This window comes from Xiphophorus couchianus, chromosome 6, assembly GCF_001444195.1.
Source record: "Xiphophorus couchianus chromosome 6, X_couchianus-1.0, whole genome shotgun sequence".
Classification (NCBI taxonomy): domain Eukaryota; kingdom Metazoa; phylum Chordata; class Actinopteri; order Cyprinodontiformes; family Poeciliidae; genus Xiphophorus; species Xiphophorus couchianus.
The window spans coordinates 11,400,489-11,544,667 of record NC_040233.1 but is presented as its reverse complement, the minus strand read 5'-3'; the positions used below and the strand labels follow the sequence as shown (position 1 = coordinate 11,544,667).

Here is a 144,179-nt window from a genome sequence, read left to right as displayed (position 1 = left end):
GATACACTAGGGGCTTCCGCACTCCCCATATTTGTGTCCTCTGTCACTTTTTTCAGCAGCCAAAACTGTTTAATCCGTTGTTAACACGTTATAACTTGATTTTCCGAGCCAGCTTTAAACGCAACATGCGCACTAAAACGCTCGATTTATGCCTGTGCGGCAGCGACGGAGACCTGCTGCTGCTGTGCAGAGCTGCTCAGGTTTGTGTTAGAATCATGGCAGCAAACCAGCAAAACGCAAAGAACTTTATCTAGATTTTTTTCCCCCAAAATTAACGGACTGAGTTGAGTAATGCTGTTGGATGCAAACATGCTTGTTAACAAGTAGCCTATAGGCTACTGGTGTTGTTGTCTATGTAGATTGATTTGCCCTTCCCTCCCCAAAATAAGCCGATACCCCCCCTGTAAAACTCGTCTGGAGCCGGTGCTGACCATTGTTGGTGTTTTTTAGGGTTCTAGCCTCAAACTGATAAGACTTGGAAAAAACAGTACAGTACAGATTATGTCAGGAAGTTCGAGTGCTACCAGAAGTAAGCCTTAATGAATCTGGAAAATGAGTTGGTGTCTGCCATGTTCAATATCAGGCGAACTATAAAATGTGGCAACATTCAAACACTGCGTCAATGTATTAACCATATAAGATTAGGCAATGAGCATGACGTCACTAAATAAAAATACCATGGTTAAAAATTATTTCAACAAACTTTTAAGCAAATATATTTAATGCAATGTAATAACATTTATTTCAAAGGAAATGCAGCAACTGTTTATATTTCTGCTATAAAATAACACATTGACTACTAGCAGTGACGTGCGGTGAGGTTCATAGCTGGTGAGGCACTGACGTCATCAGAATCCGATTTGCAAATAGATGCATAGATTGACAGCAGTTTACAGGTTATGTTTCACTTCTGCATCCTTACACATACAAACTGTAGCTCACAAAACACACATTTCCTTAAAAAACAAAACAAAATAAATGTTATTACTGTCTTACCTGCTTCGATTGAAAGTCCACTTGAGAAAACTTTTTTAGTGTTGTAATGTAGTCATCCATGTCGAAAGTCGGGATGAGCGAGAGGAAAAAAATCACTATCTCTATTATAATCTATCGCTGCACTTGACTTGCTTCCCGAATCGTTTAGCCTAGCTCGCTGTCACTTACTCGGCAGTTGAGGAGTGAACAAGACGAACGTCTGGGATCTTGAGCGCCCCCTGCCATGAGGCAAGAGAACTGCCTGCCTCACCTCGAACCTGTTCTCTGCCGTTTATAATCGCTCATTACACGAAACACGTTACACAAACACAGTTGGTGACAAAAAGCACTGTACATTATATACATAAGCTAAACTATTGGAAATAAGTTCACATATTAAATTTGTTTAAACCATTTTATTGACGCCGTACAGCAACATGCTCTCTCCGCCAGCGCAGAGCCAGGGGTTGCGCAATCCAAGGTGAGGCAGAGCTCGCTGCTGCCTCACCGGCATCGCTTCCAAGCATTTGAATGGGAAAATAAGAAAATTCAGCGATTTTGAACAAATAAAAATCGAAATTGGTGAAGCTACATGAAAAATAAATATTTTTTAGTGCAAACCACCGGATGAATATAACAATTTAAATTACTTTATGATTATATATTTTCTTTCTTTCCATGATGGCAGGTGAGGCAGTGCCTCCCCTGCCTCCCCTGACCGCACGTCACTGATACTAGAGATATGAAATGAAATGAAATGATTATGATATGATTATGAAGTCGAAGACATTTCTTGTTCTTTTAATTGTGACACAAAATCTTAAGCAAATGACGAATTATTTAGCTATTTTCAAGGGCTTAGTTTGCAGAATAAACATTTTTTGCCATTTTTCTTTTTGCAAAGCTACCGACACATGATAAACAAGCAATTAGCCAGCATCGTTGGTAGGCTAGGGTTAGGGTTAGCAATGAAAAATATTCAAAACTATTGTTTTAAATGGCTATCATTTATGATTTCTCAAAAACGGTAATGCAAACAAATGCAAGTCAATCATGATTTAAAACATGATTGAAATACATGGTAATTTCTGGAGGTATGCAAGCTGTTTGTGTGCGTGTATATACAAAGAGCAGAGGAATAACAGCGTCAAGTCTTTATCTTATCACAGTGGAGTTCATATTCCCTCAAGAGGCTACCTGTCTCCTAAGAACTACTCTAATCAGAGTTAAGGGGATCTGTCTTCTGCAGTTAAATATCCCAAAATACTATTCAATCTACAGGGTCATTTATATGCTAATGCAGAGATTACTTTTGCATACACATTTGACACTGCAGTGTGCTGTTGGGCTGCGGTTGGAGATGAAAAATAATAGTAAGAAAACAAATTCGGCGAGACTGAAGAAGGATGAGTGGAGGATGAAAGAGGAGGGGAAAGGAAGATGAGAGATGAAGGTAAGGAGAGCAGAGAGAAGACACTGGGAGGAAGGAGGAGAGCAATTCCCCTGGGTAGGTACCATAGGTAATTAAAATAAGATGGACATATCTGGAGTCTTGCCAAAGAGAGCTCCAGCTCTCTTCAGACGTCTTCCCCAGTCAGACCTTTTGCCTAAAGCCAAAGAGCTGCAAGTGACACACAAACAATAAAAGCTGAATGAACAGACAGCTCAGAAATATAACAGCCCAGCACTCGGAATTTGGGCAACAAAATAGGTAATGTATTCATCTTTGCAGCTGCAGTAAAACAACAATTCACAGACACTCAGACACTGCATGTGCTTGCACACGCGCACGCGCCAATATCCACACACAGAGACTTATACAGTGCTGTGCAAAGCTGCAGCAAGGGCAAACGTTGCTAACCAGAGTTTGACTGCAGTAAGCACATATACATTCACTGCACAGCTCCGAGCTGGAAGCGAGCACATGAGTATGCGGCGCACACATTCAGGCACATGCCATCAGCACAGAGTCAAACACACACACACACACACACACACACACCCCAGCAGCAGCATGTACAGCGGCGGTGAGGATGCAGTCTAATTACACAACAGTGACACCTATGAATCTGACCGGCTTTTATGGTGTCATTACTCTTTTTTCTTTCTTTCTTTTTTTTTTGGTCAGTCAGTGTTAATGATGCACTTTGCTCTGTGGACAGTAGATCGGCTCAAATTCAGAACAAAGAGGATTTGTCTGATTATATTAAATCAGATTCACCTTTTTTTGGAAAATAAATTCTGATTTCGGGCAAAATTAGCAGTGGGGTGAAGGGGGGGCATGTTATTTTGCAGTTTTTTAGTTCACTGACTGGAACCAAAATTCTGCATATTTTTTATTTGTCTACCTCATCATGTTAAATTCTGCCATCTACGTGGATTCTCTGGTGCTAGTAGAGAAAGAGCCTGAAGTGTAGCCCATATTCTTGTCACGCTGTTCTTTGTGCGCTCTGATCTCTAAGGGTAAATATAGCTCTTTTGGCAGGAGCCTGCAAAGAGGATCATAGCTCACAATAGGTGGCCTAAACACAACAGCAAACAAAATGGTAAAGAACCTGCTTATAGACTGATGTGCGCACATCCACAAGATGCATGCACGCTCCGACACACGCTACTGCAGCACGAACACCAAAATATGCAGCGACAGATACAACATCTCCCTCTGAGAGGCTTCTCTTTTCCTTCTAGGTATAATTGTGTTGTGGCTGTGCTTTGCTTTGCTTCTTCCCTCACAGTTGTGACTGAGCTGCAGGTGAAAAGCCATAATTAAAGAAGAAAAGTTGTGTTTGTTGTGTGAGAAGGGTGGTTGCAGGAGAGAAGAGGAAGCTGAGAGACAGAAAAAAAAAAAAAAAAACCTTCATCAGACAGTAAAATCTTCCCGAGGAGCTGGGACACAAAGGACTCGGATGCCTTTATCTCCCGACAGAAAAGTCTTCCAAATCCCTCTGGCTAAGCTGCCATAACTAAAGCCCGTGCTTGGAACAGGTGCCTGGTGAATTGGTTGAACAACAAAAGTAGCAAAATTAGACAAGATAGACTGAGCTCCAAAGAGACGTATAAACTCTCATTTATTGTGGGCAAAAAAAGGAAAAAGCCAAGCGCCTTGGCAGTGGCATTTGAGAAAAGGTTACCTGGTAAATTGCTTATCTTGTTTGTGTGTGAGCGCTGTAGGTGTGAGTGCAAAGACTTGGACTAGATGGGCACGCTGCCCCATTGCAATTATTTTTGCTATGACTAAGAAAACACGAAATGCAGGAGATCAAAGTGTCTCTCTCTAACTGAATTGAAACAGCTGTGAAATCACTAACAATCCAATTAGCAGCCAGTTAAATGGGTGGAGCGGTTACACGGTTAGACGCCGGCTTGTTTTGTAGGGAGAAACTTGTAACGATCCTCATACACAACAAACAACTTCACGTCATGCATTCAGAAACAACTTATATGTGCGTAGGCTGGGGATCCACACAGATAGAGATCACTCAGTAAATAATGGGATTCCTACATATTTTTAAAGATACAATTCGACACTTTACCAAACTCCTTCCAAAGAGTTTCCGCGTGTATTATATCAATTTTCCCAAATATAACAACTCAAGTTCACAGTGACTTTATGAACCGAATGCATAGACGTTTTGGACAATGAGAGAGGGAATCCAGAGTGAATAAGCAACTGTTGTTGTTTTTTTTTTCTTTATTATTTGCTTTCCATCCTTATCCAGACCTGAAAAAAATGCTGTATTTAATCAGATTCCCGTTTCTGGACTACAAAGGAACCCTGTAAATATCTCTGAACTCCCAGATGAGGCCTGTCTCAGAGGAGTTGTGAAGATGATTCAGTGGACAGAGCAGATGGTAAGACGAACACGCATGACAGCACGGGTATAATGTGCTGAGACCACACAGTGGATGCTTCAAATGGTGCTGCACCTCGGGGAAGAATCAGTGTGAGCAGAGACTCATAAAACTAAAGATATATGGCCACTGTAAAATGCTAGAGGGGCTTTTACATTGAAAATAGCCGCAAGTTGATATTACAGTGTTTAGGAAGCTGACATAATCCACATGCTGCATTCACTTTAGCCTCCTGAAAATCATTTATCTTAACCTGAATTTCTAACAGCATAAAGGTCTTAGAGTGCAATATCTTTTATCTGGCTTGTTCTGTTAAAAACATCTGGAGGGACCTGTTGGAAATTCATGAAAGGGTTTTTTTTTACAGCAGCAAAAGAAAGGTTTGCATGAAGAGGTTCATATTATCTACAATTGGAATTGGATTCTGTTGATGAACAATGTCCAGGTTACAGGACTCATGACCCTCGGGGCTCCTAAATGTTGAGAAATGGCTCCCTAAGGTCTGATTCAAAGACCGTGTTGGAGCAAGTGACCTTGCAGAAGCCCACCTTCTTAAATCCTTCAGATGTGTTATAGCCCTTGAGGTCTGCACCCCAAAGAATCTGGCTAAGCCTTACCTCCAGATGAACACAGCCCCATGCGGTGAAATTCAAGACACTTAATGAAACCGCTCTCAGCAAAAGAAACATTTACTCAATCTCTTCAAGATTAAATGAGTAAGAAAATCTGTTTGTGTTATGAATGAGAAAGATGATTACATTTAGTGTGGGTGTGGAGGCATGCTGAAAGTAACTTAAAGTAAATTTAAGTACTGTAACAGTACGCATTAATAATGAGTCTTATGATATTTTCATGTTATGACAACCTTGAGGTAAAATACTACTTACATGAAGCATGATATATAGATTAATTACACACAGGTGGAAGTTTGAAAGCCTTCATTTTTGTTAAGTATGATGATTTTTCCATTTATAGATAATGAAACAAGACATTTAAAATTAGAATATTACATCAGACCATAATAAAACACAAATAAAGCTGATACGTGGGATAAGTGAAACGTATATTTATTACCGGCTGACGGTGTGTTTTTCTCAAAAAGTGCTTTCAATCTGACAAATTTGACTCGTCGGTACGCATTTTAGATTCACTGAATGTGACTGCATTAATATTTAATTTGCAAACTGAAGCATTTGTGCATGATATCTTACATGTTTGTTGTTTTGCTTTTTATAAAGTAACAAACGCATAATAAGCTGCTTTTAACTAGATAATTAATTGGACTATTTGCTCCCATAGCCAACTTAATACTGCAATACATGATGAGCAGTGCAGTCTCTGAACAATGACTTTAATTGTTTTTTCCACTGGAAAAAGACAGATTTGTCTTTCTTGTAAGTAAGGGAAAAAAGCAATAACATTTTCACTGAAAGCTGACCTGCAGTGTGCAGCAATTGATGGAGGGGGGAGGGAGAGGGAGCTGCTCGTGCTTATAAGGGACACTGATACTGTTTTTGTTTGAGACAATATGATAGAACCTATCATAACCTATACCACATAGGTGTGCAAACGCTAGTGTGTCGTCAGGGTAACAGACTCAGAAGGGAAACTCAAACATCCCTTTCCCTTGCAAAACTCTTCATTTCATTTTTCATTGTTCCCAAAATGTTCCCAGGTCAGAAAAGAAATATACATTGTCATCAGGATCTGGAGGTTTTGAGGCATCCCGATCAGATGCCCCAGATATTTGAAGTGATTCTTTTTGATTTGGAGGAACATAAGTTCTTCTCTGGGTTCTGCCCTGCTGATTGGGCTCCAGTCTCTAAGTCTGAGTTCAACTGTAGAGGCAGCTAAATTCAACTCTGAAATCTTGCTGTTTTTTTTCTTACTACATTTCTTTTCTTCATAACAAGTCAGAGCTCCTTTAACTACAAAATATGGGTGAAAAAAAGTATAAAAAGTTTATCATTGTAAAAATATCTTCGGGGTCAGAAATAAAGCAGAATTCAGCTCAATTAGAGAAGCACTGCTTTAGCAGAGCCTGCATTCACGCAGTGTCACAATTCCAGTGTCAGACTTTTTCTTTCTGTATACCTCTGATAAAGTAAGGCAATTTGTTTCTCCTGACAGAGAGAGCTGTGAGGGTGTTAGGTAACCTTCCAGCGCCTTTTGCTTGTTTCACTCTATTTCAAACACTGAAGATCTCAGACTGCTGTCCTGTACATTTATGGAAGCATTCCCAAGACTTTGGTTTCGACATACTAATCTACTGTTTATTTACTCTCTGGGCTGAATTACCCCACAGTCCGATGAGATTTTTTTTTCTAGCCAAGACCCGAGATGGCCCTGTTCGAAGATTGAACGGAGAACCTAAAGGATCAATACAATTCAATAATGTCCCTGTGGGTATTTGTCTCAACCTGAGATTGCTTCACCCTGCAAGCGCCGCGGCTCGATAGTTCCAAGTTTGTGACATTATTTTCCTAATTCAGATTTTAGATCCAGGCCTTGGATACATAAGCTGAATTTTCTCTTTGTTTTCCTTCAGCCTGGTATGTGGGCGTTTCTAGCGGTATGTTTGGGTGTTAGCTGCACTTTCAAAACGAGGGACCGAAGGAAACAGGGGCTGCACCTGTTGTTCCCTGTGGCCGCTGTGTGGTGGGCTTAGCACCTGCTCGCACGGCTGTCTGTGTGGCTGTCTGTGTGGGCAACAGGGAAACCATTCACAGCCGCTCAGACGGCTGCCTGCAGCCCCTCTCCCTCGGTGCTGGTTCGCTCAGGGCTTTCTGCGCCATCATTTCTTTTTCTGTATTTTTACATTCTCTGCCGATCCCTGTGTGGCCTGCACGCCGTGGTCGCTCTCTGCCACACTTTATCCTTTGTACGCTCGATCTGTCTGTCTGTGTTTCTGTCTCCCCGTCTCCTCCCTCCCTCCCGCTCCCTTTTATTTCGCGATGCCAGACATTTCTTTTTTTTTATTTTTTTTATTGAATATCAACAGTAACACAAACATGAACCGCAGCAGCTGGGAGCTGTTACGATCCCGCTGTTGAACTCAATGGCTTTTAGTATAAAAGACAAAGTTGTAGGAAGAAAATATCCATACAGAGTAACAACGAAATCACTTCAGTAAGAGCTGAATGTGAGCATTTCACCCAGACCAGAGAAGTAGGGAGCGTGTGGGTGACTACAGGCAATTTAGTTATTGTAGCTGTAAGACATTTTGGACAATGAGCATAATTCAAATTACTCTCGACTGCAGAGGCAGCTCTTATATGAAAGGGGACCTAGGCAAGACACCCCACAGCACCCAAATGTAACCAAGTGAAAACACATTTCTTCCTGAAACAAAGGTTATTCTGCGAAAAAAGAAAACCATTTATGAACAGAATGACATGTGAAATGAGTCTCATTCTAACATGTGCTGAAACCCACTCAAAGAGAAAGATGTCATTACTGAAAATGCAGCATAGAAGCCCAGCTCACAGTTTGTAAATGCATTCAGGGGCAAAAACCCTGAGAAACATCTCCTGTGGTGTGTAGAAACTAAAATTCAAGTGTTTGCCCACAATGGCCGCTGGTGAACTTGGAGAACAAGAGAAGCTTGAAAACCTCATGTCTACTGTGAAGTACAGTGGTGGTACCATGATGTTATGTTGCTTTTTTAAAAATGTTTTCTCAAACAATGTCTCAAAGAATCTCAGGTCACACTGAAACAGTCCGGTTCAGGTTTGACCAGTCTCGATTAGATGATCAGCAGCAGTCCAGAGAATCAGATACCACCTTCAGCCAAGCCGGCTTCCGCGTGCACGACACTAAATCCCCATCGACTGTACATGCAAATACAGAACGGAAAACTCGTTAAGAGGTCCAAATAACAGATTAAGGGAGGAACAGCGTACAGCTTTTACCTCCCGTGAATGCTACAGCCTCAGAGCTTTTCTGTTTAGCTGTGTTTCTCTCACAGAAGAACAAACTAGGACAACTTCTTCTGTTAACTTCTAGTAAATGTAGAAGGTATTCCTAGACCAAAGCTGCTGCATGTCTTCTTTGTCCCGTCAAAAATCCCAGTTGGTGGTGGCAGATGGCCCCTAGCACTGAGCCAGGTTCTGCTGGGGGCTTCTTCCAGTTACAAGAGAGTCAGTCCTTTGAGATGTCACCGTGTGATTGCTGAGTATGACTGATTACTGCAAAGCCAGTAGCATAAAGGACTTGATGCATTTAAATGGGCTTCTTTTATGAAGGCAATATATTAGCAACTGGCAGTATGAATCTGTTTCCGCAGCATAGTATTATAGTTTGTAATTTGAATACATGCAGTTGTTTTGATTATTTATTTCCACATAGAGATTGGATGTGTTTGTCATGTAAAGTGCCTTGAGATTACATTTGCTGTGAGTTGGTGCTAAATAAATTCATATAAACTCATGGCGCCCCTGAGACCCTGGTTCCCTGGGTGGTGAGCCACATCGACTCTAGCTTAAAAACAACCACTCCTCTCCCAATTTCTCTGAATATGTAGGTGTAGACCTTAGGGGGGCCGTTTTTCAATAACTTAAAATGTATCTTGACTCATTTATTCAAATTTATTTTCACTATGATTTATCCCGTGGATTTCTGCTGCCTGCCCTACCCCTCTGCTGTGCTGTGTGTGACTAATGACATAATCAATTGCCTTTATGGCTTCCAAATCATCACATCTGACCTTTTCTGTTGTTAACATAAAACCTTGACCATGCACTTTATAAGACGTCATCAATTTACCCAGGACAATACCCGGGACAATAAAACATAACACATGAAGGTGACGAGGCTCATTTAGATCAAGACACATGATCCAAAGGGGAATTATGATCCAAATAGGATTTGTGATCAGGCTCGGTGCTCATCTCTATAATCCTATTTTGCATGACAAAAATATTACAAAAGCCCACAGTTACAGTCAGTGTGCAACACGTGAAAGAGCCAACGACGTGCAACAAAGGCGTGCACAAAATATGTTAATATCACAGCAAACTTGCAGCAGACACAAAGACCAACTCGAACCCATCAGGGTCCAGACGGTGCCGGAGACGGACCTATTTGTTTACTTGGAGATTATTAAAATGCACCATCGCTTTGGCACTAATAAAAACTGCGCACTTACACCTGATCACCCCCCGCCCCCTGCCCACCTACCACCCCGTCCTCCTCGTCTAAGCGTCTCTCAATCCCACCATTTGGCACACTCACCGCACCAGATGGCCAGGTATGGGGAGGCTGGAGCAGGTGCCAACCCGCCCTCTCTGTCGTTCTTGTTTCCCTCAGTGGAGAAAAGGGTGACGGCTGCAGCAGCTCTCCTGGTATCCAAGGCTCTCTGGAATAACGCTCCTCAGCCGCACCTCACCTGCCTCTTCCCTCTACGACTCCGGCGCGTCGCCGAGGCATCACCGTTCATACGGAGCGCGTTCAAAACGCCCAGGCAACTACAAATCGTTTTGTTTGTCTTTTCTCCCCGCACTCTCTCTCTAGAGAGTAAGAGTCTTTTTTTTCTTCTTTCTTCAATGCGTAAACAGCGACTTACTGACTGTGTCTGTAGTCCAGATCCGTTTTCTTTCCCGGCAGCCTTGTTCCAGACCCTTATATATATATATATAAAATAAAACCACCAAACCCCGCAATGAAGTCCTCTGTCATGCAGGGAGGGACCAGCGCCGGGTACGGCTTTGAAATCACTGGTCAGCAGAATGTAATCCCCTTTGTAAATTTACAGTGGCGAGGTGAAATGTCCAGCGCAGAGCAGGCACGGTGACAACAGGGGCCCATAATTCACACCCCCTGAAACAGAGTCCTGCAGTGGATCAATGATGAATGGAGGAGCACCCTCTCTCTCTCTCTCTCTCTCTTCCTCTCTCGCTCCTCATCTCTCGCTCTCTAACACACATTTCGTGGTAAGCTGTTATTGAGTTTGATAATATTAACAAAAGTGAGGTAAAGGGCTAAAATAAAAGCTTCAAGGGGAAAATCAATAATGCATTTATTAACAGGAAACATTTTTGGAAAGCCAATTTACAGCCCTATAAATAATCCGCATCTTGTCAAAAGCGTAATAAACGTGACAGATTAGGTTTATTGTCTTGAACGACAGAACACAGATGGACGCTGTTTAAACCAGGGCTTAAACAAACAAATGCATGTCGAAATAAAGGCACCCCGGATCTGGATCGCTACGATAATGAGCCGTAGGTTTTAGTTACTGATAAATTTGCATGCATGAATGTTAACAGCCCCTCTGATTGCCCCCACCCACCACTCACAGCAGCAAACAACATTAAATGTTCCACATAAATCTCAACTTGAACAAAGCTGGGAAATTCAAGTCTTATTAATGAACAATTAAAAAAAATATACATTTTTATTTTTTGTAAATTGTAACAAAGAAGTACAATTTCCTTTTATTCCCATTCAAATGAGCTAAAATGACACAAAAACTCCTCAAACACCTCATGGCTAAAATTGGGGAAAGAAACAAACTTTCATCAAATGTTCCTGTTTTAGCTTAGAATAATGCAGCTCAGATTTGATGTGTCTAAATTTTCAAGATTATAAACAAAAGTTATTGATATGCCCTCAAGTTATCTTATCTGCAGTTGGAAAGCTTAAACTTTGATGTGAACTTTGCAGCCCTGCTAGCTGGAAATTACGAATTTTTTTCTTAAAATATGGGAGCGGGCAAATAAAGTTTCTTTACGGCATGTCAAAAATATTAATTTTCAATATACAGCTAAAAGCTTAACCGAAAAGCAAATAACTATGGTCTCTGTTAACAGAGGAGGCATATTTATCTCATTTAATTGTATTTTGCTGTTATATTTTCCAAAAATCTTTCTTATTCCTCAAGACAACATTGGGAGACTTGTTATGAACACAGTCATATGATTGCTCTTAGGTACAAAGGAAAAGAATACACAGTGCCCTCAGATTAGGGAACTTTAACAATATTTCTGCAATAGTACCATATTCTCTCGCTAAAAAATGACGCGTTGCATTTCCCTGAACTTTAAAGTTTATTCAAATCTCCTTCCTTATCTTCCTCACTGTGGATTGGGGCAACACATATTTAGGATTGGAGCACTTGATTAATTGTTCTGGCTCCATAAATGGGCATGGTTAGAGCTTTTTAGAAGTGGCTGCAAAAAAAAAAAAAAAAAAAAAGGAATGTTACAGGAAGTCAAACAATTAAACAAGACTAAAAATATATTAAATAAGCCCAAATAAAACAGCATGTGCCCCACAATGATACAGCAGAGAGTGCAACGGCAAGACATAAGCGACACTGCATTAAAAAAACCCCTCAACCAACTGCATGAACTTTGACTTGCTTAAAGAAGTGGATGCACTCAGACAGACATGTTAGGATCAATGCAAACAGAGTCAATAAAAGACAGAAGGGACAAAACTATTGCACTTCCCACTTTTGAAGTCCTACATTTACCAGATGACAGTGCAGAGGAGTGGCTGATGATCATGAGCACAAAGCACACAATGGTTCTTTATGTGATAGTCTGAGAACTTTGGGAAAAGAGGCACACATGATGTTGGAAGTGGTAAGAAAAAATAAGATTCATTTTTAAACTATTATCAGTTTCTTAAATGCAATCAACGTATAGCAGATTGTCCTTAGAGAAAGTAGTAATCTGCGAAAGTAGGCAGATGATTAGTGTAATTCCTAATTAGTACTGATTAAAGATATGGTGATTCTTCTTGTGTAATAATATTTCACCTTAAATTAAATATTCACTCTATTATTTTAGTGTCCTAAATCTGTGTTGCAGTGCTATCAATATTGGATCATTTTTATTTGGACCATTTTACAGAAACACATTACTTTCTCTTTTTTGCATGGTTTTGAACTTTGCCATTCCTTTCACAGTAGTTTCTCATGTCTGAATGTGCAGTTTTAATATATGATTCAGCTCCATTTCCATGCTGTACATGGAAAGCCTCAGAAGTAGAAGTTATCCTGAGATTCATGAGAAATTTCATAAATTTTTGAATATGGTGTAATTGGTAGAATCGTCTTTTAAATTGAATAATTGGGCCAAAATGGTTCAAGTATCCTGACAGAAGTTAGTGTGATTCAATACAAAAATACTTCCTGAAGTTAAATGCTGCTGTAATTTAAACTGTCCAGAAGGATATTCTGTTGCAATCTGTGTTACAGAGGTTGGGAAGAAGCTGTATAAATACACTCTTGACTTTTTAAGATTTTATTAACATTTTTTTTTGTCAATAACTTAATTTCCCTCAGCCATTTTTTTGTGTGTGTTCCCATTTTGGGGTCTGAAACTCAGGGTCTGGCGATCGGATGTCTTGCCCATGTCAACAACAGAGTGTACAATGAAATGAAAAACAGAATGTTTTACTCCCTAAAGACAACTTGTATTGTAAATGTATAATGGTTAAGCTCTAGAACTGAATAAAAATCATTTCTGAATAGAGAAAGTTTGTAATAAACTGGACATCTGTAATAACACAAGATTGTAAGAGCTTGTGTGAAAACAAACAGGAGGTGCTGCAGTTGAAGCATCTTTGCTTCATTCAAACTTTAAGTTGTCAAATGATCAACAGTTCTGGTCAGTCGCAATCACTTCAATATGAACCTGGACAGCGTAAAATATTCTTGATTTTACTGGAACTTTGTCCCATTCATATTGATAGAACTGATGTAAAGGAATCAGGTTTTTAAGCCTGTCTTGCTTGCAAACACCTCTGCAGCTTTGCTCAAAACTTTTCCATGTAACTGACATTCGTGATCCAGTGTAACTCTTTCCGTTAAAAGGAAATTCTCCTTTCCACTGTTGCCACATGAATGCCCAGCTTCACCGATAGCTGTAAAGGTAATAATGCCACCTTACTAGATTCATGCAATCAGCAATCTCTTTATGAAAAAGAGAATCTTTTAACAACTATAATAATATACTTTATTTGTACAAACTGATTTTGTTCTAAAGTGCCTTCAGATAACATTTGTTGTGAAATGCCATCATATAAATAAACTGAATTGGATTAATTGCCACTCCCAAATATCGACTTTGTTGTTCTTAACACACTTGTCTGCCAAACATGGCGGTCTTTGTCTCGATGTGTATTTGCAAACTGTAATTAGGCTTTTTTTTTATGTTCCTTTGGTGTAATGGATTGGACAGTGACAATCTACTGAAAGCTTCAGCCGACATCTTCACAAGGTCTTTTTTGTTTTGTTTGTTCAGGGGTTGACATGTACTTGACACACTAAAACAGGCTCATGAGATAGTCAAAAACAAGGGTGTAACTTTGTGTTGCAAGTTGGTGGGGATGAGGAGTGCACCCAGCTACTGGAAGACCTTTTCTTTTTTTAGTGCTAAGAATAATGCCAAAACTTACATGTGAATGCCTTACAATCTTATTCAATAAAATAGGATATATGTCCTGATCAGGCTTGTCAGATTAATATTACCTTTCAAAAATAACTTTTTAGCAGGTATTAAACATACTACGGAATCTGAATATGTTAAAATGGACGTAATCTAATTAATCTATATAATGTCTTTCACATGGTGATGGAATTACTAACAAAGAAACTTTTCAGTCATATTCAAATTTATGGAATAAGTCTGTATTTGCTGAATCTATTTGCTTTAATACAGCAAATAATAAAGAGCCCAAAAAATGATTTGGGTTTGGTTGGGGCAGTTGGTAGAGTGACCATCAATGTCACTGGATTCTATAAAATGTGGCTTAAAGCTGATGTTTGGATATGTAAAAGTATATATTCTCTCTGCATATAAATCTATAAATAGTTTGGTTTCTGTCAGTTCTGTAAAGATACAAGAGAGAACAAAGCGAATTTCTCTTTTTGTATTGACCAATAATTTAATTTAATTTAATTGTGGCTGTAGAAGCCATGGTTTAAAATTTAACAAACTTTGGCTCCTGTGCTTTATGAAATATTTCATCCTATTTGATGACTGCTCTGAATATCGCCACGTTCTACGAACAAATGATGCAATGATGTTCTGGGACAATGTAGAGAAACGGGTGGCTGTATTATTTTTCTGTCTCAGTGGGTGAGCTTCACGTTAGTCACAGTGCGTGACTCGTTGCCAGGGCAACCAATAAACAACCCAAGGAGCACAGAGCAAAGATTACGTTCAAGTGCATCAGGAATCAAAACTAAAAAAAAAAAAAAACATTTCCAACACAAAAAAAGTAAAAACACCAAACAGAACATTCTGTCCGTTGCAGATTTATGTTTTTGAATTTTCATTTTGGGATCAATAGGAAGGAACACTCACGGTGGTTGATTAGCTAACTTAAACACCTGGTCTCCTGATTATCTGTCAGAAAATGTAGGTCGCCTTATTTTTGTGTTAATTGAACCGAAATACTCCCAACTGGCAGCAATAGCACATGTTAAGGTGATAAACGTTAAGCTAGCATAGCTAACCTACTCCTCACTTTCTTTATATATATATTTTTTTTTAATCAAACCTTTTTACTGACCTGTGAAATGTGATCCCTTTGGACCTTGTTATCTTGCTGTCGTAGACTTGACAATTAATATCAAAACTTTGCGTCCCCTTTTCAGATTCTTTGCTTGATTGTGTCATTTTCCCACCACTGATATTCCTGACTGAATGTAAAACAATAGCGCATGTAAAGCAGTCACATGATGTCCAATCTACTAATGAGCGGACTTGCCATTTTACGTTTTACAAAGCGTTAACTGGCTGTTAATGGGTTGAATACAAACGTGCAGCTGCTGCCGAGTTACTGTCCGCACATAGATACAGGCACATATAGAAAAAAAAGAAGGAAATATTGGTGGGGACTGTCCCAGTCAGGCCAAAGTTGGCCAGTTACGCCTATAGGCTTCCAGTCCTTCGGGAAGTTACGCCTATGGTCAAATAGGTTGTAGATTAATTCAAAAACAGCAACATACCTCTTTTATCTAGCAACAAGCTAAACGTTTTAAGTCATATATCATTAACCAGTTATAATATCTTCATGTACATGTTTTTTTTTTTTTTTTTACAAAACATACGCTTTGCATACACAAAACTTACATTTTGCACACAATATCAACCCCACTTAAGTGCTGTACTACCTCAAAAAGATGCCTGGAGTGGCGAGTCACATTGCCCATTCCCCATTACTCATGCAATCTGGGAAGCGTCTATTCCCGTGTACATCTTTTAGTACATAATGAAAGTCACAGAGCCCGGTTTGTATTGCTTTGGAATGATATTTGTCCATAAAGGGTAAACAGCGCTAAACTGCATCAGAGAAAAAAAAAAAAAAAAAAAAAGAGGACATTTGATGTTTCTTCTTCTTCTCTGTAAACAATATATATGAAAAATATTTACAATATATTCCTATTTAGTTTAGTTAAGTTTTAATATGTAGCTTTGTTGCCTGGTTGAATGAGGATTTGACGCTCGTACGTCACTTCCGGATGAAGTCGGGCAGTAGTAAAAAAAAAAAAAAAAAAAAAAAATCTGGTAGCCATGAATTTCAGCTAGCTTGCCACCGACAACTGGTTGGTACACTTGAGTAAGTCCATCCATGTCAAGACACAAGAAGGATTTTCGTAGTCCTACGCTGCTTCTGAGTACATATAGGGCCTCTCCATCCCGCCTATCGTCCTGCTGTGAATCGGTAAGTAGGTCGCTTTCAGACGGCCAACCTAACGAGCTAGCAGCAGCAGCCGCAGCCGCAGCCGCCGCTAGCTGGACAACCTGCTAGCGGTAGTGATGGATGGATTTGGCTGCTAAACACAGAGGTTCTGGTGATCACTTTGACTTCTATCGGGTTGGATTTCTCCTCGCCTGTATGTCCTAATATTACGGACTAAATTTAACGCTTTATATCATGTTTAAAGCAGGTTTCATTAGCATGCCAGTGAGTGTGTTTTTGCTGAGATAGTGCTGTGAGTATTATCCCTGTTTACCCTTGTCAAAAGCATCCGATGTCATGCAATTTATTGCCTATTGTTCTTAGTGACCAACAATTTGCTTTCATCGGAGTATTCTTAGAAGTAATCCTTGTTATATCGAGTACTTTAAAATAAATTCACCTGTTTGGTCTGTGATTTTAAGGGTTTTTAAGCATATAGATTACTATAAAATTAGACTGGAATACAAGAAGGTGAAGGTTGTCTGATTGTTTGTATGTAGTACACTGTTCAATTTCAACTAATCATTTTACTTTCACTAGGATCTGGCTGGCTCACCGAAGAGACTGTAAGACGTTGGTGCAGAGCTTTTCCAGTTAACTTCAACAAAAAAGGATTTCTAAATACAGGTATGTGTGCCATTTATCAAAGTAGGTATGTTGGTAACCTTTTCAAAAAAATAGTAAGGCAAAACAAGTCATTTAATCTGGACAAATATTTTTAAAACATTTATTTTATTAATAATATGATCGTTTGTGTAGGTTGAAAGGTTAAGGTTGTTTTAAAAGTTAAAATTCTTGAGTAATTTATGTCTCCCTGAGGACACTGAAATATGTAAAACGTTCAGACTTATTATTAAAAACAGCAACAGAAAATATTTTTCTCAACATAAAATGCATCCTGCTTTTATGTTTTTTTAAAATAATCTAAACATTATAAATAAATGCTCAAAATGAAGATGGACCTTGGACTTTGAAAATTGGACCTTGCACAGGCCACTATAGCATATGCTTGAGTGGTGGACTGGTTTATTTAGGAAATGTTGACTCTTAGAGCAGATGAATCTCTGCCTGAAATCCCTGACCAGGATTCATTTAGATCTGCAGAGATCTGTTAACCAGCAGTTAATTTGATTCAGGTGTGCTGGAGAAGGGATGCATCTAAAAGTTGCTGGATTGGTACTGGACTTTGTTACCTCTGCTTTAAAGACTATTGGGTTTGTTTAAAAAAAAAAAAAAAATATCCACCCTTTTTCAGAAAAATATAGCATGAGATTTTCAGACCAAAATTTCAACAACAAACCCCTTGCTATATTAATAACTGTGATGACAAAATTGATTGCAAATGATATATAAGGATTCTTAAAAGTACAAAAACCATATAAGTGAATATGGTTGCATATCTGAGCAAAAGGAGCAAACACAAATAATTTTTTGGTTTGGACATTTTATTTATCTTAGTGTACTAATTTCTTGGCAGGCAACATGTGCCTCTTAAATCACTGCCGCCTACATTCTGGTGTTGGATCAATTCCTCCCTAACTTATTTTTCTTTAGTTCTTTTTTGTGTAATCTTATAGTTTAGAACACTTTTTTTTTTCTCAATTTACAACACTGGAACATAGATGTCAGTTATATTTTTGTTGCTGCTCTATATTGAGAATGATAATGTGGCGTTTCTAAATTGTATTACATTTGCAGGATGGGAACTTAGTAAAAAATGGCATTCTAACATTTTAACAATGCTTACTTGTTTCGTTTCAAAACAAATAATGTCACCCAATACTATGTGATTTAGGTGTTACCTTTGTAAAACGTTAAAGACAATGCCCTGTTCTAATGCATTGCAACTTCTAAAAATCTAATTACTTTTGTGAGATTAAACTTCAGACTCTTCTCCAGCCTAACCTTTAATATTTAGATTAAAATATCAAAATCGGGTGATTGTTTTCTTCTGAGAAACTTTTGACGCCCTCTTTTCTTATACTGGTGAAAGGAGTAATGTTTAAAAGAAAAAAAACATCTTTGCCTTTATTAAAGTTGACATAATCTAAAGCAAAGCATTAAGGAGTAAAACAGCTTTGAAATGCTAAATATAAATATGCTACACGCTGATCTACCTACAGGTGTATCAAAACAGACGGTAAGTAAGGTAGCATTAACACTAAAACAAACTGCTTTGCATAAAGAAACTTTTAGCGGCAGCACATTGGAAGTCCATTGAAGACTGCAGCTTTGCGTTAAGGCAGTTATATCTTTACAAACAAAAGGCTGTCCTGTAGAAACTTGTGATAGTTGACAATATTTGATCCTAACAAAATACGTCAACTCCATTGAAAGACACACACCAATGATGAGTGAATTAAGGAGGGCACTATTACAATAATAACATAAGGCATGTAATCCAAAATGTTTTCATTAAACTGTACGGCTCAAGTATACACATGGCTTTTATTTTATTAAAGTACCAGACAGAGACTTTGCGTTGGCAAATTCCTTCACTAAAAGGCCCAGCATGGTTGGGCCAACGTGTCAGAATCAGCCTTCATTGTTGCAGCTTCTTGATGAAAATCTCATAATTTTGTTCTCAGCCTTGTGTCGTCCACCCCTTCTTGTCACAACTCTCCTGACGAATGTATCGCCGCCCTCTGCAGGTGAAATTATTGTGTGATTGGTCAGAATTTTGTGTGCATGTTTGTTTATTCGGAAAAGCGCTTGGTCAGCATTGGTGGATCTCTCTATCCATCTGTCACTCCTATTGGACCAAAAATATTGAAATCCCCTCTGCTCTGTTCTGGTCCGATGCAGTGGGTAAATGCTGGCCATTTAAATAACTTGGATCCGTACCTTGGAACGTCATTAGTTTGGCCACAGACATTGACAAGGAGTTTTGGTCCACTCTGATGCGTTTCAGGCCATTGTCCTGCTGCAAACCCCAGTTGTGTTTGAGCTGAGTGTCATTAATTATGGCCTGACCGTCAAATAATAAAGACAACTGTTGTTTTCTGGAGAGAAGAATTCATGGCTGTAATTAAGGTCAACCGTCCGGTCCCGAAGCAGCAAAGCAGTCCAGACCACCTCACCACCACCACTATGTTTAGCCCCCTTCTTCATGTCAGGTCTTACTGTAGCTAGTTGATGTCTAATTTGATTCTGACCAGGTCATGAGTAAATATGGGCAGGAATGTGGGTGAAACGTGAGCGCGCAGGAGCTGTGGTCGACACTCCGATTCCATTTGCTGTGACATTCATCAACGGAGAACCTCGAGGTTGTGATTTTGTTGAACTCAAATAAATCCAGATATTTTATTTTGTCTTTAAGACAAATATGCAAAAGAGCCAAGTAGTTAAGATTGACGTCTAAAATGATGCTACATCTCATCCTCCTCTTGGGTTTTTTAATGGCTGACTCAAATGAACCCAAATAGTTAATTTTGTTTTATAGAAATTCATTACTTGTGTGGCTTTGTAGCCTCCACAGGACGGTCACTAATCAGGAAAACAGAACAAATAATTAAGACAACTGTTATTTAAAAAATGTAATTTCATTCACAAATATTTGCATCTAGAATTTATTTTATGCTCATTAAACTAAATTTAGTTCATTTGTCTTTTTCCCCATTTGCAGTGATTAATGTGTTATAGTCTGTAATTCATTAAGTATTGCTAAGCAAACATTAGATAATGAGCATAATAAAACAGTTCTGTGTCACTAAATGGGAAAAGTGTGAGACTGAGAAGGTGTGAGAAAAGCATTTTGACTTCTAAATGTTGTCAGGGATCATGTGTTAAATCAATAAAGTCTAATAAAAAGCCTTTCTCCATCTCCCTCTCTCCTCGCTATTGTCCAATATCTTGTGACATCACGTGTCAACGTGGTTATTACTAATATTTCATACTCGGTAATAAATGTGCCATTGAGGTAGGCTGCTTTTCTGGTGGGTCAGATGACAACATGCCAAATTTCTCTACAGATGTGTTATTGGAAGCACCAGTGTATCTGTACACACTGGTGTGCATATTTGACAGAGCTATAAAGAATCAGATCAGTGAAAATAATTATCGTGAGATATTGCCTTTTATCAAATCCTGTGTTTTGTCGATCATGTGCAAACAAACATAAATTCAATTTATTTGGAATAACGAGAGTTTTGTGCTGTTGCAAAAAACTATTCATTTTAGATTTAAAGTTTTTCCATAAGGGGTTATGGTAAAGTTTAGTAAAGTAAAGTTTATTTACTTTATTATTTATCAGAAAATGTGGAATAATGATGATTCTGAACACTTACTTCCAGCCAGAGTTTGGATTTTTATAATTGAAGTTCCCTCCTTTACCCTAGGTTAATACAGGTTATATGAAAATCACAGGATTCCTACAAATCTTTATAACCCAACATTATTGTGGCAGGAAGCATTCGTTCCCCGCTTTGTTGCAAAACCCCATCCGATTGGTAAATTGATGCTAGAGCTTCTCTTTGACAACATGGTGAATACATTTTGCATTTGAACCTGAACAGCTCACAACCTCTTGCCGTGTTAAAGCAACCTGATAATTGGTGCAATTTGGAGGTGTGTTTACTTATTTCTCCTTGGAGCTATGCATTATATGGCTTTTTGTATGTTTTAGTATTGATGCTTTGTTGCCATTGGTTGGTTAGATGATCCTGGCTAGTAGCCCTTGCCTTAGCACAAGGCTGCTTCATATTTTGATTACTAATCGATGTACTTACCAATGTCTCATGGTACGCTGCTACTACCAGTCACCATGGAGGAGTTGTGCATTTTTAATCCAGTTTAGGAACTCTTATGCTTCATCACACTTAACATGGATTATCGATTGGCGACATGGATTTGAAATCTTATCACCCAATTTTGTGGCATCTTTTTTTTAAATAACAAAAATACAATGTAGTATTTAGAACCTCTTTCTAGTTTATTTTTTTAGGCCACTGTGTAGCTGTAACTCCACGTTTCTGCACTCGGAGCCCCACAAACCCAAAAAATACTGGAATCCCATTTCAAAATGGCTTTCCAGGAGACCTGTTGCATGAAGAGAAGTGACTTTTATCACTACACTGCACACAATAATTGCATCAGTAATATTTTCACATTAATTGATACTCTCCTGTAGCCAACATTTTAAACAACCACCTATTTTGATAGCACTGTCAACTTTTGGGGTTTTCAGACTATTAATTGGAATTTACTGTTATCATGATAAACCCAAATATTTATTCCCGTAAGACATTTTTCATGTCAACAATACATTACATTTCTAATATCCTCAGGACCCTCCAGACCTGAATGGTTTATAATGTTGTGTACCACTAGTCTGAATGTGAACTGGGATTTTAGTAAGTCCTGTCTCCAAAGGTGTCAGCAGAGCCGGGCTTTAGACTTCAGAGCAAATCCAAAGTTGTCAATCGTTGTTGCAACATCTACAGTGATCAACATTAGTTTAGATTGCTCTTCTTTTGCTGTAGTCTCCCTTTTCTGCAGAGCAAACATTTGCAGAAGCTGTTAATCGTGTTAATGCATTTGTGAGAGTCCAAAATCCTATCAAGAATAATAGTGCTGCTCTTTTGTTTAACTTAGCTGACTGTATATCTTTATACGCCTCTATACCAGACTAAAAACATCTTGCTTTCTCAGATTAATACTTTGTTGGACTGAGATGATCAGATTATCCAGAATAATATTTGTTTGGGTACATATTTAAAAATTAATGTAAAGTCATTTGCTAAATTATTTTTTGTATTTTTAGGCTTGTCTTTTCCACCTTAAACATCAAAACTATGTTTACAATGTTGCTATTTTATGCTTCAGATATTTGTTACCCCATATTCTGAGTAACTGATATCTTGCTTCTGTGTTAAATTACTTCTTTCAAACAACATATTTTGTAAATGTGTCATTTTTTTTAAGCAAACAACTCTTTGCAACTTAATCGATTAGACTTATCAGCTTTTTGATTGCCAACAGGCACCGGCTTTTAAACAGTTGACTCATTGTTAGTCCTGGACTTGTGTCTAAAGGTGCAAATTAAACAAATTATTTACTTATAATTTGGTCATTTGTACGCTGGATTCTTGATCTGGAGAAGAAATAAGCTATAAAATTATTTCCATATTTTCTATCTCCGCACTCCTTCCCAGATACAGATATAGGCAGATGTTTTTACACGTCTGTCAAGTTAGAATTAATTGGCATTCAGTGGTGAGCTTTTGTTGCACTTTGAGTAAAGCGAGTAGCCATCTTTTTATTGTTGTCTTTTCTTGTGGCTTTTCCTGCTCTTTTCTCTTTTCAGTGCTCTAATCATCTGTTTTTCCTTCACTTATTCTAAATGAACTGATTCAGATTTGTTTTTATTGAATACAAATACATTGTTTTAAAGACTCAAAACAAAATATTTGAAAATATTTTGAAGCATTCTTTTTGAGTCATCCCACATCACTCAGTTGGACTCACAAATATTGAGCCAATCTTACAGACAAAATAGAACATGTTTGTAAAGGTAATGCTAAGTCCCAGTATTGCTCAGTGGAGTTCCTCTGGGGTCATTCCTTGGACCCATTTTATTTAAACTTCTCCATGTAAGGTCATTCACTGCATGCCCTGGAGTTGCATTCATTGCTATGCAAATGAAACTCAATTTTATGTGAATACTAAAGCAACTGCTTATTTAGCTTCTTATACAGACAATGGTAAATGTTATACAAGTGTCAAGAAGAAATTTTCAAATGTCAGTCAAAAAACGTGTGAACTAGTTTTAAATCATTTTGTTTTTCATATGTTTTAATATTTTTGCTAATTCGCTGTCTCTGCTCTTCAGATTTGTGCCAGAAGATGAACGGCCTGTCCATACGAGAGCTATGCTGCCTCTTTTGCTGCCCCCCCTGTCCCAGCCGCATTGCAGCCAAACTGGCGTTTCTCCCTCCAGAGCCCACTTATGCTTTGCTCCCCGACCCAGATCCTGGATCTGGAGCAACAACCGTGTCTGCCGCCAACTCTGGAGCTGCTCCCCCGTCACTCGGAGCGCCGGGACTGCGTTCGCGGCTGGGTAATGCCAGTGGATCAGACAGAGGAGGCGGTGGAGGAGGTGGCGGTGGTAGTGGAGGAGGAGGAGGAGGCGGCGGCGGCAGTAGTGGCGGTGCTGCCACCACCAGCAGCAGTATCAGTGGGCCCGAAGGCAGGTGGAAGTTGCACCTCACAGAAAGAGCCGAGTTCCAGTATTCACAGAGAGAACTGGATGTGACCGACGTGTTCCTGACCAGATCTAGCCGAGGGAATAGGGTTGGATGCATGTACATACGCTGTGCTCCCAATGCCAGGTGAGACATGAATCTCCACTGTGAGACTGACAATGCTCAGATTTACGCTTCATAAACTTGTTAGCAAGCCATCACCAAATTATACACCATTATACACCGAATTTCAGGTTTGAGTTTCCAGTCTTAGCATTTCACTTCCTTACATTCTTCTCTTCCCTGTCTGTCTCTCAGGTTCACAGTGTTGTTCTCACATGGCAACGCCGTAGACCTGGGTCAGATGAGCAGCTTCTACATTGGCTTAGGCACCCGCATCAACTGCAACATCTTCTCCTACGACTACTCAGGCTATGGTGTTAGTACCGGCAAGCCATCTGAGAAGAACCTTTACGCAGACATCGATGCTGCGTGGCACGCCCTGCGCTCTCGGTAAGGAGGCAAGATTTGTTTTAATTTAGCTGGTGGATAAAATTTTAACCCCTACTGGCTCTTTTTTATTTGATTTTATTTTTTTTTCCAACAGTGACTCACTGGTAACCAGTTACCAGTTGCAGTAACTCTTTATTATAAGATATTCATAGTTTTGTTGTACAATAGGAGTATAGTTTTGGCTATGTATAATTATGAGTAATTTCTTAAGACCCGAATAAAATTAGTAATTTAGATCCAATTAACTGTCAGTGCACCACACTATTATAGAGATATTAATAGCCAGAGTTCAGTATGTTATTGTTAGAAATACCTGCCTGATGAGGCTGTGATACTAAGCCCATCACTGCTGTTATTTGAACAGCAATAACTACATATATGTATGGAATAATAAATACACTTTCCCTTGTAAAGAAGTTATGAGAAAAAAAATTAAATTCTTATGTGAAATTTATTCACACAAGTTTCTGCCTTACAATCTCAATACGCTAGTACACAAGTACAACTACTAAAAAGTACAAATATAAAAAAAAACCAATAAAATGATGCAGTGATGTCACAGTTCAGTATGAATTGTGAATATTGAGTAACCACATTTATTTTGTGAGGTCTGTAGATAAAATATAAAAGCAAATAAATAAAGAATGAAAAATTGAGATAGGGTTAAGTTCACAGCTTATTCTATTTGTACTGGATTTTCCTAAATCCCATTTGGTGATACAAAAGGAACATCCGCTGAACTTTAAATTCCAGTTGACTCTATTCTGTGTCATATATTTTTGAAAAAGAAAAAAAAAATCAGTCAGAGTTGTTGGCAGTTCAGGCCTAAAAGAATTAGAAATCAATATTGGCTTGAAAAGCTCAATCTTTGCATTTCTAACTACTATATTAAACAAAAACGATATTATAAAGCACTTGGGACCTTATCCTAGTTTCAAAATTGAATATCCAAATGTATGACTCAACAAATATTTTTATTTTAGAAAAAATTTTGTAAATTTAACATGACATACAGCTTTAAAGGTCAAATTGGAAAGCATAATTAAGTGTAGTAGTAATTTTCCCTTTAAAATCTCAGTTCAAATCAAGACTTTAAAAGGTAATATCACAATTAACTGTTGGGAGGAATAGTTTGTTGCGTTTATCACTTGTGGCAATTTATTATGTGAATCACTTTAACACACTCATCACACACTGTGTTCAATCAATCAATCAAATTTTATTTGTATAGCACATTTCAGCAGCAAGGCATTTCAAAGTGCTTTACATCATTACAAACACAGAAACACAATGCAACATAGAATCAATAATCAAAACAAAGCATTAAGTCAAGTTCCGTCAATAAATTTGTAATTGATTACATTTCAAATACAATTCTAAACAAGTGGGTTTTTAGTTGAGATTTAAAAGAAGTCAGTGTTTCAGCTGTTTTACAGTTTTCTGGAAGTTTGTTCCAAATTTGTGATGCATAGATGCTGAAAGCTGCTTCTCCTTGTTTGGTTCTGGTTCTGGTTCTGGGGATGCAGAGCAGACCAGAACCAGAAGAGGTCTGGAAGGTTGATACAACAATAGCAGATCTTTAATGTATTGTGGTGCTAAGCCGTTCAGTGATTTGTAAACTAACAACAGTATTTTAAAGTCTATTCTTTGAGCTACAGGGAGCCAGTGTAGGGACTTTAAAACTGGTGTTATGTGCTCTATTGTTGTCTGTTGGTTGTAATATGACTTTAAATTGCAAAACTTGTTCATCCCTGGTACTTGGAAAAGTATTTGTTGACCACATTATTCAAAAAAAGTGTTGTTCGGGTCTTTTTTCTGTTTTGTTCTGTAATTTATTGGCTTGTTTTACAGGTATGGCATCAGCCCTGAAAATATCATCCTGTATGGACAGAGCATTGGCACAGTGCCCACAGTAGATTTAGCATCAAGGTTCGAGTGCGCTGCAGTGGTCCTTCATTCTCCTCTCACCTCTGGCATGAGGGTGGCCTTCCCTGACACAAAGAAAACTTACTGCTTTGATGCGTTCCCCAAGTAAGTTCCTCACCTCAGGCATAAATGTGAAATTTCCAAAGAAAGCAACTCATGAATAAAATTTCAAAAAGCAACAATAGCTAAAATCTATATCAAGTTGGGAAGATTCCTTTCAGGCTTAACGGCGTCTTTGGCGTCCTGTTGTCAAAGTAAACTAATTGCTCTAGTCCAGATAGAAACTGTTAAATTATTTTAAAAATCAGTTAAGATTTTTTTTTTTTGTCAAAAAAAAATCATTTTACATTTTTTAGTAGTGAAGCAAAAAGCATTTAAAGTACAGCATGCTCATAAGTAGAAGTGCACTAAGAATTACCAGAAATGATTAACAGCATTGACCAGTGAGTCAGAAAGTAAACAGAACTTTTTCTTTATGCTTATTGCTAGTAATGTTCTACTAACATCGACTCGTGTCGTACTGCTCAGTGAAAACGAGGCAGCAGACTGAAACAACACTCTTTGGTGTCGACGCTTTTACTGAAGGAGGAAAACTCAAAGTTAGCTATTTTTGATTTGTCGGATTGAAATCAACTTTCGGTTTATTCTTTTTTTTCCCCTTTCTTTCAAAAATATGACATAAAAACTAAAGGAAATGGTATGCTTTTTCATATTTTAGGAATTTAGTAATGACTTTTAATGAAACTATTGTGTTCTATCAGACTCAAAAAAGCTACACGTTTTTATTCTGTGCACGTCCTCTTTAAGAAAAACTGTTAAATGTATATTAATTTAAGCATGTGGTGAATGTTGTTAGAGATGATGTAACATCCTGGGACAAAAAAACCCTGCAACAAGGCTGGTATTGTTTGTTTTTAATTAAATGTAGAAGATAGATTGGTTTTACCCATTGGGGCTCCAAAACAGTCTTTTGGAAACAAGGTTGTATTTGAATAGATGTCTTTAGAAAATGAACGCTGACTGGATTTGTTTAATTATTTTTTCTTTACCTGTATTTTTACCCTTGCATATATTGCATGGGTAATATATGCAATTTCTTGATGCATATCAAGAACCATTTCTTGGTGATTTTTATACTCAAGTCTTTTTTTGACTGGAGAAGAATCCACAAAAATTCTTACAGACGTAATCCGATATACTCGAAATTACGAGTATATCGCATTACACATGTAATGCAAGACTCATTGTATGTGCAAAATTACCCTACTTGCATTAAAATGTGGCTGAAATGTGCATAGCACCTTAGAGCAGTAATGCATAAATCTCTTCCAGCATCGAGAAGGTTTCAAAGATCCCATCTCCAGTGCTCATCATTCACGGTACAGAAGACGAGGTGATCGACTTCTCCCATGGCCTCGCCCTGTTCGAGCGCTGTCCCAAGGCCGTCGAGCCCCTGTGGGTGGAGGGGGCCGGCCACAACGACATCGAGCTTTACAGTCAGTACTTGGAGAGGCTACGGCGTTTCATCAACCAGGACCTGGCTGCGCAGCACGCCTGAGAAACAAGCAGCCTCTACGTGTTTGTATCTATGACACTGTGTATGTGCGTGTGGAAGCATGTTTGCAATGAACGCGTGAATGATTTTGGTCACATCTGTGTGTCTTTAAAGCAGCACACCTACAGGTTCAACACAAACACGACCTACGTTGTGTTTCCTGTTTTTAAAGGTGACAAAAATTTTTTAAAACGTCATTAGCTTTATACATTTGTACAGTGTTGGTGAAACACTACAGAACAGACGAAGTCATTTCAGAGCTGCAGTGTCGTAGGACGACCTGGAATTGCAGCTTCAAAACACGTCGACTTAATTCGATTGATAAGTGAAAGATTTTTTGTCCACAAAGGCACACAGATGTAAGTCTGAAGTGGTGTTGGTGAGTATGGGGTGATTGTGTGTGTGTGTTCAAACTTCTCTGGATCTGTGTGCACACATTGGTATGCGTGACTGAATGTGTGTAGAAATGAAGGACATCCTGATGACTTGGAAACCTAGAGTAGTGGAAGGCTAATGAGGACATCAATATTGATGTTTCTTTTTGTTTCTTTTTTGTTTTTTAATCATGTAATTTGTGTATAATGAAGAATACCTCCACAGTTTGACTAGTTCTCTTTCCAGTGGACAAATACTGATCAAGCATGTACCCCTCCCCCCTCCATTACTTGTTTACCTTTTTAATGAACATTAATCTGACTGCCAGGGCATTCCCAAGTTTTTCTCCAGCTAACACTAACCTACTTAATGTGTGGTTTGGGGTGATCTGTCTCCAGTCCTCTTGTTGTAGCCTGAAATCTTTTCACAGCTTGCATGGCTGCAGAGTGTCTCATACTTTCCCTCATTATTAATTCTCAAAAGGCCAACTTCCATGTCTTTTCCAGTCCTAAACTTTCCACTAAGTAGCAGAAACAAGTTTCAGGGAATAAATTAGATTTCCCATTCAGAAAAAAAGAAAAAAAAAAATTGATTTCCTCGGTTTTTAAGTGCAAGTCTGCCCTGTCATTTAATCATGTAAACCCAGAGAGGGCGCGCCGAAAGATTTAAAGAGATGTTTGCAGACACTCCAGGAAGTGGCTGCTTCTGAACAAGAAGCGGTAAAGAACGTAGCACCTCATTAGACCTCAATGAGGTGACGCAGCAGAGTGGTTGCTGTGTTTAAAAGGTGATGGCAACTGAATTTATAATGATGTGTGAGTTATTTAATGTTCTTGTTTATTGGGTAGAATGGAACAAAATGCAACTTTGTCACTTTTTTTCTTTAAAAAAAAAAGAACTTGGGGAATAGATTTGCATTTATTTTGGATTTTCTTTAATCGACACAAACTTTAAATACATCCTTACTGATATTTGGATATATGTCTCATAGTAAGTCGAAGGCAAGCCACACAGGGTTTAGGAAACTTTAACATGTTTGTGACAGAATCCTGCCTGAATATCTAAACACAGATCCAGCTTTTAAAGATAGTCCAGTAGGTTTTCACTGAGACTTAGTTCCAACATATTCCAAAAGCTTGATGTTGGTCTGCTTTATCAACTTAAAAACCAGTTTCTATTTATATTTGGGATCATCGTTCCTGTTGAAAACCCAGTCATGTATCTGTTGGTTTGAGTTGAATAATTTGGAGGCAGTCCTTAATCTCTTTTTTTATTGTTCCTGTACTGCTGCCGACAGAATTGACCTCTCAGCATGATGCTGCCACCACCCTTTTTTGGTTAAATAGTTTTGTGTTTGAAAGCCTCACCAACATACTTGTATCTTCTCATTGTCTCCTCTGAGCATAAATCGTTTCTCCATAAAACCTTTGGTTTGACTTTGTGGCCAACTGCAGACTTCAGGTTTTGGAGCAGTTCTTTCTTGCTCTGCTGCCTCTCAGTCCTCCCTGATATTAAACTCGCTTCACTGGACATTGATACTGGTGTTTCAGCAGCTTCTACACCCCAGTGAATTTCCTTTCATCCACAGCTGACAGCTTGGAGCAGACAAACTAATTAAATTTGAAGTTTTGCAAATATTCAGTCAGAATATTTAGCCAGAACTTGCTAAGACATTTGTCCAAAGCATAAGGACATATTTGAGCAACTAATGTATTTTGTGATTTGAAAAAGTGAAGTTGTGTTGTATAATCTTTCCACCCTGGGAAAATGGTTCAGATTCAGAATTAAACGTCTAAAATAAATCAGAAAATCATGCATTGTAGTTGTCATGTAAACGCCTGTAAATGTTTTAATTTTTGGAGAGAGCCATTTTTTTCTTTATTTTCTTTGCTAAACTTTGCTGGAAACTGATCAGCTGCCTCTTGAGAGGGACGCCTGTGTCTTTGAGAATTGAAACAACATATTAAATGTTTTAGCCTTCAGTCAGAAGCGGGGCTAAAGTTGAGACCATTGGAGCTTGATGCTTTGATAAAAGTTGACTCCAACAGCTGCTGTCTGCTCCAACAAACCAACATGAATTGCATCCATTTTTATTCCGATGTCGTGCGTAACCTGAATTTTGCTGGTTAGCATTCATCCGTTTCTAGCTGCCGCTGCAGCACATTCGCTAGGCGAATTTTAGCTTTGATGTAATTTTTCCTGAGTTGTTTGTTTTTATAATCATACTTCATGATGTTGGGACTAATAATGTGATTCAGATCAGGTGCCAGAATGGAATATAGTTTCCTGTACCTTCCTGTTTGTGTTTCCATCTCTGGCCCTAAATGTACAGAAGCTCTTCTTGTGGCTGGCAGCACACCACAATGTCTGACACAAGCCATACTTGAGCCTCGTCACTGTTGGTGTGGTGCAGGTTCCACCACACGTACGCACACACCTTTGCACATCGACATGCATACACAAACACACACACTATATGTATTTACACATTTACATATATATATATATATATATATGATCTAGCATGAAAAAGCAGGTCTTAAGTTCAGCACTATTGTATAAAGCATCCAAAGTGTAACAAGGGTATAAAATGTACGTCCGTGTCTTTTCATTATCATTGACTGTGTTCTAAAGGAGAAAGCATCATGGATACATGTTTTCCTGGGTGAAGAAGTACTAACAGGTCCCGTGTGCAGACCTGCTGTAGTACAAGGTGTTTGCTGCACAGGAGATCCATCAATTTCAGTGATTGTGGCCGCATTGTATCAAAGGGAACATTTATTAACCGGCGCTGACCTGATTGCTCCATTTTGGGAGTGGAAGTGGGTCTCGGGAAGCAGCAGAAGACATTTTCTGAACCACCACTCACCTGTCTGCTCAAACAGGGATATTTCTCTTTTTTTCTTCTTCCGTTCTCATCCTGTGCTTTGCGTTTGTGATATTTGAATAATAGAAATCTGTTACATTCTCAAACTCAGACACTGAGTCATCAGAAGAATTCGAGAGCGAGTAAAAGAATCTCTCCCTCTCTCTCTGGAAGTAAAATTTGTCCTCAGTTTTCAACCGGGATGGGGAAACCAGGGAGACCTCACTGGTTTGGAGAATCTTGGTTGGAAACGTACCGTTTATTGATGCACCACTATGGTTGATATATTGTATCCTTTGGCCTTGAATGTTCATTGATTGGGGTGGGTGGGAGTGAGGGCGGGGGGATAAGCAGTTAAAACTGTATGCATGTCTGTTGTGTTTTGCAGAGCAAATGATGGGATGGAGCATAATCTTGTGTTGTCAATGTGAGGATAAAGGTGAATTCATGGCGTTGAAACATTAAAACTCCAAAAAAGAAAAAAAAAAGGACGTTTATCTGAATTTTTTTAATGCTGATACTAACTGATGTAATGTTTTTTTTTTTGTGTGTGTGCTAGAGATTGACCGGGTCCGATGTTGGGGTGGGAGGGATGTAGAACCTATTAGTAGACTGTTTATATGGTTACTGTACTTACCTGTTCTTTTCTTTGTATTATAATTTGTAATTTTATGTTGCTTTTTTTGAACTGAAAATCTGATGTAATGAACTGAATTCATAGGACTGAATCTTGACCTTTTTATGGACAACAAAATAAAATCACTTACGTACAAAAACATGAAATTGGGTGATATTTTTTATTATTATTACTTACAGTCCATAAATTAACATTTACTCCACTATGCAGTCACAAAGGCAGGCAAATATTTGTGCATTTAAGACTGCTGCCATGTTGGAAGTAATGAATGAAAATGTTAGGGATTCTTGTAGAAACGGTAAGTTTCAGTTAAAAGAAATCAGCTTTAAATAATGCATTAAATTCATACTGTCAGCACATATTTTACACACATTTTACACAATTGGTGCCAGAAAATTCTTCAACTGTGAAAAACAATTTGCCAACAGTAAATAAAAACCTAAAATTTGACCCTTTTTATATTAATGTTTAAAGAATCTTAAGATGGTTTTGGTTTCCACGTATTAATTATTTTTTGGGGTAAACGTAAGGTCGCTAAAGCAAAATCGGACGCCATTGCTACTCTGGCTTTAATAAATCTGTATTGGCTTACTGCCCTCTGGTGGTCAGAAGTTGTCATTAACAGGCTGAAGTTCATCAATTCGAAAGGTGCAATAAAAGAACACCACCATTGTATGTGGGGCTTAAAAATAAAAACCTAGCGAGTTTATATTTCGGCTGAGTTAGACCGAGTCTGCTCTTCGATTTTCAAAAATAGCTGATCCAAGCAACATAAAAAAAAATTAAAAAAAATCACTGCCCAGGTGCGTTAGTTGTTTCCAGCTTCTTTGTTAGCTTCTGATGCTCACATGCAGACTGGTTAGGCATGGCCCAGTTTGCGATTCCAACACACACCTCCAACTTGAGTAAAACTAATATAGTTTTATAGTATTCACTTTAAAGAAAAACAAACACCACATATAAAAGTGAAATATGATCTATTTGGTGGAACAAACATAGCCATTAAAATAACAATTCTAGAGTTATAATATATGCATAACATTATTTTTAATAGATTTAAGCAAAGACCTGTTAAGTAGTTCAATGAGATTAGTCATCATTAATCTCATTCGACTACTATGCACTTCTGCAGTTATAGAAGTTAACTATTAACTATACCTCACTGATATAAGCTAGTTTAGTACCTTTGGCATCTGCCTGTCGACTGATTTATTGTTAATTTCCCAACTGCATTTTTACAAACCGCACACCTTGATAAAAGCACCATCTTTTAGCCCCAGTACAACAACAAGTGGGGGAAGGGCACCACTAAGTTACTCCTGTCAAAACTGTGCTAAGTCTGTCAGTTAAATAAAAGGAAATATTGTCTGTTGTGAATAATGCACCTTTAAACGCTTTGGGTCTTAATGAAGCCAAGATCACACTTATCAGAACTCCAGTATATTCCACACATTTCAAGGATTGGGTTGGTAGAAGTACGAGGTTGATTTTAGCAACTGTATGACAGAAATTTGTGGAGGTAACCTTTAGAAACCTTTGGTACACTGAAACAGACAGCCGACCCATGTACTTCTGGGTTTTAGAGAACCCAGAAGTACCTTTAAGATTAGCTGTAGAACATCAACTTTAAACAGGAGTTTGCTTTCTGTTGTGAAAAGCATTTGTGTGCAATACTGAAAAAATAAAATGCATGTTCCATTTAAATATACATTATTAAAGTCAGTATGTGTTATTGTCGAGATGCCTTTGTTACAAGTGTTTATGTTTCCTGGTACCTGGTGGGGAAAAAAAAGACGAGGAAGAAAAATGAGCTGAAGTTAGATAAGTGAAATTAATGTTTAGCCTAATCAAAACACTTACAAGCAATTTAATGAAAGTTGGTTATGTTGTAGCTTTTTAAATTGTTTGATTTCATTTAATGAAGTAACATTTTATTACTAAAATCTGACTTAAAATCGAACTCTGGCAAAAGCAAAAGTGGATGTTCTGAGACAAGATTCACTGTTGAGATTTAAACATGTTTTAAATTCCTCCCTGTTGTTTCAGCATAAAAATACAGACAATACATCCTGGTGTGTGTAACTCTGGAATGCAGTCGCTTTTCTTTTGACTCCTGCCACGAACAAGTACGGCCACTGCTCCTCTATCTTACTGCGATCAGCAGTAGCTAATTGTTTGAAAACCGGTTTGAGAAGTCTCACTTTTCTCCCACACACACTCCCCAACCGACTTCCACCATGTGTTTCTTTCTTTCTTACTTTACTCACTCTGCGTAGTGCGAAGACAGTTCGGCCAGGGCTCCTAGAGAGCTCAGCTGCTCTTCCAGAGCGGTGATCCTCAGCCCGATGTAGCCGGACACCAAGAGCAGCAACAACATTCTACAAGGAAAACAAACAAATAATAATAATAAAAAGAAGGCATTACATGAATGCAAGCCGAGTGCGAATTCTGCAGGCCACAAACCCAAGTAGTGCTTTCACTCTCAGGTTTAAAGGTGGGAGATCATAGAGTGCTGATTTTACTAACAATAAGATATCAGTTACATCTATCTTTGTGGCGCATAAGTGAAAATCATGTGACATTATTATCAGCGCCATCACAATGGTGTCATAGTGTTACTTCACTTCAGCGCGTTCAGTAAGTGGACATGGCTGCACGGGTGTGTATGTTTTAACATTTCTAAGCTCAAAACGTTGTCCAGCATATAGCGAAAGATTGTTTTCTGCTAGAGCGCAAGAATTGAGCCGCCCACATTATAAAGCCTCAATCACATCACTGTCCTCTGTGATTAAAGTATCTAAAGTTTGTTCTTACGGAAGAACTGAACTCCTTTAGTTAAAAGGCCAAATGTCTGATTTGATGCACACTTAGAAATGTGCAGTAGTTAGCAAAGGACCTTTAGCTGATGGAGGCGGAAAAGTATTTATACCCTTTGATCTGACATGTTGCATTTTATTAGGCCTTTAGGTTATAGATTAAAACAAAGCAGTGCAAGACTGAAATAGCAGGAATGGACACATGGTTTTCAATTTTTTATATAAATCTAAGTCTTGCATAAATATCTGTTCTGCCCCCATTACTCTGGATAACCTTAAGTACAATTTAGCATCACCTTCAAACATCACTTAGTTTGAATGACTAACTTCCCAACTGTGTGCTGTTACTTTGTGTCCAACATAAAATCCTACATTGAAGTTTGTGAATGAAATGAGTATTTCAGCTAATTCATTACATGCAAATGGCTGTAGTACTTAAATTATCTGCTGACTAAATTGTGACAGCATCAACCCATGAGTTAAAGATTTTCAATCTCTTTATTTGCATTCAGCTAGAAAGGATCTGGGTTTTATTTTACCGCAGTAAAGCAGTTGGACATGGACTGAACTGAACAGATTCAGACAACCAGGCGAGGAGCCAGGAGACCAATCACTTTTAAACAAACCAAGAAAGTTTGGCTCAGCTTTAGCAGACTTGTGCAGGGTTACTCACAGGACCAGGAAGATGTGGAAGACAACTCTTAGACTCAGAACTTCTCTGAAGAACAATAAAAGTGTAACTTTCTCAAGGAATCTCCAAATCCATGACCCAGCTAACAAAAAAACAAAATAACAAAAAAGAAACAAAAGCGAAAGCATCAATAAAAATGTCAACACATTAATGAGTAAGGAGTGATTACTCTGGTTTTGTCACCTCTGTCAGTTTCATTTGTAAAACCGCCTCCCTGTGCGGACTTGCATGTGCCGTCAGCTGCGGAGGAGACACAAATGCGTTGTTATATGCTGCAGCGATGCTGAGATGCTTCCTATTGCAGGTCAGATTAACATCTTTACCTCCACCGTCGATCGGAGAAATGCTGTCGCTGAGAACAACGTTCTCGAAACTGTCCTCTAAACTGGAAAGGCTGGAGGTCTGGAGACAAGGGTTATGTGGATGCTGAGAATCATTTTCGTTTGCTTCTGGATTTTTGCTGCCTAAAAGTCTCCTGAGACGCAGACTCACTGCATCATGCTCCAACTCTGCAGAGGACAGGTAAGGGCTGCTGCTTGGGCTGCTCTCCTAATGCAACCATTAAAAAACAACAACAAAACCTGTGTTAAAAATCTGAAGTTTGTTTTTGCTCACCAAATGGGAGAACATTGCGTTTACCTGAGGCTGATAGCAGAGGCTTTGAAGGAGTTTGCAACAGACACTAAAGTTCCTCACTGATGCAAACAAATACTGAAAGAGAGGGGGGGGGGAAGAGAAGAGAAAGGGTTAAATCTGGGCCAAAGCATGGCGAAGGGTTTGCTCTGCAGAAATAGGGTTAATTTCTATCTTCATTTCTTCCCCACTACTCTTTCAATGTTTGATTTTCATAGATTTTTTTTATTAGCTGGAGCCAAAACTGAGGGAGATAACGGAGTCAGGCCATAAATTTCAATTCCTGACATTCGGTATGAATTGGAGGAAACATGTCTCGCCTACTAACATCTCAAGCTCAAACTGCACAAAACAACTCATAGATGTTCTGTTAAACATACCGAATGGCTTTCATCGCTAATTATAGACGGCATTGAAGTCCCAATAATTTACAACTTTATCGGTTTCCATCTCTGGAATACATCGTTTGAGCTTCATAATAACAATGCTGCTTTTGCTCAGATGACTTTACATTTTTCCTCTGCAGGCCCCGAAGTGATCTGCATGGAATACCAAACACTGTGCCGTTCTAAAAAGTGTGAGCGGAGCCTGACCTTCTCTCCGCTGGATGTTAGCACAGACAGCACAGACAGGGTTGGGTTATGTTTCTTTATCTCCTTCACACTGGAAATGGCAATCACCACCTGTAAAAAGAAAAGAGCAGGTCAGTTCTGGACGCTAGGTTACATTTGAGTCATGTACCTAACTGATATATTTACCCAGCAAGCCGAAACACCTTCAGATAAAATAGAAAAAAGGTTTTTGTTGTTTGGATTCTCTTGGAAAAGCCCTGAAATATTATCACGCAGCAATTTTTTGGAAGGATGGAAGTGAAGTTTAAAAGGTTCACAAAATGGCATTCAATACCCTGAAGTAGATCTGTTGTTTGTTTTTCTTAGTTTGTTGTTGCTCTAGGAAAGTAGAAGCTCACTTTGGTCTTAGCTCCTCTACCTGTTAGCTTTAGTTTCCAGCTAATCGGAATTTATACCCACTGAAGATGGCGAAAGAGTTACAAAAAGGATTTGACCGCTTACAAACCTCTTCTGTTTTTCAACAAATATTAATATGAGACAATTATGAGCTGAGTAAACACATCATTTTTAAGAATGATGATTCTTAAAAAAAACTATCTAAACCAACTTGTGAAAAAAGTGAAACGCTAATTGAGCCCAAAACCTAGTAACTGGTTGCATCTCGTGTGTCAAATATTTGACAACTGTCACCAATTATTTTGGTCACTCCAGAGGAATCATCTTCTCTTCTTTTTCAAGCATGTCATTCGTTTTAAATTGAAGCATCAATTAGTTTTGATTCCAACTTTAGCTAGGCTACTTTAAAACCTTCCTAAAATCGGGGAAAAACTGCTGCATTTTCCCCCAATTTTATTTATACAACAAATTTCATTTTCCACAGAAACTCCAACAGCAGAGCAGTGCAAACACAATTTCACACATCACAGACGTCGCCTCCACATGATAAAAAGAGGGAAAAAAACTGAACTTTTATGCTGGAATGTCAGACTACAGAAGACGAAAGCCAATTCTGTGGACGAATAAAGCTAAAGTTGGAGACTTCCTTAAAAACCTGAAATGCTCTACTTCCAGTAAATGAGAACATAATTTTATGTTCATTAAATTAGAATTTTCTTCCCCATAAATCTAATTTGTCAGATTAAACGTACCTTTTGAAAATAACAAATTATAAGTAGGGTATTAAACACACTTTCAGTTAAGTCCATCTGTATTACACATGTTTTTTATTGGTCTGATGTAATATTCTAATCATAAACATTATGTTTTCAGTCGCTGCAAGTGGAAAATCATCAAAGTTGGCAGAAACAGAAGCTTGACAACCTCAGTCTGTGTGTAATTAATCTATATAATTAATGTGTTTCACTCAATGAAAATATCTAATGAAATAAATTGAATTTTCAATAAGATTCTAATTTATTGACCAGGTTTGTACGTGAAACTTATTTGGCTTTTAGTGACATTTTTGACTTTTCTCTGACGTTCATGTTTCACGTCAAAACTGCACCAAAGTCAGTTACCTTGGTCTCTTTCAGCAGCACAGATGAGTAGAAGCACACGTTGTTCTCCGAAACAAAGAGTTTTCCGTGATACAGGACCTCCCTCTGCAAGGAACAGGTAAACGCTGCAACAACAAAAGCGCATAAAAGAGGTCAGCGGGGAAACATGAGCACATCTGCTGAATCATTTATCCACGCCAGGCGCTTGCGGCTCTGCGTCCTCCGCAGAACATTTGGCAATCGAACCCATTCGGAGGCCCAGCGATTGGAAAAGTAAGACAGCGGAGATAATTGGAACAAAAGTCGGGATGGAAAGTCATTTCCATAATCAATCGCCGTAAATGAGCCAACAGACTTTTGATTGCGAGAACACTCACTGTGTGTCAGCCTCTCCTCCTCGGGGATCTCTTGAAACAGTTTGTGGAAGGTTTTATTGTACTTTATGTAGCACTGCGGAGGAACACAAACAACTGTTCAGATGTGTGGATGGTGAGCAGTTTAACTTTTCCTTTCGACACAAAGTGGGCTTTATGTTGGACTTGGATCGGAAGTAACAAATACTTGGTCTTTTAAACTTGAGAAGTAACACACATTTGAGATTACTGCCAACACCTGAGGAATTACCTGGCATTAGCAGATAATAAAAGTAATTTTTTTTTATTGTTTTCACGCAGCAAATGTAGCAGCCTGCTGCAGACGGACAAAATCAGTTAGGTTAAACTAAAGCGGGGCTTGTCTAAAATACGTAACATATTCTTAAAATTACATAATTTTAAGATTAAAATTATGGAAGGACACTCCCATTTTTATTCCTATTAGATTAAGCATACACTGGGTCAATATAGTGCCTTTTTTCCTCCTGTGTCATTATTTACTTCTTATATTTTGACATTAATACCATGTATGAAAATTTGAAGTCAACCATTTAAGATCCAAATTCAATTCAGCTATTCATTTAATTAATTTATTTTTAAGAAATAGGAACTTTAGAACTATTCAATTTAGCTCAACTTTTGTGAATGACGTGACCATTTTCTTTTTAATCCAGGTAAGGTTTTTGAAACCTTTAGGGAAGTTTATAGATGTTAAACACCTGGTCTAATATTTGACTTCAGAACGAACAAATAATGATGACTAACATTAGTTCCCTTCTATTAGTTACTGAGTAACTAACAAGCCTCTGCACCACTTGATGGCATCTGATTGAGGTCATTTATTCAATTGGCACAGGTGTGTTGGAGCAGGTGTATCTAAAACATGTGGGACCACGTGCCGGTATCTTTGAAGCTGTTCCTGTGCACATTTTTCTTTCTTTCTAGATCCTATGGTACTGATGCGCATTCCAGGGATGTCATGCCATGAAAGCAAGGCTTCAAAATGTCCCGCTTCTAAAGCATTTTTTCAGAAAATGGAGCTCATCTTGTTTGGAAACTGCTTCACATTGTTTCCTATACCAGCGAGCAGCAAAGACGGTCTAAATAAAGTCGTTGTCGATGCTCAATTAATCTCTGAATTTTCCAGATTGGCAAACTACTGAAGCATCTACTTTTTCAGAGCTACTCCCACCTGCAAGCATCAGTTAGTGCAAAAAAGGGAAATGGAGGGAAAAGGATCGTTTGCTACTCAGTGGGGTTTACAAGACTCACCGACACAACAAATCTGTGCAAAAAAAACCCCATGACATTTAAAATGGGATGAATGCATGAGCAACCACAAAGAAAGTCAATCAAATTTGCAAAATGCATTCTGTCTAAAGTTAAACTCACATACAGGGTCTTTTAGTGATGGCAATAAAATGTGAGAATTTGTTTTTGGTTTCAATAACTGAGCTCTTTTCATAAATACTTCTTGCAGTTATATTATAATGTCATATATCAATTTAGCATTTGTTGTATTTCATTTGTTTTTTTTGCAGACTTCAAAATCGCCTACTTCAAGTACAGTCATCTTTAAAGGAATATCAAAAAGGCATCAGGGTAAATTTATACATTTAAAAAAAATTCAATGTTATAATATTTCCTACAATCCAATAGATTACTTCAATTTTGTCAATATTGTAATTTGAAAAATGAATGTATTTTTTAAACTATAGAATATTATCTGATTATAATATCTGATTCCTCTCTACGTAGGACGCAATTATGTTCTGGCCTGATAACTAAAAGATTTTCCTGTTCAGGTTTCAGACCGATGAGAAGTTTTAATGCCTTAAATTTTATGATATACTTTGTGTTGCTCTGTCAAATAAAATCCAAACAGAAAACGTTGGAAGATAAAGGTTGCATTGAGACAAAACATAAAATAACTGGGCCTAACATGTGATGGAGAATCTTAACATTTGAAATGTTTTTCCATTTCTTGACAATACGAGCTTTCACAGATATGACAAAGTGTAAATCTCAATTCAAGCTACATATCTGGGTAATAACTCTTTATGGCTTTAAAAAGGGGATGCTGTCAGTTTGCATATTTACTTCACATGTAAAGAAAAAGGAAACAACACACCGAGACGATAAGAAAGTACGAATCTGACTTACATGAGTGATGGCGAGCTCATCCGATCTGCTAAGATAATCTCCTGCTGTGGTCTGGTCCCTGAAGTCACAAACGGTTTTGTTTCATTTGGATGGACGGTATCACGGCACAATCTCAAAATAAGTGTGATGTTTTCTCTCAACTGGAGCTTTTCCAAATGTCTGTGTGGTGTTGGGTGCGTTGTGCACAGTACCTGTTGCTCATTCTGAAGCTCTGATTTAGCCACCTGCCCTGCTGCTGTTTGACATTCCCCAAATTCAGGCTCTGGCTCCGGCTGCACTTCTTCTTGTTGCCTCTTCTCGTGAGAAGAGGGGAGAGCTCATCCACGATTCTAATCCAGGAGGAAAAACGTCAAAAAAGGGACGATCCAGCTTTTTAAATGAGCCTCGCACGGCTCAGATCGATGCGAAACAAGGTAAAGAAATGAAATCGCTAATGGGAACACGAGTGGAGGCGCAAGCATTTTTAGAGGCGTCAGCGCGGATCAAAGCGGCTCCAGTGTGCTGACAGCAAACATCATTTCATTAAACCCTCAGCTGCATCGTTCTGTCTCAGACAGAAACAGGAATTTGGCTTGTTTTACACAAACAGCATGTAAAGCATCAACAAAGAGTCGTGTTCGGCTCTACAGGAGGCATGGATGAACAGCAAACAGGCACAAGAAGAGTTGTTCATTTTTATGAATCCAGGATAATGCGCCTGTCGGTAACGCCGCTCTTCAAAGCAGGTGTTTGAAGTACCACAGCAGCGAATTTACAGCCCTGAGCAAAGCTACTTACACCCTTTGATTTTTTTTTTCTTCATATTTCACCACTTATAATTCCAATTATTATATTGGGATTCTATCTGACAGACCAACACAAAGGAGGGAATATCGGTGGACACGAAGTAATAGAGTACTGTACATACCGTTTAAATAATAATAATAGTGAAATGTGTGACTTGCATTAGTATTGACTCCACTTTACTCTCATACCCATATATAATATCTAAAAGGGCGACTGTGGCTCTTTGGTAGAGTAGTCGTCTTGTGATCGGAAGGTTGTAGGTTTGATTCCAACTTCCTCCTGCCACATGTCGATGTGCCTCTGGGCAAGGCACTTAACCCCAAATTGCCTACCGATCTGCGTATCGGTGTATAAATGTGTGTGTTTGTGAGTGCAACTGGGTGAATGTGACTCTAGTGTAAAGTGCTTTGAGTGGTCAAAAAGGCTCAGTCCATTTACCATTTAAATAGAGTTCATCTGTTTATAATTTAACTTGAGATGTTCTGTGAATCCCTCACAAGTTTGTTTCAGCAAATCAATGAACAACCTGCATTGTGAAGATGTGGAAGTTGTGGAGAATTTAAAGCAAAATTAGTTTACAAAGCAATATACCAAGTTACAACATTTGCTGCTCATGCTGTTACAAATTCGAGTGTGCCTGCTGTTGCAACCGTGGAGGAGCTGTAGAGTTTCACGGCGTAAGGTGAGAATTTCTGTCAACTATTAGCCATGTACTCGGTGAGGCTAGGAGCAAAGAAAAAAAAATATTTCAAGCACTTTTTGGCCTACAAGCAAATGTCAAATGGAGACTGCAAACTATGAAACAAATGTGCTTGCAGCATCGAGCTGCAAACTATGAAACAAATGTGCTTGCAGCATCAAGCTGAGCAGAGGTCCACCTTCCAGCAGAACCACAACCCAAAAAGAGCCACAGCAAAATGGCTTGGAATGGGAAAACGTAGTCTTATGCTAGGGTGGCCTAGTCAAAGTCCAGACCTAAATCAGTAGATTTAAAATGCAATGCTCAACCCAAAGTAGCTCATCCAATCTGAGCTACTTTGCAAAGAAGAATGAGCGAAGATGTCAGTCTCTAAAAGCCGGTAGAAGTGCAACTCAGAAGAATGTCAGCTGCTTTTTAGATTTTTATATGTAAATAAACGACTGAACAAACCCTGCGTCTTTTTATCCTCCACCTTCGCAGAACTTTGAGTTGGTCTGTATATCCCATAAAATGCCTGTAAATAGATTGAAGCTTGAAGTGGTAATGTGACAAAATGCGATGAAGTCCGAGAAGTATGCGTGCTTCTGCGGCACTGCATCTCTGAGTTATTGCTAGTCTTTCTGCTGTCGCTGGGCAACAGCAGGGATCCCTGGAGGCTGGTTTCATTTTGAAAACCAAGCAACGCAGAGTCTGGTCACATATCAGCCACCACCAAGGACCAATTCATCATTATAAAAGATGGACCGTACGAAAGGCGAGAAGCCTCGCGAAAGCCTGGCAGCAATACAACAAGTACAGTTCACATTTAATTAATTAAAAAAATAATAAATAAACGAGAAATACTCACGAACTGCCCACTGAGAGTTTCCTGCTTTTCTGAGTCATGACAAAAGCAGACCTCCCCAACTTCCACACAAGTAATCAGTCACCAATAACACGACAATGCGAAATGTTCTCACTTCAGCGCAGACTCATTAGCTCTGAGCGCCTGGTGGTCCATTGTTTTCTTTTTCCTGGGAGTCGCTTGGAAATAGGCAGGTGAGACAGCAAGAGAGACCGCCCACTTGTTCAATTGATACAGGTGGGGAGGAGGCGCCGTTTCAAATGAGCCAATCAGAGGACGCCTGCGGAGGTAAAACCTGTAACGGTGGGCGTGGCCTGTTACACACGCACATTCAGAGAAGGTACGTGGAGATCGCAGCGAACCGTCACAAGACAAGTCACGCACGAGCCTTTTAACCTGTTCGGCCTGCGCAGATAGGGATCAGAGTGATCCATATCCCGTCGACGAAGCGGCTAAACAAAGCAGAAAGCAGGAAATAAAAATACTGTTTCTCCCCGCAGTATCTAGTCACATAACAAGAGTGTGTGTGAGCATATTTAATCTTTCCTCTGCATCTTGTGTGAAGTAAAAAAAATAAATAAATAAGAAAAAAACGTGCAGAGCTCAGTTGAGTTCATTTTTAGGAACACCTCTGCTTGGATCACGGGTGTGTCATGCTCACGCAGGTAATAAAAGATTACACTCCTTGTCACTGATCAACTGATCGTGATTAATTGTATTTGCTCTGATTTGAAGTTCGAGGAAAAGCTCCAAAGTTCCCGTGGCTCCACTGCACCTGCCTGTTGTCTAATAATCCTTACACATGAGTTTTACAGAAGAGTGTGTTAAATAATGGAGCTGAGTCAGGAAGGTGAAACTGAAAGTTTCACCTTCAACAAGTAAAAACTCTTTCGGTTCAAGAGCACATTACGGTGCAAAATGCTGCAGCTTTCTGTTAATTTGTTTCCTTTCTTCCCCAATGATGTAATGTGATTCTGATGAATAATTCTTCAGGTTTAAAGGTTATCTCGAAGTTTTCTTCCATTATATTATTTAAGCAAATAACGTGTTGTCAGTGTCAGAAACAAGGACTTGACATAACCATAAAAAGCAGCGTAACCTCTTGAAGAATGACCTGTGTGCCAAAAAACACGTATTTTTATGACTTACTATGTTATCTTTTTGAATTGAGCAAAAATAAGGAGATATAAAACGTTTCTTTTTTTTAAACAGACTAATGGTAGCAGCTGGTGAAAATATAACATTTTCTTCAGAGATCCTTCTGTGTCATGTGACTCAACAAGTACTGGAAAGAAAGTTCCTGGTTCTTCATGGTTGCCTGGAGAGGGAGAAGTCTGATCCGGTGAGGTCTCAAAAACTATTGTACTGAGAAAACAGCTTTATTAACAGATTAATACACACTTTTAGTTTTTTAGGATTATAACTACACTTAGATCAAGTTTAACCAGTAGAAACTAGTGAAATACACTCTTGTCTTTTTTAATTGTGTGGACTGAGTAAGTATTTGTAATGTATAAGACTTAAATAGATATCTATGTAAAATCTACTGAATTTATTAAAAGCAATTAGGATTTTGTCATTTAAATATTAAATTTTTCCAATATGTATGCAGACATGTTATATACTAAATTCAAATTCTCAACTTAATTAAAACAACACAGAAACCCCGTGATTCTAAACCTTTATATATAAAAATGTTCCACAATCTGTTTAGATTTAGGTTCCGACGTTTCCCAGAAGCCACTGCAAAGACTCAAATTTTCTGTCCAAGTTGAAGGAAGTGATGTTGTGATCTGTTCTCTGCTGTTCAAAGCGTCTGATGAAAACAAATGAGTGGAAAGACTATAAAAATCAAGACCATTCTACAGATGAATCTAAAGCATAATAAACAATAAAATATAAAACACTGTAATTCTAAAATGTTGTATTTCACTTTTGATTGATTTAAACATATTTTTATATTTCAGATATATGGGTTGGTGATCACTTATGTCCAGTTTGAAACATTTTATGGGTCTCACTTTTTTCCTGCTTTTAATATTTTGTTCTCCCTTCCCCTTTTGTCTTTATGTTGTACACAGCAGTCAGTGACTTGGTAACCTTGGTAAAAAGGCCCACAAGCTTTCTGTCTGTTAACAGAGATGTGAAAGTTTTATAAAACACATTAGACACATAAACGTATCATATCAGTAACAAGGCGTGGTTGCAGAAAGCTGTAAAAGTGTTAGATTTAGCTGCATGCTTTGACTGGTGAAAAATGCTTTTTGGAGAACAAACATGGGCTACTGCCAAAACAATCGAAAGCTAGTACTTCAAAGTGAAATCGCAACATAATGGAATTCATTCACTTGTATAAATATAAATAAGGAGTCAAAAAATAAAAATGGCACATCCTTAGAAACAAGTATGTTGTTTGTGCCATTTCAGATCAATTTAAGGAGCAGTTTAAAAAGTAATAAAATAACATCTTCTCAAAAATTTGACTTATATTCCTTTAAGACAGTCAAATGACTTGCAGAAAAAGAAACACACCCCAGCATATCGCTAGCATCTCTGAAGAGTTCATCTCTACAATCTACATTTTATACAAAAAATGTGCTGCTGTCAGCAGAACAAAAGAGATTTAAATCAGTTCCTAGAGCACTTCTTGTTCTTTTTTTAGTTTTAGAACTGAATAAAACACACTGTTGTTTACCAAAACTATCTGAAAAGCTTTTTTAAAATGTATTTATGTAGCGTGTTGAAACTGGAATTATTAAATGATTGTTTTCAGTGACAGGAATCCATTTTTGTATCAGCTGACGTTGGCGCCATCTAGTGGAGCCGGGATGAATCACAGAGAAACAACAAGAATGCCGTGTATCCAACCATCCTGCTTTTTTAATACAAATTCAAGATACAATATCTACATCTATGGTTTGAAAGGAAAGAACAAGTACATTAGTGAGGGGTATGGCATCATCAGAGCTGGCCCTCCACACGTTCATTATATGTTTCGCGTGTGCCTGTTTATATATTTCTCTTGACACAATAATCATTAGAAATCGAGGGAGTAACATATTTCATATATGTTCAAACATTGCCAAGACTTCAGGACCACACATAGAGTTCATATGAGAAGAAGTTCAGATTCAGACAATAAGCTCTGAGGCTGTGTGTGTGTGTGTGTAACGTGTGTAGCTAGACAATTTGTACCCATTCCCCGTCGAAAATACACCCGCTACTCTGTGCTTTCAAGCAAACTAAACACAAACGGCACATCAGGAGAATTTCACTCTGATCTATATGTCGAACTTTTCCGATGCCTTTAAATGCATCGCTGCTGCAGCTACATATAGGAGGTCAAATCAGGCGAGGTGGGGGTCATCACTTGTAAACTTTAGATAGTTCTGTCTCTAATGTACATCTCCATAACTAATCAGACATCAGTAATTAGTATCAAATAGCACCCTGCACAGAGGGCATACGTTCTCAATACAAAGCAAATCATAAAAAAAAAACACATAAAAAAATGGAAAGAACAAAAAGTAACAACGTCATACTCCAAAAAAAAAAATAAAATAAAACAACCACACAAAAAAACAAAAGAACAATTCTATCGGTTGTCTTTAAAAGAAAAAATTGAAAATAACAAAATAGAATAAATATTTTTTAAAAACCATATGAATTAAATATGACAAAGTGAGCGAGAACAATAAGGCTTTTTAGCGACGATAAGCAGTACATCACATCCAGTCCCACTTTAAACACGCTGTGCTCGGATGTTTGGAACGGTGCTGCGTGGGACTCTAGTGGCAGACTGTATGTACAAACGCAGAGGGCCTCACACTGGGACCTCAACGTGCTCTTTCAGCACTACAGGACCAATTGGGATAATAGTTTGAATTAGGTCGAAGATACACCAATATCGCAGGCGTTTCACTGGAGTCGGAGCAGTTCACATCGATTGGTGAAGTTGGGAGCTTCTGTACAGACGGATAAATGAGACAGAAAAATATATAGGGTTTCTGTGAAGGACTGGAAATGAGACAGGAAACGTACAGCGCCTCGCAAAAGTCATTTCCCCACATTTTGTTTTGTTGCAATCTCAGACTTTTATGTATTTTATTGGCATTTTATGTGATGGAGCAACAGGAAGTGGAGCATTAAGTGAGAAGTGGAAGGCAAATGATGGTCGGCTTTGAAAATTTCAACCGCTGGCAGTCGGATTTGTCAAAATAAATCACATAACAAATTTCTATATGACGTCAGCTGAAACCGTAAAGTAAGATGAAACCTATATTTGTAGCCAGCATGCAAAACATCGTTTGTGGCAGAAAACTAAAACTAAAACATCGCAACTAAAACTAAACTAACCTAAAGCTAAAACTGCAACCACTTGCCATCCCATCATGAGACATGGTAGAGGCAGAGTTATGCTGTGGGAAATGCTTTTTTTTTTTTAAACAGAGTTTAAAGAAAGATGGATGGAAGTAAACACTGCTTGTAAATTGATATTTGCAGACTCCTTCCATCCGGCTGACTTTGAACTATTTTGTAAGGACAAATAGGCAAAAATTTCAGCTTCTGGATGTAAAAAAACACACTCCAAAAAAAAAAAAAAAAAAAAAACCCAGGCAGGATGATTCCAAACACATGGAGATTATTGTAATGAGGAATTTATAAATGTGGAGAGAGAGAAGCCCACTAATGTAATCTTCACAGTATTTATTAACATCTACTGTGATCCACTTGGATCACTGTTGGGAGAAACATACAAGTTTTAAAAACCATGTATGTTTTCCATAAACCTTCACATACTGTATGTTGCACTAAGTTTTACTGTTCTGTCACATAAATTTCAAATGCATATGAATATGTTAAAGTCTGTGGTCACAACTTGAGAAAAGATGAAAAAGTTCAAGGGGTATGAATATTTTATTTTTTTTTTTTTTACTTTTGCAAGGCACTGTACCTCAAGCGTTCTCATTTTTAAAATATATTTCATTATCCTCCATTAGCGGTAAGCTCAACATGTAAAAATATAGGAATGATTTTACTGCGAAGGAGTGCAAATTCAAGTAGGAAAACAGTAGAGCAGGAAGATGACCATGACAAAGCTTTCGTTCTTAACATAAGATGTGGTGTTTAACAACAGAAGCTTTGAAGCCAATGGATGAGCGTCAAGCAGCGTGTTAAAGAGAAAAATCAAGTCTGCATAAGGCAAAGGAAAACGTCAAAAACACAGAAAGATCTGCAGATATGAACTGAAAAATATACCAAACTGAGAGAGAAATATAGAGCTCAGTTCTTTTGCAAGCATCTCTTTCACTAAGCCACTGCTGAACCAACACAATGGGGGACGGACATTCAAGAGGGAGCAAAGATGGACGATGAACACGGACGATAGCAAACAGCAAGCAGGATCTATTGTTGATGAGGAACCGCGTTACAGGTCCCAGCCCGCTTCTGGACTCAACGGGCTCTAAATGCGACCCCCCAGGTCAGCTTCAACCGGGCGCTGACGACTCTGGGGCCGGTGAACAAGGGGCGTGACTTCTCTCTGACTGGTCTGTCGTTGTGCTGGGTAACAAATAGGAGCCATGCCTCCTTATAGGCCACAGTTTTCGCTTGCGCTGCGTGGCTTTGTCTTGGCACTGTGCATCTGGTGAATGAGCCGCCACCCACGTCTCCACAAAGTCCTCGGGGCTGATGGGTCTGTAGACGTCCGCGAAGTCGACTCACAGACACAAAGAAATGTTCACCTTGTTACTCCTTTAGTACATCAAACTAATAGATATAAAGTTGAGGATAAAAAGCCCATTTAGGGTGCAGCAAATATCCAGGCTCTGTTTTTTTTTAATGTTTTTCTCTTAGATCTTTTTGTATTTTACACACATAGAGTAGCGTAGCTCCTGTTCAGAAACCTTTTGTATTTCACTGGTTCATACTTGAGATAGCTGACCACAACACATGTATTTATACGTCCTTCACACTGGAACACTGAGGTAAGTATATGGATTACACATGGATAGTCTCTTCGCCCAGCAGGGAAAGCACTGGTGAGCTCGGCTGCTGTTAAGAGAACTCTTGTTGCTGTTTTTGTCGCTAGTCGGTGCAGAATTGGTCTTTAAATCTTGCTTCCAGGAATAGTTGAATGTTGTCGTTTTGGGCCACCCCTCCCCATCTCTCATGTCGTTTGTTGTTTTGCTGAAGCAGAAAGGTGGATTGTGTGTTTTTCTCTCTTATGTTGCATAGTGGTCAAAGCTACCCAGGTACTCAAGAGCAGCCTGATAGCAGAACTGGTACTCATCCTGAGGAACAGACAAAGAAAGCAAGTAAACAATTGTGTATTAAAAACTATTTTAAAGTCTATTATGTTTCTTAAGTATGTTTGATTTCAAAATCCCACACCTAATGCCAACAATAATTACTGATAATTTCGTATTCTAATTTTCAGACTTCTTATACAATTAGTCCTTGATAGGAAATAAGCAGTAGCATACAAAAGGTAGTTTTCAAATCATTATGTCATTTATTAATGAGAAAACATGGTATCAAAAACATTTGAGCTCTATGTGAAAAAGCACCCCTTGTTATTTAACTGTGATTTACCAACAAGCCACAGGCAGTCCAGATCTGTAGAATCAAGAAATCACCTAAACATCACCTGACCGACAACCTGACACAGGCTAAAACATCTTAAAACTAGATGAGCCCATCTAGTTTTGTTCTATTCATAAATAACATCATCATCTGCAAGAAGCGTTTTTTGTTTTTTTTTAAATCTACCCACATTATCTAGGTTAGGTGTGACAAAAAAAGGCACAATAGAAAAACACTTTTAAGTGGAAAATACTTTTCACAATACTACCCTATTGCACTTAAGCGTTCCCAAGACAGCACTGGTGTTTCAAAAGCTGGAGCAGCTGAGATCATTTTTTTTTATAAAATCACTTTTTCTGCTTTAAAACTGTTGAGGATGGAGTTGCTCAACATAGTTAAACTTTACGTTGCTGCTCTGAGTATGGATTAAACCGGGGTCACAACAAAAAGATGCGACTCCAAATGAGCACTTCAAACCACACCGAAAAAGTGCTGCATACAGCACAAAGATCTTGAGCCAAGCCTAGTTTATTCATATTTTGACTCAGAGAAATCCTCCCTCTCCTGCAAATGTATAGAGTGGAAAATAGTTGTCCAAGTTGTTGATTCTATGCTCCGTTTTTAGTTAAATCTATTTATGTTTTTCATGAGAAGAAGATGTTTTTAAAGCAATTTAACATGAATTTTCTACCAGTTAGCTTTCGAAGTTGTGCTTTATTTTCATTGTATATTTAGCAAATAAAGAGTGAATTCCTTTTAATTTGTTTTTCTTTTTAAATTGGCAGTCGCAATAACAGAAAGAAAACCTTTAAAAACTTACAATATTGTTTAAAGGAACGCCTTCGCTAAACTTAATGTTTTCAGATGTTTTTAAAATGGCATTTGAATCCAAGTTTCAGTTGATAAATGCTGCTCTCATAGAGCACTGTCGACATAAATTCACTTTCTAAATGTTAGGGTTTCCTCTGAGTGTCACACTCCACTCTCTCAATCATAGAGAGCAAAGTAGTTTTTAATTAAGAGGTTTGTCAGATGATTTGATCTTAAAGGCGCGTCCCTCTTATTCCGCTTCATTTCGCTGAAACTTATGTAATACTCTCATCCCAAGTGGGCCTCCAAATATGCTCGATCACTGATGATTTCTGCTCTGCTCCGGAGCCGTCGCGAAGCATCCGACTCGCGTTAACCTCAGGAAGTGACTCTACTGTACTTTCTGTTACGTCAGGTCACGACGTGTTCTTGAGCTCACCTCAGTCTGCACCATGGCCGGTCTCTGTGTCCGCAGCATCTTGACAGTTTGGAAGATGTCCACTGCGCCCTCGTAACGCATCCTCTCGAGGACAATGCTCAGCGTGATGAAGACACCTGTCCGCCCCACACCAGCACTGCAGTCGTAATGGAAAAACATGCAGAGCAGTTTGGAGGGTGCCAGACGCCTCAGAGGGACACTAAAGGGATATCTCGAACAATCAGCTACAGGGAGAAAAGCGGCAGTGAACTACCTGCAGTGAACGGCGATTGGTCCGTCCTGGCCAAACTGCTCCTTGGTTTTGTGCACTTGGCCGATGAAGTCGATGAAGCCCTCCCCAGATTTCGGCACGCCTTGCTCAGGCCAGTCGGTGAACTGGAACTGACGTACCGTTCTGGACTGGCCGTCCTGAGGGAGTGGGCAGATTGGCAACGATAAGAGACATTCTCTCCAGAACACCTGAATGAATTGCCGGATTTAAAAGCCAACGTGGTTTCTCTTTTCAACACACGATGCCTATCATGAAAACAAGCAGTTACTGCTGATTCAAAGGGGATCATTTCAAAATGACTATTTCCAGAGTTTCTTGCTGTATTGACTGAGAAAAGATGCTCTGCCAGGCAACATCCTTTTTTTTTCTCCCTTTCTAATGATTACTGTTATCTGACCCGGGATCAGTTAGCTGTGGTTAACTTGAAGCTGTAATGTCAGTACGTCTGCTTCTGTCAGCCACTCAGTAGGCAATTACATCTTTTCTCTTCTGCTCAGCCTCTCTGACTCCCCCTTAATGGAGATCAATAGAGCATCTGTCAATGTGGCGTCACTGCAGGACAGGCTTAACCGGAGTTATCTATGACTGGCACGCGCACACACCCCCATGTTGTCAAGATAATCTGGAGACAGCATGGTCGAATGCATGGCCTGCAGCATCTTGTCAATACATGTGGACAGGCCGTGTTGCACACACGCACATTCGCATACAAAACACTCGCTGAGCAACACACACTCCAGGTCGATAGGACAAGCTTCGCATCGCTGCCCCCTAACGACACCGAAGGAATAGACAAAAATCGAGGAGTGTGATACTACACCGCCTGGATGCAACATACGGTAGTAAGGAGTATGTGATCACAAACCCACCCTGGCGTCTGTAACTTTGAACTCCCGCAGGATGTACTGGGGCATGTTGTACTCCGCCATTGGGTCAACCACAAAGTACTGGTACCTGGCGGAGCGCTCGGCGGGCCAGTACTGGTGACACTTTTCCTAAAAGAGCAAAAACACAATCGGACTTTGATAAATCATAAAACAGGGGTTAGGGTGCTGGAAGGTGTGAAGTATTCATTAATATTCAGCAGTGTTTTGGAGAATGTTTTTAACGCTTGACTGTTCTTATTTATGTAAAATATGACAGACCCACACACGCAGAGCATGAATAGGATGAAAAACACAGGGTTTTCTTTTTCTACACATGAAAAACAGAAAATTGAAGCTTCCATTTCGATTTAGCCCGTTTGAGTTAATAGTTTATAGAATAACATTTTGGTGTAGTTACAGCTGTCTGGCTTTTTTGGTATTCATCCACCTGCTTTGCACATCTTGAAACTGGCAAAGCTCGAGCTCAGTCAGACTGAATCTGCGTGTGTAACTTCTGCAGTCTTGCCACATATTGTTAATTGGATTTAGATCCAAACTTTGACTCAGCTACTCTAACACCTGAATATGCTCTGATCTAAACCATTTAATTGTTAAATGGCATGTTGAGCATTGTTGACCTGAAAGGTGAACCTCCACTTCTGTCTCACTTTTTGCAGCCCTTTAACATGTTTATATCAGCATTTCATCATATTTAGCTTCACCCTTCTTCTCTTAAAACTCTCAACATTTTTCCTGTCCCTGCTGAGGAGCAGGGAGGAGTCCCAGAGCACGATGCTCTGTTTTACTGTGGGGATTATGTGTTCAGGGTAATGAGAATTTCTTTCTTGCCTATCCCGTTTTGGCCCAACAGGCCTAAATGTTTATTCTCGGTCTCCTGTGACCATAGCACCCAATTAGCTTGCAGAAAGCTGAAACTATGACTTTTTCTTGGCACTATTCTCTAAAGGCCAGATCTGTGAATAGCGTCACTATCAGTTTTCCTGTTGACAGATTCTCCCACTTGAGCTGTTGGTCTCTGCAGCTCATACCTGAGGGCTCTTGGCTGCTTCTCTAAACATTCCCTCCTCACCCAGCCTGTCAGTTTAGGTGGACAGTAATCTCTTAATAGGTTTGCGCCGGTTGTGCTGTACTTTTTCCCCTTTCAAATAATTGTCTGAACAGTTCTCAGTCAGATGTTTAAAGGCTTATATATATATATATATATATATATATATATATGTATTATAACCTTTATAACCTCTCCACCTGTCTGTTGTGTTCCTTGAACTTCATGGTGCTGTTTGTTCACTGATGTTCTCCATCAAACCTCAAAGGTTTTCGTTATTTATTGCAATTAGGTTGGACAATATTTTCTAATTAACTAAGTTCTGAAATTAATAGCTTTCTTTTTGTTTTACCTGGGTGCCACAGAGTAAAGCAGCCAAACAAACCCAAGAAACAAATGCATATATTTCAGAGTTTTGTTTGTAAACATTTTTGATCATGATTTGCATTTCAAAGCAATACATTGTCCTTACCCGTCCCATTTCTCTCAGTTTTGTCAGCATGACCACGATGGTGGAGTTGTGCTCCCACAGCATCCTCCAGAAATCCTCCGTAGTCTCAGCAAGTGGACCTTGGGTGGCAATGTAGCCTCTTTGCTGCCTGCGCACACACAGACACAGGAGCACAATATTATTATGAAGCCACCTCCCTCCTTTCTCCCCCATTTCTTCATCTGCCAAGCATCTCACTAAAAACTGGGTCAGGCTTCAGGCAAGACGGAGAACAGTCAAAACATGCGTGTAGAACCACTTGGAACGGCTGAATCATCAGGAAGCCCTCGTTGTCCGTCCCCGTCGCGGGGACTGAGGCGAGAGCCGCGCGGCGAGACAAATTGTAGAGCATGTACGGAGTAATGACAGATCTGACACGACATGACAGATGAGAGGGCCGCGGTGAAAAGCCCTCCGATCCGGTCACTTATCAAAGAACGATAAAACGACAGGAGGGTCGGGTCAGATTAGCGTTTGCAGCAGGACAACGTACCTGTATCCGTCTATGTAACTGGCGTTGATGTAGTCGGAGCCCTCCAGGCCGCGGATGGGCTGCAGGCAAACGCGAGTGGATTCGTAGGGCATGATGTTCACCAGTCGGTTCTTGAATTTGTTGCAAGGGAGGTTGGCTGTGACAAACCGCGATGTGTGGGCTTTGGTGTTGGCCAGACGCTGGAATAAGAAAGAAATGAACATTTTGAGTTAAAAACCTTGATTATTTAACAACTAAAAGGTTTGTCTGTTCATTTCTTTTTTGCTTTTTGGTTTCTATTCTATTTTAAAATCTATCTTAGACTGGATTTAGTTGTCTGATATTCACTACTTCTTCTATAATTCATAATTAATGATATGTTTCACATCAATTTCCATGAAAATACAAAAAGAAGAGGCATCAATTATTTATTGGTATCAGTTTAAAAAGCTGATAAAGGAGGGCCAGAAAAAGCAGTGAGATGTAGCTTTTTTTCATTTTTGTGCACATTTATCAGTAGGTCCTCAAACAACAAAACATCCTTTGATTTTGATAGAGAAAATCATAGATATAGGAGACAATCTGAATATAAAATCAGTGCAAAAAGCCTGTTCACAAACATATCTTGATGATATGTGTTGTGGTAATCTAATAAGAAAAAAAGTCAGAAAACTCAAGTGTTTTTCTGTCATTTTCTAACAGTTTCACTTAAGCCCTTCGGCATTTTTCCCACCTTGAACTCCAGCTCCATGCCGGTGACATGTTCTCCAGGCTCCACCTTTGACAGCTTCTGCATGTAGGAGTACAGGCTGCGGGCCGCCACCTCCGTGTTCCCACAGGCCACGGCCTCCAGCAGGGACTCGTGGATGAAGCTGTACTGGTCCTCCGTCTGCACCATGTAGTTCCTCTGCGAGCGCATGAGAGTCACGTGGCCGTAGATGTCCACGGTGCGCTCATGCCGAATGCGCTCCAGCATGGCGTCGATGACAATGAAACAGCCAGTGCGACCCACGCCGGCACTGACGGAAGGAGACGAAATAACAACTTTTTGTAGTGTGCTTGAAATGAAAATTGGTGCAAGCTGTGAAACAGATTCATTTTCTTTCTTGTCATTCTGCATATTTGTTTTCTTTTACGGTTAGAGAGCTGCACCAATCTATGAATGTGTGTGCACACCTGCAGTGAACAATGATGGGTCCGGCATCAGGAGGGTTGCAGGCTTTGACCCTGCGAAGGAAGTTCAAGAAGGGGGTGGGATATTCAGGCACACCATGATCGGGCCAGGTGGTGAACTGGAACTGACGCACCTCCCTCCGTTCACTGCTGCCACTCTGACGGGAGAAACACATGGAAAAAATAAAGCATCTTTACACGTCTGAATGACTGAAAGCGCAAGTACAATAAATATAAAAAGAACCAAATGTATTTATAATGATGGTTGGATTTACAGTGCATTGCAAAAGTATTTATACCTCTTAATTTTTTTTTTTTTTTTTACATTTTGTCACGTTACTACTACAAACTTCGAACATTTGGCCAACTTGCAAATCTCTGTGTGTGCTGGAAAACTAAGACAGCTCACCGCCCTGAACACACTACGCCTGCCCATAGAAATAGAGTGTGATCTGATTATGACCGAGCATTAAGGCTAAATACAACTACGCGGATAAAACCATAATATTCCGAGAAAACCGTTGTACTACAATAAAGCCATAATACTGCGAGAATAAAGTTGGACGAGACAAAAGTCAAAAGAATGCGAGAGTAAAGTCGTACTATTACGAAAAATGAAGTTATAATAGAATTTTATTCTAGTAATTTTATTTTTCTATTTTATTTTTCCTATTATGGCAGACGGAGCAGAATAATAACAAAGAAATCCTAGAGGAAAATCTGTCAAGCCTTCAAAAGATTTGGGAATGTCGTGGACCTTACATAAACTTCTAGTAGGAGAACAACCATAAATATTCTGTCTGAGTCTGAGATTAAAGCCAGTATGTTTATTAGAGTAGCCCAGTAAAAGCCCAGAAGTAAATTAGTTCATAGTCTCTTATCCAAACTGAGTGAACTTTCTTTGTTTTGCAAAAAAGAATGAGAATGATCAATTTGTAGATATGCAAAGGTGGAAGGGACTTGAAGTGAAAGGTGGTTCTTTAAAGAACTGAGTCAGAGGTCTGTCTGTCAGACAAAATACTAATAAAATGCAACAAAATTCATAGTCATAATGTGACCAAATGTGAAAACGTTTAGGAGGTTTGGAGACATCTGCAAGGAACTTTAGGAAAGATTTTAACAGATTCACCCAACGATGGCAATCAATAGCAGAAAAAATTCCACTGGAAAATACAATCATCGTTTCTTTAAAACATGTCTAAAACTCATAGAACTAAAGGAGACACGAATAACGACTGCATTTTTAAATATTTAAATCGTTCACGCTCTGCACTTAATGTTTCACAAGAAATTACCAAAATATAGAGAAGCTGTGCTGGGAAGCTACAGTTGGCCTACTTTCGGTGCTCCTAAGTAGGCCACAGGGACATGGCAGACTGACGATCCTAGATGAGCCCTGCGTTGAAGAAACCGCTCCACTTCCAGCACTGATTGCATCTCAGCTCCTGACACATGGACAGTGGCCTGGTTTAAGCGCTCCACGACACCCAGACCAATCTATTAGCCTCTGCCTATCCACAAACACCGCCTGCTCAGTGATGACAGTAATTCACGAGACTCCAGTTTCAACCTGAGTCCAAACGTTGACCTCAGGGGTTTGAAGAAGGTTTTAGTGCGAATAATTCAAAATGAAGGACAGGTAAAGTCGAAAGTGAGCAAAACGCTTTACCTTATGCAGAGAAAAAGTGCGGACGCAGAAAGTGGCAAGCTCCATCGTATCCAACAGCGTGACCTGGGTCATCCCGTATGTCTCCGTGCCGCGACTTGGCCAGTACTGATCACACTTGATCTGTCAGAGGTATAAACACATGAGCGAAAAATAAAATGGAAATTTTAAATGCAGGTAAAGTAGATCAATGTGTTTCAGTGCAAATTGTGCATTTAGGTCACTGGGTAATGGCCTGGTTTTCTAACCCGAGATTTCTCCTCTAGCCGCGTCATCATGACGACAGAGGCGGTTCGCTGCTCCCACACCATCTTCCAGAAGTCCCCGAATGTCTCCGCCAGGGGCCCCTGGGTGGCAATGTAGGCGTTTTGCTTTCTGTACCCGTCGATGAAGTTAGCATTGATGTAGTCACTCCCCAGGATACCTGTGAACAAAACCCCTCATGAGGCTCTCGATAAAAGCAGCAATCTGCATAAGTGCCGCGTTAAATTAACCTCCTTGTATGACATCAAGCAATCAAACAAAACGGTTGTTTCTGGCAGCCGCGACGGCAAAACAAGCAGCGCTCTGCTGCGGATTCATGAGTCTCAGATCAAACCCGTCCATTCGCCCGCTTCTTGTTTCTGGAGAGGAGACAGCTGCACTCGAATGCACTCGCCGGTGTTTGTGAGTTTCATGCCAGTGCACACGGTGGGTCTTCAGCAGTGTTTGCAAATTTCAGATTTCACCCATCACGCCGCTCACTCACCCTCTCCCTCTGAAAACCTCTGCAAGTTCACGCAGTGAGCTCAGATTTGTTCAGACTCTTGCCTGTTAGACATTTCTTGCCCCTGGCTGCCGTCTTTGGATGAAACTGCACTGTGGCACACTTGCTGTACATATATTTACATATACATACTGTATCTGCATTTTTTGAATCTTTGCAAGGACTGCTCTAAGTTGCTTTTTATATTAACAGCATGTTATATTTTATTTTATTTTTTATTTTGTCTACAACTGCTACTCAGTGGTGGTTGTTGTTGTGTCTTGTCTCTATGCTGTAACTGCGAAGTAATTTCCCTTCTGGGATGAATAAAGTAATTCTATTCTATTCTAAACTCACCGTCTGTGGGAGCCAGAACGACTCGGGTGTGGTCGTATGCGATGACGTTGGCGTAGCGGTTTTTGGGTTTATTCACCTCCAGGTTGGAGTGCTCCCAGGTGAACTGCTGGCTGGGGTCGATCGACTGGAAGAGAAAACGGATACACTCATTAAAAGAGCAAGATAAGGTCCCAATATGTTGCAAAAGTATTTATAATTCATACATTTTCTCTTCACAATTTCTCACGATTCTACCACAAACATTAGCAGATTATGTTGTGATTTTGTGTAATAGAGTATTCCAAGGAGAACATCATGGGGACTTGGAAGGATAAAAAAAATTATGCTTTCAAAATTGTTCATATGCAAAAAGCAACAGTCATTACCTCTACATAAAACCCACTATTTCTGTGCTACTTTCATCCTGTTCTTTTTTCTTTCGGTATTGTATTTTTATTTTTCAATTTTGACTTGCTAATAAAAAGGTTTTTAAAAAAATCACTGAGAAAAATAAACTAAACCTGTATAACATAAATAAAATCCACTTCAAATAACAGCTTGCAAAAGCGACATTAGAGAACAAAAAGTTTCTTGTGGAACAACAAAAACAGCAGATAAGTCAGGGATGCAGTTGAGGAAAAGTTTAAATCTCATCATAGAAACTACTTCAGTTCAACGCTCCTAAGAATGGTTGTTAACAGCAAAATTGAGCAAATTTGTTGTGATGATTGTTGGAAAGAGCAGGAGCTTCTTAAAGTGACAGAGGCCAATTTCAAGGCATCAAATTATTTTAAGTCATGTTTGATATGTACAGCCTATTTATAACAACTAAAGATAAAAGTTACTTGATTGTGCTATAAAATGGCACTATGTGTCTGGAAAATACATAATAAAATCTAATGTTTGTTACTGGTTTCTCAGTTGGTGACTGTATGTTGTCTTTATGACTTTTTATTTTTGTGGTTTTTATGACGCAAAGCACTTTGAGCTGCCTTGTTGCTGAAACTTTATCGATTGATAATACCCCACTTTAAGATTCAAGTTGGTCATTGTTCTAAAGTGTAAAAAGTAAAACAAAAATGAGGTTCTTTAATCATAAAGAAACGCATGGATACACAAAAGGTATTAAAAAGGCATTATTGGGAAAGGAGAGCATGAATCAGAGAAACAGCTAAGAGGCCTGTAGTTGACTCTGGAGAGGCTGCAGAGATCCACAGCTCAGGTGGAAGAACCTGTCAAGAAGACAACTACTAGTTGTGCATGCCACAAATCTAGCCTTTATAGAGAGAGACATTAACTAATGTTGAAAGGAAATGCATGAGAAGTGCTGTTTAAATTGTGCCACAAGTCATGTGGGAGACCGTCTACAAAACAGGCCTTTATTGAAGAGTGGCAGAATAAAAAAGAAAGCAATAAGAAGTCCCATTTGCAGTTTATCACAAAGAGAACAAGGAAAACATAAGGAAGGTGCTCTACTCAAATGAGACCAAAGTGTAACTTTTGCATACAAAATGCAATGTGTGGCGGAAAACTCAACCTGCACTTTCCCTATAATCATGGTGCTTTTTTCAGTAGGAATAAAGAAAAGCTGGCAAAAAAACAACAACAGCAAAAAAAAGAAACAAAGGCACTCTCCAGACGTGTAAAGCTGTTGGAAACAAAAGACATTCAGCTGTAACTGCAGCAGAAGGTGGCGCTAGAAGGTGCTAATTCAGGGGCGACGCACACAAATACCAAACTTAGACTTTTATTTGCAATAAGAAATGTGAAGGTAACAAATCATCTTCTTTCCACTTCATACTTTTGCACTACTACCTGTTGATCTAACCAAATAAAAAACTGTAGAACTTTGTTGCTGTATTGCTTTAAAATTTGAAAATAGTTTAAATGGCATGATTTTTTTGTTTGTTGTTTTTGAACGGCATAGTGGAAAGTAACCACAATAAATCATGTCGCTGAATAAATCATGAACATAGAACCTGCAAACAGATAAGCATTCAATAACATTTGGTTTATGAGGCGGAGGCACATCAGGCCTCACATCTCTAAAGAGCAAGGACGTTGTCTGCTTCTTTATTTATGCATATGAAATGATGATGTATTACTCACCTCATACTCTTGGGAGAGTCTCAGGTTGTCATTAGCTTTCAGCAGCTCGATGTGCTCAGCCAGCTCACTGATGGGGATGGGAGGGTGGCTCATCATTCCTGCGTTACACGGATGGGGTCAGAGGTGAGGCCGTATTCAACTAAACAACCCAAATTACTGAAGATCCGCTTCACTTTTATGCAACAATGTGAGGATAATGACACAAAGCGGCGACATCACATGCCATTAAGAAGCACGCTGAGGCAGAAAATCAATTATGATCCATGTGCGAGGACAGGGCGAAGTGAGGCGAGTCTTTTGTTTGGGAATTATTATTATTTTTTATTTGTTTTGATAAATTGCTTTTTCCATGTTTAGAGGAGCGGTGACTTGGAGAAAACAAACACAGAAAGCACCCTAATTAGGGGGGTTGAGCGAAAGCACATAAAGGAAGCTACCTCTGGCTCCTTCAGTAATTTTGTTTCACAGCTGGCGAGAGAAAAGTGAGGCTAGAGCAATCTATCTTTATTTAAAAAATGGCGAGCGGCTACGTCAATGAATCAAGGCAACATTTCCGCCTTAAAAATTAACCCGAGCCAGAGGCGCCCTGGATGTTTCTCCGGTTTTGAAATGACCGAAATGATTTTTTTCCCTTGCAGAGGTTAACCACGACAAATCCTGCTCCCGTCACGACCACGGCGACCCCCGGACACAGCCGGATGGCTTCTGCTGGAGATGAGTTTCAGCGGTGCGGAGCCGTCTCAAAAGCACAAATCTCCCAGGAGGAGGAGAGGAAGAAGAAGGAGTGGGCGAGGAAGGAGTCTCAAGGTTGCTGCCACACATGGAGGATAAAAAGTCTTGTGATGAAAGGTAAGAGACGAGGCGATGAGGTCTGCGGGGGTTTTCTTTGCCTCCCGACAACATGTAAAAATAGAAGAGTTGAAGCTTTTATCTATTGATTAAATAAAAGAGAATGCGTCTTTTTTGACCTTTTTTTGTAAGCTGGCAGGTAACCTTTCTCCAGGCTGACAGATGCTGACACCTCCTCAAAACAAGATGCGGTAGTAGCGGTAAGCTGCAGCCACAAACAGAACAAGAAGCGTAATTTAACCGCTTTCATGTTGCTTGAATGCAAAGTCAAGGAAAGCAGGAGAAAGGAAGCATCCTTAGACGCGAAAGGTGCTTTTCAGATCTCTACATATATGGCAAGAAATTAATTATTTGTTCTCAAATGATCACTATTAACCAACAACACATATTTTATTTTAACTTCAGGAGCTCCAACGCCTCTCTCCGGCAGCCTGGCATGTGGGACGTGGGCGGACGGACATGATGCGACTTTTTGACACAAACGTTATGACTCAGACATGACTAATCACTGACTGTACTACCTGGGCAGCGGCCATTTTTGATCTTGAAGCTGCCAGGTATGAGCTGCTCCAATGGGGCGCAACTTTTGTTCATTTGAAGTCATGTCTGCATTTTTTATTTTATTTTTTTCACAGTGGATAAAATTAGCTGCATGAATGTTTTATTTATGAATTAAACTAAATGAGCCCTTGGAAGTTGAATTCATCATGCAAAAACAGAGCGCATGTCTGCGCAGGCCTCATACCAGGAGTCTGGAAATTGATGCGTCTCATCTCCACGGGGTCTGTCGGGTGATGAGCCATCATCTCCGCGTTGCTCAAAAGGCTCTTGGTTCCTGGTTCAGAGTCCTTGCGCTTGCTGATCAGACACCGGTAAAGGGAGGAAAAAAAAAAAAAAAGAAATCAGCTATTACACCTAACCAGTCTGACTCAGCATCATTAGCGTTTCCACTTGAGTAAAATCAAAAGTGCAAACGCTCTCGCTGTGTTTTACGGATTTCTTCCATTTCTCAGTACGGCGTACGGTAGCATGTAATTGCTGTAGGTTATAAAAGAACAAAGAGTCCGACATCGGTTTAATCTTACCTGTCAGGTTTGCTGCTTCCCGTGAAACAAGAGCGAGGGTCGGAATAATTAGAGGCAGAAAAGGAAGGAAACAAGAGAGATTGTTAGAGAGATGAATCAATATTGTTGCATTAGTATTCAAAAGCTTGATGACTTGCAGCACATATCACAGGCGTGCGGCGGGGCTCGGGCTTTGACGGCTGTCTGCCGCCTGGACAGACTTCTAGACTGGAACAAATTTGATGGATTTTGGACGTTTGGATGAAAGAGGCAGAGCAGTAAACACATCTGCTGGTTGGAATATAAACAAGAGCTGTAAGCAGACAGGGTGCAGTGCAAGATATTTTACAGTGAATTGCAAACATTAATACCGCATTTTGTCTTGTTATTACCACAAACCTCAATTTATTTTATTGGGAATTTATGTGACAGACCGACACAAAGTAATTCATAAAATTAACACATGCTTTTCAAAGTTTTTTACAAGTAAAATCTGCAAAGGCTGGTGTGCATGTGTATTCAGACTACCATGATACCCCTAAATAAAATGCAGAGCAACCTGTTGCACGCTCCAATTGAGTGCAATTGAATCATATTGTAGGTACAGATGTTGTGTAAAGTCTGCAGAGGTGTGCTATGGAATATTGATAATCACAAGCCACCAAATAAGCTTTTGGTAACTCTGGAGGAGGTGCAGAATCCACTCAGCTTCAGCTCAGGTGGGAGATTTTTTTTAAAGGCCAAATATTAGTCATGTACTCCTTTAAAGAAGGAGTACATGACTCCACGGCATGTACTTGCGGAAATTAATAAGTAGAAATTAACTGTAGAAAGCAATTGGAAGTCCCATTTGCAATTTGCCACAAGCCTCCACAGAAAACATGGAAAAAATGGAACACTGTACAGCCATATTCAGTAGATTAGAATATACGTCTTGATGAGTCTTGTTTGTTAGATTAAAAGTACTTTTTGGACAGTAACAACCTTCAAGAAAGATATTTCTCATTAAGCCGGCATTTCAGTTTTTTTATTGATCTGACTCTATTTTTAAATTGTATGTTTTCATTAGTTGTAAGGGTTAGAGTTAGGAAATAATCACTATTAACAGAAATAAAGACTTTCAAACATCAACCCATTTGTAATTAATCTATATAATGTGTTTGACTTAGTGATAAGGTTCTTACAACAAAATGGATCTTCAATAATATTCTAATTTGTTGAATTAGTGTGTATATGTTCAAAAGCCAATTGTGCACCTGAACTTGAACACACCATCTACACAAGGAGGGAAACATCCCACAAAGGTTCAACTTTTTTTTTTTTAGCAGAGACAGGGACGATGCTCAGAGTTCATGTAAAGACAGACGAGACTAACTACAGAGTAGTAATGGCAGACAACCTGACAAAGCTGTAAATAACTTGGGACTGGAACAAAGCTTGAATTTCCAGCAGAGCAATGATCTTAAACACACAACCAGAAGTACAAGCAAACATAGAACCAGTGGCAGAACTTGAATATTGTTGTTCATAACTGCTCTAGATTCAGTTTGACTGAGGTTGAGTTTTTTTTTTTTTTACAATAAAAAGACAAAAATATCTCCAGACTATGACCACACATCTGTGTCATGTAAACTTTTGCTTCTACTTTCAAATTATGCACTGCGCTACGTTGATCTATCACATAAATCCCCAGTAAAATATTGAAGTTTATGGCTGTACTGTGACAAAATGTTAAAATGTTCAGGGGGGAAAGTATTGTTGCAACACACTGACCAGTGGCGTTGCTTCTTGTAAAACACTGTCATGCTTAACACACTCTCCTGCTGATATAAGCCTACATTGCCACATCTTATGTGTATTTATTCAGGTTAAAAACCGTCGCTAACACAGACATCTTTCTGCAGACAACTCTTGCATAAAATTACTGGGATTGTGTATTTGATGTAAGTGTGAAAAATAACTGAATGACGACACACAGAAAACCCACTCAGAGAAGTTTTTTACCATGTAAGAAAAGCGTAGACTAAAGCCAGTTTCATCCTCTATGAGAATCAAAGCTGCTTTGGCATTTACTCGGTGCAACCAACGCTATGAGTCATCACTGTGGTTGAAAACTTGACATTTGTCTTTCATGAAGCTCTGCCACTCACTTTTTGTAAAGGAGAATAGCAATAACGATGCAGATGATGAAGACCACAGCCAGAACGGGTCCGACCACCCAGATCAGTCCGTCGCCCGCATCGAAGGGTTGGGGGTCTGAATCCGGGGCGATCACTTTGTCTGTGTAAGGGCTGGCCACATACATCCTCTGCACAGCAACATCACAGGAACATTGTCAGAAAAATACTGTCTTTTTGCATTCACCTAAAACCAAAATATAAAAAAGTACAAAAGTAAAATGTAAGAATTAAACTTAATAATGAAGATGTCTTAAAAACCTTGATATCAATCCAACTCTTATTATAATCATATAGTCTTGCAGTCATTATCATTAGAAAAATCTAGTTTTTAAATGGGAAAAAAATTATTATTAAATTATTTATTTAGTCTAAATCTGATTTAGCACTGGGAACTGAGGTGGCAAATATAAATGGTTCATTTTGTGTCAGGTCAAGCATTGTGTCAAGCATTTCTGTGTTGACTTAGCCATTTATTTTAGATGATTATCCCACTTTTTTTATTTTTATTTTTTTATTTCCTTTATTTAACCAGGTAGACCCCGTTGAGATCTAGATCTCATTTTCAAGAGGGACCTGGGCAAAAAAATTTGCAATACATAGCAACCTGGTTACAAGATAAAAACAATTAATACATATGCATAAGTATAAAACAATAAAAACAATTTAAAAACAACGACACTGTTTCATAGAATCTTGTTGCCTATCTTTAAGTACTACTCGAAATAAGTCCAGTGAAATCATTTCCGACATCTTAAGTTCAGACTGCAACTGATTCCACGCTGTGGGGGCCAACACATTGAATGCCTGCTTCCCTTTTTCAGTTCGAAAGCATGGGACATGCAGAAGAATAATGTTATTGGAGCGTAGAGAACGAGAACTGACAGTTCTATGTAGGAGAGTGGATAAATATGCTGGGGTTAGACCGAGTAAAGATTTATACATCAGGATCATTAAATGATTGTTTCTCCGTACACTTAAAGGAGGCCATTCAGCTTTTGTGTACAAATCACAATGATGTGTCAGACATCTACTACCTGTTATAAATCTTAAAGCGCAATGATACACAGTATTTAATGATTGAAGACATTTGGTCGAAGCATTCATATATAAAACATCTCCATAATCCAAAAGTGGCAAGATTATGGTAAGCTAAACATTTTTCACCTAACATTTTATTTATTTATTTTTTTGGCAGAGGCAACTAGATTTTTATTTAAGACCTTCTGGTAATTAAAAAAGTTAGTGATGTCACACTCTCTATAAAGCCTGAAGGCTTTTAGAAGGGAAACCGGCCCACAGCATGACACATTCTCAACCAATGAAAACAAGGAGAATGAGGCGCTTTCCCACAAACTGTTTATTTCATTTTGTTGGCGAAATGCTCAATCTCTCAGGAAACCTGTCATGTTTGCATTGAAATGACAGAAAAGTGTGGCATGCCTCCCATGTAGCAGGTGTCATTCTTTGCTAAAGTTCAATAAGAATGAGATTTTTCATACATGCTATATCTTCTACCTTGTTTTGACCTGGCTCATTTTGTTGTCTTTCCTTCATTGATTAATTACATTTTGACATCTGAGTTGCATCGCATTCATGCCATGAAAAAGAGGACATGGGGAATAAATTAAAAAGATTCTACACTCTAAAAAAGACCATGTGAAGAGATGACACAGCAAAAAATGTTTCACTTAGATGCTTTTAATAGTTTTGTTATTTAATCTAATAACTATGGCACTGCAGATATTGTTAAAGCAGTTTTTACTGTGATTCTTCCCTGAGAATATATGCACTGGAATCACAGGGTGGATTTTTCTTTTCTTTTCAGTGTGCGATTATGCTAAAAAGGGACGGACTATTTTTTAGGCTTTGTATTGTTACAGAACTGTTGCAAAGGATTGCATGGGACTAACCAGACACAACTAATTTAATGTGAGGATGTTACAACATGAAGGGACGGCCTACTCTTTCCAAGGTCTGAACTGCTGCATTTGTATTGGTTCTGAAGAGCTTCTGCAAAATATCCTTTGGGCTTTTGTTCAATTTGAAATTCTATTATAATTCATATACATATGTATGGGTTTTTTTCCAGCTGAAATGCACTATCATGCCAGCAGTGCACAGAGGAAATATCTCCTCTACTGCCAGTGTAAGTAAACTCCCCCTTTATTAGTGATGGAAGTGTGAGAGACTTATTGCATTTGCCAATCACACTTTGACTAACGGGAATTATATAGTTTTAGCAGTGCGGCTGCAGATCACGACTCATAGTGTTAACCTGCAGGCAAGAAGGAGAGAGGAATGTTTTGTAGGCACGGAAACAACAGAAAGTGGCGTTCGTACCCCTGTTGTGGAGTTCAGTTCAGCCAGGATGAAAAAGACGTACTCCTGGCCCGGTTCTAGAGCACGGTTCTCAAAGCCCCCGTAGTCCAGCTGGTCCCCCAACGAGAAGAAGGCTGGTAGGGTTTCAGGTGTGAAACGGGCTGTGATGTAAGCCCGCCTTAGATCCACCTGCTTCTGCTGTCGAGAATCCCTCTGTCTTTGACTGATGTCTTTCAAAAGCTTCATAGAGAAGGAAAATGCAGAAAAACGTAACTCTAAGGCTGATATGTTGTTGTTAAAATGGCTAATTGTTGCCATGGGTTCTTGGAGAAGGAATTTTGTCTGTTTTTGGGTCAGTTGGTGCTGTTAATGTGGGGGTTCTCACCTCCTCAAGGTCCATTTCATCTGGACTCTTCAGGTGTCTAATGACGCCGCGGGCTCTCCGCAATGGAACCACAACGACATAAATGTTCCTGTTGAAACAAAGAGAAATAAATCAATTTGAGGCCAATGTCAGCATTATGAAATGCTCTCATCATGTATAGTTTGTTATAAAATCTGTTCTGAGCAAAAACTCTGAAAAACGTACTTGACAGGAGTGCGAGTTTCCAGCAACGGCAGGATGATGGTGACCGTGGCTTCGGTTTCACGGCGATTTTGGTCGATCTCAGGACGGCGAATGGTGATTGGTGGGGACGTTTTGGCTGTGATGCGGTGGCGAAGGCCTCCCATGTTGCCCTCGGGAGCCGTGATTTTAAAGTCATAGCTGGTGTCTGGCTGCAAGTTCGGAATGACTGCCTTCTTCAAACGTGCGTCCACCTCCATCTTCTGACGGTTGTACTCCACCTGGATGTTGGGAGCAGTTAAATATGTAACATTTCTATACAACAGCCTCCGCATTTACTGTATTAGTACCCCTGGTAAAGATGTATTAAAAGGCTTGAAAAAAAAGGTGTACTGATCTTCATAAGTCAGGACGCAGGTAGAAAAAATAGCTGCTGACCTCTAGAACAAAACCTAAAAGGTTTAAAACAACCACAACGATGAAAAACAAGACATCCTGTTTTCATCTGGCTTCAACATCTATTGAGTGCATACAGTAAAGAGAGGCATCTTGGGGCACCAAATCTCCATAAAAGCCATTTATTTTAGGGCTTTTGTCCACATCTTTACCGGAATCACCAATAACAGTTATGGCTCCTGTATTGAAATGACAAGACTAATGATAGCTTAGGGCTCTAACACTAAATTGATTTTCTAATTTCTTTGTATTTCAGTCAAACATTGTGTAACCTTAGATATATATTTTGTAATTCTGAGTGATTTTTTGACAATGTGCAGCTTTGTTAGATTTTGTTGCTATGCCACTACTGCTTAAGGCTGTAGCTTTATAACTGTGTTGTGTAAAGTCACGGAGTAGGATAAAATAGCAAACCTGATTTTAACCAATACCGACAAAACGTTTTCTTAAAACCAACTACAAACACATTTATTTTCATAAATCATTAGCAGTTAATAGCAAAGTTGTTGAACTGAGAATAGGTAAAGTACATGTTGATTTTAGTCAAAGCAGTAAATCAGTAAATCAACACTATGCCAAATCCACAATCCTAAAACTGTGGTAAACAAAACACTAGTGGCACATGGACTATCTTCATTGGTATGTTAGTGGAAACGTTGGGATATACAAGATAAATGTAAAGTTGGCTCTAATGTAAAAATAAAAAGTAAGAGTATAAAAGATGAGAAGTTCAAATACACTAATGTTTGCCTCAAACAGATAGAACTCAGTAGAAGTTGCATAACATTCCTACAGGAGTGTCTGAAACAAACAGTGAAGTGAGAAAATGTGCTGATTGCTACTTCTGTATTGTTCCATTTACCATTTCCCTTGGATGGTGTGATATACAGTAGGAGTGGTGCAAATCGGCCCAAAATAGCTGACTCCATTTTGTATTCAATAAGATATGAAGCTACCAATTCTACACAGGCATGAAATGGCAAATGTGTAACTTAACTAGCATCCATATTAAATAATATAGACCCTCTACAATTATCTGAGCTACTGTGTTGTACCAGACGGTGCATTGATGTCTTCTGACATGTATAGAACTAGCACCAGGTTAGGACATACAATGAAGCGGTAGGGGTTGCTGGTTTCTGGAAAATCCCAGGTGAGAAGGACGCTGGTCTTGGTGGCCAGATTGACAGAAAAATTTCTCGGCACATCTAGGATGCAAGCAGAAAAAACAAACAAAGACAAACAAAACAAACAAACAAAAAAAAACAATGGTTACTTATCACATATCAATGAAAAGAAATCCGAGGATCTTCCAGGTTCCCCGTGCAAACCTGCTGAGGTGGAAAATGTTACTCGGAGAGGAGTACATGATGGTTAAGAGGATGGGCAGGTGATGAGGAGAGTGGATGACATGAAAAAGTAAGTAACGGACAGATCGGCTGCAGTAATGTGACATGCCACACTTGTCAGACTGTATGTTCGTGTTTGGCTCTACTCAGAATTCAGCATGTCAGCAAGGCTTCGGAGAGAAGGTGGCAGTGAAGGTCTATCAGATAAGAAAAAGGTTTACCTGCAGATACAGCACCAGGCGCCACTTTTCACTTCAAATGAGACTAAACACTCACCTCCTCTTGTAGATACTGTACACCCTGGGCTCAGTATTGACTTTTACCTGAGGGTTTGTGATAAGCAGTGCTCTTGAGGCAAACATCCATTAACTATGAGCCTGCTTCCACTGGTGGTGAAGGGTAGGTGATGAAGGTACAAGTGAGTGAGTGAAGGAGATTAAGGGGTGGGAGCAGTTGTGTTCCTCTGAGACTTGCAGAACTCCTTCTCTCGGGGTGTGAGTTGGTGAAAGGTGGACCTGTAAAAACTGGCCCAGACTTCGTTTTAGTTTAGTGTCTGGAGGTGGACTCCACGATGAGGGGAGAAGTGAAGTTGAACCAGTGCTTAGGAGCTGAAAGGTGTTCCCCCAGGCCCACGGCCAGCCCTACCTGTTTCAAAGGCCAGGGTGAGGTACAACAGAGCAGGGCTGAAAGGGCCTGGCCCTGCCTGGTTGTGGGCTCTGAGCTGCACCTCGTAGGCTGTGCTGTGATTCATGCCCAAGATGGTATAGCTGGACTCACTTGCAGGAAGTGTGATGAGCCAAGGGGGAGCAGAGGAGGCTGGTAGGGCAGAGGAGCCCAAGTTGGAAGCCTTTCTGTAAGCTACGGTGTACTCTGTGACGGCGTTGCTGCACTCGTCTGGGGAGGGGGGCAGCCAGGAGAACTGGAGGGAGCAGCAGGTAGCGTTCACAAAATCGATTATTTTAGGGTATCCTGAGGGTGGACACATGGGAACAGCTATTTCCTGTTGCGTTGCATTTCCGTAGCCGGCTCGGCTTTTCGCAGAGAGGACAAAGATGTAGGAGGACCCTGGGGAGAGGTTTCTGACAGTGAAATTTCTCTCTTGAGGTTGGAAATCCACAGTGCCGTTTAAAGAAGTGTTCTTCAGCCCGAACTGTAGGCGGTAGCCCTGGATTTCCACTGGGGCCACCCGGCCATCAGAACCTGTCTCGGAGCATTCAAGCGGAGGAGACCACCTCACCACCACAGACGAGCCGGATCCCGGACGCACCCACAGGGACGGAGAGCCAGGCACTGCAGAGTGGGCAGCATAAAATCGGTTGTAAAATGCACTCTAAAACCATGTATCATGTAAATCTTGCAGAGGAAATTAGCATTGATCTGCTGTTTATTTACGGCACAGCTTTCTGTAAGATCAATTCCTGAATGTGTTACTAAATCCAGAGCGCTATATAGTTGACATATGCTTACCAATCCCTGTGGTCTGCACCAGCTTAGCTTTGCTGTGTGCTCCGTCCCCTTTGGTGGTGTATGCAGCCACTGAGACAGAATACAAAGTCTCTGCTTTCAAACCTCCTAAAACCAGTTCCTGATGGAGGAAAACGCACTGTTAAATACCGAACCTCTTTTCTACAGAAAAAGTGATTAGTTGTTAAAAAATATGACGCGAGTACACATCAGCAGACACAAGTTGTCACTATGTTGAAACAAAACAATACTGTTTTCAAATACTCTTTCTCCTTACTAATTAAGTACATTTTAAAGTAATTTAGATAATAGATGGAAAGCTAAGATAAAATAAATTACAACATGCGATAATAAACCATAAGATTTGCCGGGAACCACATTTCAATATATACAATAAATAATCTAAAATATTTTTCAATTCTGAAACAATTTTCAGAATTGAAAATTGAAATTTTCAATTTTGAAGTGATTTATAATTCCCAATCTCTAAATCACTTCAAGTGCTGCATTCTTCACTCATCACACTATTATCTTTGCAAGTTTGCAGACAGAATTAAATGCAAAACTTCTCAAAGAAGGTACAAAACAAATGTTCTTCTTTATATAAGCACAAATGTCTGTTGACAGACATATGGTCTGTATATACATCACAATAAATTGATTGGCAACAACCTCCTCAACTCAGTGGCTCTTCCTGTTAGTTGTACCCCAATTTTTGTAGCAATGTTTTTCCTTTCACTTAACTTTCCATTGTTATGATTGGATATAGAACTCTGTACGCACCAAACCTTTTGAGCAGTGACATTTTTGTGGCTTATCAGCATTGAGAAGTGGCGAACTGTTCCACAGTCAGCAGTCCTCCACATGACATGTAAAAAAAATCTTTCTTTAAATTTTTTTTGAAACTATACCTTTCTGAGAATTGTGGGTTTTTCAATAGGTGCCAAATATTATCACTTTAAATTGTGTGTTATTAATGCACATCACACACACAGTTTAGTGTCAATACATAGGTTTTCAATATAAATTGTTGAAATAAAATAACTTTTCAATTAGATTCTAATCTAGATTATCCATCTCATTGTGATGGAGATGTAATAACAAAATGAAGAATTATCAAAATATTTTACAATGTATTATCAGTTTCAATGTATCAGTATTTTAATGTGCATTTTTATGTTTTTTATATACGAATTCATATCCAGTCTGATGGAAATGGTGTATGTTCTTGGAAAAAGTATTATTAATTACACCATTTTATTTAAACATAAAATGATCTATTTTTTGGGACATGTTCAAAGTAACCGAACAAACAAATATAGAATTAGATAATAGAGGATTTGATTAAATCCTTCTTAAGAACTGAATTTAAAGTCTGGGACTAATTCTGTTGGATGGATTTGCTTGTGAGCTCATTTATAATTTCCTTGTGGGAAAACGACCGGCAGTCTGCACTCACATACTGAGTCGAATCATCCTCCTCCATCTTGTCACACAGAAGAAGCACGCCCCCGTAGGCAGCCGAGACGAGGAGTGAGTCAAAAGATTAGATGGGAAAAAGGAAAATGTTTATAGATATTAGAGATGAGCGTTGGTTTATCTTTGAAATGGCGATTTCACCTGGGATTCATCCAATAGAAGGTCTTTGATTCGGGGCAGGGTGCGTGATTCACCGCTCTCCGTGCGGCTGAAGTGCACCTGGTACCCCCGTATCTGGCCTTGCCGTAACCGTGGCAACACAGAGCGCCACGTTACCCGGAGAGCTGAGGAGTTGAGGGGCTGAACGTCCACCTGTCGGGGAGCGGCGCCGGGAACTAGCACACGCAGAACGCACGCAAATGCAGAGTTAATTAAAAAGACAAAGTGTCCTAACTAGTAAATAAACAGCTAACCAATCAATACCATTTAAGTCTGATCAGTGACACACGTTCTTACCACCCTCATGTGTTCTGCACAGCACGGCCGGGCTTCTGGGTCCGGTCCCCTCTGCTGTGGAGGCTGCCAGAGTGATATTGTACCAGCTCCACTTCTCCAGGCCCTCTAACACAATCTGTGTCTGCTGCGCTGTGATGGGAGGCCCATCCACCTCAAAGCCCTGAGTTTCTCCTCCTTCTTCTTCTCCTGTCCCAGAAACCCTTTGGTATTTGAGCTCATAACCTGCCAACTCGCCATTCTGGGCCTCCACCTGAGGCGGCCTCCAGCTCACTCCCAGTGAGGTGGAGCTGACACTCTCGCAGGACACACCTTCAGGTGCAGCTGAGGGCTCTTGGATGGATAGAGGTAAGGGAGCAAATTGGCAAAGAGTTTAGGATATGAAAAAAAACAAACGAACAATAAAACAGTAAGAGAGGGGGAAAATCATAAGCAAAAGGATGGGAAGCAAGGGCAAAAAAAAAGGAAACAATAAGAAATGAAAGTAAACTGAACTGAAATAAAGAACACACACCTTGGAAAAGTATCAACACCCCTTGATTTTTTTTTTGTATCTAGTCCGTTTACAACCACAAGCTTTAATGTGTTTACTGAGATTTACTATTGTGTGATAAACCGACACCAAGTAGAGCACAATTGTAAAGTGGAAGGAACATATACATTAAACCAGTTTTCTGCATTAGCTTTAATTGTTTTAGGCTAAATCAATATGAATTAGGGTTATTGACCTGCTGGTAGGTGAACCTCCTACTCAGGTTTATGTCATCTACAATCTACAAAAAGTTGACTTCAACATTACCTTGAAATTTTACAACCCAGCCCAGACCCATAGACATTGTGTCTGAGCCCAATCCAACTTGACTAAATAACTCCAATTAGAAGCCAGAGCCCAAAGTAAATATTTTACTATTTGAAACTAATAGCAGTTTATAATATTTCCAGTCAGATTTTGCAATCTGCTGGCTTAGTAGTGTAATTTATCTTGCTTTTAGGATTTGCTTGACATCATCCAGCTCCATTTTGATGCTTGTTGCAACCGCTGGATGAGTCACTTGGATGTGTGACTGATAGGAGCAGAGCAGGGCGAAGCCACACGTGAATTAGTTGTTCAGTGCTCTGCACTTATTGCAGTCCAACTTCTGCATTTGCTTTCATTATTTCCTCAACCAGGTAAATGACCTACATCTCTATGTACACTAGAATAAGTAGCATCACTTTCTACATTGAGCATTCTAGTTTACTTTTCTCTGTGCTTTATCTACAGTAGCCTTATTAAAAACGCACCAGGAAAGACTAACCCTAATTTCAAGAAAGTAATGTTGGCGCAATCCGGCCCAGGTATTGATTATAGATCAAAACTCTAATGCACACACCTACACTTAAGGACAATTTAGAAAAACAAATTTTAGTTTTAATGATGTCTTTGGACAGTGGGAGGAAGACGGAGTACCTAGAGAGAATCAATGCATGCACAGGGAAAGCATGTAAACTCCATGCAGAAAGACTCCTGGCCAGGATTCGAATTCAGGACCTTCCTGCTGCAGGGCAACAAAAGTGCTACCAAATGCAGCCCATGTGAATACATAGTAGTGCCACTAAGTTTTACAAGTTTTCAGTGATAGATAAAATTTAAAAAAAACGTGTCATTTTCCTTCTACTTCACATTTGTGTACATTATCACATAAAATCCCTACAAATTAAATAAAAGGCTGAAACTTGAGGTATGAATACTTTGCAAGGCTTGAAAGTAAAAAAAAAACAGAAGAAAAAGAAAAGGGGTGCTACAGCATAATGTAAATGCATAATGTTAGGCTTAGAGGATAATGAAATAAACCCGAGACAAGAGTATTGATCCTAAGTGGACAACTTAATTATATGGAAGAAGATTGCACATCCGATAGCCAACAATTATTTTATCATCTGGCTGTAGCTGGTGGCATAAAGGGGTCCAGGTTCATGAATGAAAAAAAGAGAATGAAAACAAAAAATAAATTCTCTCCTTTTGAAGGAGTGACACACAGCTTTCCACCCAGAAGCAGACGCACACACACACATACATTTATACACATTTCCCAACAGCAGCCTCCATGGCAGCATAATCCCTGAGTCCTTGGGATAATAGAGTGTGGTGAGACTTTCCTGCTCTGACAAGGGGAAGGTCTTAAGCTTTGCAACAAGGAGATAAAACAAGCTAAAACAATCTTACACAGTGCCAAAATGATTTAGAAGTCAGGTTGGAAAAGAAAGGCACTAAGACAGGAAGTCAGGATGGAATATATATATAAAAAAGGAAAACATGAAGAACTCTCACACCTTTCCGCCACTACAACAGACATCACTCACCTTAACACACATGCAAAGGCTAAAGCATGGGCGAGGTGTCCAGGCTTGTGCTTGATCTCCTGAGGTGTGCAGCTCAGCTCTGTGTGCGCGTGTCGGCGTGTGCGTGTGTGTGTGTAACAGTCACAGCTGACAGGTTCAAGTATCTATTCACTCAGCCGTACAGCCACTGTTCTGCTGGCCTCGGGGGACAATCTAGATGTGCACCAAAGCTTGGCGATAACAAAGCACACCTAACCTCCCTGGGAAATGAATTCTACTGCACGAAACAGTCTGCTTATCAAGCACCTTCTTTTCTCTTTATCCAAGGTACCCTCCCCTCCCCTCACCTTCCGCTTTGACACCTCTAGTGTACCACCCACTTAGGTCACTTCAGAAGGGGAGCGAACAGTCACCGTTCTGCTGAGTTATTGTTAAATAATTAAAATAACAAAACTTACCACGTCAGAGATAACCTAGAGTACTTAATCACCGCTGCGACTTTATGAATTCTTTCCTTGGTTCCATTTCTTGTTTATCGTTTTGTCCTCTTAAGGGCAGAGGGGATTTTGAATGCAGAGCAACAAGGTGGATCCGTTTTGAGCCTTATCGGCTATCGGTGTTTGTGTATAAAAAAAGTGAAAGAAATAGAGACAAGGGAGAGAATCCAAGTGTTGTGTGTGGTAAAATATAAACTACATGGTACTTACCTGACATCGTAACAGGCCAGTGACCGTCCTTTAACACACCAATGGTTGCGAGTCAGTAAGTGGAAGAAAGTTTCAGCCTCTCAAAAATGCATTATACTGTACACTGACAGAGGAAAGGAAATGAAGAGATAGCCAAGAAATAAAAGTACAAAAACATAATTCTGCTGCTCTGTCTCCATCTGTCGTGTTGTTTTGGCTGTGTGGGGGAAGAGAGGCCGCTCAGCGGAAGATAGACACAGTTAAAGGTGCACGGATGGATGGGAGGAGGGAGAGGTGGACAGATGGGATGAGAAAGGAGACACATGGAGAGATTCTGAGATGGTTTCCAGGTTTTTATCAGGTCAGCAGCTGAGGAAACGGCGACATGTGTGAGCGTGTGATTTGAGAGGCAGAAAATATTTCCCAAGGAGGTAAATATGACACGATTAAAATGTGCAGGAGGCGCTCGTTGCGGTGCTTGTGTGAGCATATTATATAAAATTAGTGAAACAAGGACATACTGGCTTGGGATGTCCTCTGCACAAGTTCATTGGTGAACGCGCCGATGCCTTTGTTGGAGATGGCGGCCAGGGAGAAGGAGTACTCGGTGTTCGCTTTCAGGCCCTCGACGGTGTAAGAGTTCCTCGACCCGAAGGTCAACTTCTCCTGTGAGCGGAGAACAGAGAGGTGAACCCTGCTGAGTGTCCGGGTTAATCTCTTACATTTCCTCCTTTTATCTCACCTCTTTACTTCTACGATGGCACAAAGTCCACAAAAAAACAAGTGAGCAAAAAAGCTTACCAAACTGCCAAACTTGACAGGCTTGTAGAGAAGCTCATAGTTGACAATTTTCTCCTTGGTGTACGCAGGCTCCCAGGTCAGCTCAATGCTGGTGTCTGTCACCTTCCCGACTTTAAACTTTCCTGGTTGACCTGGAACTGAGCAGGACCAGACAACACACCCAGTAAGGCCTCAGCCCTTCCAACCAGGTATCTTTCTAATGTAAACACAAACTATGATTATTCTTCTGGTAGTTCAATATCCTGAAAAGATTCATCAAATAGTTCTGTACAACAGGCCTCCACACTTATTAGCACCCATGCTAACGATGTGCAAAGAACTTTAAGAAGATTAATTTTCACCTTGCAAAATGTGGAAGAACGGGAGCCTTTAAATTTCAATTAATTTATTCAGTGAAAAAAAACTTATTCTAATAATAATCACTGGTGGTGCAATTATTGGCACTTTTAAGAAAACCTCTAATACCAAAATGAAGAAAATCAACTGAGTTTAGTATTCTGTACAAAATGCCTGACTACTTTTAAAGTGATCAGAGTGTTTGAAAAGACTGTAACGGCATCTTGTGTTTGTTCTGCTATGTTTTGGTTTATGATGCATTTTGAGTCAAAGTTATACGTTTCCTCACATCTCCTGTTTACTGTGCTGCTTTATTTTCATTCGTCTGATCCTTTAGTTTTTAGATTCTTTTTATCTTTTTATTTTGATCAGTCTGGTTGTTTCTGTTCTCTTGTGTGGTCTTTCATATCTGCTTTCGATCTCTGAAACATTGTGTTTTGGTCAAATTCTTGTAGTTGTGTTTTGTTTAGGGTTTTTTTTTATTGGTTTATTTTGGCTGTACTATAGTTTTTGGTCACTGTGTGTTTAGTTTCTGTTTTGCTGTAAATTCTCTACTTCTCTATTCTCAAGTTTCTGTTCCATACAGTCTTTGGAAGTTCCTTCTTAGTCTACATTTTTCAATGTTCTATTACTTTCAGGCATTCTTTAAAATTCTTTGCTCATAAGAAAATTGGTAAATGCATAAACTTGTCCATATGTGTGGCTAACAAAGCGGGAAAAAGACTCAGGTTTATATGGCCATCATGCACAGTGAGCATAATGGTAAGAGACATAAAAAATGTCAATAGTTCATTGTTAAAGATTGGCATTTTGAGATCACAGAGTTTCCATAGTGACCCTTGTATACTATTTACATGCAAATCAGTTTGTTTTGGAGGCATGTTATGGATAAAAAGAGTATTATGTCTGGCCATCCTGTATGTAAATGTGCACAGTTTGCTAATGCTGAGGCTTTAACTTGAACTGATCACTTTGATCAGATGAGACTTATATTGATCTTTTTTTAAGCCGCAAACACTGCAGGTGTATCTGGCATGAAACAAATGATGCCTAGAGTGCGGTTGATAAGCTTAGAGTGCAACACATCATAGAAATTTGAAATATCAAAAGATTTTAATTAAAAAAAATATGTTGTCTCTGTCAGAAAGCTGTATATCTGCCAGCAGTGGATTTTTCAGTAGTAAAATGACATAGAAAGGATTCACCAGATTCTAAATTAACCTTCTCCCAGTGGCATGAGCTGAAGAGAAAAAGCATAAGAGATGATCCAGTACTCTGGATGATTTAGAGATATTGTGTGAAAGGGAGTGATCAAAGATCCGTCCCACTCTATTCTCTAACCTTGTAAATGTCATAGAAGCAGAATAAGTCCTGTCCTATTGGTAAAAGTCTGCTTTATGAAGTGTTGACATCAGGGACACCAATGAAGTGTGAAGAGTGCTAGATGAAATGGACTACACCAGAGTGTGTATGCAATTTTCATGTTTCCATCATATGTAGATAGTGGTGCATACTAAGCTTACACAATGTCTGTAAAACATTAAATTCTAAAACTATGAATAAAAATTGTAATACCAATATTGACCATGCTTAACCAACATTTATCAGACATTGTCCTATCTTTACCTTTGCACAATTTCACCACCACTCAACATGCACTCCAGCATCCCAGCCACTAAAGATATCAATCAGACTTACAGTATGAACAGTAAGGACAATGACTGTCCATCCAACTGGCCAAATATATGACTGATATGCAGAACATGAAATTCTGATCTTTAAACCTCTACTGACAAATCCAGCTTAGTACTTGCCTATATCTGCAGGCACCAGTCAATATATCAGCCAATACATCAGATGAGACCTGGGATTGATTATGGTTTTGAAATTGAGGCACTTACCTCCACGCAAAACTTTCACATGTACAGGATCTGAAAAAGGGCCATCGCCTACAGAGGTGAAGGCGAGGACTTGGATGGTGTATGTCTCTGAGGCCACGAGGTTCTGAATGGTAGTGATCACGCTGTCCTGCACGTTGTGTATCTGCCACTCATTAATGGCTCGGGATGGGTCCATGGTGTAGTATACACGATAGCCTTTCACCTAGAAAGGAACGGAGAGAGCAGCAACTATAACTGAGGCCTCTGCTTCAGAATCTGATTTTTAGGTTATCAGGGACAACATTTTATTATTTGGTCTAATCCCTCAGTCACTCTACAATGATAATCCATAATACCATGTTTTAACAGAGCCAGACTTTACAATGGCTGGGGTCATCTGGTTTACTTTACAGTGTTTAGTCCAGATGATATGGTGCTTTACTGTGTGCTTAATGCCATTTTTACAAAGAGATTTTATACAACGGCCACAGTGAAAAGGAAAATTGACAAAACCAATGAGCTGATTCTGGCCTTTAAGATGTAATAACTGCACCTCTAGCCATTTGGGATTTTTGGAAACACAGTAGGTAGGTCAGAGTTTATGTAATCTCTCTGCCATGCCAACTCCCTAAACCTCCAGTTCTCCCACCTCCCCTTCGCTTACTCTTTATTATCCATAATCCCCATATGCACTCAATTCAGTCTTGTGCTTTTATGAACCCGCTGTTCAGTTAGGTAGGCTTGAAAAAGGAAATGGGCCTCAAGAGGGAGCACTCTCAACTTAGAGTGGACAGTCCAATTACCCTTTCTTTTTTTAGAGAGCAGAGAAAGTAGCAAGAGACTTATGGGACCAGAATCTTTGGCAAGACATGGTCCTCAGAAAGTAAGTGAACATGCAAGCTGGACAAAAGTGCCCAATAAAGATGTGAAATGGGCCTCTTTATTGTTTTAAAATGCAGCTACTTGCAAAACAGCTTCACAGTAAGCAAAGGTAAGACTTTTCTATGAAGACCCTCTTCATATGGTGTAGTATTTCATCCCTATTTTAATCAGGTTGGTTTTCCTTTGTAAGTGCAGCAAATCAATACCAATAGCACAAAACATTCAGAAAATTGTGAATTAACTTCTATGAAGGTGTCTGCAGGTTTTCCACATGGATTGTTCCTTGGACCGTCGCTATTTATGCTTTAACTTCCATCTGTAACAATGTATGTAGATCACACTGTGATTTCTGTGGCTGGTGCCAGTAAAATCCAGGGGATGCATGGTTAGATCAGAGCCACTGAGACTTAATGTGAAGCAGTTTGTATGCTTCTCTTAAAGTCACCATGGTTGGCAGTAGAGCCAAATGTTTCTTCTGTCAGTAGGCAGAGTACTTGTTGTTTCTGAACTAGAATCAATTCTAAGCTTTAATTTCTTGCTCAACTGATATATACTGTATATATATATATATATATATATATATATATATATATATACATGTAACATTGTCACATTGTCAGACTTAATCTCTGTTAGTTCAGGTTCATATAAAAATGACATAACCATGGATGAAATAGACTGTAAGCAGTCAATAATTCTGTCACACATCATTTACTCTCTAACCAGCTTGCCAAAAGCCAGTGTTATAAATGTTAAAGCAGCACTGTTGTTTTTCTACTTGAAAAGTACTAGAAACAGGAACTTGTATGTAATTTTATTGTCATTTTGACATAGATTAAATGCTTTAAATACATCTCAATTGACATATTTACACTGAAGTTGCAACATGTTTTAATGGAGACTCTAATACCTTCAGAAATGCAAAAAAAAAAGAAAAGTAAAGTATTTAAATGTATTTAATTTGATAATATTAAATAAATAATTCTAAAGTACAAAAAAAAAGTGTGTGAAGTGCTTCAAAGTTCAAAATGCCCCACCTGTCCATTGGGCTCCTCTGGTTCCTCCCAGCGCACCATCACCGTGTTCTCAGAGATGACATGGGCCTGCACGTTCCTCGGGGGGCTCGCAGGGGCTTGCTCTCCGGTGCGAGCCTCCACGCGGGCCGATGGCGGCCCCTGTCCGATGCTGTTGAAGGCCGACACCCGTATTTCGTACTCAGTGTTGGGGTAGAGTCCACCGATGCTGTAGCGGGTGGTGGTGATGCTGTCCACCGTCTCATACTTGCTGTCTGGCCCTTTGGCCCGGTACTGAATGATGTAGTAGGACACGGGGTCGGGATTGCCTGAGTCCCAGGTGATGGTGACACTGGTAGCTGTGGTCTCTGTGACGATGGGCATGCCAGGAGGCTTTGGTAAAGCTGTGGATCCCAACATCAGCAGATAGACAGGATTATTAGTTATTGCAAACGATTTCGCTGGGTTTACCCCATGCTATATACATTCTATATCTTTATTATCGCCATATCTGAAGGCATTATTTTGTTTTAGACATTTAGTGTTTACAATATTTTTACAAAGGAATTCTAATTCTGCTGTTGAAAACTAATAAGATAATTTTCCAGTCTGCACACAGTTTCTGTTAGTCTTTAGCCTCTAATGTTGTCTTATATTACAGCTGAAGAATATTTATAAAACATGATATTGTAAATTGAAATTAAAATTAGCTGAAATTAGTACTAAAATCAGTTTTTGTGGGTCAAAAAAGGTGAAAAAACAGGTCACAAAATTGTCATTGTTGTAATTCTAAATTAAATTTAATCTGAAATTCAAATTCTAGCTTCCTTCAATGCTTACAGCTGACAAAGTAGCTTAATATGTTGATGAAACTGAAAATCCATAAGTCCCACAATTAGAAAACATTATTTATACATAACTTGGTGGTATTTTTGGGGTTTGTATTTTGTGGTGAAATCCTCAAAGAATAATAATGACTCATGGTGCACTCAGGGTTTAAACTATTTTTAAGCTCTAATGATATGGTTTCTCAAATTTCTAATTTCAGCAGCAGCAACTTGCTCCAGCTTGTAGAGCTGATAAATTAGAGCATATTAATTTTTTCAGAAGGGCCTCATATAGCTTCAAGAAAAAAACAAAAATATGAAATTGGCTCGTGCTGTTCTTTGGGATACAGAAAATCAGAAATCTTTACATCTCCAAATCTGCAGGATGTGTACTTGACAAATAAAACACATTCTAAAACAATGCCTATTTTAAAAAAAATATTACAAATGGATTCTTACTCTTGACTAAGACCTGAGCAGTGGCCTCAATGATGCCCAGGCTGCTCATGGCCACGCAGGTATAGTTGGCCGACTCCCGGACGCCGTTGAGCTCCAGCACATTCCGTCCGATGGGCATCTCGTCCTCCGGGGTCAGGTCCTCCGTGCCCAACATCCACTTGACGTAAGGCATGGGCGAACCCACGGCCACGCAGGTGATGTTGACGCTCCCCCCAGGCATGATCTCGTGATTGTTGGGTGAGATAGAGAAACGAGGGGGCACGCGGCGCACTGGGAGAGGAAGAGAGCCGGGGTAAAAAGGAAAATGGGGGCAGGGGGAAGGGTTGGGGAAGGGGGTACAAAGTGTGAGGCAGAGGAGGAGAAAAGAGGGAAGAGGGGGAGCAAGGAGGGGAAAGGTGGGGAAAAAGAATGAGAAAGAAAGAGCAAAGCAAAGAGTAGGAGATCAAGAGAAAAAGTGAGGGAAGAAGAGATAAAAAAGGAAGAGAGAGAGAGAGAGAGGAGAGGTAACAGGAAGGGGGAAAATGAACTTCAGGGATTTACAGAAAATTACAAAGGGATATTTCAAGTTTAGTCCCAATTACTTTATGGCACTGATGATTTCAACAAAAAGACACAAATCTTGTGTTAAGCTCAACCGTTCAGAGTGAGCTGCCTACTCAAAATAATATTGTGACAAACTCTTGAGTTTCATTTCAACCAGGACATGACACCTATAGTCAGTTTCTCTTCTCCTGAATAGAATTTGCGCTTCCTTTTTTCTTTCAGCTGCATTGTTCTCGTTTTATCTCCCTCCTTGAAGCCATTCTAAACTTTATCCGGAGACTTCAGAGAGAAACTTTACTTGATTGCAATTTCTGTGCCTCGAGGCACTTGTGCCGCAGATGGGGCTGTTTTTAGAGCATGAATATGCATCACTGAGGGGCCGATCAATAGGGCCCTGACTGCTATTTGTGTCCCCCCTCTCTCCCACCCTGATGTGAGGGAGAACAAGCAAAGTAGCAAAGTTATATGCAATACTACATCTGTCAGAGCTCGCCTGACTACGTATCAGAGGGGAGACGCAGCGAGAGACTGAAGTCATAGGTCACTCGCATGCCTGGGCAACTCAAGAGGAATAAAAAATGGTGGAGGAACACAAAGAAGAGAACGAAGAACTGAAAGAAGAAGACAGAGAGAAGCAAGTCAAGACAATACAGAGACAGGTAGAAGTGGAGACACACACAGAAAGAGAGAGAGGGAGAGGGAGCGAGAAAGATAGAAAGACAGAGGCAGCTCTGCGTCTCTTCCAGACAATGACAGGCAATGTAGCAAAGGACAGCCACATTGTACAACAAGATACTGTACAATACATAGGATCAATAACTGATAACAGTGTGTCGTCAAAATGAGTTGGAAATGTGGACAGAGAGTGGGTCGAAAGGGTCCGAAAAAGGTGCTGTGATCGTTGGAGACATTAAGTAAAGAACACCAAGACAGCATGAAAGAGTGCGAGCAAAAAGAGAGAGAGATATGTGAGGTAGTATATGCATGTTTATAAGTTAATAAACTTATGTACATGTATCTGAAGCTCCTACACATCAGGGCGCGGACAGAATGAAGAGAAAGAAGAGAGAAAAGGAGGAGGGGGAAAAAGACAGGGGGTGGGGGATGGAGATAAAGAGAGGATTAGAGGTGGGGGTTTGTGGGGGGAAGGAGGGAAGAAGGGGGGAAGAAAAGAGGAGCGAGGAAGAAGAAAACACATGGATCTATTTAAAAACACGGCTATATACCAGAGTCAGGCCCATTCAGAAAGCAGATGCTTCTAAAATAAGGAGAAACAAAATAACAAAAAAAAAGATAGAAAAATAAAATGGCTAGAAGAAACTGGATGTTGGAGGAACAGAGAAGAAAAAAAGGGGAGATACCCGAGGGTCACAGCACAGGAAACAAAACAGAGAGAGAAACAGACAAACATCTCTGGATGAAAGGAGAGAATGAAAGGGAAGAGCAGAAACAATCTAGAAACTCAGCACTACAGGAAGCCAACAGTACCTTGCAAAGGGAAACTTTTTCACATTTTGACACACCCTAACAACCGCAAACCTCAAAGTTCTTATAAAGAATAGGCCAGCACAAAGTAGTAGATAATTATGAATTTACAGGAAAATGACACATGGCTTTAAAAATATTTTACACATAAAAATCTGAAGCATGGCGTGTAGATCGAGAGAATAAATGTCGTGACCATTTTGCGAAATTACTCAAATTCAGTCTGGACGGATAAAGAGTGTGTGTGAAAATCAATTTTCAACTTGCCAAAAATTCTCGCTTATCAATTACATTTACAGGGTATGGATTAAGCAGTGCTCTGTGAGATGCTTCAATGTCTAACCCTGTCTTAAACCTCTAAACAACTTTCTCTCTGTCCAATCTTTGTGTTCCTTCATGATGCTGCTTGTTCTCTAAAAACTGCTTAGGCTTAAACAGAACATCTTAATTTCTGATATTAAATACACACAGGCGGACTCTGCTACTTTGTAGAGTAGGTAACCTCTGAAGACAAGTAGTTGCAATGGATCTTATTTAGGGGCATCCGAGTGAAGGGGACTGAATACATTTTCACAAGACACTTTTCATATTTTAATTTATGAAATTTTGGAAACCATTTTCCTTCCGCTACACAAAATCACAATAAAATGCATTGAAGTTTGTGGTTGCAGTGTGATGAAATATAATAACATTTGCAAGGTACTGTATGAGGAAAAAAAAAAAAAAAAAAACAATTTAACAAAACATAAATTAACAGAAAAAATAATCTTCTAAAACTAGGAATTAACTGAAAACGTCTAAAATGAAATCCTATAGATTGGCAAAACAAAAGAGTCTAAGCTTATTCTGTTTACTGCTAGAACATATCACTCAAACTCTAAAATCAAACACACAGAAGGATTAATAAATACTCATAAACTTGCTGCATAACCTCCAGTCCTTAATGAGTAACATCATTACATGGATTCTTCACAGGCCACATCCCCCTACTTCAAAGAAGTTAGAGACAGTTGGGCAAAAGTTAATAGTTTTCCATAATTCCAACAAATTTACAGAAAAAAAGAAAAAAAAAGTCAGCTCTTGCTGTGAATTCACTACTATTCCATGAAAAGTAAACGTAATTCAAGTCTTACGAAAAAAAAAAAGAGTAGAAAATAATCAGAAAAAATACCCAGAATTGGATACAAGTTGAAGAGAAGAAAGAGACAAAGAGACAAGAACAGATAGTTCTGTTAGAAAACAGACATGATTGTGCAGGCATCTCCTCGCCTGAGCATGCTGGAGACAGACAAGCAGACCGACACACAGCCAGCCCCGTGCATAACACAAACACAGCAGGTGCAATGCAGCATGACAAAATGAGTTTTGATCTAGAAACAAGGGGGTAAAAAAAAACGTGTCAAGTAAAAACAGCAATTTATTAAGCATATTGTGAGTTAATTTGGTAATAATGTGAGCAACAGGATGGAGGTAGTGACTCAAGATGATTTTTGAGAAAGCTTTATATTTTTCTTCTACATAAAACCCAGATTTCATTCAGATTCAAAGAGCTCCGACTAAAGAATCAATTGCAGGAACACAGGTGAGTGCTTAAGAATAAAACAAGCACATAACCAAGGATAATCCCTCAGTTGCTCACAGTGCCGCTAGCTTTACCTTAATCGAGCCGGGCTCTTTATCCCCCCACCCACCCACCCTCCATTTTCCATACATTTTGTAAGAGCTGCGGACCTTCAGTCTTTATTAGAGGAGCTATCATTAGTCCTGTCCTCTGCTGGGAGTCTGCTGGCAACAGCCTGGGAAGGAGTTGGCAGAGTCAGAAGGATTACGGCAGTATCTCTGTGAGCTATACGGCTGACATTTACAGAGAACCATCCTGTCTGACTCAAGGACACAATTTTCATTAACCACTGTAATAAGGGGCAATCATTATATCCCTGAATATATAAAAATGAGAATGGGCATGATTAATATTAAATGCCACTCAATACAGATGTATTAGAGACGCTGGTGGAAATAGGAATAGAGGTGAGGCGGGGGAGGACAAAACACAAACAATAGGGAAGAGGGGATGGTTTAAGTAAAAGTATTACTGGAATAACATAAACCAAGACAAGTGAAAGTTTTCCTATTTCTTGACTGCAGTTGTTTTGGGTGTAATGAATGAAAACTGGCCTATTTCTTATTGCTTAGTGATGAAAATTTGATGAAGGAAAAATATACCGAAACTTTTTTCACGCATGAGAACAATATCATTTTACAGCTGGAGAGGCCTGAGTCATCTCCTACCAGAAACAATTTATTGGCGAAATGAAAATAAGCTCCAATGTACATTTTCTAGAGGTATGAATAATTTTGAGCTTAATTGTGTTTCAATTTAAAATATATAAAAAAGATTTGAGTTGAAAACCATTAAATGTTTTAGTTTTGCAGCAGCTACCTTTCTAACTCAAGAAGTGAATTGTAATTATACTTTTTAAACTGTCAAAATATTATTACTGGTGTGAGTGATTAATATTGCAAAATTTAAGTGAAACTGTATGTGTTATAATGTACATTATGTAAGATGCATATTAAATCAGATGGAAGATATTTGCCCTGGAGATTTCTTGGTGCTAAAACTTATAAGCCAGCTGAAAAGTTATTATGTTATCACGTAAAAAGCTAAATAAACACTTTAACAAACGGTTACAAGGTGTTTGTATTTGCAAAAATGAAAAAAAAAAAAAGTGAAAATGCTTAAAATGAATATGTTAATACATTCAGGTGAAAAATCCCGTCAAATGTCTCAAAAATATGAGGAATGTCATTAATGTTACATGAAAACAGATTTTTTGTGGTGTGAAGGAAATGACATTTTCCATTGAATGGAGTTTTGTTTTTATCATATTCACAGTCAGTAAGCGCTTTCTTAAATAGTGAAATAGTACAACCTTCCAAAATATTTATAAAAGTACGCCTGACGAAATATGAATCACTCATCAATGAACAATTTTCAAAGTCAGCACAAAAACTAGTCCACTCCATAGTTTTAGAGCACAGTTAGCTGCAGCTCAACCAGCAACCACATGGGGGAAGACCTGAGCATAGAGCTAAACTCGCTAAACCGCAGAACAACTCTTTATGAAAGTGTCTCTTTGTGAAATTGGAACTAGAATTACACAATATAATGAATCACAGTAGACGTAATAACAATGTTTACAATCTTGCAGTGACAAAAGGACTTCACAATATCGATAAGTGATAACTTTGCTTCATAGCGATGTATTTGCAGAGATCTGTGACACAGACCAATGTAAGCATTGCAATAATGAAAGAAAAAGTGAGTCGTGACAAAAAGGATGCGAATTAATCACAATCTATTTCAGAACCGCAATATTCAACACTGCACAGTGGCGCAGTTGGTAGCACTGTTGCCTTGCAGCAAGAAGGTCCTGGGTTCGATTCCCGGCCGGGGTCTTTCTGCATGGAGTTTGCATGTTCTCCCTGTGCATGCGTGGGTTCTCTCCGGGTACTCCGGCTTCCTCCCACAGTCCAAAAACATGACTGTCAGGTCAATTGGTTTCTCTAAATTCTCCCTAGGTGTGAGTGTGTGTGTGCATGGTTGTTTGTCCTGTATGTCTCTGTGTTGCCCTGCGACAGACTGGCGACCTGTCCAGGGTGTACCCCGCCTCTCGCCCGGAACGTAGCTGGAGATAGGCACCAGCAACCCTCCCGACCCCATTTGGGACAAGGGTGAACAGAAAATGGATGGATGGATGGATGGATGGATGGAATATTCAACAACCACATCACAATGTCCTGTGTTGCTAATACTGTGCAGCACTAACTGGAACCAAAAACACAAACTGCTGTAAGGCAAATATCAACAAGGCATATCAAAACAGAAAAAAAGCTAGCTAATATTAATCTAGCCTATACACAAAGAGATCTTACTGTGCAAAAGCCTCAGCAGAGAAAAAAAACATACTTTTGCACGCACATGTGCCAAGTAGCATTGTTCTTTAAAAATGAATAATAAAGCTTTTAGAGTAAGTGTAGCTAGAAGTTTTAGAAGTGGATAAAATTGCTCAGAAATTTCAGATAGAAAAAATGTCAAAAAATAGTGAGAATTTTAATTTGTATCCTTTTTCAGTGCAGATCATAACAGTTTACACAATTGATAGGCTTTGAAGAGCTTTAAAAAACATAAAGATAAGTTATGTTTCCATTGAATATATATTGAGCATATGATTAGATTTGAAATTGTGTTTAGTTGATAAAAGGTCAGATTTTACAAAATTAAAAATTAAGGTTACAACAGAAATACAATAGATAAATACATTTAACAGAGCACCAGATTTAGGCAACTTAAACGCAGAGAGATTCTTTATACACTTTCTCTACTGTAAATGTATAAAGAATAGTGAATAGTGAAAAGGATTACTTTACTGACAGTCATCTTTACTGACGTATTCCAGCCATTCAAATATGTGCTTGCTTTGAATTTATTTAGAATGTGATCAATAAATGTGGGTAATAAAATGCCAAAAAAGATATAAAAACACTGTACAAGGTGTGTAAAGCTAAATTAAACACCTTCTTGTAGCTCTCAGAAGTAAATTGGGTAATTAGGAACAGGTCTATAAAATTTATTAGAAAACGAGCAGAACCAATAAACTAAACAGAGTGCTTGGTTGAACACTTGTCAAACACTGTTTGGGTACGTAAGTAAACACTTTGAAAATGTTTAATATATATATTTTTTCTTTTCTCACAGTACAATTGCAAAGAATTAAGGGGTTTTCACCATTTAACGTGCGTAACGTTAATAAGTTCAGAGCATCTGGGGAAAATCTCTGTCTGCAGGCTGAAAACCAACACTGATAACAGGCCCTCAGACAGCACTGTACTAAAAAGCAGATGTTATTCTGCTTGCAGAGATTACTACATGGCTGAAATGGAAAAAGAAATGTTTCAGATGAATCTTAAAATGTATTTATAGCATTTATTTTGAAAATCGCCCCAGGCTATGAAATAGCAGGCCCATCCGGCTCATTATCAGAAGACTGATCAACAATCAGCATCTGATGTCATGGCAAAATGAAAGCATTGGCTTTTTTCAACTGTATCGGTTTAATGTATCATTCTAAAGTGAAAACTCGAGTGAACAAAACAAGGCACTGCAGATTCACAATGCTATATTTATCTAAACAAAGATAAAGCCAAAAGCCGTGCGGCCCTTTATGCCACACGGTGACTTCCAAAAATATTTATACAAATTGAGGTTTTTATGTTTTGCCACATAGCCACAAACATTAAGGCAGTGTACTTGGATTTGATGTAAAAGATCAACACAAAGTAGTGCAAAGAAGTGAAAAAGAAAAAAAGGAGATAGTTTTCAGATAACTTTGTTTGTGGTGTGCTTTTGTATGTAGCTTTCCAAACATCTTTGAAGAACAACCTTCACTGCAGTACAGCTGCGGCTCCGAGGATATGACTCTACCAGCATTTGCACATCTAGAGACTAAAATGTGGGTCTCCTCTTGTTTATAAAAATGCTCCAGCTAAGTCAGATGGGATGGAGAGTTTTCATGAGTATTAATTTTCAAGTCTTGCCACATAACCACAACTGAATTTAGCTTTGGACTTTGACTGGGCCATTCTCATGCATGAATAAACTTTGAGATAAATCCTGTCTTTGAAGCTGTTTGTTTCGTGTTGTATTCCTGCTGGAAGGAGAACCTCTGCCACAGTCTCATGTCTTTTAATTTTTTCCCCCCCAAGATTGCCCAGTATTTAGCATCATCCATCTTCCTCCCTGATTAAGAAGAAAAGGATGATGCTGCCGACATCATGTTTCATTGGGTATGGTGTGTTCAGGTTGATATGTGCTATTCGTTTTTTTATCATACCTATAGAGTTTTTCATTCAAGTCATAAAATTACATTTTGGACTAATTATTTGTAGCCAACTTCTGTCTTTTACTTTTCCAAAGAGGACTGATTTGTGTAACGCCAGATTCTTTGCCAGATTTTCCAACTTGAGTTTTCGATATTGAAATCCCAACTAAATAAATTTTTTAGAGTGAAAAAAATGTGGAAAAGTTCAGAAAGTGTAACAGCTTTTGCAATGCAATCTAAAAAAAAACTAGAATATAAATGTGTACTTTTCTTATGCCATGAATTTAAGATCTCCAAATGATTTTTTGACTTGTAACAACATATTTTGTTTTCCTAAGTAGAACACTCATTAGTAAATCCTGCCATCATATTTTTTTTATTTTACATAGTTTAAGTATTGTTTTAAACCTGTTAGGGAACCAGATCTAGAATGATTCATCATGAAAACTTCCCACATGGAATACTCTGTACACACAGCTCTGCAGTACAGCTGAGTGGTCAGAAATGTTTAAACTTTACTCTTGCAGCAGTTTCAAATATGCAGCGCTCGAGTTAGGTTTATTCCCTTGCACATCTTGAGTTCATGTTATGGATTTAGCCCCGAAGAACCAGCTGGTACTGACCAACCAAACATAAAACTTCGGAACAAAAAGGGGCATGTAGAAGCTTTTCAGCGAGTGCAACATTCCCAGTCAGTGCAACAACTGGAGCAGATGTGATGACATGGGAGAAGGGACAAAAAGGTAAAAAAAACAACCAAAAAGACACACAAAACAAAAGGGCAAAAACCCCCAAAACAAAACAGCTGCAATACACGACAAGGCTGCAAGTTCAATAATATCACAATCCGAGCATATCATTAGGGGTGAACACACATTGCGCCATGCTCCTGTGTCAGTCCATCAGTCAACACCCATGCAAGCGGTGCTCCTTTCTCTTTCTCTCTCACTCCTTCCATGCAAACATTGCCTCTTTTTAATCTTCCAATTCTTGGGTCTCCATGACAACAAGATCATACCATGCAGAAAACATTGATCGGGGAGTGAAGGCAATACCAAGGGTTCTGCACACAAGGCCTCACAATGCAGTCAAGGCACTCTGCTGCATGGGCGGACCGCTTCGTCATCTTCGCAGCAGCTTTGCTCTCCTCATTTTTGGACACACGGTTTAAATGTCTCACTTTTAAAGCTAATTTTTTTTCCTCCTCTTTTTTTTTTTTTTTTTTTTGGTTCCTGCTGTTTCAATAAGTGACGCTTTCTGAAACAAAGGAGTAACAAAAGCAAAGAAAAGAGCGCACCAACCTTCTCGAAGCTCTGAGGGATGGAAGGGGGTTGATGCAGAACACAATGACGTGGGGGGGGGAAGAGAGAGAACGAGGAAACACAGAGAGAATAAAAACGGCCAGCGCAAAGCCACTCTCGCCTCACCACAACGCTCCTGCACGAACCTCACACAACACATACATACAGTGTTCTGATAAGCCACGTTAACAAAGAACCTGAACTTTTGAATCAGAACATCGGGCGCCGTTTGTGAGCCTATGGGACACCAGCACCCAGGTAGAGTTTGCATTCAGTTCGTTGAGAGAACGATCTTTATTGATTTCGCAATTAAAATCAGAGCACAGTGCCTTCCAAAATTAGTCACGGCTCAAACCTTTCACATAGTTTACAACCACAAACAGAAATGTCAAAAAAAACATTCCCACAGCATTATGCTGCCATGACTAAGTTTCAGTGACATAGCAGGGATAGTTCTTGCCCCAAGTCTTTCATGTTGGCCATTTTCTTTCACGTCCCCTAAATGAACCCTCCTCTGGAACAAGCAGTTCCTCTCCCAAACAGGTGGTGGCAGAAGTAATAATATCAATTTAGACCTACGTTTATTAATTCAGAAATATCTTCAATACAAATATGTTCTGTCCTTATTGAATTATTGTAAAAGCAAATTGGCTCTGGTGCCAATCAGTTGTTGGTCACCCTGAGCAACAGTCCCAGCCTCCCCAACTTGAAGAAAAATGTTCTGCCTCATTAATGCTCTAGTTGCTGGCCTGTCCGTTGATGCATTAAAATGCTATCAGTGAGATATTTGAAGGTAAACTTCCTCAGTCATTAATGATCCTATTTGCCCACTAATGTTCTTTCAGAAAACCTCTGATGCCTTCACAGGTCAGCTAATTTTATCCTGAATTTAAATTAAACACAGGTGAACTGAATTCTTAACCAACCAGCTTAAGGCTGAACTACATTGTTTCTAGAGGTATCAGAGTAAAGCCGGCTGAATGCAAATAAATGTTTATATGTTAATTTGTTAAGCAATCATTTAAAAAGCAGGCATTTACAATCATGTGTTGGTTTACTACAACAAAATACATCGCCATTTGTAGTTGTAATATAACAAAATCTGCAAAGGCTCGGGGTACGTGAATACTTTAGCAAGGCACTGTATTATCTCTGTATCTGCCTTCTAGTATAGAAACCAGTTTAGTAGTAAGATCAGAGATGTTTCCATGCAGTTAAACCGAGGCATGGGCTCACTTTGAGTCTTCTTTACTGTACGAGATCACACCAAGGTTTAAGGTGGAATGTGGTTGTGAAAAATACCAAAAAAAGAACAGGGTCAACATATATTATAGACAATGGATGGGTTAGTAATACTCATTTAACAACACAGTCATGGAAAAGAGGTAGCTTCGTTAAAAAGAGAACCTTAACCGAGGCTTAGATGTGCTTTTTTTTTTTTTTCTTTTTGTCTGTCCACATGTGTGCAGAGCTGTTTCGTGTTCGGGTCCTACCTCGCACATAAAGGTTTGCTGGGGAGGAATAGCGCACGCCTTGGGAGTTGTTTGCCACGCACTCGTACTTCCCTTGGTCCGTCTCCTCACTGTTTTCGATCTGCAATGCTCCTGCAGGTGGACAAGAGAAGGTTTGCTTGTGTTTGTGCAGAAAAAAACATGCGCCTTTTTATTATTATTATTATTATTATTATTATTATATTTGAGACATCTGTGTGCTAGATGCATCTTCCTGTTCCAGTTTGACCCCTGGGGTAGCCTCACCACCTGTTGCTTCAGCAACCTATACAGTGTTGCTTTGATGTTATTTCTGAGGCTCGGTCTGAATGGGTTGCACTCTCCTGATGAATTGTGTTTTGTTTTTGTTTTTTTCCTTCGCCACTGTTCCCCCTCCGTTTTTAAACAAATAGCATGTTCATAGTTGAAAGACTCCTTGCAAAAAAGTTGGCAAGAGAAAAACAACTGACTTTTTGTAAACTCGGATGACACTTCTGCTCGCGAACCTCTGTCTCAGCTCGTGATTCCTCTCCTGCTGTCACATAAAAAACACAGCCTTTTGCTTTCTTGGCAGTAAACTGACAGCAGCTTTACCCTGAGGCAACAACCCAACGACACTCTTTAGCTCTTTACTTCCTCCCACCTAAAATCCGCCATGATAAACAGTGTCTCCCTAAACGTGCTATAATTACACACTGCACTCATCAGATATTCTGCGGCTTCAAAGGCTGCTATTCTCACACATACAGTTATATATATATATATATTTATTTATTTTACTATTTTCATTTTTGGGCAAATGGCCTTTTGAATTACCAGCAGAGACGTTTTTTTTTTTAATTTAGTTTTGCTCCTTCTGTCTGCTGTGTCACATTCATGTCAGTGCAAACTGACTTTGACATGCAGAAGCCTGAGGAGGAAGCACATACCAAACTATTAAGACTCTGCAGCACTGCATGGAGAGCAGAGAAGAGGCAATGTAATAGACATGCTTTTTTTTAAAGTGCTGGAAAAGAAAATACTGTACACACATGCGTTGAGTAGCGGGCTTGTGCACCCGCACATGTACACGGAATAGATCCGTCCATGTAGTGTTTTTCCATATGAGATTGTCTGAGAGTGATAAAAGGCCTCTGGCTTGTAAAGATGTAAAGGGAGATACAGAGATAGCATACACAGGGTTTTCACATACAAGCAGTGCTGGAATAAAAAGCACAAACTCATTTTCGCAACAAATCTCGCACTATTGTGAAAAATGTTCAAACACAAATCCCTGCAATCAAAAATAAAATACAAAAGTTGTATCTGGAATGCTTTGTTTCCAAAAGCATTCTTATATGTTATAAGATAGAATATCTTATAACATATAAAGTAAGAGATTTATTTGAATGCCTTTGTCATATTAACTTAAAAAAGTTAATGGAAACTGCGCCAGAAGAGGTCAATATTTCAGAGCAGTCATACATCCAATACAGCAGAAACACAAGGGGACACAATTACTTAAAAGGTAATATGTTTCTTAAAAACACTGAGGTCTTGTATATTAACTGTACTCTAGTTTTCCGTTTTATCCACGTTTGAACTCGTTTCCCATTTTTAAAGAAGACTTTATGAGCTGTATTTCCACAGTATGACTGCATATCTTCTTCTCTACTGGATCCTGAAAACACAGTGGGAAATGATCAGCTTTGAATTAAAAACCAGACTGGGCTGCCTTGTGCATTAAAAGTTGAAACAGCTCCAGTGAGAAACTGTTTATCAGCACTTCTGTCATATTAAATCTCTTGCATACACACAACGTACTTGGTCCCGTTCAACTGTGATCAGTGTTGCTGTGATGCTTGTGTGCACAAATTACAGAGAAATATATTCTCACTGGCACAATGGTGTTATACAGGGTAGAGAGGGAGGTTTGATTCCCCTGATGAATGAGGTAAAATGGTGGGATCGGGCGAATTCCTATGTTTTTATGTATATGTATGTCATCTGTATTTATACATACGATAAACATGTTAATAAGTTTGGAGGGACTGTATTTCAAATTCAGATTTCTCTAAAATAGTCTATTCCATTTCTGAATCTGTTATTAAGTTCCAACCTCCCAATGAAGCCAATCAAATCTGTTGTGAAATGAAACAGTGTCAATAACTCACTCATCCAATGTCAAGCAGAACCAAACTAAGCAGGCTATTTTTTATATGTGCAGGTTTTCTCCTTCAGTAATCATGCGTGACATTGCATACAGTGCAAGAGGGCATACTAACTTAACTTTTGCTAAATAATGTCCAGTTTGGCAGCTGAATGAAATACCGTTTCTCTTTTTGAACTGCAGAACTAGACGTTGTGATCCGGGTAACTGCTTTTTAGGACAAGTTTTTGAGGAGTGAAATGGTAAACAGCTGTTGTTTCATCTATTAAGAGGTAAGAGCTTAAAAGAAATTAAATATATTTTTATTGAAAACTATATTTTAGTTGCATATTGTAGCCTCTAGATGTCTTAACAACAGAAAGGATAATATTTGTAAAAAAGTAAGTCTGCTTCCTTTTGCTGTCATGACACTCTCCACTATTTGTTTAATGTGAACAAAGAAGTCAGTAAGATCCTGAAATGGTTTCACTTTATCCCAAAAATATTCTTACAAACAATTGCTCTATCCAATTATCAGTTTTGTGTTGTTACTTGGATAACAGAAGTTAAATAGAAATGAGAACATTCCTTTTTAATTAGTATTTTTTTAAATCTAAAATTCTCTCCGTCAGTGCTGCCAGATTCAGTGGAAGAGCGTATGCAGAGGTTATTGTCCTCGATGAGCCTGTGCTTCCCCTCTCGCTGCCCTTCATGCTGTCAATCTACTAATGAATAAAGGCCACTAGCGCTACAAGGTCTTCAAAATGTGGAAATAAAAAATTATCCTAAAATATTGAAGCTATAACTCACAAATGGTAATACATATCTTTATTCCTAGAGTTGCTGTGTAAAGTGTTTGCTAATATCCCTTTGAGGATCTGATTAACTGACAGCTTTGCAACAAAATAGGGCAGACGGCATGTAGCAATAGCAGCTCATGTCAAGTTAAGTGTGGTACTGGAATCACTTTGGTCAACATGGACTAAAAATGTCCATGGTGTTTTAATAATAAAGTGTTGTTAGTAGGCAACAAGACATCGGACTGTGTTCCAATCTGCAAGTGGAATACAGTCCGATGTGACATTATTTCCAATTGTGAATAAAGAGTAAGAATCGCCGGTTCTGTTAGTTACTCAGGATTAAGCAGGAGGATTCTGCTGTTCACAGTAAGCTCGCAACAGAAAGAAGGATCCACAGTGTCAGATTGGTTTGATGTGATTCAACACCTAAGCGGTGTGAGGCTTTGTTTGCACGTGACTGCTGTCTGGAAATTGACAGTATTTTCGGATGTTGTTTGGGGGGAAAAGCTCCACGTTCAGATGGCACTGCTTCACTGTTTAGATGAGATCACCAACACGCTGTGATTTTAACATGTCCTTCTTGACCTCACGGTTCTGTACCTGCATTAAATGCAAAGTGCGTCTCAGTGTCCGATGAACCAAGTGCTCATGTGATATATTCCATATCAGAATTTATGTATACGGAAAAGATCCAAGTAGCAGAAGTAGCACAATGCTATCCGCCATTTTTTATTTTTTTTTTACTGACGTCAAGCAAATCTTGCAGCCGTACGTTTTGTGCATGTGCGCTTTCATACCTGCGGAGTACTTCGCATCTCCGCGGGGGATGTTTCTGCAAAGTTCCACTCTGAGACCTGGTTTCACAAAGTGCCAGTGTCAGAGACTCTGATAACTGGTGACATGTGAACGAGCGGCTGGATCCTTTCACAGAAAAACAGCTCAGTGTAAACGGGGCCTAACGCACACCTTCTTTCATCCAGTCAGAAAAGGTTGTTTCATAACAGCGTGTGTGCATTAGTGACTTCAATCATCATTATATCAACGAACTGTTTCAGCATTAAGCATGCTCTTTAATCAAAACCTTTTCACCTCAGACCTTTTAGAGGTGTTAAAAGCTAGTTTGCTCTTTTTTTTCCATTTGCATTTACAAACCAATTGGGACCTTAAATACACACTCCCACTGTTCTATTCATACTTTGACCAGCATCGGCTGTGGGGGAGATTTCCATACATTGTTATGTAATTGATGTAACGTTTCAGTGAAGCTTCGTAGAGGTGTAAATAATGCCAAGCGTTGTATTTGTGCTTGTCAACCTTTGTATGTGTTATTTTAGTGGAACTGTCAACAGTAACAAAACTAACCAACATGGTAATCGCCTCAGAAGGGAAATATATCTTTACATCCGCCAACCGGCAGGACGTTTATTAACTCTCTAAGAGGGATCTGACATCCATAATGAGAAAACCTTACAGCAATCTACCCAAGCAATGTTTTTATTCAGTAGACAAAGAAAATGCAATGTTGCCTTTAAAATTGGATATTGTGGTTAAAAGGTAAAAAAGGTAGAAGTCATGTTTGTACCAAGAAACAAGCTAAAGACCAGGATATGACGATTACCGATTGACCCTGACCACTAACCAGATAACCACAATCCTAAATATCTGAAATTTTTCAAATGTGTGAAAGCATAATACCTAAGTGCACAATGACAGACTGTGCAAACCACAACTCTCTTCAGTGGTGAAGTTGTTACCACAGGAAGAAGACTCAAAGCTGACTATTTCCAGAATCAGTAAGGGGTTTAAAATTTTAAGTCAGTGAAAGCTTTTATTAAAAATGATTAGTTACTGTTAATGGATGAAATGCTAGAATGGATATTTTTTTCTCTTAACTAGTTTTTAAAAAGTAATTGGTTAAAGTCAATATCAGAACTTCAAAGCTTTAGAGAAACTTAAGATCAGAAATCGGTCACAGATCTCAAATAGGTGGATCTCGATGGAAAACCAACATATAGACCTCTATTGATGTCTGAATATGTCCAAAACTTACCTGGGATTGATCTTATTTTTTGACTACCACAGCAGCTGACTCTAATTTCATCTTTGAAAAACAGATTCGGAGACTTGTGCAATCCTTTTTTAAAACTGCGGCTTATTTAAAGTGAAATAATGTTTGTCTTTTAAAAGCTTTAAACAGGTGATCAAGGTAATAACTTATTTGTTGAGCCTTTTATTTAGGCTGCAAAACACAGAGAGAGAGATTAAGACTTAAAGCTGTTAACATGTCACTGCTTCATCTTGTTCATATTGTTTTTACAACAAATAATTCTTTTAGTGCCATTTTGAAGCACTGTAAAGTGAATTGTAAATAAATTGTATTATTATTATTATTATTATTATTATTATTGAGACAGACTGGCAACCTGTCCAGGGTGTATCCCGCCTCTCCCACGAAACGTTCACTTGAGATAGGCACCAGCACCTCTCCTGACCCCACCAGGGACCAGGGTGTACAGAAAATGGATGGATTATTATTATTATTATAGATTATTATTATTATATTACAGATAAACAGCAACAGTTTTCTCACACTCAAACATAGTATAATGACACCTAATGACAAGAAGAATGATAAAATATTGAAGTGCTTTTCCTATGCAATGTTTTATAGCAGTTCTTAAAAGGAAACATAGTTGAATAGAATCTATACCAGCAGGTGAAGGTTCCTACCAAAGTTGGCAGGTTGGAAATCGGTCCATTTTCATTCATGCAAATACAACAATGACTGGCATATGAGAAATCATAAACATCAAGGTTTTGTCAGATTAAAATAACAAAAGTTTAGTTTGTCTCTCTAATTTCAAACATACGTGTGTGCTTTTCACATCTGAGTGTGTTTAGGGAGCCCAAACAGTGCTAGCTGAGCCTGTCATCCATCTGCTTCTGTCTTCTGCAGTTACATGAAAGGAAAACAGCTCGTGCTCACCCCCCTCTCCCCTCTGTTTGCCTTCTCTCATTTCTCTGTGGTACAAGGCAGAGTTAGGAAAGAAACAGGAATAAATTAACCGCTCTACAAACCAGATCTTTTCTCCTGAAAGCACCAGAGGCAAGATGGGAAGCAAGAGGATGTCAAGTTGGAGGAGAGGTGCAAATGGACAGGTGAATCTCCGCAAACAAGGTGCCATCTGACAGCTGGAAGCTGCTCATACTGTTAGCCATCAGCACAAATTTAAAATTGGCAACTGGCTTCTTATTTTATGCAAAACGTGGAATTATGATGCAAAAACAAAACTAGGTACTTTTTATGTACACCCAGAAAGGTCAGAAGCGTATAAACAAACACCATGGACATGAAGCTGGAAGCAAACCTGCTTTAATGACAGTCGGTGTGGAAAAGAAGGACAAAAAGGGTGGACGAGGGGAAAGTAAATGACCAGAGAAGAAGAGGGACAACAGTTTGTTAGTGAGTCTGGAAGCTGCTGACAGACCTGGAATGAGACGTTACTGAAGTAAACTGAGCTGCTGTGAAATTGTGGACGGTGTATTATGTCTGTTGGGCCCAGAGCTCAGCTAATCAGATAACAGCAGATACTGCTAACCTGATAGCTTTCCCAGAACATCCAGGTCAGAGAGATCGACTGGACGCTAATCCTCCCGCAAGGCGAGAAATTAATTTAAGCGAAGGCTGGACAGCAAGAAACAGAAAACCTCATAAAAAAAACAGTAAATTATAAACATCAAAATTGTAAATAAATGTATTAAGATGTCATAAATTGTATATTTGCAGCCATACTCAATAAATTAGGATACTATTGAACAGTAAATTTATTTTAGTAACATAAGTGAAACATTCACGTTAATTACTTAGATATGTTGGTTTGCCACTCAGCTAATGAAAGCAGGGCATTTTTTAAAACATTTTTTAAAATAATAATACAGAAATATGGGCTTAATGAAATTTTTTTTCCTACTTAAAGTTTGTTATTCTGAAAAAGTATTTCTAATATAACAAATGAGTCTTATCCAAATAATTCATTGACTATACCACACAAATACCACATTAATTGTAAATTTAAAGTTGTACTTTTCTATTCTGAATCAACTGGATAGCCCATTCAAACAATAAACAGGACACATTAAATCATAACAGTTTCACTATGTTTGCAGAATTGGATGTGTGCAATAACAAAATTGATTTTTCTGTTTTTCTTTTCTTTTTCTTTGAAAAGATTCACAACTTATCAGTGAAAGATCTGTCAAACCGATTACAAATCACTATTTCTTCCTCAAAAGGCATAGTTATTAAAACAAATTGCAATGTATATGGTGTAGTTTCAAGCAGACATTGAGTCAAATATTGTGACCCAGCTTCTTAGTCAGAGAATAAAAGCATGAAGAGTAGAAATTTTGATTCTCAAATGTAATTGTTTATCTGTGATTGTCAATTTGACTTTATAAGACTGTTGTCTTTGGTTTTTTCATCAGTTTTTTTTATATACACAATAAACTGAATTTAAAAACCATTCACTTTTACTCAAATCTCACTTGCTTATTAGATCTTTTATCCTATAAAATAGAAAAATTGAAAAAAAAAAACCAAATTATGATTGCAAATATTTAATACTTGTCTGGATCTTTTACTGCTGTAAGAATTTTCTTTTTGTATTATACAGATTTTTGCAGGACATTTTACTAGGCTGTGTTGCTTTGTAGTCTTTTCACTAATATGTTTTCTTATGTCATACATGAGCATGTTTCTTTTCACACCTCCATGTTGTCTTATCTGTAGCAAATTAGTCCTGCAGAAACATTCACCATTTCCTGCCAGTAAAAGCCTCTTTATTCCTAAATACTGAGTTTCGGGAGCCGGTGTGTTTATTTTCCACTTTAATCCTTTGAAATCTGTTGTTGTGATTTGACGCCAACAAACTGCCAGGAAAAGTACCCCCCATGGACATGGGATTAGGCTAAGAAAGAAACAATGTTATTCTACATAGCGTGACTTAAACTGTTACCAGTGTTATTACTGTAACCCTTGATCAGACCCCAGTTTTCAGCAATGACAAGGCCATCCATTTTCCAGTAATCAAACCTTTGGGTCCTTATTGCATGCCATCTGTGAGAATAGGTCTTAGAAGGCTGTTAAGTGCTTTGGAAAACTCCAATTCTTGTTCCCAAGTGCCAGTGACAGACTGATAGCTTGTCACGGTTCTCCTCACGCACATCTAAACCGAAGCAGCAGATGGCCTGGAAAAATAAATGCATGCCTGGTTGAGATATAAAGATGTCAGGAAAAGTTCAGCAATGCGCTGCACCATATGTTACAGCCCCCAGGAAGGAAGGAAGTGCATGTGCAGCAGGTATCAGATGTGTAAACACAGTGCTGACGGCAGTGGACAGCTACCTGCAATGAGAGAGACCCCCGCAGATGATGGATACTTAAGGGCTGTGAGAGGAAGGAGAGCCCTCTGTCGTGAGTCTCTCGCTGCATCGTTTTTCATCTTGACCCATATGTGGCATAAAAAGCCTTTCCAAGACCCAACAGAGAGTAGAAAAGCAGGGGGGGGGGACAGAAAAGAAAGCAGTGGTTGTGGCCCAGTGCAGACCCCTGGCTCTGGTCCAGGAAGATCTGGCAGCTTCCCACCGAATCAGACGCATTGCTCAGTTGGGACCACCGTTAAACATCTCATCTAAAAGAAGTGTTTCACCCATAACACATTTTCGGAGCTATTTTCTGCCTACCTCGTGTGTAATTGATTTCCTTAAAGTCATTTCAGTGCTCTGTTTGGTTCATTATGCAGCACATTCTGCTCTTTGAGTTTGCGAGGCCTATTGGTGATTTTAAATCCCATTAAAGGCGGCGATGAATCTCGCCGTGCCATTTGTCTTGCTGCTGTTTCACTGATGTGAAATACAGCCCAACACAGTGTACCGCTGAATCACTGCTCAGTCTGTGTGACACTTCAGAGCAGACTGGCAGCAGCATCTAAAGATAAATTATTACAAAATCTATAATACAAGGTCTGAAAAACGATGTTTAAAAACCATTATTAAGTTAGACTCGATGGCTAAACATTTCTAAAGTAGATACTGCAGCACTAAAACCCCTACTTATGTTTAAAACATAGGGGTGTTTTGTTTCAGGTTTTTTTCTGTTGGATTCGTGCAGCAGTAAGCTTCTTTTCTCACTGCATTCCACCCACAGTCACAGTGCAGTTTCTCTCTCTCCCTCTCTCTCTCTCTGTCTCTCCCCCCCCCACAAGGTAATTACACTTGTAGGTTCTCCACAGTATATTTCACCATGGCAAGTACCCATTTTTCTACACATCAGTGGAGTATTGGGAGGAAATTACACTTAAGATTAGGTCCAGGGGCAAAAATGGGTTTCTCTGCTACTTTACGTGCAAACAGCAGCTCAGTCAAACGTGGAGACTCTTCACATGGCGAAGCATTACCAGCTGTACAACCAACTCCAAATAGAGAGAAAAATTGCATGTTCTACAGGGAAGCAGTGAAATCTGCATCACATAAATTCTGTGGGAAAAAGGCTGAGTGCTTCATTAAAGCAGCCAAATGTCATTTAAAAGCAAAATTAAAACCAAAAGACTGTTGATGTTTCTTGCTTGGAGAGACATTTGTCCACAAACTTTAACATGTAAAATCATCAGTTTACGATCTATAGCAGAGGACATTATCTTTTGGATTGTCAGGAGTGCTTTATTCTCACAATTTCCTTTATACACTGGGTAAAATAATTAGTAAATGGTGTTGTCTTGCTCTAATGACTTAAAATGTCTGTTAATGTATTACTTGAAATGAAATCAGGGCAATATATTTTGATGCACATCAGGGTTTTCTTAAAAGGGATCTGACCAAAATAAACCTAACCTTAATAACTGTACTTAAAGGGGCATATCCATCCATCCATCCATCCATCCATCCATCCATCCATCCATCGTCTATACCCGCTCATCATTAGGTCATAGAAATGCTTGTTCATGTGTTAGGCAAACTATTAAACCATGAATGCACATGTTACTGAAAAACTGAAAATCATAGGAGTTGATTAAAACATTTGAACAGCTGATAAAAACATTAATAATCAAAACAAAGACACAAAACTTGGGAAAACAGTGTGAAGCCTGTGCAAACATTGTCCACCAAATGTTGCACTTTTTCATGTATTATTTAAAAAGCATCTCATATCAAGAAGTAAAAGTATTTCTTAAATGCAGGCAAATAAAATCAGCACATGCCCAAAATAGCTGGGATAATTATTTAAAAACTAAAAGAAAAAAACATAATAAAAGTAGAATCTAATGGACTTTGTGTTTTCTATATGCAGTATGGGCAGCTTTCTGGATAGAGAACGCGTTAGTTTTTGATGATGGTAACTTTATGCCGATGACTTGCAGCTTTGGGCTCAAAGCTTAAACCCCATGAATTCTTCCAGCCATCGTAGCTGCAAGTCGGTTGTATAGCTGACAAGGACTGAAAGTGATCAGTGAAACATTTTGTCTGAAAGGAGGGAGATATCAGAACTGGCAGGGTGTAAGGGACGGAGAGAATATGGATGAAGCGACAACAAAATGGTTTCGCCTCACCATCGCTTTCATTCCCCCTGAGGACAGCTGAGTGAAAATGGCTGTGAATAACATGTCGGCTTACTCTGAGAGACACTGTATCATCTATACAGAATAGCATAAACAAAGCCGAATAAACTGTCTTAAGCACAGGATGTGATTCCTCCCTATTCATTCCAGGATATGTCAGCTCAGCCTTGTGGATCCCATTCTCGTGAGCAGCAGAAAAGAAAAAAGATCTCTGGTGAAGAAATTGGACAGTCCTCTTCCAAGACAAGGAACCCAATTAATGCAACTCAATCATTGATTCATTTGATGTTTTAAGGAATTTTAGATTAGTGTCAGATTTATAACCATTATTTTATTTTCACTGCTTTCTGGTTAGATTTTCGTTTAATTAATTATGAATAAAAAATGTACCTCCTCTATGACACTTTTTTTTTTTAGAATGTTTTCTCCCAAATGTTTATAAAAACCAATTTTTTTCTGGCCTTAAGGTTGGCACAATCATCCTTTTAATGAAATTGGCTTTAAAAAGGTTTTAAACCCCCAAAGGATATAGATAAACACAGAGAGCAGCATGTAATCCCCCAATCATAATTAAAACCTAATAATCACCAAATTTAGAGCAACAGGGATTTGCTCTATCACAAAGCAGGGGCTTTAGATGCTCTGTTTGTTCACCGCTCTCTCTCTCACCTGATCGAAGCTTTTTGATGCGACCCTGGCTGAGGCTGGGGTCGACGGGGAGGAAGTCTTTGAACCAGGAGATATCTGGGTCAGGGGTGCCGCTGGCAGCACAAAGCATGGTGGCTGTCTTTGTCCGCTCCACCACCTTCAGCTGTGGACCCATGTCTATGCTCGGGAAGCCAGATGGTAACACGTCCTCTGGAATGAACAGAAATCAAGAGCATGCATCAATATGAATGCCTTCAGAAATGTACTCACACATTTACCAAACAAGGGACTTTCAGAGTAGTGGAATTATTTTGAAAATGTAACCTTTAATTGGATTGTATGTAAAACTCGATAGATCATTTTTTACCAAAGTATCACTTATTTTTGTATTCCGTGACAATCTGTTTTCCTGGAGAATGAATGTTGCATTTGTCTTGGCCACGATTCAAAATGATAAATGCTGGAAAGCATACCATTCAAGAACAGCAGGTTTGTGTTAATCTTCATTAGTCAGAAAATGGCGACAATAAAATAGCACCTAAACTTGCCCTATGTGCAATCAAAGCAATAACTGAGAAGTTTGGGTTTGTCAAGAACCCACAGTTACCTTTGCTACCACACATTGTGAAGAGGATAGTGAGGGAGGTAAAGTACAGTGTTGGAGATCTGTGGCATTTTTTTTAGCATAACTTTTATGTAACTGTGGTAAAATGTAATATGTATTTTAAGGCTTTTTGCACATCTTTACCACTTGTTAACACCCATATTTGTGGCTGTGGAGCTTTAGTTTCCAGGCCTTCCTCCCCTTCATTAGCGCTCAAAACTGGTCGTGCTCACCTAAATGCTGGTCTGAGAGCATTTAGGTGATGTTTAGGCTGATGTTTTGCTGTAACATCAGCAAAATCATATATGTGGAGTATGTGGAGATACTGGTGCAGACAGGAGAACCAGTACAGCCTTCAGGACAAAAAGCCTCAGGCTAATACTCACAACAAACCAGTCATTAGGTGATAGAGCAGGCGGGAAGAAAACAGCCAGAATGTCAGATGTGTCTGACAAGCTGATTCAAGAAGAACATAAACATACCACCCAGTCAGCAGGAGTTACTTCACTGCTGACACAATCCACACACACGCACACACACACACACACACACACACACACACACACACACACACACACACACACACACACACACACACACACACACCTCCAGTGCTATTAAAAAGTATTTGCCCCTTTACTGATTTCTTCTGTTTTGATTTTTAAATTTTTGCTCACACTATTGTTTCAGCTTAAACTCATTTGAAAATCAAACCATGACTTCAGGATGTAAAAACCACACATTTTGAATACTGATTTCACCTATTGGAGAAGACAGCTATAAAAAAGTAACTGCCCTATAATACCAATAACTTACTAACCATTTATGATAAGTGGAAATAACTTTTGACATTATTGAGCAGAAGGTTTGGCCCCTTCTTTGCAGAATTGTTTTAATTTGGTCACATGAATGACCTGCTTTAGGTCATGCCTCAGCATCTAAATCAGACTAAAATGCTGACTTTAACAAGGCTACTTCAAATTCATTGTCCTACTGCATAACATTAAATACAATTGGGCTTAAGGTCAGAAACTCTGTAGTAAAACTTTGTCTCTAAGCTCTCCCATTGATGTCTTTTATTCCCAATCTTTTTCCTATTATTCAGTTATGAATACTGACATTAATTGAGGGAAGTGAGTTAGATGCGTTAGATGCTGTTCTGGGTTTTTCTGTGATCTGACGTATAAATTATCAACAGGCACCTGGGAGTTTGGTCACTCTTGGGAAGGTTCACCATTGTTCCATGTTTTCTTCTTTTGTGGAAAAAAGTGCGGAATCCTAAAGCATTAGAAATTGTTTTGTGACCCTTTCTAAACTGGTTGGTGTCACCTGTTGAACATACTTCCATCAGGGCATGGTGTGTTTTCTAGGTGTAATTATATTTTTGCAGAAGGCTTTTTTTGTGCAAATTAAAATTACCTTGAAGATCTGAAACATTTGAGTACGAAAAAAGCAACAGAAGGAATCTGTTGTGTGGGCAAACACTTTTCCACAGCACTTTACATGAATGCTGTGCTACAAAGTTAGAAAGCCAACCATGTGTTTGATTGACTGGCAGTAGCTCAGAGGTTTAAGAGGTGTGGCTCTGTGTTGGCGTCCTGAACTGATTCCTATCTAATAACTATGCAGAGAGCCGTTCAGAAACAGCAGCAGCAATTAGAAGCTGGGATCAAGAGGAGGGGCAGGGCACTGGGGGTAATAAGGACTTGTTAGCAGTAATTGTTAAAATGTACCAACGATTAGAGAGGCCGTTCTGGGATGTGTTCGCATGCGTCTGGATCTGTCTGATTACACTGGGGGGCAGTAGAAAGGTGTGTATGTGCAAATCTGCTCCTATAGCTATGCTCCACATTAACACCATCGAAAACTCCTCAGCCATGTTTGGAATAATGCCGCGCGACATGTCCCCGCATATGCATGAAAGCGACGGCGTGCGTTCAGGAGAGCAGTTGCTTTCTATCACAAACATGGACCGGACGCACTCGCATGCACTTTCTCTGCTGAATGGGATTAAGGATCTCGGTGACAGCAGCCCAGATGGCCAGACACGAATTCAGGCATCCATCAGCCCACCTGTTTCCTCTGCTCTATTTGTCCTTTTTAAACCACACACATACTCTCTTTCTCTTTTTTTCTCTCTCTCTCTCATTACCATACACACCAACACCTCCTCCATACCTGGATATATCATTATTTCGCCCTGCTGAAGTGATGATATTTGTTTAGCTAAGAAGCTGAGCTTATGGGGAGCCATCAGGTATGACTCCCTAAAGCCAGGCGTCACTGCAAACCAGCCCCACACAGACCAAGGTGTGGACCATGACCACATCAACTGTCTGTGTGTTTTCCTTCACTCCTCTCCTCCTCCGGGCTCCCTGCTACCTAACTGCATGACAGACACACACCATCTGTTCACGTAAGCTCTGAGGTGGGGATGAGAGGCTGAGTGGAGATACGATCTATCGCCCTCTCCTTCCTTTTCTACAGCCAGCAGCGCTGGAGAGAGAGTGAGACACTGTCAGATAGACACATCATTCTGAGGTCGACGCTGTGAGGAGGAAGTTGGGGAGAGACGCCACAAAAGTAAACCGGAGCAGAGTCCGACTGGTGAGGGTATCCGCATACCAACTGACTTCAGAAAACAGAAACCAGCAAAAATATGAGCCATCCCCTACTGATCAATGCTAATGATGCACCTGGTCAGTGATTTTTGTCTATTGAAGAGGCAGAGAGGAAGAGAAAGGAAGGAGACGATAGGGATCGATGGGACAGGTCAGGAGGAGACCTCCCCCGAGGCGAGGACTATGCTAGGCCTACATCTGTTCCTCTCTGTCCCCCCATCACCACCATACCCAACGAGAGTTCAGATGGTCTTTTCATCACACCGCCAGCTACTACTACATAGACTCCCTGGCTGTTAATTAGAGCGCACCACTGCACTGGGTTTAGAGCATGAGCATATGTGTGTGTGTGTGTGTGTGCGTGTGTGTGTCTCTATCTGTAGGGGGTCTGGCTCGGTATTCCAGACAGGTCTTTATAAATGCTGCAGAAGATGGCAGCGTGGGTGGACCGGGGACTGAATAATTACACAGAAGTTTAAGAAACAGGCAAACAGACACATACGATGGCATGCTTTTAGTTTAGGCAAAACAAAACAGAAGAAAGCAAAATCTCTGAAGTCAATAATTACTTTGACAAACAATCTATTCAAATCATTGCAATAAAAACATTTTTTTTTATTGTGGGGGGTGTTGTGAAGATTAATTGGAAATTAACTTTGAAAGGAAACTTTAAAAAACTAATTAAATGGATAAGGTCATTACTTTACATTTTACCTGAGAATTGATATTCCAAACAGAAGTAAACAGATTATGCTCAAATTTGAAATAAAAATATAACAACTTTATAAAATAATTATCATTTTAAAATAATTGTTTTGAAAAATCAATTATTTTAAAAGAATTAAAAAATTAGTCTGACTATTGCCTTGCTTCGGAAAACAAGCTGACAAATTAGATTGCCTCAAAGAAAGAGAGGTACATTTACATGAAAGAATTTTAAAAAATAGCAAATATTAATGTAACTGTGTTAAATGCATATCTGCTTACTTATATAAAAATAGCTTTTTATTTGTTATTGTACTATTATTATGATTGGTGATAACTGAAGTAAAAATAATGACTGTTCATGTTATTATGTTAACATTTCACAAAAATACCTAGACTTGTTCTCAAAATACCAACAACCAAAACATGTAACTAATATATAAAGAGTGAATTTGTATGGTTTAAATGTGTTGAAATCCCAAGTTGAAATCCTTTTGTTCCTCTTTTTTTTTATTTTTACAATGAACTGTGTGAAAGAGATTGATCGTCAACATTTTGAGAAGATATTAACTTTGTCAATTGGCGTTCACATTTTCACAATTATTTTATTAACACGGGTTAAAAAAAATTCCAACACACAAGGAAAAATTAGCTGACTTTAACTTTCTGTGCTCCAGTATTAAATCATTTGTAAACATGTGGAGAAAAAACACAGATGAATTTGTGATTTATATAAACAATACAAAAAAACTAAACAGTGTAGTTTTATTTTATATGAATAAAAACAAAATCTGAAAGCGGCAATGTACAACACAAGACCTCATCTGCTTTCCACCCCAAGAATAATCTGTAAGACTTTGCAAAGGGCAACGTGTCCATATCTGTTTTGACCAGATATGGAGTCAAAACATGGCCAGATGGTCACAAATCCATTATATCTGTTGTAGCACTGCTGTTTATGTACTGTGACGGAGCTCAGCCCTTTAAAAAATGGAAAATGGCTTTATATAAGTATTTATACCCCTTGGTATTTTGTTCTTACATTTTGATGAAAAACTTCAAAAAATATTGGGGAAATTATGTGTTGTACCAGCACAAAGTAGTTCATAATTGTAAAGTGTAAGGAAAATAATAAATTGTTGGCAGCATCAGGAAATTCAGGAGTCTGTGAATGTGTCAGATTTAGCTAATATGGAACTTTTTACATACCACTTAGAGCAGGGGTCTCAAACTCCAGTCCTCGAGGGCCGCAGTCCTGCAGTTTTTAAATGTGCCACAGGTACAAAATACTGGAATGAAATGACTTAATTACCTCCTGCTTGTGTAGATCAGTTCTCCCAGCCTTGCTAATGACCTAATTATTCTTTTCAGGTGTGGTGCAGCAGAGGCACATCTAAAAGTTGCAGGACTGCGGCCCTCGAAGACTGGATTTTGAGACCCCTGACTTAGAGAAATAGGCTTAAAAAAATCAAAATCAAAGATACACTGCTCCAAGAGACACACGAACAATATATTTAAGCATGGCACAGTACTTAAAACTCCTCTCAGGTTTTTTTAATCATTCGTAGCCCATCTTAGAAATTGCTCAAGAAGGGCTTCAGTGACGTGATGTGTTGTGGCCCGCTTTAAAGCTGGTAAAACAGAGACAAGGGATATCATCTTAATAATAAATTCCTTGTGATGTGTTAAAGAAGTCAGGTCTCTAAAGCAAAGGGCAAAGTGTGGCAGAACAGGTGGACTGTTAATGAATTCAACAGAGCAACAGACAAAAAGGGCAGACTGAAGCATACAGCAGACTCTGTGCTGTTGATGCGGATAAAGCAGCAGACAGAGAGTTGTACTGAACTCTTAAGCACAGTTGACTGGAGACGCGAATCGGGAGCTACAGGTACTCTGTCAGGTTCCTGGATGAGTCAGCGACTGCTTGAAATAGATACTGCGGGCATGGCCTTGATCACACTTTTCACCAAATGAATCATTTATCAAACGCAAACACCGCAGCACAAAAGTCAAGCTTATTTTCTACCTCCTGGTTAAATTGATAAAGATGGCCAATAGAAAAATGCGCCATGTGTACACAAAAACACAGTGCGAGTGTCAACAGAGCTTTTGGGGAGCATTGGCAAGCTCTGAGCAGCATTGTTCCCTGGAGCTTTGTGTTTTGTGTGTGTGTTTGTGTGCAAGAAGAGGTTGAGAGTGTACATTCTGGTCTGGTTATGTTTGCAGAAGGGCAATCAGGCCTGGTGCCCAAAACCAGTCAGCGGAGCCAGCCGGATCTGGGCAAATATGCAATTTGTGTGTCCGTGTGCTAATATACACAGACGGTAGTCGTGCTGTGGTAGCACACATTCAAGCGCGCGCACACACACACACACACACACGCAATGAGTCAAACACATAATGCATATGATGCAAACAAACAAACAGGAATCCAGATTTTATTTCTCTGTGTCGCTTTGTAATCCCACCCTCCTTCTGCCACGCACACACATGCACACACACTTACTCTGCTCAGAAACAGGTTGGCTATTCATATTTCAGGTTATTTCGGAGGGAAATGTGCATAAAAGCTGATCTCAGGCTCCCTGATTCAGGATTAATGTGCCAGCACTCAGCAGTCTTCAGAGACAGTAATGCACTGACTCCCAAAGGCTGAACGAGGACTGAGGGGGAGCACTATAAATGCTAATAAACCTTTATGATAATGGATCACAACACAATGCAGATTCTGGACTTCATGGATCTGTCACATGCAAAAACCCCGGGCCTGTCCTGGCCTCCTGCTTTACCAGAGTGAGGAACAAATGCGTACAACGGGACTACGGTGAACACAAAGCAGGAAAGAATGGAGGGGTGGGGGGAAGAAAGAGAGGGAGAGAGAAAACAAAAGAAGAAAAGAAAAAGAGTAAAGATGGGGGCATGTGATGAAAGAGACAGCTCTCCTCTCAAGGAGCATAATCCTCTTGCAAGCTGAGTTGATGCTCTCTGTTGTTTTCAGACTCAAATGCTGTTTGAGCCGCCGGCCTGCCAATGCAGCTGACGCCTGGGGCCTGAGGGGAGGTGGGAAGGAGGGTGGAGGGGGGGAGTCACTGATGTGACTCTGCTGTTCATAGAGAGGGAGGTGACAGAACATCTCTCATCCCTGTTCCCTTTCTCTCACTTTCTCTTTTTTCCCCTCACCCTCTTTCCTTCTCCTGTTCCTCACCTTCCGTTCTCCTAAAATGGGACACTGGGAGGTGAGTATAATCAGGATTACTCTTCCCAAACTGGGCAGAAATGTGCACATTCACACACAGACATGGAGTATGAAGTCCTGCAGACACATGCGCGCACACGCACTCGAGAAGGCCGTCCGCGCACGCATGTGCATGAAGCGCTGCAGTAATGAGAATCTCTCGCCCGCCAGAGGTTTTCAAACATGCAGAGCTGCGGATATTTCTGTCACCCGAAGGCGGAACGACACAAGTGCAGCGTCCATTGAAAAGAGCAGCTAGGATGCAGTGGGGCCATGGGGGGCTTGAAAAATGCAACAGGAGTAGTTTAAAAAAAACCCTGAGAGACAGTAAGGGTTTGGAGAAGATGAAAGGATGAATAAAACAAAAGGGGAGAAATTAGGAACGGATATTGCTGTGGGCCGAAGAAAAAGCAGATGATGGAGATGGCACCGAAAAAACCCCCACCATCTAGCATCTCACATCTCTCTCCATTAGGTAACCTACTGTAAAGGAGCAGCAGCAAGCATCCTGTGACCAACAGCAAACCTGTTCAACTGCACGGCTCTGCCATTAGTCTCAGTCAACAGACATATAAACGACGAGATGAAATGCATCAGAAAATGAAAAGTCGGGAGTGGAAGGCATTTTGAGCAGTAATGGAAAGCCTTCTTTGTAACTCAGTGGTTAGTGAGCCTTTTCCACAATAAATCATTTCTTTTAAAGTCTGACCCAAGCAACATTTTTGCACATTTTCTGCACTTAACAGCACTTTTAGATGGCATGATCTATTTTAAAGTATAGTGCTGACTGCAAGGGCGTCAGGTACTATCAAATGATCGGACATAAAATCAATAATCATACCCTTGTTGCGAGGAAGAACTTCCCAAGGTGGCAAGTAAAATGTAATTTTTCGTTTTTATATATATATAAAATCTATAGCATTTTAAATTAATCAAAATGAATTTATAATTTCAGAGGAAAAAATGGGTCTGACCCCACTGATTACTGGGCTGATGCAGAAATCACTATTCCATTACACAACTGCAAATATGCACAGCAATCTTATAAATTGTGTATAAACATATTTGAGCAGAAGATTTTTTTTTTCAAATTGGAAAATTACTTACATTTAATCTGGAGCTCCACAATATATTCAGTCGTAATCACCATTAAAATATAACTGCATATAATATTGCAATCCCAGAGAACTGTTGGATGGAATATTTGGTAGATTAAAATATTTCAGCTGCATTGCCAAAATGAATATTTAGCCACTTTGGTGGATTTTCATTGTGATTTCTACCTGTAGCTGATATTATCTCACTCATCAAGATTCTACAGACCAGGGAGATTTGTGGGCACACAATGTTGATGAAGGAGGAGAGAGGAAAATACGGGCCAATCGCAACTAAGATGCACCCTTCAGATTATGTGCCACTAAAATTATTAGGTTTGGGATAAATCATGTGAAATCTTTGGGTTGCAATTTTCTGCCCTTCTTCCTATATGAGCTCAAAGGGAAACACTATTATGGTATATTTGCACAACCGGTTGCCATATTGGAAACATTTGCTTCACATTTCCATTCCCAGACAACATAGGAATAAGAAGGTGCTTCAGCGGTGAAGGGAAAGCAAACTGGTTCAAAGAAAGCTACTTCATTTTATTATGGGAGCTTTCAAACTCTTCCTTGAAGGGGTGTATAGGATTTAGTAATGTTGGCAGCCTTTTGAAAGACTTTGATACAAAGTAAGAATATTAATCTAGAAATTACACAAAGATACCGCTGCAGTTCTTGAACCCCAAAAGTTACAATTGTCGCAGTTTGCAGGTTCCAACACCACTGTCAAAAGCCTTGCGAACCTTTCCAACATTTTCTTTGACAAATACGTTACAATCGTCTTAGAATTGGGGGCACCATTACACAAACTGACACAGAGAAATGGGTGTAGTAATTTGTAAATCCTTTTTTTATTCATTCAAATTGCAGGAAGGGATCTTGCGTGAGCTTTGAGAAAGGATCCTATTTCTCCATTAGTATCATGATACTCTGGCTTCCTATTAAATTGAGGATTCAGTGAAAATGTGATTACACATACAGTACAGTCCTCAAGAGAATAAGACTTTTTGACTGACTTTTATGCCTACCACCTCACAAGAGCAGTCCACTCTCAGCATGACATCAACTTGTCATTCACAGAATTTCTAAGTCATGAGTAGGAGGTAGAGCTTTTCATTTCCTGGCCCCTTTCCTGTAGAATCCTTCCTGCCTTCGATATGAAACATGGACACACTCCAGTCTTTTAAAACAAAGCTCAAAAATCTCCTAGGGAAAAATCCCTATCACACAGAGCTTTTACCTGTTCTCACTTAATTGTGCTGCATATTTTATTGAACTGCCACTGTAGCCCATTTGTTTGGTTTAACAGACTTTAATTTTTTTATTTAGCTTCTTATTTGAACTGTTTTATATCGTAGTTTAATGTTATTGCTTCTATTGGACATCAAGCTTAGTCTTTGTAAACCTTTTGCCTAACTGATTTTCTATTGTCTAATCTCAATATCTACTTATTTCATGTCAAGGGTTTGCCAGTTCAGCTTGCTTGTGTTGTCTTTTACAAGCATATGAAAAGTGCAAAATGAAGAAAGCTGAATTGAAATGAATGTTCTTAATTGCTCATGTACACATCTAACGTCGTCTTCGCTCATAAATAATTAATGACCGTTCAAGGCAGAAAGGTTTGTTAAATGACACTGAGTGATTTTCTTGCTGGATGTAGAGGCTTTTTAGTCCATTTTACTAACACTTTACATACAAATAAGGCCAGGAGGCTGACAGAGGAAGCTTTTCTAAACCACTGCTACAATCTGAAGACATTAAGACCCAGGCCCCCTCCCTCCCGTCCTTCATCTCAGCAGTTTGTAATTCAGATTTTGCAGCTTTGAAGCTGAGAAGAATATGAATATAGGCATGAGACGATCCTTCTGAGGTTTATTATGGAAGAATGCAGCTAAACATATTCACAAGATTTTAGGAGTATGGCTAGCAGACCATAAACAACACAAAATGATTAAGGAGAGGTTTTGGAATAGAAAAAAATCAGTGTTATTAGATATTTCCAATATAGACATCAGGATCCTATGCTATAAATTTTAGATTGGAGAATCTTTACCCACAAAGACGCTTTCAAGGACTCATTACTCATTGCTTGTGGCCAGATTTTTAGATCAACTTCTAAATTTAATGGGAGTTAGCTATGAATTAAATAGCATAAACAACATACAGATTTTTCAGTATTTAGCATGAAGGTTATAAAAACAACAATATTTATTTTTTGTTTTACGCTGAATAAAAATGCATACTGCTGATTCTTAGTATCATCCCCACTGTTCTAATCAGGGCTCTGACAGTTTAGTTGGCAGAAAACGGTGCAATGTTAACAGAGTGACAGACAAATTGAGACTGAGTGCAGCACCTAGCTAACGGTCAGCCACTAGCAGCACTAAAGTTGTCATGTCATGAAACCAGTCTAAGTCTGAACAGCAATCAATCATTTGCAGTAAACTGATCAAAACTGAGTTGCAAAATTAAACAGGGGTTTATGGAGCCTTGATTCTGTTAACTACAACACTAAATGTGAGTATGTGCAAAGTTTCTTGTTCTTTTTTTATTGGGGGTAATGGGACAACCTTTGAATAACACAAGAATATAACTGCAATAGTTACATTATAGTCAACTATTGCAATATACTAGGTGGTTAGAGCAGTACATCAGCTAATTTCCTGCTGGCTGCACTGGAGGACATATGGAACAGTGATGACACGACACTTTTACGGGACTGACGCAACCAAACAGGAAGAGCCGCAGGGAAGAATCTGTAAGCATGTTCGATTTTACAAGCATATCCAAAGAGATTTTAACATTAAAAACTTAAAATGTGTGGCTCTCACCTCAAGTTAAATAACATTTTTAAATTTCATACCCTGTCATTACTAAATGCATTTTTTCCCCTTTGTTTCGCTAAAATGCTTCTTCCTTAAATAAATACAATCTGTGTATTTCCATGACAACACCACCACCTCAATGTGTGAAATGTTAGATGGTCACTGCAAACACCTAATTGATGCAAATGTACTGAATGTTTGTGCTGTTTGCTCCAAAGTTATAGTACCTAAACATCATACTGTATTGTCTACTACAGCCATGAACTCCTCTTGAAGCCCGCATGCAGGTGATTCAGCTTTTACGGTTTACTGGCTCTGAATAAAAGTAAATATTACTTCACTTAATGATACCCTGCACTCTGCTATGGAAGGCAGAGTATTTTTATAGTCAACGAGAAAATAGGAATGTCATCCTGACACTAGAGAAGAAGCTAAGAGAAATAAAAGCTCATGCTACCAAACTAAGAGCCACTCGCAAACACAGACACACACGCACATGGAGGCTGACCCTTGAGGTGCAGCTTCTGTGGTAATGTGCTTTAGATTGGGGCTATGTGTGCAGAGATGATGGGCGCAGTAACAGATGGACAGGAGTCTATTCCCTGGGCTACCAGCCTTCTGCTTACTACATAGCCCTGCCAGCTCCACAGTCCTCATCCATCTTCTGCACCCCCCCTCCTTACCCGATCTCCGCTGACATCCCATTTCATTTCTATTGTTTTTCACAATCCTCTTGGTTTGCTCAACTCCCTCCCACCTCCTCATCCCTCCATTATAACTCCTCTCACCTCTCCTTGACCAACTCCCCCTCCAATTTTCCTCCCCAACTGAATTACTCCTGGTAATAAAGGCTTGCTTGCTAAAGCATTGCCTAATCCAATGACTTCTCTTGTTTGAACAACCGTTTGAAAACCCCCCGTCTGTTTCCTCACCCAATCCAGCTGTGCTGGGCGAACGGCCAGGTCTCAGATCGTAGCCTTAAGAGCCACATGTTGTAACTTAAGCTCAAATCTTGGTAGGGCAAAACCTTATTAAGGCTTCCCTGCAAGAAGACAGTCAACATTAGATTAACACCCTCTCTCTGGCCAGGAAGCGGAATGATTACAGCAAGCTGGAATGCTAAAATGCCCCAGAGCCAACAGACTAGCTGGCCCTCACTTCGGCCAGTTCATGCTCGGTTGCACTCCAAAGGACTATAAAAAGAACAGCTTGCTGCAGCCTGATGTGCAAGGTGGGGTGTGGCATTGTTCCATTGTCACATCTACAATCTCCATCCCGGCGGCTGCAGGGCCAAAAGAGGACACACGTGTCAAGCTGAAAGAGACGTCCGTCCGTGTCTAAACGTGTGTGTTTACCTCTGATAATATCCAGCTTTGCAGTGGTGGTGTTGTTTCCTTGGCTGTTGCGTGCCACACACTCGTAGACGTTCTCATCTCGAGGAGCTCTGAGAGGCTGGATCCTCAGCACGGCTCCAGCACCTCCGTCAAACTCTATGGTCTGGACAGCCACAGGATTTGCAGAGTAGCATATATTAGTCACAGCAGAGTTAGCATTTCAACTCTAACAGTAAAGAAGGAATCTCTTTCTTTTCTGTTCCGGAGGGTGGCCACATTTGAGAGTGTCATCTTTTTACAGCACTTTGACAATCATGGCAGCAGATTTTTTGAGACACTTGACTATTTCAGCGAATCATTAAAATGCATTATGTACCTGTAAATATGCTCCAGAGGCTGGTGGTCAGTAGCTTGCACAACCACTTTACTTACCAAGAACAATGTGATCCGGATCCCCTGTTTGAAATGAAGTCTTTAGAATCAGTTAAGTCACATTCCTTCACTGTTAGACCTCGACTTATCTAGAAATGAAAAACGCCCTTCACTTTCTCTCGTTTGCAGCATTTAACTTTTTGTTTGATATTATTCTGTGAGTTTCAAATAAAATTGTGCACATTTGAATTGCTCTGTTCTAATCAATATTTTGAAATGTTGTGCTACTCATTCACTCTGCCAGAGGTTAGTTGAGAAAATTGATATCACTCTCGTTAATCTGTCATGCTGAAGTCATGGAGTCATTAGTTTACTTTAGCAGCTGGATTACACCGCAAGCCTCATTCTGTTCAAAGTATAAAATAATGATTATTCCGGATCTGTAAAGGTCACCAATTACCACTCTACAGGTCTGCCTCTTTAACAGAATGTTTTCTACTTCACAATGACAAAAAAGGGTCAAAGCAGCCCAAGAAATAAACAATAAGCCTCATTTAAAACCGGTGACATTATTTTCTCATTGCTGTAGAGCTTTGGGTATCCGTCTGGCTTTAATGCTACTGCCTCTTTAAGGAATCCGTTCTCAGGCAGACTCTGGGGAGAAATAAACACAGCTAGGCCAGCGTTTGTATGACCTTCTAATTCTCAAATTGCAAGGAACAGATAATCTGTCCTTAAAATGGTTCTAACATACTTATTAATGTAAACTATATCTAGAGCAAATTGATTGGGATTCTGAAAGATAAGCGTTGTCTGTAATGATACTAGCAGAAGGGCGGATTGGAAAGCGGACACACAATTTTAGCCAGTTGCACAAAGCAGAAACATTTTACGTTTTTACATCTAAGTGTAAACCTACAGTTTTTTTCCACAACAATATAATATGCATGTGCATACATAGTGTAACGTAAGATTAGGTTATGGTTTAAGGAAGTCACTGATGCAACTTTTGAAAAGCTCATCTGTGTTTGTGGCACCTAAGTTGGAACACTAAACCCAATAGAACCAAAAAACACTGGAGAGGAGATTTTCTATGTAACTTTATCACAAGCCATGGGACTAGTCGCAGGAGTTACAGCTACTAAAAAACATACATTTATCACGACTGAGACACAAAGCAGATGCAAAACAGTGTGATGGGGACCACATCTGTTCATATTCAGAAACTCTGTTTAGAAAGAAGCTCCTCGCTGACAGTCAGATGTTGTTCTGTTTTTGGGGACAGGGGAAGGGTCAACAATTTTCTCAGGACCTGCAGCTCTCTGTGGTGTATTTTTCTTCCATGCATGTTTTGCATCTGCTGTGTTACTGGTATAAGGCAGGACAGCTTGCATCTTAACTCTATTGCAGAGATGAAGCAGACAGTATGTGGAAAACATGTAGAAAAACAACTGGAGCTAACTGGTTTGTAAAATATTGATTCTCAGTTTAAAATATATTTCAAAAAATGTAATTTGGCAAATTATCAGAGTTAGGAATAATACAAAAGATCTACATTTTGGATCTTCTTTTTTTGTTGTTTGAAAAGCGTGGATTGGATAGAAATCAGTCCAGATGCAATGTCAACTGAGCTACTGCAGACCTGTTACTTGCAAAATACATGAGTCATTCAAGGTAAGAGAGAAAAATATTCCTCAGAATGCTGTCAGATTTTTATTTATTTATATTCTACTTTAGTCAGAGCCATCTCGGAATCCTAATCAAGCGAAGGATCTAGCTTCATGTTTACTGAATAAGCCTGAGAGCACCTCTGTGTTTCTCAGAGTTAACTTTTCAATTAGCTTAAGTGTGGATGGGGCATAATAGAAGTTGTGAAACATTAGACATGTTGATTTCTTTCTAAAAGTTATAGTTCAAGTGCAACTATTCTCAGATAAATTTGAATTTGACAAATGTTCAAAAATGTCACAATTTACCTTTAAAAGAATGAGGAGATAAAGATCCCTTAATATGAAGCAAAATACTTTATCCTTTAGACTTTTGAGGTTTACAACTCTAAAATGATTAAAGATTGTTCACCCAACACAGATGTATAAATTCTAGCCTATTTAGTCACTGAAGTAAATGTTAGCTCATGTGAGAGCTCATCATTGTGCATTGTGACAACCACCTCGATACGCTGGGAGTTGACCTTCTTGCCCTTCTTGTTCCAATAGACGACTGGCTTGGGGTTGCCAGTGGCCTGGCACACAAATGATGCCACACCCCCTGACACTCCGATCTGGTCTGTGGGAATTTTGGTGAACTTCGGTGGAGCTGAAAAGCAAGAAGGGGAGAAGAAAAAAAAGAGTGAGAACTGGGATGAAGCAAAGAAACAAAACAACTGAACAAAACCCAGACACAAAAAGTAATATTTGGAGGAAATCAAATCAACCGCTAAGGCAGAAATAGCAACTCCTGCTGATCCACGCCCTGTTTCACTTTCAGGCACTGGTCAGACTGACTTGTGTCCTGACGGCTGCGCCATTGTGCTTACTTCCTGGGTATCATCTAGAGGACAAGCTGAAGGACTTCCTGTGGGTCATAAATAAAAGATGGGTCTGGGCTTCATAGGAACATCTCTCTCTCTTCACCCCCTCACTCTTCCCAAGCCCCCCACCTCTCTCTCTCTCCGGCAGGACAACACAGAACTGCATGCAGAACATGCTGTCATCCCACATGAGCGTTTCACAGGTAGGAGAAGTGTTGGCTGAAGATTCACAGCATGTAATTGGCTTAAATGTATTAATACCAGAGGCATGATTTTTGTGCCTGTAGAGCGCCACACACCTGTGGGGGGATTTGGAATTGCGGAGCGCGATGATCCTAATAAACGGCACTGGCATTTTCGCCGTTTGCTTCCACTTGGGCTCGGTGGTGGAATTCAAGAGGATATTTTCAGGGATTACAGCAGGAATGTGAGACGTTTTAAGGCACTGCAGTTGCCCTCTGCAAGAAAACAGCAATTTCCAAGTGTGATATTGAACCAACAGTACTGAACCTACACTTTTCGCAGCAGCTGAGTCAGACCGGTAAAACAACCTCACGCATCCACCCCTTGCTATCTGTCTGTGGCCTGTTGCTATGGTGCCCAGCTTAACTCCTCTTCAACTGCCGAATCGCTGCTATCCATCAGGGCGAAGTCAGGATGACCCTTTCCATAGCAACCTGGTTCCCTCCTCCCCTGTGTCTAGGTGGGCGAGGTCGTACTGTGTTGATTGAAGACATGGTAGGAATGATAACAACAATAATATTAATAAAAATGGTGGGGGGGAGAAAACACATCTGTCTATCAAATATTAACAGGCAGATAGTGGGTCTAATTCTCTTCCCACTCCTTTCTCTTTTAAATAGCCAGACGAAACACTTTCCAGTTTCTCCACAAAGCCTTGACAGGAACCAGAAAAACGCTGTGACAAAAAATAAAAAAAACCTTCTCCTTTGCTTGCTACACCGTGTTTGGCATGTCAGAAATAACGCGGTTTCATTTTATGCTTGCCATAATCCTGAGCAGGAAGGAGCATAAAGCGCATAGTGAGTAATCTGACTGAACAAATTTATCCTTCCCATATTTAGATGCCGGAGCAGGTTATTTTATGCCTGTTAGACCCTCAGAAACAAACACAACATGAAGCAAACTGCACCTTCCATGTGCCAATGACATGAGCACCATAGAAATTTTTAAAAAAAGAAGAAGAAGAAAAAAATAGTCGTCACTGTAGAAAGCACCTTCCTCCTGTCTGTGGGATTACGAAGGAATTCCATGTTAGTCTCAGGGCTTGAATGTGGGTATTTTTCATTGGCTTTGTGTTGAGTCCAAAATGTTTTCTATGTTCTCTTAAACGCACCAATCCTTGTGCAAAACTGATCCCACTAGCAGAATAACCACTTAAGCCTCTTCTGACAGGCGGGGAAAAGCCCTCGAAGGCTGCGGCTCTGAATGGATTTGCACGCAACAGAAACTTGTTATGATCAGGATGTTCTTGGGAAATAAAGGTCTAATAAGGACCCCTGTCTTTTTTAATAATATATATATATATATTTCTCCACTGCCATGGTCTGCCACTAACAGACAACTGGTGGGGTTTTAATGGAACACCTTCTGACTTGTAATTACTCCCCAGAGAGATTGACAACTGCTGAGCTCAGAAATAACAAGGCACAATGTCTCAGTGTTTTTGTCATGCCAAGTGACAAAATAATATATATATATACAGTACAGACCAAAAGTTTGGACACACCTTTTAATTCAGTGAGTGTCCTTTATTTTCATGACATTGCAGATTCACACTGAAGGCATCAAAACTATGAATAACACATGTGGAAATATGCACTAAACAAAAAAGTGTAGAAAAACTGAAAATACCCCTTATATTCTAGTTTCTTCAAAGTAGCAACCTTTTGCTGTGATTACTGCTTTGCACACACTCTGCATTTTCTTGATGAGCTTCAAGAGGTAGTCACCTGAAATGGTTTTCACTTCATAGGTGTGCCCTGTCAGGTTAATAAGTGGGATTACTTACCTTATAAATAGTCGTGAAAATGAATAAAACCCATTGAATTAGAAGGTGTGTCCAAACGTTTGGTCTCTACTGTATATAATTGGAAGTCAGAGTTTTCCTCAGGTCTGACTATAATCAGTACACATAGTTTTCCTTTCAGAAGTGTTCGGTCCGAGTATAACTGTCATGGAGCGGTGCGGTGTAGGGGATGGTGAGGCAGACGCAGCAGACCCAGGTAAGGTAAATGGTGAATTTAATGATGGGAGCACAGTCCAAACAACGAGCAGCAGGCACATGGACACACCGACGACGAATAGACTAGACATTGACGAGGACCCGACGAGGAACAAGGAGCACAGGTGGTGTTAAATACATGGGAGGGTAATGACAGAACGAGACACACCTGGGAACAATCAAGGGGAGGACAGGACAACGAAGAGACTCAAGGACACAAAAAACTCTAAATGAACACAGAAAGCACAGATCTTGACAATAACTTCTTATCAATTGTTTCAATTTGTTCTTCCTTAAATAACAGTACCAAAGGCAAATGTATTAAGAGCAGCCAGCTTTGGTATCACAAGCCCTAAAGCCAGTTTTAATAATGTATCTTCTCCTGTTTGTGCCTCACTGCTGTCAAACTTGTTTTCATCTCATGCTCAAAAGTGTAAAAACAAAAAGAGAAAAAAATAAAGCCAGTGATACAAAGATAATAATATCAACTGGAATTGCTTTTGTTATCTTTTGGGAGAAAGAATATTACATTACAAGGATAATTTGAAACAAGAAAGCAAATAAGGAACAAAATTACCATGAACCTTTCCAGAATTAACTAGCAAAAACCTGACATTACTTAGTAAGTTCAGTGCTCCTTTTTATTTGGAAAAGAAAATATTTTAGATCAAATCTAAAGCTGGAATTGGGATGACGTATGTTTGAACAATAACAAAAGAGTGAGTTCAACTGGCTCACAAAGAACTGTGAGAATTTTATGAATAGTTAATAAGTAGCTGCTAATGGCACTGTGGTTAACTGTTTTTTCCAAGCTTAGTATTAGCACTAAACTAAAGGGATGAGTCACTATTTTTATGTTTTATAAAACCTCTACTTCATTAGTGAAAGTTAGCATTGGGAGTTTAATACTTAAATTTTGATTAATTCATTTTAAAAAGAAAATAACAACTTAAAACATGTACATACTTAAACACACTGTGGATTACTGATGTGCATCTCATCTGAATTTGTGCTTCAAATAATAAAATGCAAATTTACTAGTTTTCACTTGTACAAATTTAAATGAATGCAGAGCAGAATGATCTACAAACTACGTAGGGCACTGGCTCTCTTGTGTGTTTGCAAAAGGATGCGATGAGAGTCACACTGTTTAATGAGGATGTTAGATGATCACAAAAGTGCTTGACGACACCGGTCTCAGTGCAACAATATTTTTGAGAGTAAAACTTTGTCATGAATATCACTCATAAGCCCATTAATCTAAAACCTAAAGCCAGGTAACATCTGTGATGACATGAAACATCCCGACAAGATCAGAAAACAAGCACCTGAAAATGTCACGCCAGCATGGTTTTAATCCGGAGCCTTTTTCTGTCTTTTTCTCTTTGTGTTTCCACGTTAGTGTTGAACAGGTGTGGAATGTCTTTAGAAGGACTCTAAAATTTTGGAACATTTATTTAGTTACCTTGAAACAATAGCTTTTTAAAATCCTAGTATGCATTGATACCATGGCCTCACCCATGTCTTGGTTAGCATTAGGTAGGTTAAAAACTTTAACACATATAGAGTGGTCAAACAGATTTCTATAAATCTATACAACGGTTTGTAATTTGTGAATATTTTTTTTCAATTTGTGAACCCTCCTCACCTCCCCCAACAAATGCGATTCTTAGTTTTCCGGAAAATATATCTATAAAATCTCAACTTGTGAATCAAATATCAAGTCTCATTTTGTGAGTAGGATGCATCATTTCACCCTGAACACACAGTTAGTTGGACAGGAGGAAAATTGAAAAAAAAGAAGCACTATTTCCAATTTTAAACGGCATATTTTGCCTTATATCTTATCTGCCATCAAAAGAAAAAAATAAAATAAAATTCAGCTTGGTGAAAATTTCAGATCGCTGATAGAAAGCCTGGCTGAGAAATTCTTGGTGTGTGTCTGTGTGTGTGAACCACTGAGGCAGGAAATGTGTTGAGATGTTGTAATCAAGAAGATGATGAGAAACATGCTGATGGGACCTCCCGCCTTATCAAAACACATTAACAACGCCACAGTTCAGAGCTGATGTACTGACAGGACAGGATTCACTCCTCGGATGACACCCACATGTACTTACACATTTATATATAGGCGTGCTTGTATGCATCTCATTTACTGTTTGATTGTCAAATGTTAAAATGACAAAGACACAATAAAAAAAAAAGAAAAAAGGAAGAAGCAAATATATTATTTTACCTAGTGCTTCACACAAGCTGTCCCATGGCCTGGTTAGGAGGATAATCAAAGGCAGCAACAGACACAGGGGAGATGAGAAGAAGCAGAAGCCAAGGATGGTTCGCCTGGACTGTGCCAGAACTCCGTCTGGCTTACACGAAGGCATGGCACCACCGCCGAGTTGGTTGGAGATGACTAATATGCAGGTGGGGCTTCACTCAACAGGGGTAGGCACTCTGCAAACAGAACAAGATGAAGGTCAGGCACATTTCTGTCGCATCTGATTCATCGAGCCTGCATTTTAGAGCTGTTTATCTGCAATTTCAGTGCATCATGAGGGGAGAAAGTACATAATGTGTTTCTTCTGAAAAAGCAAAAATGTAATCATTATGAAAATCAAAGGCAAATTTATGCAAATATAGAATTAAGTTTTCTGATTTAAGCCTGAGCACTTCTTACTTCTGGGATTAGAAGCTCCAGCAGGCTGACTGTGACGGAACTAATTCCAGAACAATAAAGCCACTGCTCAATAACTATGGCAAGAAACAGAACAAAACAGTTTTCGGCGTGCAGCTTCTGTATTAATAAGTCTCCTTCTCTAGTGAGCCGTGAAATGAGCTGCAATGATACAGATTTAAGCATCCTTTTTTCCCCCCCTTTAGACACCCTAATAATTTCATTTTGGCTGCAGCCTAATTCCCTCTCAGCATTCAGTATTTCAGCATTCTGGCGACACATAAAAGTGTTAATGCAGTAATATATCTAGAGTAGGCAACAGTAAGGGAAAACATTCAAACAAAGAGGATTTAGAGGTTAGTAGGAATGCCACAAAATTCATCTGACAGCAAATAAAATACCGCTGCTCTGATACAAGTGAACCCCCTTTAGATAACCCCAAGGTCTTGGGGGGAGTTGCCATGGGTACTTTGCTCTCTTCACTGCCATAAACACATGCACACAGAGCGAAACACATCTGGAGGTCCCAGCATAAATCAGCTTTGTCTGCTCACAGAGATTTGGAAAAGCTGCACCGAAGCTCCGCATCTGCGAGTCAATAACTCCTCAGTCTTATCGCGCTCTTCCGTCCCCCACCTCTCATCAAAAGATATGTCAGAGCGCAGGTGGAGAGGCCAAATGAGAAAAGGGCCTTTGTTAACCTGTCATACATCAAATGCATATATCCTTGCCTTCAAGTAGCAATACAAGATAACATATATTCTCCTGAGGAGACATAATACAGGCGACAGGACATGCTGTGATTCCCACAGAAATATAGACATGCAGAGACAAATGGACTTGCAACTGAAATCTGATGATTTTGATCTTGCTTAGCTTAGACCGGTGGGAAATTTTTCCAATCAATGAAACATATGTGTTTGCTAGTGGATCGTGCAATGCACCCCTGGTTGTGGGAGTTGTTAATGAGTGGAGAACATTTCAAGTGTTTTACAGATCATGGTGTTTCAAAAACAAACCTGAGGAGACAAAAATATGTAAAGCATCAACGTAAAAGAAAATTTGAGTTTTTTACAATGTGTCAAGACATATCTGAGCTTCATTAAGGCTATGAGAGAGCAAGACTTTTAACAGATAACAGAAAGTTAGTAAGCTAATCAAACAATATGAAGCAGAAAAAGTAATGGCCTCTTCCTCACTGAGTGGTCTTTCAGCTTATGTCACTAGAGAACTCATGTGACTGTTGATAGCAACTCCAGCCATAATTAGTTGTTTTTTTTTTTGAAGTTGGTAACTTCATAAAGGCTTCAACTTCTTAATTGTTTTGCCTTAAAGTAGGAACATCCTGATTTTTAGCCACTACACTCTTTCTCTCTCACAATGTGACTTTGCCTCCTGTTAATTAATAATCCATCGTGGCAGGATGGTTGGAAGAAATAATTTGAATGCTGCTCTTGTATTAAAGTTCTCTGATCCCACTAGGAATCGGATCTAGCTAAAATCAGTATGGGCAGATCAAAGATCACGCATACATTTCTGACTGGTACATATCAAAATAAAGTCCCTGACTTTCCATACGTACTGTCAGACATAGAGGGGCAGCAATGGCTGCTCTACTTTAATAAAAAAAAAAGGGGGGCCTTTCTAGAGAGCCGGATATTCAAAGATTCCTCCAACCTCTTTTGGGGCTAATGACCTGCTCAGACATATTACTGTCTGCCAGCTCCTAAACTAAAAATAGCTCAGCCGAAAATACGTCTATCTGATACAGGCTCTTATTCCTGCCACTCTGCCCTCGCCTTATCTAACGCCGGGTAATAGCAGCTGAATAGAAAAGCTTTCTCCCTCTCAATTGAGTGTGATAAGAAAAATCAGATCACAACTCATTCAGCCGCCATTGGCAGCATGTTAAGTAAATTCTCTGCTTACGGAAACTCAATTTTCCCCGCATTAATCTAAGCAGGGTCACTGTTCTGCAGGCGGCCACATGGCCACTGAAACATTAGGTGCGACCTGTGTGTTCTGGTGTCTGTATATGATTCGTCCCTTGTGCCGGATTTGCCGGATACTTACTGTTTCTCTGAGAGCAAATTCTGACCTTACGGATCATTTTCAGTTGATCCACTCCTCCTTGTTGTCTTTCACATGCTGACAAACCCTCTTTGCACTCCTTCGTCTTTAGTCGCATACCCTCTAAAGTAATCCCTAAATCTTCCTCCCATATCTCACTCTAGCATGAAACTATATTCCTGAAATCTCCTCTTCTCGTACTTTCTTTCATCCCTTTCCGCTTCCCGCCCATCCACTTCCTCCTCACCCTCCTTGTTAACCTTTTCTCTCTCGATGTTGCCTTCTTCGGAGATACCCTATCATTCAGCGTCTTTGCTTTTTATAGACAGTCTAATCCACACTCATATGCAAATCCTCTTCCTCTCCCCAGCTGTCCTACACCGGCTGCTCCAGCTGCTGTTGGTCCATTGACACAGTTCAAACAAAAGGGCTTACACCATCCTACAGCTGTGGATGATGAGGGAGGATGCCAAAACAGACATGCAGATGCAGCAGCAGACCAGACCAGTCTGGGCATGTCTCTGCTCGTGCTAATGGTATTAAAACACTGCGAGCGCAGCAGGCTCATCCTCTCAGGACACAAAGATAAAGAACAATAACTCACTTGGCTTGCTTACAGGAGCAGAGTTAAAGTGAGTAAGCATTGTGAACATGGAAATGCTCATGACTCAGGTCTACTGGAATCTATACAGCCCCCCCACCCTACCCACCTATGTCCCCCATCCCCCACCCCCACCGCAGAGATACCACAAACTGCTCCCTGTGATCATCTGGCTCAGCATCCAGAGAGCAGACAGCGGGGGTTGGTCTTATTACCTTTTCAGCGGAGAAACACAGATGGTCAGCCTGACACGTAGATTGATGGGGGATACATGCTGCTGTTTATTGTGGGGAAGTAGATAATGACACCCCAGCTCAGGTGGTGCAACTTACACCGCTTATTGTTCTCCATCAAGCTGATGAAATAACAATGTTTAGGTGGCATCCAAGCTGCCCCTGCTCCACTGGGGCTCCCCTCGGAAGATAACATGTTTTGTTTTTTCCCACCCCGCGCGTCAACCACCAGCCTTACCCACCGATGCCTCTCGCCACAAGTGGGATGATCTCACAAGGCATGTCGTCATGACAACAAGCCATGAGCACTAAGAGAGAGACCGAACCAGATCTGTATCTCGCAGCACCATGCTGTCTGTGAGAAACTGCACCTTGTGCTTTTTGTTCTTTTGAATTGTTTTAGCAGTAAGTTCTGGTGCATGAGTTAGTTTGGACTTTACAGATTTTAAATGCAAAAGACATTTTTAAATGATTTGATTAGGACAGAAGTTGTATAAATCAATCTAGTTCTGTGTGACTAAGTAATTGCTCCCTATACACCAACTGGTTGTCCCATCATTGATGCACAACTGGCATCAAGTGATTGTGGAAACTGACAATGTTTTTTGTTTTTTTCATTTCACTGGAACATTTTTCTTCTTCAGCCACACTGGAGTGTTTTCAAACATAAAGTGCATTTTTAAGGCTATGTCTTAACATCTTAGTAAAGTTTAAGTTTGGACTTTATCTAGGCCACTAGAAAAACTTTTCTTTTAAACAATAAGTGTTAGCCAAATAGCTTCATTCACTTTCATTCACTTCCTTCCACCGCCACTGCAGAAGAGACTTCATTTAAAAAATGGTGTAGAAGTATGAGGTCATTGTTCTGCTTGTGCTCACTGATTGGCGAGAATGAAATGCATCCTGAAAAATCAAACTCAATGGGACAAACCCCAGACGAAGCACTGAAGGAAGATGAGAGTCGAGGGGATTTGCAAAGGAAAGCAATGGCCAGGCTAATTTAATGAGTGATTTAACAAGTGGGGTGGGGCTATGGAGGCAAACTTTTTTTTTTTTTTTCAAACAAACCCATGATGGTTTGAACTTCTTTTTTTCTTTGGTGTATAAAACTATCGCTTGTACTCTGACTATTTGCATTGACTCAGATATTTTTTTGAAACATTTAAGTGTGACAATAAGAGGCAAACACATAACAAATCTGTAAGAGGGAAAATGCTGCCTCACATCTCTCTCAACTTGGCTTTACATACCATTTTGGAGAGAAGACATTTGGAAAAGGATTCATGTGAGATCCAAGGAAGAGATGGGAGTGATATTACTTTACATTTCTATGATCCTGGACACTGTAGGCAAATGGCTCTCACAAATGAATGCACACACACAAACATGGCAGATGGCGAAGCATCATGGGGGAGATTGGCACACACTCTCTCACACACTTCTTTTTGCTCTGTCTTAAACACGCAGTCACACACACACACACACACCCACGCAGAGGATCAGAGGTGCAGGATGGAGTGCAGCTTACTGCAAGCATGAGCTACACCGCCCTGCTTACATTTTTAGCAGAGGAAATAAAATATCTCAAGCTCCTCTCAGACAAGAAAACACACCTGTCACTCATATGCCGCAGCTCCCTGCCCTGAATTTAAATGAATCAGGAGACCTGGTTGCATCCACTAAATCTCCATCAGTCTTACTTAATGCTGCAGACAGCATGCTGAAATTAGGGAAGGGGATGCGACATGCATTCAAATAGTGTTATCTGGGGAAATATTGACATATAGCAACAACATTCCTGAACAGCGGCTAGGCATTTTATAGCAGATCCAAAGTTTCATACAGAACTGCAGTGAGAAATTTCAAGGGTGAAAGTGACCATCTTTAATTGTTGTCTTATTTTTAGGGTCTAGCAAAACAAGCAAAAATAAATCCTGGGATCCTAAAGTGATCGTAAAGGATGACGACTACGAGGCAAGTAGATCTGAGAACTGACCACATTTCACAAGAACCTATGCCTGTTCTTGTGATAGAAAATCTACAAACGATCCTCAAGTTTAAGAGCTGGGCAGCACAAGATTCTCATATGATTCGCATATCCCACCATGCTACCAGGGCAGCCATGTGAGGTGCCTAAAAACTTGCTCTCACAAAGCACCGCCTATTTCCACACAGTCTGCGAACTGAGCTCCCGCCTCACAGAGTGTCCGTCCCCGTGACTCGCCCGCTCAGCTCCTTCAGACACATCCAACTTGCTGCATGTTTTCCTCTTATTGTCTGTTTTCTTTATGCTAACTGTGAATAAAGGTCACTAGTTCCACAAAACTAGTGGAACTACTGACTGAAAGAAAAGCAACACCAGAGCACGATGCTGCCCCCACCTCTGTTTCACTCCCCACTTTTTAGCCCAGATATACCTTAAAATGTATAATGCTGTGAATTTTTTACAACCTTCAACTGACTGGTACCTTTAGACGGTGAGATTACTTTAATCTACTGCCTGCAAACTTTGGCTTTAGCTAAGGGATCCAATATCAAGAAAATCCTTCTAAGACAGCTGAATCTATAATTGATAACAGATGAGAACTGATGAAGACTAAATGCTGGAATTAAATCAAATTGTGTTTCAACAAGGTATTAGTTTAATGCTGTGCAAATTTATTCAACTAGTCTATTTACCCTTTTCTTTACTGTTTTACTCTTTTATTCTTCTGGACAGATTTGTTTGTTTTTCAGTGTTGAATTTTAGGAGTGCTACATTAAAGGTGGAAGCAGTCTTAAAGGTGCAGTTTGTAATTTTTACAAAACGTATGCTTTTTTATTTTTTTTTACATTTTTGTTCAGTGTCACCATTTTGTAACAGTATGTAATGAGACAGACAGTCTGTGAAAAGATCAATCTCTTTCTCCTCGTCTCTGAGCTACAGTTGCTGTCTGAAAATTTGCACCGCTCCCAGTCAAAAACAACCAATCAGAGCCACAAGGAGGGTCATAGCACTGTCAATCAATGTCATGTGCTCACTGCTGGCGGAGAAACAACTTACCGTTACAGGAAAACCATTTATCTACCGTCATCGGTGGCCATGCTAACTAGCCTGAGAATTCATGACAGGCTGTGCTAGCTGCAGCACAGCAGAGAACGAAAAAGGTAGTGAGATGGGGGTTGCACAGCACCACACAGAGGGAGACTGACAGAGCTAAGACTCGCCTCCTGAATCTGAGTGGCTGTTTCCAGATAGTACTGGGAACACAGGGAGAAAGCAGAGGAGCTCAATTGTTCTGTCTCATACGATGCTGTCACCACACAGTGACAGTTTCAACAAATATGTTAAAAATATGTATATATGTTTTTTAATAAAAGTTACATACTGCAGTTTACTATCCAGGGTCTCTCTTTTCTTAAGTCTTAAAAACCTAGAATTTTAACTTGCGTGTGTGCACTTTTGAGATCCTCCTGGTAGTGAAACAAGAAAGCTCTTCACCAACCACTGAGAGTTTCATCCCAAGTCTAGCTACCTGGAGGCTGGATAGAATGTGCATCAAAGGCACCATCTAAGATGAAACAACAAAGAGTCAAGAGTACATCCGGAAGATGGCCCCCAGCAATGAACTACTAAATGAATGCTTTAGGCAGCAGAAACTTGGCGTGGAACAGGAAAACCCATCATGGAAGCATAAAACTCAGCATATTGCACCAATGGAGGATTGAGGAAGAAGCATTAGATACTGAAAAATTCCTTCAGAGGTTAACAGAGCTGGACTGAAGGACAAAAGACTTGCACTAATCAGTAGAAGAACAATAAGGGCCGTTTTTATTCCACATTAGACAAGACCAAGGATGCAACTTAAACAAAAATGCCATTTAGACAGTTGGAAAGACCAGCATATACAAGACAGAGAAAGAATAGCACATTTCTGGGCTTCTACCTTGTGAAAGTTACAGATCCAGATGATCATGACGGTCAACAAGAAACTAATAACTATAAATAAAGCAGTCTCAAGAGGAAGAGATTTAAAAGTGGCAACGTATACACAGTTTAGGAAATAATAAGAGATCACACACCATTTGTAGTTGATATAGGTGTCCAAAAGAGAAGAAAAAACAAGTGAAACTTTTTTCCCCCTTTGTAGTACTTCCTCCCACTGGAGTTTTAATTTACATTTTTGTAAGATCTACATTTGTACATTTTGTCTTCCCTTTTGATGCGCCTGCAGGTACTTGATTGTGGGTTTTCTCAATGACTCCACTGAGACTAAGAGATGATTCCTTTTAAGCTCTATTATATAATGTTCAAAACCCAGCATGTTTTCCTAGTTTTAATGGAAAAGCAACATAGAAAGAAAATTCATCCTACTCAGAATGTTTGGGAAAGTAAAATTAAAAACAGTATCTGACTGCATCTCTCGCTCTTTCTCTCTGGTCGTCTTTTAGAGGATATGAGTTTTGCTTGAGGCAAGGGTTTAATTAATTGATCACCCACAGCTAACAGGGAGAAGTATCTTAAAATCTGCATCAACATCCTTGCTGTGTAACACTCCATCTAATCCCAGCATTAAGAGAAAATGCTTACACAGCTTTTTATGCTGGACATCAATTAAATTGCAAAACAGCATTACTGTTTCTGTCTAAGCCTATTTTTATTTATTTATTTATTTTTCAAATTGGATGTACTTCAGTATTTGTTCATTACATTTATATCTCCAAACTAAGGCAACACATGCATTCAGGATGATGAACAAAGCGGGAGGCGGAGAAGGACAAGTGATTAACCAAACTAACTTTCTCTTTGACCTCAATCGCTGCAGGACAGAGCAAATCTGCTGTAGCCCAACAATGGCGCAGCAAATGCACACCCACATATAAAGGGGATCCAAGGTCAGAGCGAGACCGACACAGTCACAAAGAGGCATCTCGTAATGGATGGAGCAGGGCTCGGACGAGGCAGCAACAGATGGGCCGAATCCCTCTAAGCAGAAAATGCATTACCGAGCGGAATGAAAGTACATATAGAGCAGATTATTCCAGGGTTTTGCAGTTGATGACAACAGCAAGGAGACATTGCTAATAGAACGAAGAGTCAGTACATGTACAATTGATCAAATGAAATTAAATGATTTAATGACTTATAAATAGGCATGAGGTAGTTACCGGTGTCTGGGTGTATGAAGGTTTTAAAATGTTCTGATTACAAAATCACCAAAAGACCGGACTTTATATTTTAATGTTCTGTTCTGCACAACTCGCACAACAGCACAGGTAACAATAGTCTCTGCTCAAAGCACTACAGGATTGTATCTCATGGATATGAACATTTTCAGATTAGGTTGTCCTGAATTAAAAATAAAAAATAAAAAATCTGCTAAATTTAACAGGTCCATCCAGTCCCCTGTCAGCTCTTCACCGCTCAAAGAATTTGTTCACTATTCTATAAACTCACTGCAATCTAATATCTGGAATCTATTACTGAAAATAAGCTCTTTTCAAAATATCTGCAACCTAGCATTAGAACATTGTGTTAAAGCTACAATTCACAAGCTAAAATCTATTTGAAACCTCTTAGTCCACTTGACCACCAGTGGCGCCCCAAGAAGTGGCCAGTGGGGACATGACCACTCCAGAGAAGATCACCGCCTCCTTTAATAAATAATGCTAAGTTCATACAAACCATGCTCATCTTCTTTGTTCAAGACATAAATACAACTCTTTATGTACCAGCCTAACATTTCCACTGCCCTCACGTGGCCACCACTACGAAAATTTTCCACTGTTGATCTGTTGATGTATATTTCATTATGTACTTGCCTTCTGCAGCTCGCTATGGGTCTCTGCAGACCCAGCTTGCTGTGCATGCTGTCGGGGACAATAACACTCCCAGTTAAAGAGGGTGCTAAACATCTAACAGAAGAAAGCGACGAGTCAGATCGTAACCAAAACTGGTTTTACAGTGCAGATAATTTATCTCTCAGGACCAACAAGGAAATGCAAGCTTGGTTGACGTTGAGGTAAACCACTTAATTCTTACGTTGCCGTTATTTTCTTATTCTCTTCTGATTAGATACTGCATAAACCAGCGCAATATCGCCCTCTAAGAGGCTGTACAGAAAACTGTACATCTCTGAGTGGAAGGTGGTTGCTTAGGTAATCTAAAAATAGTATGAACATTGAGTATGCTTGTCCACACAGACGCAGAGGGGTATGTCAACCTCTTATGAATCGCGTATGTATAAAGCAGCCGACTGCAGAGTTGTTAACCAAGGAGAAGGTCCTACTAATTATTCACCTAATATCAGCTTGTGTAACAATCTATTTAATGAGCCCTATAAAATTTATCAAATTAACTATGGCTAAACTCTAATTTTTTACTACTTAATGTGTTGCTTTGACGACAATAGAAATAACTGCCTTCATGCTTTAAATTAAAGCATTTAGATCATGTTCTACGTCTTTATGTGTAAATACTGAGATTCAAGGTTATCTCATTGTGAGATCATCACGCTGTGTCAGGCATACCATATTTCTGTTAAATCCGGTCATGGTGTTAAGTGCTACATAATATGCACATCACATATCATGACCTTTAGGTGGAATTAATAAATCTACTATTAATCTTGCCTACTTTCCTAATTTATTAGTGGTAATAAATTAGGAATCAAGCCAGGATTTTCTCCCAATGGAGTTGACTCACAATTTCAGAAAATATATTTCTTAGAGTAAACCGGCGACAAAATTCAAGACCTATTTTAACAGTTCCAAGAATCTCTGTGACTTGACATGTCCCAAGTGGGATTTAGGAAGGGGTATATGTGTCACATAGCTGGCTGAAAACCTTGCAGCTTCAATCTGCCTCTTATGCAACAACAGCAGCAACAAAAAAATCCCACATGCACCTTAGCCTGACAGGTGAAAGTTTGTAATCTGACAACAGTGAAAGAACAAGATGCATTTGCATTCGCATACAAACATCAACACAATGTTTAGTCAACTGAAACGAGACTACAGAGCTCCCGAGCACCAGAACGTTTAATGCAGTTTCTCTCTAAGCAACCTCTCACTCTGCTTCCTCCTCCTCAGACGCAGCCGATCATCTGTGCAGCGGCTCATTACGCAGGCTGATGCTTGAATCCTTGTTAACTCCCTGTCCAATTAGCATTGCCGAGACTGGCAAAGACACTTATCCTAGCTGGAGAACACTGTACATACATACTGATGTCCACATAATTATGCACTTGCATGTACATTTCTAATAGTTAAACAGCTCTGGCATACGAAAGTGAGAAATTCGTACAATTGTCTAATTAGGTGACAGGAATAATTTAACTTAATGAATAGGACTGCTTGTTTAATTAATGCAAAGTAAAAAAAAACTATATATTTTCAAGACCAGACACACCACACACCTAAGAAACACGCAGTGCCTGTTAGTACACGAGGCAGCCAATTAGAGAGCTTCTCATAAAGCTGAACTAAGGGATTCTGACAACAGACAGGACCTTCATCCTCCTGGATGTCATTGTTATAAATTTGACTATCTCTATATATCAGTCTGGGCTCATTAACAATACATGGCACCTAGTCTTCACTCTCTTCCCCCAGAATAGCTTCCTTCTTAAATAAGTCTCCCAGGCATGAGTCGGTGTGAGATTTTTATGGCAGATTAATTGAATAGAATTTGCATCATAATTGAAAATAAAAGCAAAGTTGAATTGATCTTTGTTGCTATTTTGATTGTTCCACACATCAAAATAGCTTGAGTATACGTATGAGATAGACATCATATACATTTTGCTCATATTAGTTTAGTTTTTAAGTCATTTTTTCTAAACTTTAGATCTGGCCTAAAAAAAAAAAAAAAAAGTCAGATTCGACTCAAGCCAAGCCCAGAGACACTGTGTCCAGCTCAATCAAACCCGACTAATTAAATGTAATAAGAGGCCCAAGCCCAAAGTACCTTAAGTTGTTGCCAGTTTACTAAAAAGCCTCTGACTGCACTATGCTGGCTTAGCAGTGTAAAAGTTTAGGGTCTTGTCATCTTGTCACTCCTTGTAACTGCAGGGCGAATACAGTGCAAATCTTCTGGGAAGTGTGCAGGGCGAGGCCAACTGCGCATTATGTGTACAGTGCACTGCGATTAAACTCCTGCACCTCACTTTCTTTTTTCAATAGGGTAAATATCCACTGCTCCATTTAGACTACAATAGTAGATTAACACAACTTTATATTGTACGTTCTGATCCGTTCCATTTTCTCTGTCGTCTGTATTGAAGGTATATTCAAAAAGCATCACGGAAGCCTGAGCCTGACCCTGCAAAAATATGAAGCATATAATCTAGACCCGACATGGCCCAAACTTGGGGTTAGGTTCAGGCGTGACTGTTACTGCGTAACATGCTGTCACCGCAGTCACTCTGACACTTTCTTTGGCATCTCGTTTAAAAGGCTTGCCAAAACAGTCTATTTGTCTGTTTGTGTATGTGAAAAATTCTATTTGATGTTTTGTAACTTTCTTTCAGGTCAATTCATTTTGTCTGAAACCTTTCTAGTATTGGTGTCCTTTATGCAACAGTAATTTAATAGAGAAGTTGGTGAAGAGAGAAAGAAGAGACAGCAAATGGCCCGAGAACAGGAGCTGTGTCGAGGACTGAAGCCTGTGCACATGGTGCGTCTGCTCTACCAACTGAGCCGCACAGCATGCCGGATTCATTTTAGAATTGGTTTATAAATTGAAAATTACTTCAAAATCAGATGCTAATTAAAATTTCCTTGCACAACGCTGTTCTGTCATCTCTAGTCTTCAATTTTCTATTCCAGGTTTTCTTGTCTGCTGCAGTCTTGAACCAACCATTTATCCTTACATAAAGATCCCTTCGGGAGAGCAACCTTATTCGTTTCCTGGAGGCATATTATTGTGTTTGCCTAGAAGCCCTGTCTCTCTTTTTCTCTCCCTTTCTCCCTCCCTCTCTCTCGCCCTTTCCCTCCTGTGTATTTGTGCTACTATGGTATCACCTGTCTGCCATGATCACATGATAGGCGGTCCACTGAGAGCTCATTAGCTCCACAACTGCAAGGACTGTTCTGCAACAACACAGAGATAGTTTATGAAGAAATTAAAATACACCGCACACTCTGTGTTGCCTGGAATCTATTTAAAGGTAAAACCGAATTTGTAAAGCTGGTAAAAATGTAAAGTTTCTCAACATTTCACTACCATCAGGTTATAGGAAAAATGTTGTCTCTCAACATTCCTTTTAAAGACTATAAATAGACAGATTTATGGTATATATTCTTTAGTAAATGTAAATTAGTCAATTTAAATTGACTAATTAAAAACACAAAAATTAAACAGAACAACAACAGTACATCAATTTGAAAATGATATATTTTTTTTATTTTTAAAAAGGTTAAAAACATGTTTTTCTTTTGGGTATTAAAAAATAGACACAACTATAAACAAGACTGACACAGAGTTTTTTTTTGTTATTAAAGTATGCGTGCTCGTGAACAGACCCCATTTAAGGACTACACATGCGACCAGCCTTAGCGGTTCCATCACTAACCAGCCATTGCATGACTTCCTGATGGAGATGAGATTTGTGACGGCAAATGAATTTCTCCTTGAGGGACGATAAAGTTGTGAATAGAATTGAAAACGGGACTAATGGGCCAGAAAAAGTGCATTTGTCCTCCGTCTCAGAGCCAAAATCAGATGGGGAGTGCATCGAGGTAAGTGAAGAGATGAAATGCATGTCAAGGGTAACAGACTTGCACCCGGACGCTTCCCACAAATGGCTGGCTATTACTTTTGCCTCCGTCAAATACTTCATCCAAACTGGCATCCTCGCCCCACAGTGTGGTGAGGACAAAGTGATCATGAAATGCCACAAACAGATGTGAGGCTGCATTCAAAATGCCAACGCCATCCTCCCCCCGCCCTCACCTGTATCTGCACACACTTCAACTCACTTATCACGGTCCATGAAGAGCTGCTGCTGACTCTGAGAGGAGTTTAATCTTCCTGCTTTGAAGTTCTCTCTCTGTGAGCTGCGATGATATAATGGAGCCATAAGTTTTCTTGAAATAATCCCTGTTCCATTCTGTAAGGTAACACTCTAGAAGCAAGGCTGTTTCACTGACGCAACTAAGTAGTTCCCGAACTGTCAGCCGTCGTTTAGAGACATATGAAAAGCTTTTCAGAGATGAACAACTCAATCCAGGTTTGACTTGTCCATATATTGCAGTTTTGGGTCCCAGTCAGTGGTGTAGTCTATTTGCATATAATCACTTAAAATTAGCTATATCAAGCCCCACAATACATATGAAGTCTAGGTTGTTTTATATTATTTTAGACTTTTGAATGTAAGGGGACATAGACAATATCATCTTTAATTCTTGCAAGATTGCTGGGGAGTTGGTGCCTATGGCCAGCAGTCAATAGATGAAACACCCTGCACAGGTGGCAGGTTTGCCTCCATGTAGAGTTAGGGTGAGAGTGAGAAAACAGCAGAGAAGACATCCCAGCAGCTTGGTTTATCGGACATTAGCAAAACATTATTAGGTGTTCAATAACAAGCTAAAGAGTCAAGAGTGTTTGAGCAGAGTTGAGGGTGAGAGGAAGCATTGAGGTGAGTAATGGGCACAGAGGTAGGGCTAATTTGCATATTTATAGGACCCTGCATATAAAATGAGGCCAAATTGTGGAGCTCTTCTAAAGCAGCAAAGTCATTTAACCTTACACACTTACAGTTTTTGATTAAAATATTATTATATGTTTTACTTTTACAAATATTTTCAGAACTTTAATTAAAGCTGCTGTAAGTGACTATCATATATTTGAATGTAGAGTGAATGTTAAACTTTATTTAGAGAGACCGGGTTCACTATTATTGATCGTTGAGTTTCAAGCTCACTCCCAGTACAACACAATATAGTGCGTACGTCTATAATCCTGTCATGTTCTTTCCTATAGGCAACGTAATAAAAATGCATAAATGAGTTGGAAATAATTAATATATGCCACACAGTGACAATTTTGCTGAAAGCTTTACTATCCACGTGGCTTCGTTCCATGAAATAAAGAAAGCCAAGTGAAGTCATAATTTTATGTTCTGCAAAATCTGAGTTGCCAACTTTGGCCTCCTTCCAATGCAAATGATTTTACCCGAACCTTACACTTTGCATGCAGTGAGAGGGGTTCTTACTGCGAGGGCTGAATATACACCTGAGGATATCTGAGGCGCTTTAAGCAGGATGGATATATTCCACCAGTTCTCCATTTATTGGCAGCTAACTGCACACTTCAAAGCTGACAGTGCTCTCTCTTTTTCCAGGTTCTGATTAGTCAGTTTGCCTTCTGCCTTTTCAGCCCTTTTGTCCGTCAGTCCCACTCAGCTAATGACCCTTGTCAGTCAGAGATGTAACAGTCAAGCAACGTCAATAGATGCCTCCACCCGTGATTAGGTAATGAACTCAGCACATCCACGTTTTGGCCGGCTTCGATTTAAACAGGGGGAGCTCAGAACATGGGCTCTGGCATGCGGCGAGGGCTCCACAAAAGTCACTTGTGTGGAACAGGACGGGAAGAATGAGCTAGCTGTTGGAGGCGAGAGTCAGGGTTGACCAGAGGACAGCGAGGAAGCATCAACACTAGCTTCCTTTTTAGCATGAGACAGGAGATGAGGAAAGGGGTGGGGCAGAAAAGCAGGATAACAATGTCTTCAGATGTGGCAGAGATGATGAGAGGAGAGGAAAATGGCTGAAGACAAGAGGTGGAGAATAGAGACAGAGGAGGAGGAGGAGAGGTAGCGGAGCGGCGTGCATTATTCATCCGTGCTGACACATCAGAATTTGTGATTCATCGGGAGAAGGGCATCAGTCAAGTCACAACCTATCTCTTAGCCTTCACTCATATATGCACACACAGAGACATGATGAGCACATGTGTAATTGTGAATGGCCTTGCGGTTGAAGGAAAAGGTAATAATTATGGGTCTGGAGCGGCAGAGTGATCCTTTAGAGTGAACAGACTGAGACTCAGATACATATTTACATAAGCAAGCACTGGAACAGGTTTCGCCACATATAGAGGATGTCTAACATGTGTTTATGTAAATATGATTGATTTATCTGCTTATTTGCAATTAACATTGTGCAGCCCATCCTACCTCATGCTATGAGTTTTACATACATAAAACATAAAGGTATGTACCTTTATGTTTTATGTTGTTCCAAGCAGTCACATTTATTTGGAATGAAAACATAATTTTGTTGATTGCAGGCTTAATCTCGATGTAAATAGTTATTACAATGGCTTTATCATATCCTACATGCACTGTACTCCTACTGGATTTCAGCCATTTTCTTTTATTTTAATCATCTTCATGTTATCCCTTTTAATCTTTGCTTACATTTAAATCTTTGACTTCAATGTGTAAATTCCTGATAATAATCTGTTTCACCCCAGCCTTTATCCGGGTTTATCCTAATCATCACCTAGCCTTTTTGATTCTTCAGTTTAGCAATATGCATGTTGTTATACTCATGTCCATTTTTAAATAATTTTTCAGCCTAGTTGTGTGTTTAGGTGTAAATCGACACTGCAGTGACTGTGGGAATGGGAAAGGCAAGAAAACACGCCATTTAAGAAGATCCAATATGTGTGAACTTTATAAGTGAGGAAATCACAAAACAAATTTCATCAAATTTGTCCATATCTTCAGTCAGAGTAGGGACTAAAAACTTTAAAACTGAAGAACTTCAAATAAGGTTGGACCCCAAACGTACACAGTGGAGATGGACATCTCATAAAGTGAGAACTGCAGCATAAAGTGACTGTGTTCACTTTTGATGAATGTCACAAAGACTGCATTTAGTTTATGCATCCCTGCCTTTTTATGTTGCTGTATTGCATGCATTGACTAGAAACTATTTTAATCCAAGCCATTGTTATTAAGTTGTCTATATAAATGAAGATATTTAATTGTTGTGGGTAGCAGTGAAATACACCGACATGATCAAATTATACTCAGTAGTCTGCATGCAGTTTGCAACAGTATATATTTCTTGTTTCGGTTGTGTCTGCATATTAATTAGTCTAGCAGCTCTCAAGGTTCTAATATGGATAAAATAATTAATTGCATAGACAGATACACCCAATCAGACTGCTATTAACTGCCAATACACAAATAACCACAAAATGAAAATTCTGTATCAGTAATCCAATGGCTAATCGCCATTGTTGATGGCTAATAATAATAATAATAATAATAATAATAATAATAATAATAAAAAGCAAAGACTTGCAAAAAGTGAATTTTTTAATTCTGTTCTTCATAAGGCGAAAAATGCATGCCTGATCTTCCTGAATGTGAATAATTATGTGGCAAATGCTGTAAAGTCTCCTCCCCACGATATCAGCAGAAACCCTAAATGTTTCCTAAATGTTTTACAGCCAAGTTGCTGCACGTCATCTTAACATTCATGTATGTAATTGGCTGCAAATTACAAATTTTGTTGCCAGAAACTTGTGAAACAGGAAATGGATATTGGGGTTTAAAATACTATGCATTAAAAGTGGGCCCATTGTCCACCTGTACTCTAGATAAAGAGTCTCAAGAGTCTGTGTGGCGATATAAAGCTTTAACTGAAGCTTAAAAATGTAATCTCACCCTGTATAAGATGAATATCTCCCTTATCAAAGGGAGATATCAAAGCTGCTTTCCTGTTCAAGCTTTGAAACTAAAGATTTTGTCATGTAGCAGTTCAAATAAAAAAATCTAATTGCAACAGAGACTACAACATGCATGACTTAGCTGTTGTTGTCAATGTCACACTGTCATGTCCCTCCAGATAAACTTGAATAGATCATAGTGATGCCTCTCCCCCAGTTGTTGCTGTGCACTGCCGGTCAGATGGCTGCTGTTTTCACTGGCTTACATACTTACGGCAAAAGAATAAACAAATAAATAAAAGACTGTCATTGGACAAGGTTGTCTTAATACAGTTAGCAAGCTATGGGTGATTTGTTAAGCAGCTGACTGTAAATCACAGAATCAAATTTTTATACAATATTACTTTGCATAATAGGGGTTAAAAAGATAATAGAATATTTTTTTAGGGCAGAAGATTTGATAGAGATCTATTTTAATTGAAATATTTTAAAAGGGAAATGATTAATTATTGTGGTTTGCAGTACCATATAAATATGTTGAAACTGCAGTATTTTTAGACAAGGTTGTTGTATTTTGGGTATCTCGCACAGGCGCCTGACTGGACAACTACAAGTAATCTTTTTTTTTTCAAACCTTCAAACAAAATTGAGAATAGAAATTGTTGCACCGGCATCTTCATCAAAAACCACAAACCGCTGTTAACCGGTGTTGCCCGAGCATGTTACGTTCTGAATGCTGGATGGCTGTGGATTATTTTCCAGCGAGCCTTGCATCAACAAGACAGGAAGCAGAGAGGAGCCAAAACATTGCTGCTTGGATGGCTTTGAAAAGGTCAATTAATATCAATGCCTAGACAACAACAAAGTGTCTGTCTGCTTGTAATACAGGTGGCTAAGCTCGTGGAATCAAAGTTGATGTTCTCCTTCCTGCCGGCTGACTGGTGCACAGCAAACCCCCTAACTGAGAGCGTCTAAGATATTCTGACGAAACCCCGGAGACGGAAGGAACGGGTCACATGAGAGGAGAGACACAGAGCGCGAAGCAGTTAGTGAAAGACTGGAAATAAATCTTCAATGAAGCCTTCGAAGTGAAATGCAAGCTGCTTTACTGTACAGATGGGACAGAAAACCACTGAAACCACAGGGTGGCATGTTTTTTTTTTTTTTTTTATGTGCATGCCATCACAAATCATGCCATCATTTCATAAGGTTCTGCACCTGACAGTTTCAAGATGGAATCCATGTGGCACCAAGCATGTCCAGACTCCTGGACGTAAATATTTAATCCGTCTCCAAATGACAGCCTTTCATTCTGCTTCACTGTGACTTCTCCCTTTCAGAATTATGTAAGCCTTAAGATCTGTGCCTTTCTCCCTGACATCATAGCATCTTGTGCGTCCTTTTTGTTGACAAGAGTGAAGGTAGAAGACAAAGTAAAAAATCAGCAGGGATGTTCTCCTAAAGACAGGAATCCATGCATAAAAATGGCTGATTAAAATAATTAGTGATGTGGAAATGGTCTGGAAGAATAACCAGCAAACACACACCGCCTCTGAGGAAAAAAAAAAAAACAACAACAAAAAAAACCCAAAACGGTCCATTTGTGTGTGAGGAGGAAGACCTCCCTCGGATTCACCACAACAGTGCAATTTTCCACTTTACAGAAAGCCACACAGCAGAAGCAACAAAAAACCTTAAACACGCATTAAGAGTTTATACGATTAAACTCCTCCAAACAAACAGCAGCCCTCGGAAAAATGTGTCAGCTCCAATAGATGTGTCATTAAATTACATTTTGCCTTGCACACTTAAGTAGCTCTGTTAAAAACAAATCCTTCAAAGTGCAATTCCAAACACTAATGAGGAGGTCTCAGAAGCAGTGGCTATGTATGGAAATGGGTTTAGTTCAAGCATTGCTACAGAGCAGCAGATGCAGCAGCCGCTCTATTGTCTTTCTAAATAAGTCCATCCGCTTTGCCACCTGGTGCCTTCCACACCTAAAGTCATTCTAATATTAGTTTAATGGCCCATATGCATTCATAATGTGTCTATGATTGCCTTGTGAGAATAGTACAAAATCACATTATCATAATGGGATTTTTAGTTTGCAGTCAAATATGAATAAAACATAGCAGAATTTCCAGACTTCTTTTAAATGAATATTCAAGTTGTTATGCTGGGTATTTTTCTCCTCTTTTTCCCACCCCCCCATTTTCTTCTGCTAAGTAACCCTCCATTATACAGCTGCTAATGAGGCATACAAGCTAAACTAATTGTCACTCTCCCTTCTTTCAATAGTGCCATCAAAAAAAAAAAAAAAAGCCGCTTTAAATGAGAGAGGATGTGGAACAAAGGCTCTGCCAGTCTGCACTGGTCCCTTCACGCTGCTGCCCAGCCAACAATGAGAAGGTGACAGAGGGACACACTCAGACGCGTTTGCCAGTCAGACCCTAATCTTTAATTCAGACTGAGATCAGGGTTTAGAGAGTGGGGTGGAGGGGGAAGAAAAACACAAAGAACACTGACTGTCAATGTGGAATAAAACAATTTCAGAAAACGCTTCCTTCGTTAGTTTCTACTCGACAAGTGAGAATAACCAGGCTGGGTGGGTGGGGTGTGCACCGCTGCCCCGTGTAATAACAGTAAAAAAAAAAAAAAAAAATTAAAAATGCAGAGTGCCGCTCACCTTGGTAAGGAAGTGCTCCGTTTCTTGACAGTTTGCTAAATTCATGTGGGGATGCTGGCAGCAGGAAGCCTCCTTGGAAACAGCGAGGATGACTGTAATCCAGTGGCAGCAGCGGAGCTCCGCTCAGAAGAAGGTCTGCCTTTGTGGAGGAGGCTGCATGCTCACATCGCCGGTGTCTTTCCTCCCTCCTGGCTGTCCGATGTGATCGGGCTTCTCCGGAGCGCAGCGGGTCACGGGGCTGCCGCTCTCAACCTATCTGTCGTGGGAGCATTGCTGATCGGGGGAAGGGGGGGCCTCAAAAAGCTACTGCTGGCTCGATGCTCTGCTCCCTGCTTTCTTGCTTAATGCCCTCCTCTCTTTCAGGCTCTCTCTCTCCCTCTCTCCTCCCCCTTCCTGCTCCTCCTATCTCTTACCGGAGCTCTCGCCTCCTCCTCCTCCTCTCCCCTCCAACACATGACGTGATGCAGCCAGCATCTCCAATAGCAACCGTATCCCCCCATCACCCCATTACCAGCTCGCATCCACTCCACCACCCCCCGGCTGTCCCCGGATCGCTGACTGGCGCATGGAGGTGGATGCTGAGGCACCTTGCTACTGTAGTGGTGTGTCGTACCCCCCCCCCCCCCCCCCCCCCCGCAACCCCCCACTGTGTTCCCGACGGGCCAAACTGAAGATAAGCACCTTCCAACTTCGTAGATTGCCATAATGCTTCGGCTAATTATATCTGCTGGCAACAATAGAGAATCAGAGTGTCCAGTATTAACTCCCACAGAGCAGACGTACAGTATGGCCGGACTTTTCATTCCTCTTGGTGAGGAATTTTGCTATATATCAATAGAAGGTGGCATAATAATACTACTACTACTACTACTAATAATAATAATAATAATAATAATAATAATAATAATAATAATAATAATAATAATATATTATTATTATTATTTAATCTAATCTCCTTTTAGGACACACACATTGCTGCAAGCATTTATGTCTCTTAAACTTCAAGACTGTTTTAAAACTAATGAAAATCCACAATTAAGATTCTCAGAAGATTTGAATTTTCCATAAATTAGGAGTTTAAAATCAGAAATGTCATTAACAACAATCACTGGGTAAACTGCTGATGTGACAGTTGTCCATTAGACATTTTAGTACTTAGAGCTCACTGACAGTTTCAGAAAGTAGTAGTGTGAGCAAGAACAGTTAATTACTGACAGAGTGCTGTAGTCAAGCACGTAAATTAAAATTTAATGAACGGAAAAAGTGGGGTAGAAAAGGGTGAACAAGGAGCAGTAAGACCTGAAGGCCATGGTATACAATTGCCACATTCCTTGTGCCTTAAGCTACTCTTGAACCAAAGGTGTCAGAAGCGTCTTACTCGAGCTGAAGAGAGCAAGAACTTCACTATGTCTCATTTCAAATGAAAGTAAAATGTTATTTTATTCAGAAATGAAGATTAAAGAGACCTGGCCTTCTTCAAAACCAGAGTAACGTGGAGGTTGGTCGCCTCCGTGTTACTCTGCACTGATGCACTAATTCATCCAAAAGATATCTGAACAAAGTTTTGAGTGCATACACTGAGACTTATAAGTAGACTCACATTTGTGTGATTGAAATAATAATTTTATACATTGTATGTAATATTCAACGAGAACCTAATTGGTTTTCATCGAAATGAACAGAAATGAACTTTTGACAAATAATGTTTGCAATTAATCAAGATCAAA

At 39.5% G+C, this 144,179-nt stretch overlaps 4 protein-coding genes across 17 annotated transcripts in view; 1 reads left to right on the top strand and 3 right to left on the bottom strand.

The window, feature by feature from the left end:
* Nucleotides 1-10,681, bottom strand: part of LOC114146816 (semaphorin-6B-like) — a 39,774-nt gene extending 29,093 nt beyond the window's left edge. Inside the window, exon 1 of the mRNA XM_028021210.1 lies at nucleotides 10,060-10,681. The gene's annotated coding sequence lies outside the window, so the exon portion shown is untranslated. The remainder of the gene's footprint in view (nucleotides 1-10,059) is intronic.
* A 1,697-nt stretch (nucleotides 10,682-12,378) lies between these two features.
* Nucleotides 12,379-31,458, top strand: abhd17aa (abhydrolase domain containing 17A, depalmitoylase a). 2 transcript variants are annotated; one of them, XM_028020587.1, is made up of 6 exons: nucleotides 12,379-12,413; nucleotides 17,065-17,151; nucleotides 23,354-23,852; nucleotides 24,024-24,218; nucleotides 26,070-26,249; nucleotides 27,477-31,458. In XM_028020587.1, exons 3-6 carry the CDS (start codon nucleotides 23,368-23,370, stop codon nucleotides 27,700-27,702), a joined length of 1,086 nt encoding a protein of 361 aa, XP_027876388.1. In that variant the 5' UTR covers nucleotides 12,379-12,413; nucleotides 17,065-17,151; nucleotides 23,354-23,367; the 3' UTR covers nucleotides 27,703-31,458. The 2 variants fall into 2 exon arrangements, with proteins under 2 accessions (XP_027876388.1, XP_027876387.1); XM_028020586.1 differs by lacking the exon at nucleotides 12,379-12,413 and adding an exon at nucleotides 16,319-16,506.
* A 27-nt stretch (nucleotides 31,459-31,485) lies between these two features.
* Nucleotides 31,486-42,906, bottom strand: LOC114146491 (GRAM domain-containing protein 2B-like). Of its 2 annotated transcripts, none has more exons than XM_028020590.1 (13): nucleotides 42,656-42,906; nucleotides 40,514-40,651; nucleotides 40,323-40,380; nucleotides 38,163-38,235; nucleotides 37,807-37,910; nucleotides 36,311-36,400; nucleotides 35,724-35,795; nucleotides 35,577-35,633; nucleotides 35,409-35,486; nucleotides 35,268-35,328; nucleotides 35,067-35,166; nucleotides 33,836-33,955; nucleotides 31,486-33,352 (listed from the first exon to the last, which is right to left on the bottom strand). In XM_028020590.1, the coding sequence occupies exons 1-12, from the start codon at nucleotides 42,691-42,693 to the stop codon at nucleotides 33,841-33,843; spliced, it is 984 nt and encodes a 327-aa protein (XP_027876391.1). In that variant the 5' UTR covers nucleotides 42,694-42,906; the 3' UTR covers nucleotides 31,486-33,352; nucleotides 33,836-33,840. The 2 variants fall into 2 exon arrangements, with proteins under 2 accessions (XP_027876391.1, XP_027876390.1); XM_028020589.1 differs by having other exon boundaries at nucleotides 33,845-33,955; nucleotides 35,268-35,324; nucleotides 35,408-35,486; nucleotides 42,656-42,902.
* A 2,601-nt stretch (nucleotides 42,907-45,507) lies between these two features.
* On the bottom strand, nucleotides 45,508-142,822 carry ptprsb (protein tyrosine phosphatase receptor type Sb). 12 transcript variants are annotated; one of them, XM_028020127.1, is made up of 37 exons: nucleotides 142,453-142,822; nucleotides 122,765-122,979; nucleotides 117,918-118,066; nucleotides 115,400-115,541; nucleotides 102,976-103,164; nucleotides 91,769-91,879; nucleotides 90,276-90,287; nucleotides 82,620-82,634; nucleotides 81,065-81,334; nucleotides 79,803-80,182; nucleotides 77,905-78,106; nucleotides 75,668-75,804; nucleotides 75,388-75,532; nucleotides 71,862-72,191; nucleotides 71,547-71,740; nucleotides 71,386-71,412; nucleotides 69,930-70,047; nucleotides 69,108-69,752; nucleotides 68,227-68,321; nucleotides 66,682-66,938; nucleotides 66,478-66,565; nucleotides 66,114-66,332; nucleotides 63,744-63,901; nucleotides 61,615-61,626; nucleotides 61,275-61,387; nucleotides 59,681-59,778; nucleotides 57,593-57,716; nucleotides 56,739-56,914; nucleotides 56,494-56,613; nucleotides 54,828-54,982; nucleotides 54,385-54,670; nucleotides 53,673-53,851; nucleotides 53,162-53,288; nucleotides 51,627-51,752; nucleotides 50,740-50,894; nucleotides 50,487-50,622; nucleotides 45,508-48,945 (listed from the first exon to the last, which is right to left on the bottom strand). In XM_028020127.1, exons 2-37 carry the CDS (start codon nucleotides 122,907-122,909, stop codon nucleotides 48,877-48,879), a joined length of 5,904 nt encoding a protein of 1,967 aa, XP_027875928.1. In that variant the 5' UTR covers nucleotides 122,910-122,979; nucleotides 142,453-142,822; the 3' UTR covers nucleotides 45,508-48,876. The 12 variants fall into 12 exon arrangements, with proteins under 12 accessions (XP_027875928.1, XP_027875929.1, XP_027875931.1 ...); XM_028020128.1 differs by having other exon boundaries at nucleotides 117,921-118,066; XM_028020130.1 differs by lacking the exon at nucleotides 82,620-82,634.
* Between the last annotated feature and the right edge of the window lie 1,357 nt (nucleotides 142,823-144,179).

Bases quoted from the DNA above. Each gene is read 5' to 3' on its own strand.
- LOC114146491 (XM_028020589.1), bottom strand. From the start codon at position 42,693: ATGACTCAGAAAAGCAGGAAACTCTCAGTGGGCAGTTC. The intron at 35,796-36,310 runs GTCAGGCTCCGC...CCTCTCTTTCAG, and splicing joins TAACATCCAGCGGAGAGAAG to TATTTGTTTGCATCAGTGAG. The intron at 35,634-35,723 runs GTAAACGCAATG...TGGTTGCATTAG, and splicing joins GCCTCTGCTATCAGCCTCAG to GAGAGCAGCCCAAGCAGCAG.
- ptprsb (XM_028020127.1), bottom strand. From the start codon at position 122,909: ATGCCTTCGTGTAAGCCAGACGGAGTTCTGGCACAGTCCAGGCGAACC. The intron at 78,107-79,802 runs GTGGGGCATTTT...GTTCCTTTCTAG, and splicing joins CAGAGGAGCCCAATGGACAG to GTGAAAGGCTATCGTGTATA. The intron at 48,946-50,486 runs GTGAGCTCAAGA...TCTGTTCCTCAG, and splicing joins CGGCCATGGTGCAGACTGAG to GATGAGTACCAGTTCTGCTA.
- abhd17aa (XM_028020587.1), top strand. From the start codon at position 23,368: ATGAACGGCCTGTCCATACGAGAGCTATGCTGCCTCTTTTGCTGCCCC. The intron at 23,853-24,023 runs GTGAGACATGAA...TCTGTCTCTCAG, and splicing joins CGCTGTGCTCCCAATGCCAG to GTTCACAGTGTTGTTCTCAC. The intron at 26,250-27,476 runs GTAAGTTCCTCA...AATCTCTTCCAG, and splicing joins TGCTTTGATGCGTTCCCCAA to CATCGAGAAGGTTTCAAAGA.